The 120,069-nt window shown below is 43.1% G+C and overlaps 6 protein-coding genes and 1 long non-coding RNA gene across 11 annotated transcripts; 3 read left to right on the forward strand and 4 right to left on the reverse strand.

Moving 5' to 3' along the window:
- Positions 1 to 282: 282 nt before the first annotated feature.
- On the reverse strand, positions 283 to 13,231 carry rtn4ip1 (reticulon 4 interacting protein 1). Of its 2 annotated transcripts, XM_052086696.1 has the most exons (10): positions 13,023 to 13,231; positions 12,729 to 12,910; positions 11,564 to 11,715; positions 5,614 to 5,682; positions 5,385 to 5,509; positions 5,240 to 5,288; positions 5,023 to 5,159; positions 3,490 to 3,673; positions 782 to 874; positions 283 to 440 (listed from the first exon to the last, which is right to left on the reverse strand). In XM_052086696.1, exons 2-10 carry the CDS (start codon positions 12,874 to 12,876, stop codon positions 315 to 317), a joined length of 1,083 nt encoding a protein of 360 aa, XP_051942656.1. In that variant the 5' UTR covers positions 12,877 to 12,910; positions 13,023 to 13,231; the 3' UTR covers positions 283 to 314. The 2 variants fall into 2 exon arrangements, with proteins under 2 accessions (XP_051942656.1, XP_051942655.1); XM_052086695.1 differs by having other exon boundaries at positions 12,729 to 13,231.
- Positions 13,232 to 13,261: 30 nt separating this feature from the next.
- qrsl1 (glutaminyl-tRNA amidotransferase subunit QRSL1) lies at positions 13,262 to 26,090 on the forward strand. 2 transcript variants are annotated; one of them, XM_052086684.1, is made up of 12 exons: positions 13,262 to 13,409; positions 13,720 to 13,879; positions 14,323 to 14,421; positions 14,499 to 14,595; positions 16,969 to 17,130; positions 17,209 to 17,384; positions 18,485 to 18,597; positions 18,952 to 19,144; positions 19,334 to 19,451; positions 19,712 to 19,917; positions 25,415 to 25,594; positions 25,626 to 26,090. In XM_052086684.1, the coding sequence occupies exons 1-12, from the start codon at positions 13,386 to 13,388 to the stop codon at positions 25,631 to 25,633; spliced, it is 1,536 nt and encodes a 511-aa protein (XP_051942644.1). In that variant the 5' UTR covers positions 13,262 to 13,385; the 3' UTR covers positions 25,634 to 26,090. The 2 variants fall into 2 exon arrangements, with proteins under 2 accessions (XP_051942644.1, XP_051942643.1); XM_052086683.1 differs by having other exon boundaries at positions 25,415 to 26,090.
- On the forward strand, positions 21,854 to 23,091 carry LOC127615136 (mid1-interacting protein 1-like). The gene has a single exon (XM_052086714.1). The coding sequence runs from the start codon at positions 22,290 to 22,292 to the stop codon at positions 22,659 to 22,661; it is 372 nt and encodes a 123-aa protein (XP_051942674.1). The 5' UTR covers positions 21,854 to 22,289; the 3' UTR covers positions 22,662 to 23,091.
- Positions 26,091 to 33,231: 7,141 nt separating the features above from the next.
- Positions 33,232 to 34,777, reverse strand: LOC127615139 (uncharacterized). Its single transcript, XR_007966825.1, has 2 exons — positions 34,403 to 34,777; positions 33,232 to 33,738 (listed from the first exon to the last, which is right to left on the reverse strand). It is a non-coding gene; the product is annotated as an uncharacterized LOC127615139 (long non-coding RNA).
- A 92-nt stretch (positions 34,778 to 34,869) lies between these two features.
- Positions 34,870 to 55,653, forward strand: iars2 (isoleucyl-tRNA synthetase 2, mitochondrial). Of its 2 annotated transcripts, XM_052086677.1 has the most exons (24): positions 34,870 to 35,260; positions 35,793 to 35,912; positions 36,509 to 36,662; positions 37,591 to 37,739; positions 38,896 to 38,945; positions 41,604 to 41,713; positions 41,825 to 41,912; positions 45,603 to 45,718; positions 45,794 to 45,963; positions 46,056 to 46,146; positions 46,254 to 46,405; positions 46,508 to 46,668; positions 46,768 to 46,870; positions 47,558 to 47,651; positions 48,910 to 48,990; positions 49,435 to 49,543; positions 50,912 to 51,014; positions 52,158 to 52,280; positions 52,372 to 52,503; positions 53,022 to 53,128; positions 53,217 to 53,362; positions 53,446 to 53,636; positions 54,958 to 55,102; positions 55,180 to 55,653. In XM_052086677.1, the coding sequence occupies exons 1-24, from the start codon at positions 34,994 to 34,996 to the stop codon at positions 55,323 to 55,325; spliced, it is 3,108 nt and encodes a 1,035-aa protein (XP_051942637.1). In that variant the 5' UTR covers positions 34,870 to 34,993; the 3' UTR covers positions 55,326 to 55,653. The 2 variants fall into 2 exon arrangements, with proteins under 2 accessions (XP_051942637.1, XP_051942638.1); XM_052086678.1 differs by lacking the exon at positions 48,910 to 48,990.
- Positions 55,374 to 78,017, reverse strand: rab3gap2 (RAB3 GTPase activating protein subunit 2 (non-catalytic)). Of its 2 annotated transcripts, none has more exons than XM_052086667.1 (35): positions 77,637 to 78,017; positions 77,343 to 77,434; positions 76,349 to 76,463; positions 75,910 to 75,991; positions 75,760 to 75,807; positions 75,588 to 75,663; positions 75,413 to 75,514; positions 73,403 to 73,502; positions 72,958 to 73,056; positions 70,923 to 71,071; positions 70,758 to 70,837; positions 70,438 to 70,530; positions 69,839 to 69,978; positions 68,466 to 68,661; positions 68,200 to 68,343; positions 67,758 to 67,840; positions 67,280 to 67,344; positions 64,141 to 64,231; positions 63,927 to 64,048; positions 63,585 to 63,798; positions 63,358 to 63,455; positions 63,166 to 63,274; positions 62,943 to 63,103; positions 61,812 to 61,986; positions 61,573 to 61,731; positions 61,385 to 61,491; positions 61,226 to 61,292; positions 60,809 to 60,879; positions 60,701 to 60,736; positions 60,559 to 60,633; positions 59,083 to 59,298; positions 58,653 to 58,742; positions 58,085 to 58,309; positions 57,843 to 58,007; positions 55,374 to 56,508 (listed from the first exon to the last, which is right to left on the reverse strand). In XM_052086667.1, the coding sequence occupies exons 1-35, from the start codon at positions 77,737 to 77,739 to the stop codon at positions 56,356 to 56,358; spliced, it is 4,101 nt and encodes a 1,366-aa protein (XP_051942627.1). In that variant the 5' UTR covers positions 77,740 to 78,017; the 3' UTR covers positions 55,374 to 56,355. The 2 variants fall into 2 exon arrangements, with proteins under 2 accessions (XP_051942627.1, XP_051942626.1); XM_052086666.1 differs by having other exon boundaries at positions 60,505 to 60,633.
- Positions 78,018 to 82,751: 4,734 nt separating this feature from the next.
- On the reverse strand, positions 82,752 to 102,215 carry kcnk5a (potassium channel, subfamily K, member 5a). Its single transcript, XM_052085338.1, has 5 exons — positions 101,704 to 102,215; positions 86,786 to 86,897; positions 86,458 to 86,624; positions 86,196 to 86,364; positions 82,752 to 85,473 (listed from the first exon to the last, which is right to left on the reverse strand). Exons 1-5 carry the CDS (start codon positions 101,887 to 101,889, stop codon positions 84,527 to 84,529), a joined length of 1,581 nt encoding a protein of 526 aa, XP_051941298.1. The 5' UTR covers positions 101,890 to 102,215; the 3' UTR covers positions 82,752 to 84,526.
- Between the last annotated feature and the right edge of the window lie 17,854 nt (positions 102,216 to 120,069).

The raw sequence follows: 120,069 nt of genomic DNA on the forward strand, positions 1-120,069 counted from the left end.
ACCCCTGACCTGGGTGATGTTGGTTTCAATTCAGGCTCAATACCTGTGAAGAGGCTACACTACGACAGTAATGATTACTGATCTGTCAAAGATTTTTTTGGGGTGGGAGGGGGATACACAAACTGCAGTATAAATGAACAATCAGGATTTAAAATCAACACTTTAGGATGAGGGGGGGAAAAAACATTTTCAAGCATTTTTTCAGGTAGAAGGTTTAAGGTCTTTACACTCAATTGGAGCAAACACATCCAAGCTTCATGCATCTGACACGAGTACCCGGTATTTAATTTATCTCTTTATTTATTCATTTGGTGCTACGCGCCATCTGTTCCCTTGTTGATCTGGACCACAGTCTTTCCTCGAGCATGACCCTTCTCCACCTTTGCAAAGGCCTGAGGAACCTGTGCAAAGCTGAAGGTTTCTTCGACAACCGCATGGATCTGCAAACGAAGCCAGCACAGGCAAAGTGAGTTGTGACATCTGTAGACTAATCTGATGCCTTTTAAAAAAAAATAAAATAAACAGGCCTGCACTCTGTAAACATTAGCAAAATGTATTTCAAGTGTTACTGGAAATGATAATCACGCCAAATTATTGTAACAAGAAATTAATTACAGTTAGTCAAACATTTTCAATTGATGAATGGGTATCTGGGCTGCACGGCATCTATGTGGTTAAGTACGTCTACCCTAACTTGGTTTGAATCTCAACTCACACTCGCTTGCATGCTTCATCAGAACAAAGTCACACAACAAAATTGAAGTACAGTATGTTGGCACACCTGTCCTGAATCTACCATTTCCCTTATTTCATCCAGTGCTGAACCGCTCGGTGCAAAGAATCCCCAACGGTAGTGGACCCCCTTAACAAGGTGCTGCAAAAGAACAGAATAAGTACATGAAGAGCGACTTTTAATTTGTGACAAAACATTTTCCTTCAGCAGGTTACAGTCAAAAAAACGAAAGCTGATTGGTGTATGCTAGATGATGATAAAATGACAACTCCCTCCCTGCTGTACTCCAAAAGGGATTTCCAAGCATTTATGAGTGTGCCAGGAGGCATTCCGTGAGAAATGATTTAATTTCACTTCATTGGGTGACCTTTGCCTCACATAGCGAAAATCTGACAGTACTTGACGCCACACCTAAAAAAGGTTTATAATTGCCTGTGGATGCCACAAGATGGTGCCAAGGCACTACTTGTGTCAACATGAACACACATGGTAGCTCCTTCAGCCAGAGACTGTTACACCCGCACTGCAAGGAGAGATACCGACGCTCGTTCCTACCGACTCCTCTCAGGCTGATGAATAAAAAATAACAATCTTAATAATAATAATAATTAAATGATGTGAATGAAAATTGTAAATAGTACTGCGATTTATCCATTTGTGTTCATATTGTATTTAATTGAAAGATGTTTGTTGTTTTTTTTTTCTCTTTCCCCTTTCTACATACATTCTTGCTGCTGGAGGCTGTAAATTTCCCCAGTGTGGGACGAATAAAGGATATCTTATCTTGTGAAAATTATCCACTGACTTCAACCTAGGGCATTGGTACTAAGATGCCAAATGATGGCGCCAAAGTACTACTTTTCCTGCTTCGGACGCGTGTTTTGAATTGAATTTATCATACCTGTACTTCAATAATTCCTGAACAATATAAAAGGCACAGAGTAGAAACAGAGTAACATCAATCAAAAATTGTGGCGTGGAGGGGGGGGGATCCTGTGCAGAGCTAAGAGCAAATTTTCAATCAAAGAATTCCTGGCTGTCGCCAGTGCAATAATGAGGATCTAGCTGCTGACATACTAAGACTTCCTGTGTTGCTTTCCACTAATACCAGTCACCTGAGCTTTGAGTTGGATGCACTGGAGCAGCTTTCTGTTGTTATCCATGTAAACGGCATTACAGACAAGTGTCAACTTTTGATAGCAGGGTGCGGTCACCTACTCGTGACAAAAGAAATGAATTAATGTGTATGTGTCATGTAATATGTGCCCTTCAGGTACGCGGGAAAATAAGGACACTGGGGAAATGCTGCCGCTCATACGCGGAATAAGAAGCTGAGCAATATGGAGAGGACGTTTGACTGATCAAGCAGCCAATTTAAAAAGATTGTGATGGTGAAGGCAAGTGAAATGACAGATGAAGGTAGGAGCAGTATGAAACAGACGCTGTTGATACACACAAAAAAAAAACATGCTAATGTGTGTGCTTTTGGAACGAGGCAATATCCAACTACACCTGTTCTCTGAATCGCTGCTTGAATCACATTCTTTTCATAACTGATCAACGATGGATTCAACTGTATTACACTAAATAGCAAGTATATTCAATTCAATGCGATATTTCAAATTGACGGTGGCACAGTTGAAATAAAAAAAAAAGCAAATCTAGTTAAACAGTACAATACCTTAACAACTGCAAATTGACATCTATATTTTGTTTTGTAAATGTTGATAATATGCATAATGTCACGGTGCCGAACAATAACAATTATCAACCTTCCACTGCAAGGAAACCAATGGGAATTGACGGTGGCCGAATGTTGTGAGGTTTGCTGCCGCCATCTTGAAGTAGGTTGCGATACCGCGTTTCTCCCTCGGGCACTCAAAGCATTTCACTCTGTGACCTCACAAATAAAGGATATCTTATCATGGAAGAAGGAATATGGTTGGCTGAACTGAGATTAACAGGCAACACAAGCATGGCGAGGTCACGTGACTGATATCGTCTTTATTTCGATATTAAGATTTTGAATGTTCATCTGTCAGTTTCAATAAGATACAGGTAGAGCATCCAGCCCTTGCTACTATGAACACTAAGCCACTTGATATCATAAAGTACGAACGTCATGGACACAGATGCTGCTGTGGTAAACTTTTGTCAAGTTGTCTGATTTGTATTATTTTCTTCTTGTGTGATGCTTCTCTATGTTAATAAAATAAATAAATATTTGTTAAGTTTGTTTATGTTTTAAGGGATCATCCGCATTATGGAGAAGTGACTTTTTAAAACCGTAATTGGTTGTGTAGTAGCAGCTGTGTGTCTGGAGTGTCTGACCGTCCACTAGGGGTGAAAGTAAATATTTATTTACCTAGTTATGCGTATTTCAACCTAATTCCGAAAACGTTTGCAACATTTGATTTGGCGCGTTTCCATCTTCCCACCGAATGTTTCCATCCGTGACATGACAAGCATGGCTGGGCCAAGATCCACAGCCACTTTGGATCCGAAGCAATGGGTTATAAATGTAGGTTAGTGCTCCTAACTATTTAATGTGATATTCACATACGAGGAACGACCTTATTACTCATTCAAATAAGGCACAGCAAGGCAGTTTTAATCATATAGCACATTTCATACACAAGGCAACTCAATGTGCTTCACACAAAGACAACACCTACAAGCATTTACAAACACAGTTAAATCATACAAAGTAATTAAAATGTAAACATTGTTTTTAAGGATATTTTGTTTTTTCCTACCTTGAGGGCCTTTCTGGCCACAGTGGCTGTCGTCTGCAGCATTCCATCAGCAATCCCAAGGGTGTCAGTGTTTTGGAAGAAGGGTGTAACTAGGGTGACGTACTTGGCGCCACACCATGGCTTGAGCAGATTCAGCGCCCAGCGTTCTGTGCTGTCTCCGATGTTATCCAGGATCAGATCAAACCTTCATGAGGAGGAGGAGCAGGAAAGGAGGAAAGAGAGGCATCAGTCAATTCACCAACACATCCAAGTTCCAAATCCAAAGTTCATGCCATACAAGGTCAGCAACAAAGCAAAGTGAATCAATCCGTCATCACCCAACACAAAAAAGCTCAGTGATCGCAACGCAAACTGTTTTTGGTTTTAGTGTTCTCCACGTATGGCTGAGATGTGATTTTTTTTTTAGATAATTACTTTAGTTCTGAGTAGATTAGTGACAGACTACGCTGCCTACAGTTTATGTCCTCATCGTAGGAATGCAAGTGGTAAAATGGGCTGCCATTTATATCGTGCTTTTCTACCTTTGGTACTAAAAGCGCTTTACACCGTTTCCTCATTTTACACCTACATGAAGGCGAAGGTTGAATACCGGAGAGTGCACTGCTTAGAGCTGTTGAACTGCCAAGCAAGTTAGCATTTTGCATTAGCCAAAGTAATAACACAACCACCAGTCACCGGATTGACTAGCGATAATTCTTCCCCCCCCCCCATCTGTCGGAGGATCCCTTCTGCCAACTTAAAGCAACCTGATGGAGGAAAATTTAGAAAGAGTTGTTTTCAAGATGATTTATTATGTTTAATTCTGCATTTATATTTCTGTGCGAAACGTGGTCAACGCTACATGGCTCCAAGGAGCCTACGGTTTACAGTGGACGATCAGATAAGTGCAAATCAACGGAGGTGACCCTTTTGCATTTCTCAAGATATGCTGAATTGACGTATCAAAAGAGCTTTGACGTATTAAAATTGTTGATCAGGCTTATGCATTTGCTGAGGATGTGATGAAATATTAAAAACCATATACTTTGGAGTGAAACTCAGGATGGGGCCAGTTTGCTGAGACCCCAAACTTCCCCTAAGTGGCCTCACCTTCCTGTAACCTAGTGACCTCAAGAGCAGATAAAAAAAGAGGTTTAGGGAGGGGCTGCTTTAGGACAGCTGAGAGAAATGTGCGCAGCCTTCTTCCTACTCTCCTCGCAAACAAAAACAACAGAGACCTCTCCTCTCTTCCTTTATATAAATGCATATTTGTCAATTTATATTATAAACCTGACACAACCCTTATGTAGTTGCACAGTGAACAAAAGCAAGCGAAACACGCGGCGCTATCCGATATTTCATGTTCATGCATAACAGTGCTAATCTATCATTCGCTTTTCGAAAAGCAAAAGGTATTTTTACTTTTTTTTGTTTTTACTCAGATTTTTGTGAAAACAAAAACAAAAAGGAGATTTTGTTTTAAGGCCACATTTCCCAGTTCAGTCAAGCCCTCCCGTACAACACGGAATGAAAGTTTCGTGCTTGTCCTCTCACTTGTCCAGGGCAGCGAGCGGCACCTCAACAGGCCCAGCCGTGTAGTCCACCACGTGGTCCGCGCCGAGCCCCCTGACAAAATGCTCGGCATTCTGGGAGCATGTTACGGTCACATGGGCTCCCCATGCTTTCAGCATCTTAAACAATAATAAGTCTCAACATTATTTGATATTAGATTAAGCTATGGGTGAGACTTCATAGCAATCTTCCACTCAACCTGAATGGCAAATGTTCCCACTCCTCCAGACCCGCCAATGATCAAAACACTGTGACAAAGAAAACAGGGAATATGAGACTGTGTGTGTGTGTGTGTGTGTGTGTGTGTGTGTGTGTATGTGTATATTGGATGCGTATTCCCTCACCGTTTCTTGGCACAGTTGTCTTTTGTGAGCCCGCCGGTGTTGACAAGCGCCGACCAGGCCGTGGTCGCCACGTAAGGGATGGCTGCAGCCTCCGTGTGGCTCAACGATTTTGGTTTGAGGGACACCTGAGTATGCCAGTGCAAACAAGTAAAAACGCACACGTTTAGCCTCCGTTGCATGATTCCTCCGAGTAAGTTCCTCCGTTGCATGATTGTGACATGATTCTGACCTCATTGGCACTCAGCACAACAAACTCAGCCAAGCTTCCCCGCTTCCAAGGTGGGATGGCAGCCCACACCTGTTGAGAGCACACAATCTCTAACTTTATCTTTGACTTAATGCAAAAGTGGAGTGCCTTTTTAAGGAATCTGTTCAATGATGCCATTATGTGATTTTTTTTTTTTTTTTTTGGCGGGAGAGGGCGGGCTCTATTTTCAAGAAAGAAAATATGATGCTCATAGAAATGTAAAAATGAATGATTTTCATTGGAATATTTACTTACCAGTGCCCTTGAATCAGTTTTTTTTCCTTGGGTATTTAAAATGAAAAACCTAAACCAATGTAAATTAAACAAAAATAAGAAATCAGGAATCTAAACATGTTTTAGGTTTTTAATTTAGATACAATTTGTAGTTCAAAGAATTAATTTTAATTCTATATATATATCTATGTATTAATTTAGGAATTGTGAGTCAGTTTATGTATGGTTCTCTCTTTCATCTTACTTAATAGCTCAATTTGAGTATAAATGTTATGCAAACAGTGTTACTGTCACGTTCCGTGCCTGCCTGCAGGGGGCGGGCTTTCTTTTCCCCGACTGCACACCTGTTGTTAATTTCGGGCTGATCACCTGCCTTTATTAAGCGACTCCGGCAGTCATCTCACTGCCGGAGAATTCCATGCCGTGCCATATTGCACCCGCGCTCGATCTCGCTATTGTCAATTGACCAGTTGCCTTTTTGCCTTACGGCCGTTATTCGCGTTTTGTTCCTAGATTTTGTATTGCTCTTATTTCCGCCAAATTCAGGTCCTCCTCGCGTCGTGTTGTTTTCCGCGAGCGTTTTCTGTTAGAGTACCCTTCTTGTTATTTCCTGGTCCTTATTTTGACCAGCGTTTTGTGTTACAGTTTTTCCCTGTCGGGCTCTTTCTGTTCTTTTTGTCATTAAAGACACTTTTTCGTTGACAAGATTTTTTCGTTGTCTGTTCTCCGGGGATCCAACCTTTATTTCATTTGTTCTGCACGAAGCGATAGCTATCGCTTCGGACAGAACGTGACAGAATTCTCCGGCCACCATGGATCCCGCAGATGTCGAAAAAATATTGTCCGCTCTTGCACGACAAGAGCAACAGATGAGTCAGCAGGGCCAAGCCATTTCGGAACTCCGAGGCGCGGTCTCCATGCTGGCTCATCGGCTCGATGATTACGAGCCTCGTCTAACACGGGTGGAGGAACGGAGACCCCATTCCTCCGGGGCCCATCCAGCCACCCCGGAAGCGTTCCCCTCTCATGCCATTATGTCGAGGGAACCATCGCTTCCACACCCCCCTCGTTATGGGGGTGAGCATGGGCAGTGTGGTCACTTCCTTCACCAGTGCTCACTCGTATTCGACCAACAGCCGTCTGCCTACGCTAATGATGCTGCCAAAGTGGCCTATATCATGAGTTTGTTAACAGGTCCGGCGGCGTCATGGGCGATTGCGACCAGCGAATCCAAGCCGAGTCTCCGATCATCGTTCCCTGAATTCGTGACAGCCTTTCGCCGGGTGTTCCACCATCCCGTGCGGGGCCGAGAGGCAGAGGGTCGGCTACTTGCCCTCCACCAGGGAAGACGATCGGTCGCCGACTACTCGATCGAGTTCCGGATTCTGGCAGCACAGAGCGGATACGATGATCGAGCATTGTGTGGACTGTTTCGACGCGGCCTGAACTCTCAGCTCAAGGACGAGCTGGCGACCCGCGACCACAGCACCGACCTGGAGGAGCTGATTGACCTCGCTCTCCTCATGGACAATCGCTTGAGGGAGCGGGGCCGGGAGCGTGGGGGAGATCGTTTCCCTTATCGACGCTCTCCATATCGTGAGGAACATCGGGGAGTATTCCGGGAGACAGCACCCGCGGCGGAACCTATGCAGCTGGGTGGCAAGGACGTTGGCGGAGAGGAAGGAAGTCGCCGTGCCAGCCGTCGTACGACCAGAGACAACACCCAAACCTCTCCTCACGCCACAACCAGTCTTCCGGGATCATCTTTTCACGTCTATCCCGAGTACTGTGAGTCACGATCCCGCGCGTTAACCCCCGAGCCTAGACAAGCCGACGCGCGACCGGGACACCCCAACAGACTGGAACTTGAGGGGGAGATATTTGGTGATTCCCGGTCGAGGCGGGTTCGGGCCCTGGTAGACTCAGGAGCAGACGATTGTCTGATGGACACCGAGCTCGCGTCCGAGTTGGGTTGTTTCTTGGAGGAGCTTATTGATAGAAAGCGGGTTCGCGATCTCGATGGGCGTCTCCTGGCGGTCGTTACGCACAGAACGGAGCCATTGAAACTGCAACTTTCGGGTAACCATGTCGAGCATCGGCGTTTTCTTATAATGCGGTCCCGCAACGCTCCTATTATCCTTGGGTTACCCTGGCTCAGGGTACACAACCCCGTAATTTCCTGGGCGCGCCCAGCAATAGATAGTTGGAGTCCGTACTGTTATCAGCACTGTTTACAGTCAGCCGTCGGGGGGTATAAACGCGTCACACCCCCCGAGGATATCTGCCTTGACGGAGTGCCGGATTGCTATCGGGACCTCAAGGGGGCTTTTAGCGAGGACCGCGCGCGCTCCTTACCTCCACACCGCCCCTATGATTGCGCAATAGACCTGCAGGCGGGCGCTCCGTTGCCGACCTCGAGGCTGTATCAGGTGTCTCGGCCTGAACGCGAGGCGTTGACGGAGTACATTAACAGCTCGCTCGCCGCAGGTCTCATTAGACCTTCGCGTTCACCGTTAGGGGCGGGGTTTTTTTTCGTGGGAAAGAAGGACAAGTCCCTGCGACCCTGCGTCGACTATCGTGGGTTAAACGAGATAACCATAAAGAATAAATACCCACTACCTTTGTTAGATTCCGCCTTCGCCCCATTGCAATCCGCCACCGTTTTCTCCAAGTTAGATTTGCGCAGCGCTTATCACTTGGTCCGTATCAGAGAGGGAGATGAATGGAAGACCGCTTTCAAGACCCCTCTAGGCCATTTCGAGTACTTAGTGATGCCTTTCGGTCTCACTAACGCTCCTGCCGTCTTCCAAAACCTCATAAATGACGTGCTAAGAGACATGATTAACATCTTCTGTTTTGTCTACTTGGACGATATATTGATTTTCTCCCGGTCGTTACAGGAGCACAAGCAACATGTTAGGCGGGTGCTACAGCGCCTATTAGAAAACCGGCTCTTCGTCAAGGCAGAGAAGTGTGAATTCCATGTTCCCGTCATCTCCTTTCTGGGGTTTATCATTGAGCGGGGTAGGTTACGAGCAGACCCCGTCAAGACACAGGCAGTCACGAACTGGCCGGTTCCCACTAATCGCAAAGAACTGCAGCGTTTCCTGGGGTTTGCCAATTTCTATAGACGGTTTATCCGGGCCTATAGCCAGAAGGCGCTCCCCTTGACCCGCCTAACGTCTATTAAGACCCCGTTCAAGTGGGATTCCACCGCGGACGCTGCGTTCGCAGACTTAAAGGCGGCGTTTACCAGTCCCCCTGTACTTCAACATCCTGACCCTGATCTTCCCTTTATTGTAGAGGTGGACGCCTCGGATTCAGGGGTGGGGGCGGTGCTGTCTCAACGCTCGCCCATCGACCAGAAGCTGCACCCCTGCGCCTTCTTCTCTCGTCGACTCACAGCGGCCGAATCCAACTACGACGTGGGCAACCGCGAACTGTTAGCTGTTGTCTCCGCCTTGCAGGAGTGGCGGCACTGGCTCGAGGGGGCAAAGGAACCTTTTACTGTCTACACCGACCACAAGAACCTTGCTTACCTCCGTACCGCCAAGAGACTAAACCCCCGTCAGGCCCGGTGGGCCTTGTTTCTCACCAGGTTCAACTTTATTCTCACCTACTCCCCCGGGTCGAAGAACACCAAGCCCGACGCCCTCTCCCGTCTCCACGACCCCACGGGAGGGGACCGGCCCCCGGAAACCATCCTCCCGGCTCAGTGCATCGTGGGGGTCGTCCAGTGGGAGGTTGAGCAGCGGATCCAGACTGCCCTGGAGGGGGTTCAGGTGCCGGCGGGGTGTCCGGCGGGGAGACTGTTCGTGCCTCCGTCCCTGCGCTCGGAGGTCCTGCAGTGGGGACATGGGTCCAAGGTGGCATGCCATCCGGGGGTGAACCGGACGGTGCAACTCGTCGCCCAGCGGTTCTGGTGGCCGGAGCTCCGGAGCGACGTGACGGAGTTCATCAGGGCCTGCACCTCCTGCGCATGCGGCAAGTCTTCCCGTCAACCTCCGGCGGGATTGCTCCAACCGTTGCCCGTTCCGCCACGCCCCTGGTCCCACATCGCTCTGGACTTCGTTACGGGCCTTCCCCCCTCCCGGGGCCGTACGGTCGTGCTCACGATCGTGGACCGCTTCTCCAAGGCGGCTCATTTTGTGCCCTTGTCCAGGTTACCGTCGGCGCTGGAGACCGCCGACCTCCTGGTCGAACACGTTTTCCGCCTCCACGGCATTCCGACGGACATTGTGTCTGATCGGGGGCCCCAGTTCGTGTCTCGCGTCTGGAGGCGGTTCTGCCGGTCCCTCGGAGCCACTGCCAGCCTGACCTCCGGCTACCACCCCCAGTCTAACGGACAGGCGGAGCGCGCCAACCAGGATCTGGGGGCGGCCCTCCGCTGTGTGTGTCTCCACCGTCCCGCATCATGGGTCGACCACTTACCATGGGTGGAGTATGCGCACAACACCCTCGTCTCCTCCGCAACCGGCCGGTCACCGTTCATGTCTGCCTACGGCTACCAGCCGCCGCTGTTCCCGTCACAGGAGGGGCAGGTGGAGGTCCCTTCCGTCCAGCATCATCTCAAACGGGCCCATCGTGTGTGGAGGGAGGCCCGGGCGGCATTGTCCCGCACGGCGTCCCGGAATCGTCAAATCGCGGATCGTCGTCGGCGCCCGGCCCCCTCCTATCTGGTGGGGCAGAAGGTATGGCTGGCTACTCGAGACCTTCGCCTGGCCGGCTCCTCGGCGAAACTGGGTCCTCGATTCACTGGTCCCTTCGAGGTTGAGGCCGTCATCAACCCGGCTGCTGTCAGGCTCCGTCTACCTCCTACCATGAAGGTCCATCCCGTCTTCCACGTCTCCCTTCTCAAACCCGTCTCTTCCAGTGACTTGGCTCCTCCTCCCACGCCGCCGCCCCCTCCGCGGGTCGTCGACGGTGACCCGGTGTACACGGTTCGTGCCATCCTGGACTCTCGGCGCAGGGGCAAGGGCTTCCAATACCTGGTCGATTGGGAGGGCTACGGGCCTGAGGAGCGGCAGTGGGTGCCTCGCTCCTGGATCCTTGACCCGTCCCTTCTGCACGACTTCCACACCGCTCACCCTTCCAAACCGGGAGGTCCGCCGGGAGGCGTCCGTTGAGGGGGGGGTACTGTCACGTTCCGTGCCTGCCTGCAGGGGGCGGGCTTTCTTTTCCCCGACTGCACACCTGTTGTTAATTTCGGGCTGATCACCTGCCTTTATTAAGCGACTCCGGCAGTCATCTCACTGCCGGAGAATTCCATGCCGTGCCATATTGCACCCGCGCTCGATCTCGCTATTGTCAATTGACCAGTTGCCTTTTTGCCTTACGGCCGTTATTCGCGTTTTGTTCCTAGATTTTGTATTGCTCTTATTTCCGCCAAATTCAGGTCCTCCTCGCGTCGTGTTGTTTTCCGCGAGCGTTTTCTGTTAGAGTACCCTTCTTGTTATTTCCTGGTCCTTATTTTGACCAGCGTTTTGTGTTACCGTTTTTCCCTGTCGGGCTCTTTCTGTTCTTTTTGTCATTAAAGACACTTTTTCGTTGACAAGATTTTTTCGTTGTCTGTTCTCCGGGGATCCAACCTTTATTTCATTTGTTCTGCACGAAGCGATAGCTATCGCTTCGGACAGAACGTGACAGTTACATATGTGTAATGTTTGAGGCTAATAAAAATGTGTCACAATATTTTTACCTCATCCCTTTCTTGGAAGTACTTCACATCCAGGCCACACTCCATGATAACGCCAGACACGTCCCTCCCCAGGGTGAGCGGGAACTCATTGCCCCGTTGATTAATGTTCAGAGGGTCTCTCTTCATGGACATGGTTGCTGCGCCATAGCCACCTGGCATATTGCAAGACATCATTGTTGGACACAGTATTGTAGTTTATTATTCATTAAGCATTTTAGGCCAGTCATCAAAAATATCAGGGTCGAAATAATCTGGATTTGGAAATCCCATTTTTTTCTATTCAGGATCAAGTAATCCGTTTTACTTTTATGCCGGTTTTACCAAAGCAACATTGGATTGGATCACCCTAATACACCATTTTCACGATTACCAAATCCGGATCAGCAGTGCTCTTACCAGGACAATATATCACAATGTGAGTTACCAGCAATGTCAAGAACAACAGGTAGAAGAGCCAACATGGGGTCACTTGTCTTATCTTTAAGTAGACCTTGAAATGTCATTTAAGTGCAGTAAAAATTATGTTTAACAGTCAGCCATATTGTTTTGATAATAGGCTCAGTGGAAAAATACAAAAAAGATATGATTTTTCCCTTTGAACAGATTAAAAAAATAGGCAATGATAACAACAGAAAGAAAAAAAAATATCACATCTTACACCTGCCTGTATTTTTGTGAACATTAGAATCTAGTGGTTTTTGGCCCACGACATATCGCATTCCAAGAATCGGTCTGAGGGCCAAAAACTCCCAACAATTTTCTAGAAAGTTTTGTGGATGGGGAACAGCTTGCATCGCTGAATCTGCTCCCAATTTTGTTAGTACTCCCTGCTTTACATTCTATTTATTAGCCTGTAACCACTCAATCAATCAAGATCTCTAATTACATCTTTTTGATGTCGTGTAGGTCTGCTTAGGTTGGAAATAGTAACATGCCTATTTTGACAAAATATTGAAGTTAAAGCACATTTATCTGTTTGCAAATGTAGGGTGAATAAGTAAAACGTCGTCCAAAGAACAATCGTGAAGGACAGTACAAACGCCTGAAAAATTTACTTTTGCAGAGTACCGGTAACTTTAAGTATTTCTAGTACTTCGTTACTTCTGACACCACTGTCTTGCATTTAGTTACGGTTTGAATATTCAAGACTAGAAATGTCACTTGCCTCTCATGCTGACGTCAATGGGGTTAAGGCCTGCTGCAAACACTTTGACAATAACCTCATTAGGGTAGGTGATGACGGGGAAGCTGGCGTTTTTGGTAAACCGCAGGACATCATTGCCTCCATATTTATCAATGACCCATGCGGGCATGACACTATTACAGCTGCTGGATGTCTTGAAAAATCTGGAAACGAATGTCCTTGAAATGTTACGGTGAAATAACCGCCTACTATTCACCACAGGTCTAGTAGCCGCCATCTCTGGATAGTTAGATGATTATTACAAAATAGGACAACCTTTGCAGCCCTGTGGAAGGAAAGCGAGGGTTATACTTGCAACGCCATCATTGCGCTGACAGTTTCTTAAAGCAATTCTCCAATTCTTCCTTGTTCCTGTACAGATATTTGTTCTTAATTGTCACATTGAAGAAATGTAAATATATTGTCCTTTCAAAACAACGTGCGTCTCCCAAAATAAATAAATTAAAAAAGACTTCCTGAAATGAGTATGTCCAATCAGAGGCAAGCTTGCTTGAGCGCAAACCAATGAAACAAGCCGTCCTTACGACACCCGTACTTTCCAAACAAACATGGCAGCCCTCCGATGCCGCACACCGTTGTGAAGGTTGACTGCGAAAAAATCCTGAGCGTATCGGAAATATGCTCAATCTGACTTTACGAGAGGTTAGGATGGCTTCATGTTTAAAATTTGCGGTTTTGTGTGTTAAATGTAACATTCTAGAACATTCTGTCTGTTAATTAGGCTTGTGTGTGAGTGTGCGTGTGTGTCGAATATCGAATTTGATTTCTTTCGTCAAATGATTATTGACCAAATAACCAGCGAAAGCAGTACAGTAATACCTCCTATTAAATAAACCAACATTTGAAAAGCATTGTTGTTCATGTTCAGTGTGTAACATTTATAATATAATTTTGCCACAGAAATGTATCTAGTACAGGATACAGAGTTTGAATGTACTTTTTAATTTTCCAGGTTTCCATTGCATTCAGAGAGAGAAAGATATCGCCAACTGAGCTGTGTAGAAAATGCTTGAACCGCATCAAGAAGAACCAGCATCTAAATGCTTACATCACAGTGACGGAGGAATTGGCCTTGAAGCAGGCTCATGAAGCTGAGACCAGACTACTACGAGGTAAAAGTACATCCATCGATTATCTAATCAGCTTATCCACACGAGGGTCGTCGTGGGCGTGCCGGAACCGATCCCAGCCTTCTACGGGCAGGAGGCAGGGTACACCCTGAATTGTTTGCCAGTCAGTCGGAGGGAACGCAAAGACGAACAACCATTTGCGCGCACAATTACACTTGGGGACAATTTAGAGTGTTGCATGAGCCTGCCATGCATGTTTTTGGAATCTGGGAGGAAACCGGAGTATCCAGAGAAAACCCACGCAGGAACTGGGAAAACATGCAAACTCCACACAGGAAGGCCGGGGCCGGAATTGAACCCTGCACCTCTGCACTCTGAGGCGGACGTGCTAACCAGTCAACACCTTGCCGCCATGACAGAACATGCTGCTGTTAAAGTGTAACATATCTAGTCTATGTAGTCACAATTTTCATGATCTTCTATAGGTACCCCTAAGGGTCCTCTGGACGGAATCCCATTTGCACTCAAAGACAACTTTAGCACGAGGGACGTCAAGACCACATGTGCTTCGAGAATGCTGAAAGGTATGCAGAGACATGCACAGTATGTGTTCATTTGATATAATTAACAAACCGTGGTGCTTCGATGCTCTTTGTTGCAGACTACACTCCACCATACAATGCCACAGTAGTCCAGAAGCTGTTTGACCAAGGTGCTGTTCTCCTTGGGAAGACCAACATGGATGAATTTGCTATGGGGTAAAAACATTGTTGGCAGTTTCAAACATGTCACGCACCTAACATATCTTTCCATTTTCTCAGTAATTCCCTCTTTGATTTACAAATATATATATATATATATATATATATATATGATCTGTAATTCCAGTTTGTGATGTCGACAGTTTGACTTTGAATAGTCATAATTCCAGTTGAAGATATCTTGAATTCACCCCCGATTCAAGGTATCTACTTGTCCGTCTTAAATTAAATTTTAACTAGGCAACTTTAACTTGAAGATAACTGTACTGTGATTCAGTCACTAGTTTTAACTCGACAAAATTAAATGGAAGGGGGGTGAAAATACATATATTGTCAAACCTCGGTTTTCCTCCATAATCCCTTCCAGAAGGCTGTTCGAAAACCGAAACCACGCTCTTTTTACAATAAAATGTTTACTGAACACATCTGCTTACAATGGAAAGCAACACGCCGAAGCGTCACTTCCTTGTGTAAGGAAGGCGAGAGGAGTCAAATGGTGCATTCAAGCGCGCTCAGTTCGATGGAGAACTGAAATTTGTTCATCATCCGAGGCATAAAAAAACTCAAAATTTTTGGTCGAAAACCGAATATGTCGAGAACCGAGACGTTTGAAAACCGAGGTTTGACTGTATGTTAGATATAATCATACAAATAAACTCTTCCTCATGTTGGGGAAAGAGTGGCCTTTCTCTTCCTCCGCGTGTTCGTTAATTTCGGACGATGAGGATGTTGATTCTCCTAATACAGGCTGGAGTCAATGAACAGTTCCTTCGAAGGGTTTAATTTATTTTCTGCAGTTTACGAATCAATTCGGGCTCCTGACGGTTCCAGATTTCAGTCAGGAAGCGTAAAAGAAACACATTCATGTGATTATATAGAGACAATATGATAATGAGAGACGGGGAGGTACGCCTCTCATGCAAATCCCGGAAATAAAGAAAGTAACATGTCATCTGACATGTGTGTGGCTGGAAGAAGTTGGGAGCGGTGAGGTGAGACCAGACTACCACTACCCACCATTTAGTGTGATAGCAGGGACACAGGTACTTGAGATAACAGTTCCTCTTTTGCTGTTAAACATGTCCTATGGAGGGGGGCCCTAAAAGTGGTGGGGGTCAAGGGGCACTAAAGGTGATTGTAAACACAGTGAGCAGGAAATACCTCCAACAACATTCTACATTCTTTGTTTCTTTCAAATCCAACTAAGGAATAATACCTTAACTTCTTAAGTCTTTTCTGTTTGGCGCTTTCTACCGCCTTTATTACCAATTTGTCTTACTGTTTATTGTGCATGTGTGCATGTTAAATTGCTTCATGTACAACACTTTGTATGCAACGATGGCTGTTTGAAAGTGCTCTATAAATACTGTTGACTTGACTTAACACTCTCTATGACAGTGGTCCTCAACTAGAAATGCTGTCGGTCCACTTTTTTTTTTTTTTTTTTTTTTTATAAGACCAAGGTCCGGTCCCATGCACGGTGGTCATGGGGAGCAGGGCTATGCAAAGATCCCCGGGTAGACGGGAGCAAAACTGCACACAATCGAAACGTCCCGTGATTTGTCTTGTCTAATTGTCTGTGTGTGGCTCTCCTGTGCTGAAGCTGTGAGCACACTGTGGCGTCGCGCCTGCGTCTGTTTCCTGACACAATCATCCATTTTGAATGCGTGACGCTGATGTAGGGGCACACCTTAAGTTCAGAGGAGCCAATCAGCGCATCATTATCGCCGACATGCCCCCGTCTCCAGTTCGTCAAACATTATACACACACAGAGTCGCGCTGCTGCGTCCTCTGCAATACATCTGTTCGTGCACGCAAATAATACAACGGATAATTTTAACAAGCGATCGCGGTAATGCGCAGATTATAGTCCAAAAATTGAAAATATATAACGTAAAAATCACTTTATAATTTATTATTTTATACAGTTTGCCGAGGGTCCGGACAGAGGAGGTCGGCGGTCCGGTCGTGGATCGCGGTCCGCCAGTTGAGGAGAGGGCTCTATGATAAAAACCGTTTCTGCAGCTGCTCAATAATAAATAAAACTCAGACACTGGTTAACAAAATATGCAGCAATCTCATTACCTCTGCGTCCCGCGTCCGAGGCACATTTTATTTTTTTTATTTTTTGTTCATAAGAAATAAACCTATGATCAATGTATATTGTTGCTGTTTGTGTTATTATCATATGCAATTGAATAAGGTGACCATTTCAGAATTCGAAATTTGGGACTCTTAAATGCATGATGGGACTCATACTTTCCTGATCAGCGAGTCCCTGGGACTCGCAGGACTCAAACTGTAAAATTATCACTGAATATGGTCTGAGTTTCAGCTGTTGATCAGCGTTTTGCTCCGTTGTCTTCCAGTTCGGGCAGTACTGATGGCGCATTTGGACCAGTGAGGAACCCGTGGAGCTATGCTACTCCCTACTGTGATAGGACAGGAGCGGCACCAGACTGTGACTGGGTTATCTCCGGAGGAAGTTCAGGAGGAAGCGCAGCAGCTGTCGCCTCCCTGACCAGTTACCTGTGAGGCGTCACCTGGTTCAATCTCCAAAATGTTCCAAAGTGAACGAGAATGTCGTTGTCATATTGTCTTCATGGCAGCGCTTTAGGGTCGGACACGGGTGGTTCCACCCGTAACCCAGGCGCGCTGTGTGGCGTTGTGGCCTTGAAGCCAACATATGGACTGCTGTCGAGACATGGCCTCATACCGCTGGTAAACTCCTGTGATGTTCCAGGCATTTTGGCACGAAGTGCCAGCGACGCAGCCATTATTTTAGGTAGGTTATTATGAGGTCATACATCATTAGGTCATATGTTTTTTGAGACGTAACAGACCTCATGAGTTGCTAGAAACAGGGATGTGATATTTTACAGCTTAATTCATGAGGACGAGAGTTTGTTTTGATCTGAATATATGGTGTAGCAAATGGGCTGTGTGAGAAGTCTATTATTTGTAATGGATAATGGCATGACTGATTCAAAATGTGTATCATAATTTTATTATAAGTACAAGTATTCCAAATTCTTCTTTCACTCTACCAGTGCTGAAGATCAATTGCTGCCAAATTCTTCCAACTGAATGTTATTTTCTAAAATTTGAAAAATCATTGTTGTGCAGTAAGAGTTGTCTCACTGTTGGCGAGCTCAGGAATTTGTCTGCTGTGGCATGTCGATACACCCATTGACGATGAATTGATTAATATAAGGATTTTTTTTTCTGATGATGCTGAGGTTAAGATGTTGGTAAATGCTTTTGATTCCAAAATATATATATTTTGAAGTCATTCTTAAACGGTGGGTGTGGGGTATTTTTCTTGCCCTACACACTGGGTGTAGAGCTTTTTTTTTTTTAATTTGAATTTTTTGCAAATTGAAGTCAAAAAATTGACTTTTTAGAAATGCTGGAACTAGTTTACAAATAAGCATAATTTATGAGTTCCTGTCCTATTTTTCCTCGTAGTTCCCAAAACATTGTTGATGGGCCAGAGGCGAGTATGGATTTTTTGTTACCATGACTGACTTGTAGACTTTTCTTTGTGCCTAGAGGCCTCATGGTTTGCTTTGCCAGTGTGTGTGTTTCGGCGAGACACATTTTAATCATTAGGTAGATAGCAGAAGATTGGTATGGTTGTTTAATTTCACACATGATGGTTGGGGTAGGCACTCCAGAGACCAATCATTTGTATACACACAATTAAAAAGTCAATTTTCCCAAAAACAGTATGTTCCCTTTGTTACCACATGTGGTTCATTGTCCTCCACAAAGCATATCGAAATGAAATGTAGGCAGGTTATTCATTTGTTGTCTTGTAAACACTGCAAGTGTTGAAATGTAACTGGGAAATCTTATCTGAGATCTTGTTTGCACATTAATTAGGTATTCTCCAAGGCATTGACACAAAAGACTCCACAACGGTTCCTGCACCTCCATCACCAACAGAGCTGCCTGAAAATTTCGACGTCAAGAACCTCTGCATAGGCATCCCAAAGGTTCATTTATTCTTATATTTTCGTAGAACACTCATTGGAAGATTTGCAAACTAAACATTTTAACACCAAACATTTATTGTAGTAAGCTCTATTTTGTTCCACTATTGATGCACCTGGATAATCACATATCATGTGATGTTACATGATTGTACTGTATTTCACTTTTGTCTTCTAATTTACCGATACTTCTTGGATTTGCTTCCAGTACCGGTAATCTTTTGTCATCCATTTCGTTTCCAGTTCCTTATAAAGGACAATCCTATAACGCGTACATACCGCACACAAGACAGTATTACATTCTTAAAAGTTCATCACAAGTATGAGTGGTTGTTCCCATGGCAACCTGCCTACCAGGAGTTCTACGCCCCTGGACTGTCCGGGGAGACCGCTGCACAGTGGAGTCGGGTCGCCGACATGTTTGAGAAATCGGGTGCGCGTGTGGAGCAAGTGTCCCTCCCCCACAGCCACTATTCCATTGCGTGTTACCACGTCTTGTGCTGCGCTGAGGTGGCGTCGAACATGGCGCGTTTCGATGGCCTCCAGTATGGTAAGAACCAACAAGAGGTGCTTTCATATACCACATGCATTGGGGTTGCAGAAGAAACTGTGTTTTGAGTTGGTACTCATAGAAAAAGCTCGAGGGAAACTCCCCTTCTGCCTCACTTAGATAGACATGCAGTATTGAAGTCTGAAGATGATGATGATGATGATAAACATGATATACTCCATTGCTCAGGCCATCGAAGCGAAGTGGACAGTTCAACAGAGGCCATGTATGCCACCACACGACACGAGGGGTTAAATGACGTTGTGAGAGGAAGGATATTATCTGGAAACTACTTCCTGCTCAAACAGTAAGGGACCTTTTTCCCCCTCATGAGACAAATAGATATATAGGATGGAATACAGTTTAAATGAGATCATTATAAAGGCTCATTTTATTAATGTATTTATTTATATGAGCCTGCCCTCCTTTGAACATGAAATGGTTATTCAACACACTCAATCAATTGAATTTAGATTGCAGTCATTTTGGCAATATTTTTCAGTGATTCCTTGAACATATTTTCTGTTTCTTCTCCAGCATCATAACCTTTTCCTCCCACCTTGTCAGAAACTACGAGCACTACTTTGTGAAGGCCCAGAGGGTTCGTCGGCTGATTACAGACGACTTCAACCGTGTGTTCAGCTCGGGTATTCACATGCTGCTGACACCCACCACTCTCTCAGACGCTGCACGTTACGCCGACTTCACACAAGAAGACAATCGAACACGTAGCACGCAGGAGGACATCTTCACCGTTCCCGCCAACATGGCAGGTACATAACGAGTTGATAAAGGATGTTAAATGTTCCATATCAAATAAAAAATGGAGCAACGTTTTTGGATGGGCCTCGCGCTCAAAGCCACAAAGGTACAAAACAAATCGCCCTAAAATCAGCAATTGATTGACAATAGTTGTCACAGGCACATCCACCATGCTTTCAGGGAAAAAAAGAGTACCGGTAATGTGATGGTCATCAAAACGTCACAGTCAGTCTCGTGTGTGACTAGAAGGGCTGCACAATATTTGAAAAACATGTGATTATGGTTGTTGAGTATTCATATTATTGTGATATTTAACATGCACGTAAAGCAATCGCATCTTTTTTTTCCAGAGTTTTTCCTAGCACAAATTAAGGCAGAGGTGGTACCATCCATGACGTGCATGCATTCTGTAAATTCAACGGACTCACTTTTTTTTCCAGGAAACATATTTTAAGTTAAGATGGCTGTTTGAAAGTGCTCTACAAATACTGTTGACTTGACTTGTTGAAGATCCAATAAGAAAATGACATGATGTTCAGTCATCTCGTTATCTCTGCGTCCCTCGTCCGAGACGCATAATTTTCTCGTGGGACGCACAGTTCCAAATAATGTGCGTTTTTGGGATGCAAGGAAATTTCTCAGTCAAAACAAAAAAAAAAAACTTATGGCACATCTTTTTTTTCTAGCAACGATCGCAGTTTGATAATTGCCGCTATTGTTGTTTTGATCTCGCATGACGAGATTTCCATTCTCACGAGACGAAATTCGCGAGATCGGCCTTCACCGCGTGGAAAGCAGACTATTGCCAAGTGGTGTAACGTTAAAACAAGTGTTGCGAAAGTTTATTGCGGAGATATCACAAGGGAAGCAGCTAAAGTTGGACCGTTTTTTTACGATAATAAATTGACTTTGAGAAAGCCTTGCATCATTGGAAGTAAAGAGAGGAGAATTTATGAACTCACAAGACTGAACCATGGGATGAAATAAGGACATATTTCTCAGGAAATCTTGTATGCCTCAATTGTTTAAATGTTTGCAGCATTTGTTTATAAGAAACAAAACTATAAATGTATATTGTTGTTGTATATGTAATTATCATATACAATTGAATAAGTAGACCATTTCAGAATTTGAAATTTGGAACTCTGTAAATGCATAATGGGACTTTTTAATTGGACTCATACTTTTCTGATCAGTGAGTCCTTGGGACTCGCTGGGGTTAAACTGTAAAACTATCAGTGCATGTTAAAGCATTAGTATATTAAAACTTGCATAGGTGAATAATTGACTCATAGACTATGTGGGGGAGCCACTCAAAGATTCACTCATATTACAGTATTATTTTGAAGCAGCCTTTAAGTGCTACGCGCTCCATTTCCACCTGTTTTATACATCTGGTCTCACCCCTGGGTCCCCCATTCAGTTCGAGTCCCGTACCAGAGGCCAGGAAGCTTGAGTGTTCTGCTCAGTATCCTTGCTGTTCCCAGCACTGCACTTTTCTGGACTGAGATGTCCGATGTTGTTCCCGGGATCTGTTGCAACCACTCATCTAGTTTGGGGGTCACTGCCCTTAGTGCTCCGATCACCACAGGCATGACTGTCACCTTTACGTTCCAGGCTCTCTCCAGCTCCTCTCTGAGCCCTTGGTATTTATCTAGTTTCTTGTGTTCCTTCTTTCTGATGTTTCCATTATTTGGGACGGCTACATCCACTACAATGGCTTTCTTCTGGCCTTTTTTTGATTATCACAATATCCGGTTGGTTCGCCATTACCATCTTGTCAGTCTGTATCTGGAAGTCCTACAAGATCTTTGCTCGGTCATTCTCCACCACCTTCGGAGGTGTTTCCCATTTTGACCTTGGGGTTTCCAGTCCATACTCCGCACAGATGTTTCGGTAGACTATGCAAGCCACCTGGTTATGGGGTTCCATGTAGGATTTCCCTGCCAGCGTCTTGCATCCTGCAGTTATGTGTTGGATCGTCTCAGGTGCCTCTTTGCACAACCTACACCTTGGGTCTTGTCTGGTGTGGTATATCTGGGCCTCGATGGCTCTGGTGCTCAAGGCCTGCTCCTGAGCAGCCAGGATGAGTGCCTCTGTGCTGTCCTTCAGGCCAGCCCTCTCTAGCCACTGATAGGACTTCTTGAAATCAGCCACTGCAGTTATGGTCCGGTGGTACATCCCGTGTAGGGGCTTGTCCTCCCATGATGGTCCCTCTTCCAGCGCCTCATCTTATGTTCCCCATTGTCTGAGATATTCTCTGAGTACGTCCTCTGTTGGAGCCTTCTCCCTGATGTATTCATGGAGCTTGTATGGTTGTATGCTACCAGCGACCAGATCCAGATGGTCTTAGACTGTTTGCAGCCGCACATGGACGACCCGGATGTCCAAGCTCAAGTGTCCAGCTTTCCTTGAGATGGCTGTCAAGCAGGAGGAGCAGCAGCAGAAGATCACCCCGGGGGCGCTGGCCCTGGACGACAACGCCGACCTGGAGCGCCAGTTTCACTTTCATCTGCGCGGACTCTTTGGCGTTCTGTCCAAACTCACCCTGCAGGCAGATCACCTCACCAACCGATACAAGCAAGAGATCGGCGGTGGAAACTTTATGAGATATAATGCATCCTGGACAGTGGCTCTCACACTCACTAGTCCCCGGCCTCCTTCCTTTCGGCTTGCGTATAGTCTCAGGGTGCTGGCCGCAATGATGCCTGACATGAGCTTCCATGTTGTGGAGAGACAGGTTATTGGCCGATAGTTGGATGGCACTACACCCTTTGAGGGATCCTTCATGATCAGGATCGTTCGCCCTTCGGTTAGCCATCCTGGGTGAGTCCCATCCCTCAGCAGCTGGTTCATTTGTGCTGCTAGGCGCTCATGGAGTGCTGTGAGTTTCTTTAGCCAGTAGGTGTGGACCATGTCCGGGCCTGGTGCTGTCCAGTTCTTCATATCTGAGACTCTTTCCTGTATGTCTGCCACTGTTATGGTAACTGGGTTCTGTTCAGGGAGGTTGCTGTGCTCCTCTCTCAGGGTCACCAGCCATTGTGCACTGCTGTTATGTGCAACCTCCTTCTCCCGTATGCCTTTCCAGTACCTTTCAGTTTCCAGTCTTTGGTGGGTCAGCTCTGTTGTTAGGACCCTGCCACTGAGCGTACACTTTCGCAGGTTGTGTTGCGAACAGCCTGTTTATCCGTCTGGCCTCATTTTCTTTCGTGTACCGCTTTAGGCGGCTGGACAAGGCTTGAAGCCTTTGTTTGGCAGTTTTGAGTGCTTCAGGTATGGTCATCTGGACTTACCTCTCGGGTGTCGGCCTTTTCATCAGACCTCTCTGGGCCTCCGTCAATTGACTCACATCTATCCGAGCCGCCTTGATCTTAGCCTCCAACCGTCTTTTCCATGGCGGGTAACGTATCTCATGGCTTCCATGGTTGCTCTTATAGCCAAGCATCTCAAGGATCACTGATGCTGAAGCGTATATCAGCTCATTGGTTTCCGTTATCGTTACGGTCAGGATCGCCCTCAGTGCTGCATTCACACTTTCCATGAGACTTTCAGGTGGTACATCACATAGCCGTTGTAATCGGTTTCTAGGTTGCCCAACTTTAATTCTCGCCATGATCTTAGCTTTCAGGTCAGTTGCTGCCTCGCTCAGCATTTCATTCATTGGGGCTGGACTCCCAATCTCATCATCTGTATTCATTGGGGCTTGCCTCCCAATCTCTAGTATGACCTCCTCCTCTGATCTGGCCGCCTTGGGCCCTTCACCATGGAACCTGCGTTGTACCTCATCAATCTCAAGTTGTGACAGCAGTTGCCGTTTGTGGATGTTGGAACACTGAGCTACTCGTTGTTTCGTGGTCAAACCGTGACAGTGGGTTTCGAAGTAACCATTTAGCCCACATTCTCTACATGTAACCCCTCTGCTGCGGTGCTTGAGTAGTAGCATTCCAACAGAGCCATGTTATTGCATCTCACCCATCTCCGCTTTGTTCCAGTAGCCATCAAGGTGCTCTGGTTCCCCAGCACCTGACGCAGACCTTGTTTGGTCGGGTGACGTCTGAGCCGGCATGTCATTCGTTTTATTGTCTCTCATCATTGTATGAGGTAGGCATTAGCGTGAAGGATCTTGCCCAAGGACCCACACTGGATGGTGTTATGTGCTCATTTTTGCCCCAAGCGGGATTCAAACCCCCGTCTCTCGTACGTCAAACCGGTGCCTGACCAACTGAGCTATCCAGCCGCCTTTTTTATGTTATATTTTTAGAGAAAGAGAGAGATGTACATGTGTGTGTGTGTGTGTGTGTGTGTGTGTGTGTGTGTGTGTGTGTGTATATATATATAATATATATTTTTTTCTTAAACTCTCTTTCTAAACCATATTATTTTAGTTTTTGTAACTTTATTATTTGTGTTTTTAAGTACTACCATCTTTAATATACTTCTCCATCTGTTCTGTTGCTTTGTGAATGGCCGTCACCTCGTGACGTATGTGTCCTAAATTGTCCAGCCTATAGTTGGTTGGTGGCTGTCCTAACAGGAAGGCAGCCCTTGCCTGCTGTGTAATCTAATATAATTATTCGTGGTGGTGATGTGGAAATTTGATCTGAAACACTGGTGATGGTGAGGGCCGGAATGCAGGACAGGACAAGTCGTGGAGGCTACATCAATCCGTTTCCAATTAAGCGTATAATAACACAAAGTCAACGTCTACGTGACTGAAACTTTTTTTTAAATTCCTCTTTCCATATCATCTTAAAAACACACACAAGCCAGTGGCTTTGACAATCCATCCATCTATCCGATTTCTACTGCTTATCCAGGGGTTGGGTTGCGGAGGCAAGAGCTTTAGCAGGCTTTGACAAGGAGTGGCTAAATCAATTTACCTGGCTCAGGCATACTAAGGAAGGCTTGCACTGTTATTTATGTCGAAAGCACTGCAAAATAAAAAATCCGTCAGTGATGGAAAATTGTCGGTTAATGTACCCTCTTCAGAAACAGAAATATAAAATATCTAAATGTTTATACAGTCTTGTTTAACTTAGATTTCGTTACAAAAGACAGGCTTTGTTATCAGAAATCACGCCTACTCCTCCCGAGTTCTTCACAAATAGGATATGAAATGTCGGGTTTGCTTCGGGCTCGGGCCTGCAAATCAAGCTAAGTGATCAGGCTCGGGCCGGTTCGGGACTGGCTCGATTTTATAGGACCGATCTTAGCCCTACGCAGCGGAACCGTGGTGAGGACTCATGCACCAACAGACATTTTTGGGGGGGGTTGTTGTGCATGGTACAACTTTGTCAATCAAAGTGACTTTATTGAGGTGTTGATTTTTTTTCCCTCTCTTGTTATTTTATGTACAAATATTTTTGAAGAGGGAAGAAATCTTTCTGAGATGTTTTCCTTTGGTCATACAGTCAGTTTCTTCTTGCTTGTTACCGCTCTCCAAATTAATGTGTAAATACGCTTAAGGTCCTCATCATCACCTTCAACTCTCGTTTTTCCTCACTGCAGGTCTCCCCGCTGTTTCTGTGCCGGTGACCTTATCCAGAAGAGGCCTTCCCATTGGCTTACAACTAATCGGCCCCGCCTTCCTTGACAAGAAGCTGCTGAGTGTTGCCCAGTGGATCGAACAAAGGGTTGGGTTTCCCTCCATCTGTGACTTTGAGGAATCTAACATAAGGCAGAGTTCCAGTTACAATATTAGTTTTGCCCAGGGGCAGAGATGAATAGATGTAGTGGTTGAAGGTTGAAAGTTGTAATTAACTTAAAGAAAAAAACCTTCAAAGCCATTTACACATTTCCTGTAAAGAGGAAGAGCCAGCCACAGAAATCTGGTTTTTGGCTCTTAGCCCTTTCATGCAACCTGTAACATGATAACAATACAAGCTGTCCACTGTAGTAACCGCTGTCTCTGAAAAGGTTAAAGTATGTTATTTGTCTTTGTATTGGACAAAGCTGAAGCAAATCAAACAAATCAGTTCTAAACAACTTCATGGAATGCTGGTTACAGAGGTACAAGCTTCAGAAACTGTCGTGCACCCTCATAAATGAAATCACTATTGTCTTTTATTTCATCTTTCAAGGGATAAATTACCATACAAAAGTCCGAAGGAGACTTGTAGATAAAATCGTGAGATGCAATGCAAAACCTTTTGCCTGTAAAATATACTGCAACTTTTGAAATCATTATTGAGAGAGAAGCATTTTTTTGAGAATCGTGTATTTTCTATAGAAACTGTCCGGGCAGCCATCTTTTGTGCCACTTGCCATTATTAGGGTTATGCTGCAACCCATCCTAATTTTACATTGGATGAAAGGAGGAGTACAAGCTAAACTGGTCACCTTTCAATCACAGGGCACATCTCAGCAAACAAGCATTCAAAGCTGTGGACCTTTTAAAGTATTTAACATTATGTAAATGCATTTTCAGGAAGGCTGGAGCAAAGATTTGAAACCTCTCCATTTTGAGGCGGGCACCCTAACCTCTATTTCAATTTTCAACGTGTATGTATGAAACTGACACAGCCATTAGAGCTGGAAAGGTGCTCAGAGAAGAGTTTATAGAAACTCAAATAAACTGCTCTGTGTTGACTTCAGCTCCATATAACCCTCCCCTGATCTATTGCTAATTGGCCCAACTATGCTTACTGGTTCAGTATAATTCACATTCAAAATAAAATGTACCTGTGTGTTTTGGTACTGCCTTTTGTTGATCATTGACTTCATACGGCATCCGCTTATTCAAACATTGCCAGTGAACATTTATTTCTACTTATTTAAAAGAGGCTGCCTCATTCTTTCATAATTAAAACCGTACCTCTCCAAGTACTCAAATCCTAGCTCACAGTTGCTACATTTAGCTTGCTGGCTAACTTTAGGTAACTCCCACTGAGAGTAACACAATTTATGTACTGAATTTCAAAGTCACTTTTTTTTTCTTTTTTGCTGCGGCCAGATTGTTCCACTTTTTAGGGCAGTGTTGTCTTTAGTCCTGAGATAAAATCTGAAGGGGAAAAAGCAGTTTTGATCATGAGCACCACTAGGACGGGGACACATAGATTCAAGCAATTTTAGGGGACACCTGCCTAATCTAATGAAACATGATCTACCGTAAGAACTGTCTGGATCAAAAGGTCTACCTTTAATAATATTAGTTTTGAGGTTCATTTGTAATGTATGATGTTCATGTATCTTTGGAGATGTCAAAGGTGCACACTGCAAAAGTGAAGGATGTGTGTGTGTGTAAAATAGCGTTATGTTGTCATTTCCAAAAACTGAGGTAAAGTGACAGCTTCCTGAGTGACAAATAAGTCACATTGCATGCAGCATCAGAAGCAGGTCATGCAAAACTTTATCTTCAGCAAACTCGCAGCAGGGCCACGAAGCGTACAGATGGCAGCCAAATGATTGGCCACTCTGCTTAAATGTGACCACATTTTGTGGAAATGTTTTTGCTGCCTTATCTCATATTTGGGGTTTGTGGAATAAGATAAGTACCTCAAACAAAGTTGACATGCCCACTGAAGCATCATGTCAGGGAGTCATTCAATACAAGGTGCTGCTACCTGCTCACTGATTTGTCGCTGGTGTTGAGTAGCTCAAGAAATACAAATTTTCAATTTTCTAAAAAAAAAAAAAAAAAAAGTTTTAAAGATCCAGTCAAACCTCAGTTTTCGAACGTCTCGGTTCTCGACCAATTCGGTTTTCGAGCAAAAATTTTTAGTTTTTTGTGCCTCGGATGACGAACACATTTCAGTTCTCGAACAAACTGAGGACACTTGAATGCACCATTTGACTCCCCTCGCCGTCCTTACGTGAGGAAGTGACGCTTCCTCGGTTAGACGAGGAAGTGACGCTTCCTCGTGTTGTTTTCCATTGTGAGCAGACGTGTTCAGGAAACATTTTTATTTTAAAAAGAAGGTGGTTTCGGTTTTCGAACAGCCTTCTGGAACGGATTATGGATGAAAACCGAGGTTTGACTGTATGAGGATCCCACTTGAGAGTGACAATGAGTGGGGTCCGAGGTCACAGATGGTGCACTTGACTTGTACAACCTGTGTTGTGGTTCATGTTTCATGGCTTCGAGGTCAAGGCTCTCAAGTTCTAAAATACCAACAACACCCAACCACGCTGATACTGTTATGATGGAACAAAAACAGGCATTCCTCATACTGGCGAGTATAGAAAATTAAACGGTATACGTGAACATGGCGTTTAGTGATTCAATGTTGTGAGACATAATTGTCGGTAGAGTAAGAGTTTTCTTACAATTAACTATGTTGTGCATCAGTCTCGATCTTATGATCGACTCTACCGTTGGGATGAGCTGTGGTTTGCACACAATGCAAACCAAACTCAGTTCGTGGGAAGAACATCCGTTTCCTGAAAATTGTCAGTTGCTGTTAGTTTCATGCTGGGTAAACCACAATTTTCAGAGAAATGAAGAGGTGTAACAGAGGTCTGAATGCATTGATGATTAAAAAAAAAACTATTAAGTGTGTGGTATGAGATTGCTTTGTGAGACAAAATTCATATTGTAAACCAATTCACTCAATCCAGAGAGTCAATGTACCGGTATATCTACAAATTTATTGTCGGATTTGGTACGCTTTTAGTTTTGATGTCTAAATCTCAAGCCATTCATCTTCCTGAACCCAAACCTGTCGTGTTTGCTTTCCTCCCCCACTTTGTCAACACACCCCAGCTCAGATTTCCTTCAGTTTCAGGGAATGTGTGCATTGGCGGCAAAGGGAAGTAGAAGAGAGCTTTGAGTGGTCACACTCTGTTAGTCAACTAAAACACAAGTCTTGTCCCCATCACCTGACCACCCTCCGCCTGCATCCATGAGTTGCTACCGAGCTGCAGGAATGTGACCACAGCAAGTTCCAAAAGTCGGTGTTCTTGGCTTAAGATATGAGAAAGCCAAAGGAGAAACTTGTATGCATAGTAGCGGCAGGAAGTAAAAGGAAGAAATGAGAGATGGGCGCTATGTGGCACACATCCCAATGAAGTCTGTTTTTCAGAAGATAAGATGAGCTGGACAATGCCGCCATTGTCCTAAACTGGGGTTGGAAGGCAATTCCCACACAAAACCAAATCAATGTGGAGTCCAGTGAATTCCATGCGTCACTCTTGGAAAGAGCCCCTTTGTCCAACCGGCAGGTAGAGGCTGGACTGGTCAGTGTAGAAATTATTCACCTGCTGAAAGTCAATTATTGAGCCTCCATTGTGTTTTATCGCTGTTTGTTTATAGCTGGTTGACTTTGTCACAATAGCGACCTCGGGCCTTTTCATTTAAATGTTTACCCATTAGCAAAGTTGAGCAAAACTGAGGGTCTGTGTTCCGGCTCCTGAAGAGCCATGTTACGTTTGGTTCCTATTTTGTATAACTACAAAGCTGCTTTATTTTGTAAGGTTAATTCGTTATTGTGAAGGGCACACCTGACTTTATGGGGTGAGACACTTCCGGTTGAACGTTACACGGGGAACCTCCAAACGATGGACTGCAACTTCGTGTCGTAGGCCAAGCACAGCCTGTATGTAAATATTTTATGTAAATGTATGCCATATTATTAATTTGTGGGGTGTGTTCAGCGTGTATTTACATAATGGGGCGTTCCTATTGTTTAATTCACATTTATGCACAGCGATTAGCATATTAGCTCGTTAGCTACACTTGCGTAACCACGCGTTCGTCACATGTCAGATCAGTGGGGCACTATGGCAAGCCATTTGAGCATTTATTCCAAATCTCTGATATCAAACATAAGTGTGTTACACTAGTTCGATCTCTTTCAGCACTAGTTCGACACTCGGCCACACTAGTGACACCGAATGTCGAACTAGTTGCACAGAAATCTTCACTAGCCACTCATTTTTGGCAACTAGTGCCACTTTTGTCCAACTAGTGCTGACAAAATTCTAACTAGTGACACCTGGAAGCACACAAGCAGATGGATTTTCCCAGCTAGTCAGCTTTTTTATGCCCTAGTGGCCCACTAGACCAAACTAGTGAGGTTCAAAGTCTTACTAGTTTACTAGTTCGGTTTAAAAAGTGTTAACTAGTGAAACGTGGATTGTTCTAACATGTTAACTAGTGGCCGATGATTTAGTGCACTAGTTAACTAGTGGGAGCTGAAATACCCACTAGTTAACTAGTGGAGGATAAAACATTGACAGTGCACTAGTTTAAGACCTTTAAAGCCTTGATATCCAACTAGTGAGTCCAAAAATGTTACTTGCTCACCAGTGATGCCCCAAATATCCACTAGTTCCACTAGTGCGACATTTTGACTTCACTAGTTCCACTAGAGAAGTCAAAATGTCGCACTAGTGAAACTAGTGGATGCCACCCTACTCACTAGTCAACTAGTTAAATGGTCGTTTGATTTAACTAGTTAACTAGTGATGGCAAAATGTTCACTTGTACAACATGTGAAACACTAATGGCTCACTGGTCACACTAGTTACGCTAAATGCTAATCAGGAGGCAGGACAGTGCCACAAGTGAACACCTCCTATTTGCTCCATGATAAGAGCACCACCTAGCAAAACATTAATCCTTTAGAACCTGATTCTGAGCTTTCACAATTATTTCCCGCCATTTGCGTAATATCTACAGTATACAGAAGGAATCAAGCATTTTTTACCAGTCAATGTATCTGTAGGTGATGTTTATTTATTATGTACACAGAGATAAAGAGTAATGGTACAGCTCTACAGTATCTTTCCACTTTTATCTATGTATGCTATACTAAATAAAATTAATATGGCACCATATAAGTCAAGTCCAGTCAACAGTATTTATAGAGCACTTTCAAACAGCCATCGCTGCATACAAAGTGCTGTACATGGAGCAATTTAACATGCACAATAAACAGTAAGACAAATCGGTAATAAAGGCGGTAGAAAGCACCGAACAGCAAAACCAAGAACAAATCAAAGTAATGCTGAGTCGAAAGCCAAATACAAGTGAGTTTTGAGGAGGGTTTTAAAGATGGGCAGTGAGGAGGCTTGCCGAATGTTCATTGGGAGGTCATTCCAGAGAGAGAGACCAGCAACAGTAAAGGCTCGATCCCCTCATAGCCTCAGTTTAGTTCTTGGTACTTCTAATAATGTCTGGTCCACAGACCTGAGGCGCCGGGCAGGTTATTATTCATTCATTCATTCATTCATTCATTCACTTCCGTACCGCTTGATCCTCACTAGGGTCGCGGGGGTGCTGGAGCCCATCCCAGCCGTCTCCGGGCAGTAGGCGGGGGACACCCTGAATCGGTTGCCAGCCAATCGCAGGGCACACAGAGACGAACAACGATCCGCGCTCACACTCACACCTAGGGACAATTTAGAGTGTTCAATCAGCCTGCCACGCATGTTTTTGGAATGTGGGAGGAAACCGGAGCAGGTTATTATTCAGAGATTTGAAAACAAAGAGGAGGATCTTGAAAATAACTCTAAAATGAATGGGGAGCCAGTGAAGGGATGCCAGAGTAGGAGTTATGTGCTCCCTCTTACGAGTACCAGTCAAGAGGCGAGCAGCGGCATTCTGGACCAGCTGAAGGCGCTTAATGGAGGACTGGCTGACTCCAAATTAAAGGGCATTGCAGTAATCAAGCCAGGATGTGACAAAGGCATGAATTACTGTCTCAAAGTCTTCATGTGAGAGGAGAGGTTTTATTTTAGCCAGCTGTCTAAGGTGAAAGAAGCTGGATTTAACAACTGCACCAATTTGATCGAATTTGAAATCACTGTCCAGTTTAAGGCCCAAGTTAGAGACTGTTGACTTAAGATAAGGAGACGGGGCCCAAGTCTACAGGATGGAATGTACAAGGGCCACTGGGACCAAACAATATCACCTCTGTCTTCTTTTCGTTGAATTTCAAGAAATTTTGTGCCAACCAGGTTTTGATTTCTTCCAGACAGGATAGGAGTGGCCTTAATGAGAAGGCGTCTTTCTTGCTCAGTGGGACATAGATCTGGCAGTCATCTGCATAGCAGTGGAAGGGAATACCATGTTTCCTTAAGATGGAACCCAATGGGAGCAGATACAGCGAGAACAGCAGAGGCCCCAGAATTGAGCCCTGTGGAACACCACATGACAGGGGAGCAGTGCGTGACTCAGAGCAGCCTTGGCTGACACAAAAGATTCTGTCAGCTAGATAGGACCTAAACCACTAAAGAGCACTGCCGCCAATGCCCACCAAGTGCTGCAAACGAGTCAGCAGAACAGTGTGATCCACTGTATCAAATGCTGCAGTTAAGTCCAATGAAACTAGACACACGTGGTCTCCAGAGTCATTTGCCAGGAGGATGTCATTAGAAACGCATAACAGGGCTGACTCTGTGCTATGCATCATCTTGAAACCTGACTGGAAGACCTCCAAGATTTTATTTTCATCCAAGAAAAGTTTCAACTGCATGTGCACCACTTCTTCCAGAATTTTGGAAATGAAAGGCAGTTTGGGAATGGGCCTGAAACAACACATCTGGATCAAGACCAGGTTTCTTAATCAAGGGTTGGACCACAGCATGTTTAAACTGTTGGGGAACTACACCCGAAGAGAGGCTGCTGTTGATATCCAAGACCGATGCACCAACACTCGGGAGAACCTCCTGAAAGAAGTGCGAGGGAAGAAAGTCGCAAGGGGAGCCAGATGGCTTCGTCTGGCAAACTACATCCTCCAAAAGCACCAAGGACACAGTTTCAAAAGAATTTAGTACATCTGAACATGGAACATGGACAGAGGGGTCAGATGCGGTATTTGAGACCGGAGTCCTAGCTGTAGCGACCTTATCAAGGAATAATCAGATGTTAAATGTTTGGGACTGGACTGTCATGTTTTCCCTTTGATAAATTCTGTCGGGGGGGGGGGGGGGGCGCAAGAGAATTTTTTGATTTCCTCGCTTCACTTTGTTTTAATGCATCATTTTCAATTTTCATAGTTTCATTGAAGGAAACGTTAGTTTTTCGGAGGCGGTCACAAACGCCTCTCGATTCGAACGGAAGAAAAGGCACGGACAAGGACAAAGATGGACCGGTGTTGAGAATGAAAACCCATTAATGGGAGTTTTAAAAACTTTTTTCAGAGCGGCAACAAAAACATTGAAGCTGTGACGCCGTTCACTGAACCAACAGCAAGTTATAACGTTGCAAGCACGTCTCCAGCAAAGCGCCATCTTGGGGTCGACCTTACCGAGGTCATTTCGGCGATCCACAAGGCACGCCATGAGCTTTTAAGAAAACTGAAGACTTTTGGGCGTGCCCGAGAGTGTGGAAAATAAGTTGCATGTCACAAAACCCAAGTGAACATTTACAAATTCAGCCAAAGTCACCAAGTAGAATGTTTATTGAATTTACAAAATATTTCAAGACCTAAAAAGCACTCAATGTGTTAGATTTTCAAAAGTACAAAGGTTAATTAGCATCCCTTTACATTTAAAAAAAAATATAGAAAAAAAGGGGACACACTCACTGGACATTTCAGACAAAGACATTGCCAAATATTATACAGCACACAGTGCGTTACTTCCTGGTGATAGTCCAGTCCATGAAAGACTTTGACGACTTGACAAAGCTTCTGCTGCACATTCAGACCATCAAACTCCAGGCGTCTCATCTTTGGACAAACCAAGTGGCATGGCCATTGAACTCTTCATGTCCAGTGAAGGGGCTCTTAGCGCACGCATCAGCACCATGTATTGTAGAACAGAGGGACAAAGGAGAGGGCCAGCAAATTGGAGGGGTTGATCCTGGAGCATGCGTTCATGACAGTCGTGTTGGCTGGGGCTGGGCTCATGGTGGATGCAGCCAAAGTTGTCGCAGTGTTAACGACCACCTGAAATAGAAACGGGCAAATAAGTTTCGGCTGCTAATAAACACCGGTAAGTCACAATGTTCCTCTACGAAGAGCTGGCATCATTGAGGAATTAATAGGGATTTTTTTTTAAATCACACAAACCAACAAAGAACCAAATGAGGAACACGAAAGTTTTTCTGCATACATCTAAAAGATTTGTCTGCAGATATTAATTTTGTTGCCGTTTCAAAATGTTTACATAACTTTATATGAATCATCAGTGCCAGCCATTTAAAAAAAAACGTTTAAAATAAATGGGCACCCAGTATTAATCGTGCTTTTAGTCAGACAAATAAGTGTCATAAGCACCACCTCCACTGAAATAGTCTTCCATTCAGGAATTAGGCAAGTTTAGCCTCAGCCTTACCAGAAAAACACCTGAATGGTTCTCAAATGACGGCTTGGGTGGGGAGTATGCAGTTTAGCGTTTCATTATTTTGAGCGCACATCTGAGAAGCAGACAAAATGTCTGTTCCCCAACTTAAACTAATTTGACACTGCTGTCCGTCAACGCCAAAAGCCTAGTTAACCACAAATGAACGCAACGGGCGTCCGCTTGTGAGAAACAAAGCCACTCCGAGTTGAGTTAATAATGTGTTCAACTTGAAATTAAAAAAAACTAAAATAAAAGTTTTCAACTTACTTGGGCTGAAAGCGCAAGAACCATGAGGAAAACACCAATGGTAACACACAGCTTCATCTTGTTTGGACCGAAAAGAACCTTGAGCGTCCAAGAGGCAATGAAGGTAGATAGTGGCAAGATGATTCCAATTGCAAGCCCAGCCCATATTTATACCCCAGACGACGTCACGCAGCGACGCCCCGACGTGTGCTGGGCGTTCACGTGTTGTCAGAAGCGTTCTGCCGATTTGAATGATAATGTTTTATATTTAATTTGTATTTTTTTTATGAAAGAGATAAATAACCTCACGTAAACTCGTTGTTTTGATATGTAGCACACCTTTCTGATCGTCTAAAGCGACACGCATGTAAAGCAGGTGAATAGTTCAGTAAATAACAATGTTTGTGAAAGTTGCTAATAGTGCCCTCGACCGGAGGGTGGTGACATTCTTTGCGCGAGTATTTATTTTGACCACATAACCTTTCCGTACTTGTCCTCCCTTTCTTGTTTCTTCCGGTAGAAACAATCCGAGGGCAGAAGGACGTATTAAAACGCACGCCACTCCTCAGGATAATCGCTGGCATTTCCCACCACAAGCTCAATAATATCTCCATGCTGCTGTGCCGTGGTTTGGCCGTAAGCCGGACGCTAACGAGATGGGGACGTGGGGCACACCGAGGAGGAGACCTCCACCACCGGTCTTTCTTATGTAGCTCGAGCCGCTGTTATGGTGTTTCCGCGGGCGAGGGCAACGCTCAGTCTGTCGAGACGGGCTCTGCTCAGGGACTGTACCGGGACACCGTGCTACTTCCCCGGACGGACTTCCCCATGAAACTGGCGAGCCAGAAGCTGCTTGACAGAGAAGTCGAGATTCAGGAGGTACGACTGACAAGGGACCGAGCTTTGGACAAATCTTAAGTTCCAAAACCTTCGAGATGTTTGATGACTTCCTTGTTGACGGCATGCCGCACGTAACAGTAGTTTGGACCTGTTTTATTATTTGTGCCATCAGTTCGCCATGAAACACGAATACATCGTTGTTCCAGTATATCCCGAAGGGCACAATTTAAAATACATTCACAGGCCTCATGTGACGAAGGAAGTTAACTTTCATTTTTGTGTTACTCTTTTTTTGCTACATTATGAAGCAGACAAGTTGCACACCATCGCCGACTTCAACAATAACACTTTATTATCTTTACGTTTGGCTTAGCTGCAGTGAATGGACAATTCTTTACCTACCTTGTCCATTCACACACACACACACGCACACGCACACGCACACGCGCACACGCACACGCACACACACACACACACACACACACACGGACGGATGTTCACCCTCATCCACTCAGTTTATCGTACATTCTTGTCACAATGTAAACATCTACGGATGTGTTTTGTTTTGCAGAAGTGTGGATTTGCAAGTTTGTACACTTGGCAGAGCGAGAGGAAGGCCAAGAAATTTTGCCTTCACGACGGACCCCCATATGCCAATGGAGACCCACACGTAGGACACGCGCTCAATAAGGTCAACATTTTAGATCACCCCCCCCCTTGCTCACTGTCGCAGTTAGTTGAGATTTTAATGACAATACGCTTAATGAAACTGCTAATTTAGCCGGTACTATTTTGTGGTACTGTCTTCTTTAATCTTCTTTTATCCGTTTTTTTTCTCAAAACAAGGGTTAGAATGTATGCTACTTTTTAAATTATTTTTTGAAATATAAATTCACTTGTCTCGGAGCTACATAGTCATTCGTTTAAAATAAATAAAAAAAACAATAACTTACGGAAAATAAATGTTTGGAACAAATAACTATTAAACTATGACGCAATATATGGAGTCAAATACTGCAGTTTGAAAATAAAATATGCCCCCGGGGTTAGTTTAATAATGGATCTCATTACCCATCCATAGTAAGTCAACAGAGAAATTGGTTCAAACCTAGTGTTGTTTGAAATCATCAGCTGCAGATTCTAAATTAATCCTCCACATTTGAGTTGTAAAAAAGATTTGAGCTAAAAAACAAGAGATGCAATAAATATTTTTCGTCAATTGATATGAATGACAAGGAACTGTGGCATACATCACTTCCAACTTATATATTCATTCCTTTGATCCAGATCCTGAAAGACATCCATAACCGTTTTGAGATGCTGAGAGGCCGACGGGTGCACTACATCCCGGGCTGGGACTGCCATGGTCTTCCCATTGAGCTGAAAGCTCTGGGCGAGCTCGGTGCCACGGATCTCAGACCGCTGCAGATCAGGCGCAAGGGTAGGAAAGAAATGCAGGTGGCTCTGTAAACTTGCTGTGTGTTGGATTTGATTCGCTTCACTATGTTGATTAGCAAAGTTTCGCAAAACTGAGGGGCTGAATTCATGAAGTAATTGATAGCATTCATGCTACTTTGACCAGTTGTACCAAAGGGGTCACCATGACAATTGAGTGCAGTTCCAAAAATGCCTCAATTGACCGGCTCCCCTTATTCCATCAAAATACACGAAGGATAAATCTCAATTTTTATTCAGCAGCCTGACAGCAGTCGGTAGGAACGAGCGGCGGTATCGCTCCTTCTTGTAGCGCGGGTGTAACAGTCTCTGGCTGAAGGCGCTACCTAGTGCTGTCAAGGCGGGCTGGATGGCGTGGGAGGGACTGTCCATCATAGCTTTTAGCTTAGTTAGCATCCTCCTGTTCCCCACCTCCTCCAGAGTGTTGAGGGAGCAGCCCAGGACAGAACTGGCCTTCCTGACCAGTCGCTTCAGTCTCCTTCTGTCCCGGGCCGAGATGCTGCCTGACCAGCAGACAGTGCCATAATGCATGGCCGAGGCCACCACCGAGTTATAGAAAGTCTCAAGGAGTGACCCCCGAACCCCAAAAGACCTCAGTTTCCTGAGTGGGAAGAGTCGGCTCTGTCCTTTCCTAATCAGGGTGTCCGTGTTCGTAGACCAGTCCAGTTTGTTGTTCAGCAAAACACCTCGGTACTTGTAGGTCACCCTCTCTATGTCCATACCCTGGATGTTCATCGGTGCTGGTGAGGATTATATTGCACTTAATTGAACGGTGTTTGTTTTTTTTCTTCTTTCTACCCACAATCTTGCTGCTGTAGACTGTACATTTCCCCAGTGTGAAAGAAATGCAGGTGGCTCTGTGAACTTGCAGTGTGTTGGATTTGATTCGCTTCACTATGTTGTTTTGTTTGTAGCTCGTCAGTTTGCAAAGGGCGCCATAGAGCGTCAGAAGGCTGCTTTCCAGCGCTGGGGGGTGATGGCCGATTGGGGCCAGTGCTACTACACCTATGATGGTGCCTACGAGGCCACTCAGCTGAAAGTGTTCCAAGAGATGCACAGCAAGGTGGGTCATTAAGAAAATCTGAACATCATTTTTATTTTTTGTAAAAATGGCCATGTGTTAGAGGAATCTGTGAGCAAAATTGTATCATGTTTAAAGTTTCATTTTAATTTGGGGACATCGAAACGTTTGGGTGCGTATCCCGCACCCCCAAATGCCTGTGCATGAAAGCGCCGGCTACCTGGCCGGAGGGCTGTTGAAGTCCACAATTAGCACGTCAATGCAGGTGGGCGATCACGGGGTAGAGGGCGAAACTCGGTCACAAAAGGGGAATGAATAATTCGGGAATAGGGGTTGAACAACAAAAGACGAGTTGAGAACACCCGTCGCGCCCAGGCGACATTGGCCATCCGCAAAGTATGCAACATGTTAATTCAATGTAGACCAGACAGAAAAGGCGCCAACGTACTGGTGGTTCAATGTTTAAAACGGGTAACTAATCACTACCGAGGGGCCGGACCGGGGTGCGGTATGCAAATATCGGGGGCAGTGTTTTCCATGTATGTTGCAATAAAAGTCTGAATTGGGGTGCTTGAGTGTGATCGCGGAGCAACTAACTGTCGTTCGCTCTCAGAGGTCCGCTTCCACCGATATTGAAGACAATTTTCCTGTGTGCCGAGTCATTTCTTTAACTTTGTCCGAGAAAATCTCTTGACACCATGCCAAGCTAAATTTGTCACAAAAAAAACAACAAACCACCTTTAATGCAAAGATCCTTTCGGAAAGGATTCTTATTGTTTTGTGTGTGTGTGGGGGGGGGGGGTGTATACACTTTTGCAACAAGCTTCTTTTTCATTTCCCCCCCAAAAAATGTTATTTTTCCACCAAACACATTTAATTAATTTTCCTTTTCGTTGTACAGTTTTTAAGTCTTATAGTTATTAATTATACCATTCCCAAAGTTTATGAAAGGGAAAAGCTCCAGCCCCCCTTGCAACCCTAAAGAAGACGAGCGCTCTCGATAATGAATTGATTGTGAAAACTCTGATCTGATCCATCGTGGCTTCATCTGCTTGAATTGTCTTGCAGATGTCAACCATTTTGAATGCCCATTGCAATTATATGATTGGAGAGGAACAACAGCTTTTCTGTGCTGAGTACTGTTTTTGCTTATGTTTCCTTCATTCAACTGCATTCATTTCACTTTGTTGTCTCGTAGGGGCTCATCTATCAAGATTACAAGCCAATTTTTTGGTCTCCCTCATCAAGGTATGAATACGTTTTTCGCACAATTTGCAACATGAAGGCTTGGAAATGTGGTTTTCAAAGGAGGAATAAAAAAGCAAGGATCTAACTTGTCTTGGAAGATCAAAGCCTCTTGGCCGCCAAACAGCGAGCAATGAGCTTGAACTCGACTGAACTGCCGCACACTCTGTGGGGTTCGGTCAGGAGTTTTGCTGCAATTTACTGGACAACATCCCAGGTGTTACGATCAATCCAAAATGCCATGTTTATTGAGCTTTGACAACCAAAATCTACTTTTTCAGCTGCATCTAAATATTGGCTGGCCGACTGGCATTATCCAGCTGTATCCAATACAGTATCGTGCAATATATATGATCTAAGCACACACACACAAACAAACGTATGTGTATTCTATTTTTATTCCAATAGTGCATAAATATGAGCACACACTTATTTGACACTTAGTATTGTCTGTGTAGAAAGAAAAAATGGGATAGAAATTGCGAAATTTGTGATCAGCATTCACTTAAACTTACATCAATTTCTTGGATAATGTATTTTATTTTGCTTGCTCCGTCTTTCATTTTGATCACTTTTACCCTCTGTTCCAGAGCTCTTGTCTTAGCTGATTGACATCCAAAGGTCCGTTTTGTAGCCATTTTAGGTCCACCTTGATCCAACGTCCATCCTTGTCTGAATCTAACAATAACAAATACTTCCTGCCATGCAATGAACTTTTAAGCCAGCCACGGGACGCTTCGTAGTCCTCGATGGCCATAGTTAGCTCTCGAAGGCTAAAAAGCTTACGCTAACTGGAGCACTAATGAGAGAGTTATGGCAGGTTTCACAAGAACATATGGGAGATAAGCGGGATAGTAGGTGTGAGTAAGAGGGAGCACATAACTCCTACTCCGGCATCCCTTCACTGGCTCCCCATTCAGTTATTTTCAAGATCCACCTCTTTGTTTTCAAATCTCTGAATAATCTCGCGCCGCCTTACCTCTCTGAGCTCATCCGCCCCTACACACCTGCCCGGCGCCTCAGGTCTGTGGACCAGACATTATTAGAAGTACCAAGAACTAAACTGACACTCAGAGGGGATTGAGCCTTTTCTGTTGCTGGTCCCTTTCTCTGAAATGACCTCCCACTGAACATTCGGCAAGCCTCCTCGCTTCCCATCTTCAAAACCCTCCTCAAAACTCACTTGTATTCTTTGGCATTCGACTCAGCATGACTTAGATTTGTTCTTGGTTTTACTGTTTGGTGCTTTCTACCGCCTTGATTTGTCTTACTATTTATTGTGCATGTTAAATTGCTCCATGTACAGCACTTTGTATGCAGCGATGGCTGTTTGAAAGTGCTCTATAAATACTGTTGACTTGACATGACAACAAGTAAAGCATTACAGGAAACGCTTGTTTATTTGACTGTCCATTGAGCCACAAGCAATTTACTTTGAGCAGCTAATCAGCAGCCAATTCCACTCTTATCTTCCACGGAGCTAGCTACAGTATCTACACACAGATATTGAGGTTCCCTATTGGCCAATCGGAGGCCAGAATGATGCTCGGTAATCAAATGGCAGAGCAGCTATGAGTATTTTGCATTCAGGAAACTCGCAGCTGTGACCGAAATAAACATCGTTCAGGTGGTTGCTGTTGCCTTTTTTCGACGAAGCAGTAGAGGTCGCTGTTGGATCAGACTTGGTTGTAGTGAACGTCTTCGTGAGGCTGGAGCAGAGAAAATAATTTTGTATAACGCAACAGGGGGGGGGGGGTTCGTCGGATGGGGGGCAGGAGAATGGGAATTGTGTTAATGCATGAAGATTTTTTCAGACAAGGGGGTATTTTCGCCCATGTAGGTTTTGTTCTAGAGGAGTTTCACTGTAATAGAAGAATAGAGTACAGTGTATGGACCACCTCACCTTGCCTCCCAATATGGTTATGGCAGTTTTTCCATTGTAGCAAGTTTGTTGTATCCCATTCCACGCCACGACACTTCATTTTTGTAGACAACAAAAAGGCTTTGCGAGTCATGAAGAAAAAAAAAGAAGAAATTAAAAACACTTTCCATACATACATTTTCTAATCCGCTTATCCTCACAAGGGTCGAGGGGGGTGCTGGAGCCTATCCCAGCTGTCTTCGGGCAGTAGGTGGGTGACACCCTGAATCGGTTGCCAGCCAATCGCAGGGCACACATAAACGAACAAGCATCTGTGGTCACACCTCGGGCCAATTTAAAGTGCTCCATTAACCTGCCACGGATGTTTTTGGAACGTGGGAGGAAACCGGAGTATCCTGACAAAACGGAAAACATGCAAACTCCACACAGGAAGGCTGCAGCCGGAATCAAACTCCTCTGCACTGTGACACCGGCGTGCATACCAGTCGACTACCGTACCACTTTAAAAACACATTGCAAAACATTAAAAAAAGAGAAAATAAAAAAAATCAAATATAGGTGCACTGATCATCGCTTGATGTGCAATGGGGAGTCACCAATTTAATTTGTCACATTATTTGAATGGAATCAGAATTTTTCTGCTCATGTTTGTACCCGTTTAACCATTTCTGTTTCAATGCCATTTGCCATCCAGAACAGCATATCTCAGCATTTGCACTTTTTTTTTTAAAGCGCAACCTATGTTTCATGATACAATTATTTTATTCTTCTGCTGTTAGAACTGCCTTAGCCGAGGCAGAATTGGAATACAACCCTGAGCATCTGAGCAAAACCATCTACGCCACATTCCCATTGGTCACAGAATCACTCAAGATAGCATCTAAAGCAGGTAATGAACACATTCACATTTTGGTCACTCCAAAAACAGCATATTTTGTGTGGGGTGAATTATCTCTTAAAATATCTGTGAAGTTCTGTCTTGACATTTGTGCATCTGCAGGCCAGGGTAATATTTCTGTATTGGTGTGGACCACGCAGCCTTGGACAATCCCCGCTAACCAGGCGGTCTGCTACATGCCAAATGCCCAGTAAGAGAAGCGTGAGACTCGTGAAAATGTTGCTCTCACTGAGAGATGCCAAAAAGCACTAGTTCAAAATGCCATTAAGCACTATCATCGGTGCTGAACTCATTTCATGACATGTTTATCCAATAATTGCCTTGGCTTTTTGAGTTTAAAAACGATGTCACGCATTAACAAATGAAAGGTCAGTTGCTTATTATTGCTGTATTTTAAATTGAGCCCCACCCCGTTAATGTTACACCGACAACACTCATTGTACACATTATTTTTTTAAGTATTCTTTAGTGTGTTGTCACTGTCTCACTCTCAATTAATGGAAGATTATTATATCACATCACTTTGAGGAGAAGGAAAGAAAATTCCTTTGCCGAAGTGTGCTTCCCTCAATCTGTTTATTTTCCACTCCCAGTTCACGCATACTAGAAAACTGACACATAAAACAAAATAGAATTAAATATTGTACATTTGAACCGCAAAATATCCATCCATCCATCATCTACCGCTTATCTGGGGCCGGGTCGCAGGGGCAACAGCTTTAGCAGGGAAGCCCAGACTTCTCTCTCGAGCGTGTCCTGGGTCTTCCTTGGGGTCTCCTCCCGGTGGGACATGCCCGGAACACCTCACCAGGGAGGCGCTCAGGAGGCATCCGAATCAGATGCCCAAGCCACCTCATCTGTCTCCTCTCGCTGTGGAGGAGAAGCGGCTCTCTGAGCCCCTCCCGGATGACCGAGCTTCTCACCTTATCTCTAAGGGAGAGCCCGGACACCCTGCAGAGAAAACTAATTTCGGCCGCTTGTATCCGGGACCTCGTTCTTTCGGTCACGACCCATATCTCGTGACCATAGGTGAGGGTTGGAACGTAGATCGACCGGTAAATTGAGAGCTTCGCCCTTGGGCTCAGCTCCTTCTTCACCACGACAGACCGATACAACGTCCGCATCACAGCAGACGCTGCACCGATCCGCCTGTCGATCTCCCGCTCCCTCCTGCCCAAGACCCCAAGATACTTAAACTCCTCCACCTGGGGCAAGATCTCCTCCCCGACCCGGAGAGGGCACTCCAACCTTTTCCGACTGAGGACCATGGTTTCAGATTTGGAGGTGCTGATTTTCATCCCAAACGTGTCACACTCGGCTGCGAAACGCTCCAGTGAGAGTTTTAGCCCTGCTTGAAGGAGCCAAGGCGGGGACCCTGGCGGTCCGATCCTCGGCAGCAGAAGCTAGCTCTTGGGACATGGAATGTCACCTCTCTGGCAGGGAAGGAGCCCGAGCTGGTGTGTGAAGCAGAGAATTTCCGACTGGATATAGTCAGACTTGCCTCCACGCACAGCCTGGGTTCTGGTACCAGTTCTCTCGAGAGGGGTTGGACTCTCTTCCACTCTGGAGTTGCTCACGGTGAGAGGCGCAGAGCAGGTGTGGGCATACTCATTGCCCCCCGGCTCAGTGCCTGTACATTGGGGTTCACACCGGTAGATGAGAGGGTTCCCTCCCTCCGCCTTCAGGAGGGTGGATGGGTCCTGACTGTTGTTTGTGCATATGCACCAAACAACAGCTCGGCATACCCACCCTTTTTGGAGTCCTTGGAGTGTGTGCTGGAGAGTACTCCTGCTGGGGAACTTCAATGCTCACATGGGCAATGACAGTGAGATCTGGAGGGCCATGATTGGGAGGACCCCCCCCCCCCCCCGATCAGAACTCGAGTGGTGTTCTGTTATTGGACTTCTGTGCTCGTCACGGACTGTCCATAACGAACACCTTGTTCAAACATAAGGGTGTCCATATGTGCACTTGGTACCAGGACACCCTAGGCCTTAGTTCGATGATCGACCTTGTGGTTGTATCATCGGATTTGTGGCCGCATGTTTTGGACACTCGGGTGAAGAGAGGGGCGGAGCTGTCAATTGATCAGCACCTGGTTGTGAGTAGGCTCCGATGGTGGGGGAACATGCCGGTCCGTCCTGGCAGACCCAAATGTATTGTGAGGGTTTGTTGGGAGCGTCTGGCGGAATCCCCTGTCAGAAGGGGTTTCAACTCCCACCTCCGACAGAGCTTTTCCCATGTTTCCGGGGAGGCGGGGGACATTGAGTCCGAGTGGGCCATGTTTCGTGCCTCTATTGTTGAGGCGGCCAATCTGAGCTGTGGCCGTAAGGTGGTTGGTGCCTGTCGTAGCGGCAACCCCCGTACTCGCTGGTGGACACCAGCAGTAAGGGATGCCGTCAAGCTGAAGAAGGAGTCCTATCGAGCCTTTATGGCCTGTGGGACCCCAGAGGCAGCTGAACGGGTATCGACTGGCCAAGCGGAACGCAGCTTCGGTGGTCGGCGAGGCAAAAACCCGAGCATGGGAAGAGTTCGGTGAGGCCATGGAAGCCGACTTCCGGACGGCTTCGAGGAAATTCTGGTCCACCATCCGACGTCTCAGGAGGGGGAAGCAGTGCACCACTAACACCGTGTACAGTGGGGATGGGGCGCTGCTGACTTCGACTCGGGACGTTGTGAACCGGTGGGCATAGTACTTCGAAGACCTCCTCAACTCCACCAACACGCCTTCCTTGGAGGAAGCAATGCCTGGGGACTCTGAGGTGGGCTCTCCTATCTCTGTGGTTGAAGTCACCGATGTGGTTAAAAAGCTCCTCAGTGGCAAAGCCCCAGGGGTGGATGAGATCCGCCCGGAGTTGATCAAGGCTCTGGATGTTGTGGGGCTGTCCTGGTTGACACGCCTCTGAAACATTGCGTGGTCAACGAGGAGAGTGCCTCTGGATTGGCAGACCGGGGTGGTAGTCCCTCTTTTTAAAAAGGGGGACCGGAGGGTGTGTTCCAACTACAGAGGGATCACACTCCTCAACCTTCCTGGTAACGTCTATTCAGGGGTGCTGGAGAGGAGGGTCCGTCAGGAAGTCAAGCCTCAGATTGAGGAGGAGCAGTGTGGTTTTCGTCCCGGCCGTGGAACAGTGGATCAGCTCTACACCCTTAGCAGGGTCCTCCAGGGTATGTGGGAATTCGCTCGACTAGTCTACATGTGTTTTGTGGACTTGGAGAAGGCGTTTGACCGTGTCCCTCGGGGAGTTCTGTGGGGTGTGTTTCGTCGGTATGGGGTACCTTACCCCCTGATACGGGCTGTTCGGTCACTATACCACCGATGTCAGAGTTTGGTTCGCACTGCCGGCAGTAAGTCGGAATCGTTTCAAGCAAAATATCCAATCAAAATATAAAATTGCGTCTGAAGAAAGTCTGCTAGCTTGGTGCTAAAAAAAATGTAATAAGTGAGCTAACACTCTCTGTGGTGTGGTCGCTCTGTGGCGACGGACCTTTTATTAATTATCACTGGAGCTCATTTGAACTTCAGGACCTTTCTCTTCTCTTATTTATGCTGTATCTCTTCCAAATGAGTACTGCTGGCCTGTTACAGGACCATTTTGTAAATGAAGTCATGGAGCACCCTTTTTGTCTTTGTTTATCTGACGACATTTTAACAGCCAGGAACAAACACTAAATAGAATGAGGCAGAGTGGAGGCAAGGTAATGGCTTTTATTGTGAAGCCACACTCAAATGGAAATACTTCCACTGCGACTAAAACAAGGTAGAAAATGCAGTGAATTTCTCTGATTGCATTTTGAATTACTGGAAAATCAAATTTGAATGCGTGTAGATGTACAAATAGCCCAATGTCTTGCGTTTGATGGTGAAATGTATTTACAGGTACTCTGTGGTGAGGAGGAAAGACAACCCTCAACTGCTCTTAATGGCCACTGAGCGCTGTGTCAGTATGGCAGCAGTGTTGGGAACGGAACTGGAGAGTGTCGCCACATTCACTGGTAACCTCACACACACACTTGCCAAAATAAAATTTAACAAACCACACACATGAATATCTAGTATCCTAACAATAGGATCGGAACTCGAGGGTGGCATCTGCAAGCATCCGACTATTCCCGACAAGGTAGTCCCACTCTTGCCCGCCAATCATGTGACAATGGCGAAAGGCACGGGATTGGTCCACACAGCACCAGCTCACGGCATGGAGGATTACAGCGTGGCTTCTCAATTCAAACTCCCCGTGGTATGATCTACTTAGTGAAGCTGAAGAAGGAACTTGAATGAGAAACGTCCAAGTGCTTGACGTGTGTCCAACGGTTGTGGTTTCTTTTGAAGGAATGCCTGGTGGACAAAGATGGCAAGTTCACAGAGCTGGCAGGCCCAGAGCTCCAGAATCTGTCTGTGTTTAAAGAAGGCAATGAAAAAGGTATTGAGAAAATGTGTCCGCCCACCCTCCAAAAAATTGAAGCATTCCCTTTGTCGTCTGGGATTGGGCTGATTTGCCTTTTCTCTTCCTCTGTGTACATGTGTTAGTGATCTGCATGCTGAAAGAGTGCGGGGCTTTGGTAAAAGAAGAGGATTGCGTTCATAGTTACCCATATGACTGGAGGACGAAGCAACCTGTTGTTATCCGACCCAGCAAACAGTGGTTCATTAACACAGGCTCACTCAAGGACAAGGCAAAGGTCCAAACTTGAAAATTGTCTTCCATCCGTGTTGTTGTTGATGCACATAAGCGGTGTCTGGCTTGTGCTAAAATAGCTGCGTGTGTGTGTCCGTGTGTCCAGGACGCGCTGCAAAAGGTTCGTGTTTTACCGGAGTCAGCACGGAGCAGCCTTCTGACCATGCTGGACAGACGCACCTATTGGTGCATCTCACGGCAGCGCAGTTGGGGCGTCCCCATCCCAGTCTTCTACCACAAAGAGACTGGCGAGGCGCTCATCAACAAGTAATACTGTGTCCTAAACTAAACGTCATCATCACAAAACACAAAAAGGTTGAAAATCAGTTGAAATGATTGCGGCGCCTGCCTTTCCTGCCTGTGCAGACACACAGTGTCCCATATAGCGGCTCTCTTCAAGGAAAAGGGCAGCGACTGCTGGTGGGAGCTTCCAATTGACACTTTACTGCCAGCAGATGTCCTCAACAAGGTGGGTGTGTTAAAACGTGTGGACTCAGCGGACACTTTATTAAAACACCCGCATGTTTAAATGACATTCCAGTGCAAGAGCTTCATCACTCCCATTTTGTCGTGTCGTATAGACCGAGTTCACCATTACAGAAAAATGATTTTCGTTTTCCAAGGGTTTTTTTTTTTCAGACAAACAAATTCAGGGAGTTGTAGTTATCTTTAACATCAGCAAAACAACACATTACAACACGGCTGGAAATCAAATCATTTGTTCATTTTAGACTCGGAGTCAAATTTTTTGTGATATGGTTAAAAAAAAAAAATCGCATCGCACAACATCTTGTTACTAATTTATTATATTTATTGCAAGATTTATTATGGAAATTCCACCATCTGAAGTTAATCCGATGCATTGTAATTATGCAAAAGCATTGTCACTATTAATGGCACAGCCGAGTAGTGATTGAAAACTAGTAGGAAATAAATGGCTTTTAAAGAGGCAGTTGGAAATGACAAGAACTTAAGGGTTTATTTATTTATTTATTTATTTTTAGGCTGTAGTCACAAGGTGTAAATTTACACTGGATCCTAATGAGAGAGACTGTATTTATGTCAGTACAGAGCCTGCTCTTATTGTAGCTCTCTTATGATTGGCTAGTGAGTATGTTGTTCACCATTTTCCTGTTTTACTGTATGCCGTGATCAGAGTAAAGCAGGGCCCGCAACTGATTATCTCTGTGGAGAGGACGTGCTTGACATCTGGTTTGACAGCGGAGCGTCATGGGCAGCTGTCCTAGAAGGTAAAACTCATTCTATCAGCTGCTAGCTTTTAAGGTGCAAAACCCCCTGGTGAAACTAATCAGATCGTTTTCGAGAGTACGATAACCACAGACGACATCATCAGTCCTGTTGCAGTACCAAGATATTGCATTATTTTAACACTGAACAGTTGATGAATATTGTGGAAAGATGTTAATGGGGAAAGAAGGCTCCATGATTCTTTCAGTGGTGCCATCAGTTCACGTTCACTTACCGGGTGCTTTTAGCTCCACTCCCAACATGGGAATAAAATGCAATACTGCATTGGAAGTTCTGCCCAAACAATGAAAACGCCCTGTTGTAAGGGAAATGTACGTACTAACACATTGCAGGGTGGTCCTCGGTTTACAATGAAGTTTTATTTCTACTCTGGTTTCAACCCTGCGGTCAAGTCTTTCTTCCAGCAAAACTAAAGTATGAAAAACACACCAAAAAAACTAAACGATTCCAATGAAAAACTGTTACGTCGGCCGTAACTGTGCTTTTGTACGTCTGCTGTCCTTGAGCTGTAATTTCCTACGTGGGCAACCCGGTGATCTGGCATATACCGGTATGCATTTGTTTTCATTTACGGTGGGGTCCTCAGACCTGATGAAGGGGCGTCTTCAACTTGTTATAACGAGTACTGCCACTGGGGGCAACACTTCCAAGTATTAAACGTGATGCAACAGTGCTACTCTTCTAAATAGAATTTAGGTGAACGTGAGGAATTTGTTCCTCATCGTTGACATACTGCAAAACAAATCTTGAGTGGTTGTAAGGTGGGTTTGTTACCAGCAGTGAATGCAAGCATGTTGGATGTTGTGGGGTCTACGAGGGAGGAAAGTCTTGAGAGAAAAACTTTGGAACCAAACAGACTTCAAATGTTAGAAAGATCATTTTCATGCCTCTGCAAGATTCTCGGACAGTGTGGCCCGCCGGTTGGCGTCCCACTATTGCTCGAAAGTGGCTCTGAATCTTCGCCAGCCTAGCCTAGCTGATCGTGTCATGGGGGGAGAAAGTCACAGCTGGGGTGGTTATATTGTGAATTAGCCACATTGTGAAGTTTTCACTCATAGAAATAAGCAGACAATTTCAAACTTTCAATTTTGTTTCACACTTCATTGGGCCATGGGGGTTGGGTAGTCCAGAGACAGACTCAACCGTTTGTACACAAACATTTCAAAAGTCAATTTTCCAGAAGGTTCTCCATAAAGGTTCGGTGAAAGTTTTCCAATGTTGGATTGTTGTCATTTTCAGAGGAGCTGCAGGGAGACTCTGAGGAGCCTGAGTCTCATTTCAGCTGGCTCCCGATGCCACTCCGCAAACCGCTGGTCACAGGTTGTTGGAGCAATTTGCTTCATGGTCGACACACGGGCTGGCTCTTTTCCTTTTGCCAAGCTCTTGCTCATCTCGTCCCTCCAAATGCTCGTTCTTCCACACTTGGGCCTTAGTTGCGGATTAGTTGTCCTGCATTGGTTCATGGCCTCCTGTTGCTCACCCTCTTTTGCATGCAGGACATATCCTGATTTGTCCAGCTGTACGTCTTTACCACCAACTCTCTGTGCAGACTGGTTGAGAATGAGGCAGACTGCTGATCGTTTTCCAATTGCCTCTGACCCGGCACGTTAATAGCTTTTTCGTGAGCGTTTGGTCCGTCTGCTATTGGCTGTTGCCCTCTTTCCACGTTCGGTGCTCCGTGGACGAGAACTAACAGAAAGTAACCCTGCTCCCGATGCTTTATCGCTGGCATGAACAGTGGGCCTCTTTTCCTTTTCCCTAAAGAGGCAGACTGCAGGGCGGACGTGTACGTGGAAGGGAAGGACCAGATCGGAGGCTGGTTTCAGTCATCGCTGCTCACCAGCGTCGCCGTCAGGAACAAGGCGCCTTACAAGTGAGTTTTTGCCATCATGGAAACATTTTTACGAAGGGGCAGGCAGAGAACACAGACGTTTATCGACTGCAATAACCAAACAGAATCAGAGATGAAAGTCCTCCGGATTTTCCCGGAATTCCGGGTTTGTAAATTTTTTATGAAAATCTCTCCGGAGAATTGAGGAAAATTTGCCTCAAATTAATCCGGGTATTAGTTGACAACATTGAATGAAGACGCGTTTGAGTTCGTTGTTTTGGTTTCACGAGCGTAGCCATGTTGAGACGCTAACACTAGTAGCAGTAAAGAGATTTTCGTCTCTTTATAAACACACTTGCTAAACCCAGTGGAATGAATAAAAGACACCGCGGACAAGATGGTTGTCGTAAAAAAGATATTTGGACAAAAAGGGAAACACAGATTGGCAGAAAAACGTGTCCGTCCGACTTTGAGTGTCGTCTCGGCTAGCTTAGCTTAGCTTAGCTTAGCTGTTGTCGTGTGTGACGTCGGGTTTCTGACATCGTTGCGTCGGCGCTGATTGGTTGAAATCAAAAGATGCGCTTGCGTACATGTTCGCGCTGAAGCACGTACAGCAGAGAGCAGCAGACTATCTAATGCTGAGGCTCGCTTAGCTTGAGTGGAGTCGCCACAACAGTAAGACCCTCGCCTCGCATTCTCATGGCCTCACCATATCTCGGAGATTTTGAAATTTCGTCAAGAACAGAAGCCACAAAGGGTGCACGCGTGCACACAAAAGGAAGATTAATCATTGAATGTCAAGTATTTGAATAGCGTTTTGTGTAAACTAATTCATGCGTGATCGGCCAGATCTGTGTGTGCGTGTACACACACTCACACACACACACACTCACATAAATATATATATATATACACACACACACTATTTGAATGTGTATGGCTGCCTGTCTCTAATGTGTCCTGTGATTAACCAAACATTCATTTTCTGATCCACTTACCCTAACAAGCATGCTGCAGCCTATCCCAGCAGTCTTCGGGCAGTAGGAACCGGTTGCCAGACAATCGCAGGGCACACACAGACGAACAACCATTCGCACCCACACTCGCATCTAGGGACGGTTTTGAGTGTTCCATTAACCTGCCATGCACGTTTTTGGAATGTGGGTGGAAAACGGAGCACCCGAAGAAAACCCACACAGGCACAGGGAGAACACACAAATGGCACATAGGAAGGCCGGAGCCGGAATTGAACCCTGCCACCTCTGCACTGTGATGCCGATGCGCTAAACAATCGACCCCCGTTCCGCGCTGAATGAAACGTTTTTTTAATGAATACAAATCTTATCTCTTTGTTCATCTACCTGTGCCAGTGGCAGGCAGAATGATTCAATCCTTGTACCGCTTGAACAGATCACTGGTGGTCCATGGGTTTGCGGTCAATGAGAAGGGAGAAAAAATGGCCAAGTCTCTTGGGAATGTGGTGGATCCGGATGCAGTCATCCATGGTGCGAAGGTAAAACCAAAAAAATCTAATATCAGCCCCCTTTGTTGAGGGCGGTTTCATCCTTGCATGCACATCTGACTGGAGTCCTCTAGTGCGGAAACAGCAAACGTGGGGGGACATCGATGACAAATAATCGTCTTGAGAAATCGCCATACTGCATTTTTGCGACTTCAACAACATCACCCAATTTTGACTGTTTGTGTTTGTACGTATAAGAAGAGGTTTCTTCGGTTTTACGTGAAAATCTTGCTCCAATGACATACTGTAATTTTCCATGATTAATCATTAAGGAAAAACAGACCAAAATTGTCCTGCTGTATTGTACAAGGGTCGATAAAATGTGCATAATTTTACCGATAACTGCAAGTATCAAGAGGTGGAGAGAAAAAGTAGACATACATCCCAACATATTAAATATGTACTGTAATCTAAAAAGCAGCAACATTAGCCTGCTAGCATCAGAAAGCCACTCGGGGCACCTTTTATGAGCACATAGGAGCATATCGTTGGCAATTTGCATACTGTAGACTTGCTTAATTAATTGTTGCTCCTTACAAAGTTACTGCGGGAGCATGTGGAATTTCGGTTAAAAGCGTCACCAAGTATAAATATATTTTACGGCCACGAGATGGGACGATGATACTGTCTTTTCACGCCAGCCTACCGGTACATGTTTCCGAAATGCCAGTTTTTTGTTTTTTTAGGCCGTTCGATCTGGAGGCAAAGCGCTCGTAGCGTGAGCGCAATTGCCGGTGAGCGTGCAGAGGTGGAAACATTTCAGAGCAGCACAACTGCAGCCAGGGAGGCTGATGTGGCCCATCGTAGCGCCTCTTTCACAGACAAGGCTTATCGGACGTCCCGCTGGCTGCGCCAGAAAGTGGGAGTGTGTTTATTCTGCAAGGGTGGCACCTCACTATGCGTCTAAAATTGAGCATCCAATCATTTTCATGAATTGGGTGCTCAATCTATTCGAGAGCAGGAATGAGCAGAAAAGCTCAGGGACGCATGCATGGAAGAAAGCGCCACATTGGGGGTGTTGTTGGTGAGGGATTAGCATGGAACATGGATACAAATTCAAAAAGTTGCTTTGGCATGATACGGACCCTTTAAGTTGCAGTTCCCCAGCTGTGTCGTTTTCCCCCACATTGCCAGGACGGCAGCATTCCAGCTTATGGGGCAGACGTGCTGCGATGGTGGGTGGCCGAGTCAAACATATTTTCCGAGGTTCAGATCGGACCTTCGGCCCTAAACTCGGCCCGAGAAAACATCAACAAGGTAGCGCTGCCATTAGTTTTGCCTGGCGTTGCACTGATGACGTCTTTCCCAACCGTCCAACTGCTTTCTTCTTCTTTTTCATCTCAACCAGCTCAGAAACACTCTGCGGTTCCTGCTCGGCAACGTCCACGGCTTTGACCCACGGACTCAGGCTGTGGAGGCCCAAGACATGATGTACATCGACCAGTACATGTTGCACCTGTTGCGCGAGTACAGCATGAAGGTAACAAAAACATCATCAGGACTGTTTTCAGACTTCTATATAGCTTGCTGATGAGCTGGTCATTTGAATCGGGTGTCTTGGAGGCAGGAGACATCTAAAAGAGGCAGGATAGGGGCTCCAGAGGACCGGACTCGGGGACCCCTCTTCTAATTGTGCCCTATGTTTATTCGATGGATTTCGCGCTATTGTGCTAGGTTCAGACCGGACATGAAATACCCAGGTAGCGCCACGTTGCTTGCTTGTGAGTTCACCGTGCAAGCTACATGTGGAGGAAGGGGATCTTCAGGCAGATTGAAAGAAAAGGTTGAACTTTGCTAGGCAATCTGGTGGCCGGTTTTTGCGTTAGAACTTTATAACTGTCAATAAGTTAATGCACTCACCATTCTCCAAGCGCTTTTGAACTGCCCGAGAAGCTATTGGAAGCCGGCTGGGTTGGATTTCTCCTTTCTCACAGCACTCGAATAGACGGTCCGTGCCCTCCAGCTTCCCATTTGAATTGTGCTTTATCCTTTTTAAAGGTGACAGATGCTTACAGCGAGTTTGACGCCGGCCGAGTCATACGCCTCCTCCTAGCCTTCATGACCAGAGAGCTCTCCAGCTTTTATTTCAGCATCATCAAAGACAGGTCATGCATTTTCATAATCGGCTTACGTCGCGACGCCCACGACCACGCTGAAGGTAAGCAAACTTGTTTCCTTCCCACTTCCTTCCAGGTTGTACTGCGATCCCGAGGATTCGCTGGGCCGAAGATCGTGTCAGACGGTCTTGGAGGAGATTCTGGATGGGGCGACGAGATCCATTGCCCCCATCCTGCCTCACCTGGCTGAAGACGTGTATGCTCATACGCCGGGACACGGCGGTGAGTAGAACACACTGCAAATCGTTTGGCTCGGCTGAGTCGTTCACATGCCTAAAGATTCTTCGTGGTGGGGCCTTGTGCAGAAGAGGAGACGCTATTTCGGAGCGGGTGGATCAAGTGCAGCTCTGTGTGGAGGCGACCCGGACTGGAGGAGGCGGTGGAGGGTGCGTGCGCCATCAGGGACTCCTTTTTGTCCTCTATTCCAGGCAAAAATGCGGCCCAGTATGACCTCACCATCGCCATTGAACCCGGGCTCTTGTTTGAGCTGATGGAGGTAAGACATGACATCATGAAAGATAGTTTGTTTGTTTGTTTTTTCTTCAGAGAATGTTTGATTTGTTTTGTGAGTTTTCAGGATTCTTTTCGACAACCCCATTTCTAATGAAGTCGGGATGTTGTGTAAAACATCAATTAAAACACAATACAGTGAACCCGCGCTATAACGCGGTTCACCTTCCGCGGCTTTGCTGTTTCACAGATTTTTTGAGTGCATTTTTAAATTAAATGCTTTTTTTTTAACAGTGAGTTGTGTTCTGCATCCTGATTGGCTAAGGGACTGACCAACGTGAACAGTCTCCGCACCTCGTCTCTGTACAGCTTGCCAAATTTACCTTTACAAAGTTTTGGTCTAGGGTTTCATTATATCAGTGGCGGATGCTGGTCTGTCAAGGAGGGGAAGCTCAATTTCGGCCTACATCATAAAATGTGTCCGTTTATATGTGAACTCTACTCTCAGTTCCTTTTCAAAAAAAAAATGAAAAGGATGCCTTCGCCATAAGATCGGTGATTGTCTCATTTCGCTGTCAATCAAAAACAGATTCAGCCTCAGACAGATCATCCAATCATCATGCAAATAATCTCAGCGTCCGGGCCAGCCCATAAACGGCCACTGTCCATAGATTCCCAGAGACGCTGAGCGTCTGATGGGCGGGACAAAACCAGCATTTATCCAGTGACTTGCCTCGTTTCAATGCATTGGGACAACAGGTTCAGAACAGTTTAAAGCACAGTGAAGCTGCGGGAATGAATGAGAAGAGAGTCGTGTCGTAACCAGTAATACGAAGCTGATTCGGAACAAAGGTTGAGTGCGTTATAGTGCATATTTAGTCAATGACATGTCCACACAATTGTACGTACACATATTTGATCACGTACTTTTTGACATTTTAGCGGAAGCTGAGCTTCCTTTGCAGTCTTAGAGCAATCGCCTCTGCATTGTATATATAGTTCAGTATTGTTGAATAACTGTAAAAAATAAGGCTGACTACTTCACGGATTTCGCCTATCACGGGTTCTGTTTGGAACATAACCCCCGTGATAAATGAGAGTTCATCCATCCAGCAAAGGATTTGCAAATCATGTTCAACTTAAGTTTACTTGAATACACGAGAAAGACAAGATATTTAATGCTCAAACTGATTAACGTAATTGTTTTTGGCAAGTAAACATGAACTACGAGTTTTTATGGCTGCAACATATTGCGAAAGGATGCAAGGGATAGGTGGCAAAAAAGACAAGTTAAATTGTATTTGTGATCAATCCGTCGACCTGTCTTATTTTATCCACATAAATTCACTCTGGGCTTCATCTTCTAGTCTCTCCAAGAGGATCCCACCTCGACTTCCTCCCAGCTCGTTGAGCTCATGATGGCAGCCCGAGTCAACCTGAGGAGCGCGTTGCCTCGTGACCTCCCCTCTGACACCCTTGTGAGCCACGGCACATTCCTCATCAACTTGGAAGGTGAGACACCACACCACAACCAGAGTTTAAAAAAAAAAAAAAAAAAAACAGGAACTGACTGTACATGTACGTTCAAGGTGGCGTTATTCGAGAGGAGTGCAGCTATAGTATAGCAGCGGGGCCCACCTCTGCTGATCGATGCCCACGATGCCGACGTTACACTGCAGAGTCTCCAGACTGCCTGTGCCCGCGCTGTCAGACTGTTCTCGCCAAAACGCAGTAATGGGCCAAAACATTGGCTCGAAAACATTCTGTTTGTTTTGCCCTCCCGCTGAGAAATGTGTCACCCCAGGAGCTTCCCAAAGACTTTTAACACTTTGTACTTACGATGTTGAGGTGGTTTACTGTATTTCTAATGGAATGCATTGACTGAAGAGGAGTCCATCAGGGAGCCAGTTAAACAGCTGTTTTAGTTTTGTGTATATAAGTATAGAGGATGAATTCACTACGAAAGTGTCACTATGTGATCATGTCAGGAGTATATAAGGTAAATCATGTTTGTAAATTGCACTTACATGGGGGACGAGTACATTAAAAGAAATCCAGTTATATATGTGCGTGTTTGCTGTTTGAAACTGGTGAGAATGGGCAGAACTAGCATGTGTGCTTGGACACCTCTTTATTGTAGGTTAGATTTTTTTTTTTACTCTTTATAGAGGAAATGTTCTTTGCTGAGGGGTGTGGGGGGGGACATTGAAAAAAGACAAGCTCAATGCTGTAGCCGCTTTGTTTATTCTGTCCATTGCAGTGTTGTGTCCAAGGACCGGCAACCCAAGGCCAAGGCCAAGGACTTGACTCTGAGGTCAAGGCCAAGGACTTGGAAAATTTTCCGAGGCAAGGGCGAGGCCAAGAACTTGAGACTAATTTTGGCACCATTGGGACCAAAATTAGTAAAAAGGCTTACAGGCATTGCGAGTACTGAAGTGCTTGCATACATGCACATCCATCCATCCATTATCACAACAGTTTATCCAGACACACCATGAAACAAGGTTCTTCCTCTTCAGACACAAGTTACGCAGACTTGAATGAAGCAAAGGATCATCAACTCAAATATCCAGGAGTATCATAAATTGTTACATACAAAAATATGGGATGCTAAAAAGATTATTAACATGAATAAGGAAATAAACTCCATGTGAAAACAAGGGAAATGTGGCCTTTGTTGACTTAACATTATTTATTTGAGAAGCTCATAATGTGTCATCATGTGAGTCATGCCCTAAAAAAATTAACTGTTAATGTCCAGAGAGTCAATCTTCCGTTGTAAGGGCGTCCGCGGCCTCCAAGAGGTGCAGGGCCAGGCTGTACTGGGCGTGGTTCTCCGGAAGCATCTCGATCACATGGACCACCAGCCTGCTAGTCTGCCAGAGGGCTACCAGGGGGCAACGCAGCTCACTGGGGTCCTGTAAACCCACAGAAACATGCAGTGCCGTGCAAAGGTTGCAAACTTCAGTGCACAAAGACAACTCCATTTTTAAAGCAGACAAGTCATTCATGGATGACGTTCAAATGACTATAAAATTGGCATCAATGACCATGAACCACAACTAATGTGAAAAGAGGTTTAATCATTAGTATCCATCCATTTTCCGAACCGCTTAATCCTCACTAGGGTCGCGGGGGGTGCTGAAGCCTATCCCAGCCGTCTTCGGGCAGTAGGCAGGGGACACCCTGAATCAGTTGCCACCCAATCGCAGGGCACACAGAGACGAACAACCATTCATGCCCACACTCACACCTAGGGACAATTTAGAGCGTCAAATCAGCCTGCCATGCATGTTTTAGGAATGTGGGAGGAAACCGGAGCACCCGGAGAAAACCCACGTAGGCCCGGGGAAAACAGGCAAACTCCACACAGGGAGGCCGGAGATGGAGTCGAACCCGGTACCTCTGTACTGTGAAGCCGACGTGCTAACCACTGGACTACCGGGCCGCCTATCACAAGCAACCAATTATTTAAATTAGAAAAAAAAGATTAAGGAGGTAATGGACCCCTGCAGAGTTTGGCACCTGCAAGTTCACATACCGTATTTTCATAACCATACGGTGCACTGCATTAAAAGGCGTAATGTCAGTTACAGGTGCTATTTATAACTTGGTGGTGGCCTCGGCCATCCATTATGGCATTGTCTGCTGGTCAGGCTGAGATGCTGCCTGACAGAAAGAGACTGGAGCGACTGGTCAGGAAGGCCAGTTCTGTCCTGGGCTGCTCCCTTGATACTCTGGACGAGGTGGGCAACAGAAGGATGCTATCTAAGCTAAAAGCTATGATGGCCAGTCCCTCCCACGCCCTCCAACCCGCCCTGACAGCACTTGGTAGCTCCTTCAGCTAGAGACTGTTCCACCCGCGCTGCAAGAAGGAGAGATACCGCCGCTCGTTCCTACCGACTGCTGACTGCTGCTAATAATAATAATAATTAAATGATGTGAAAAATAATTGTAAATAGCACTGTGATTTATCCATTTTGTATTTATATTGCACTCAATTGAACGGTGTTTGTTTGTTTTTTCTTCTTTCTACCCACATTCTTGCTGCTGGAGGCTGTATAACTTATCTTATTTCTGTATTACCTGCATTATAGCGATTTATTTAAGTAATCAAATTTATTTTCCTAAATTACCCTCGAAAATAGTGGGAGGACACTGCTGTGTATCCCAAGGGAATTTCAAGAGGGCCTTGGCCCCACATGTTAGGACCCGCACAGATGTCAAAAGAAGAAAGTGGCAGGGTCCTCACCATAGCCTTGAGCCACGTGCACAAAGTGGGGGGCAGGCGGGCCAGTATCTCCATAGCGGGCTGCGTCTGGTCCTGACTGTGCAGCAGTGAGTAGCTCAGCCTTTGTCCTGTGATCATCAGCAGCTGAGAGCCCAGCACGTCCTTGTCTTCCACCTCCAACATCACCTAAGAGGCACAACCGTGCGTCATGTCCAAATGTGGCATTATGTGCTCATCAGTACAGGTCATTAGCAGAGATCTACCTCCTCTGCGTGCCGGTCCAGGCCCTGGTTGTAGAGCTGGCACACCAGGTGGCGCCGCAGGATGTCGGGGGTGACCTGCAGCAGGCCTCCCAGCTCCAGACACAGCGAGGGCCACCATACGGCCTGGGGACCATTCGAGGGCGGCATGCGGGGTCCGGTACTCGAGGCAGACACGGACGGATCGTCCATACACTGCACCCAGGCGGTGAGCACCCGGAGAAGAAACTAAGGGTTGAAGGAAGATGAACATGATAGACAATGATGACAAAGGGCATGAAGATAATCATTTAGCAGCAGGCTATAGTTTGGAATTTTTCATCACTTTTTTTCCTGCAATGCTTCCAAAGGTGCGTATGTGTGTGTTGGACTTTATTTTTATCCAATCCGAAATCAGCAATGCACTGCCATGTCAATCTAATTTGCCCTCAGAATCAGTAACACTGGGCCAACAATCAAATGTGGAAAGAAAACAAAAAAAGGATTGACATTGCACTTTTCACAGAGAAGGTTCATAAAGTGTTTCACATCGTTAAAATACAATAATAGAATCAGAAAAGAGAAGTCTCACCTCCTGTCTTAATAAAACCAGTCCTGGGTCGGTGTCTCCACTTGGCAGGAGCTGAATGGTTGTCAGGTCTCGAAAGAAAGCATTCTTACCCTGGATAAATTATTCCAGAGTTATTTTTTTAGATAAATGAGTATTTTCACTGCCCATACGCATCACTTTAGCATTTTAATGAAAGAAAAAAAACAAAAAAAATTCACACTCCAACCTTCGGACAAATTTGGGTTATGTCACAACCAACAGAACGGAACGCTGTTGTACAAACCCAATGAAGGAGCTTGGGCAATTAATGAAAAATGTAAACACGGTTTCAATTTTCACATGTTGCAATCTTCAAAACATGATAATGTGTAGAACAGCGTATTGCATTTGCAAGTTTGCGACATTTGTGAAAGTAAATGGAGGGCCCGTGTATGACTCCAGCCTCCCTCACCTTACTGTCAAACAGGCTGAGGGGTTTGACCTTCAAGCTGAAAGTCAAGGTGGCGTATAGTAGGGAGGCTAGCAGACAGTGATGCTGCACCAGGGGATAGTGAACACCTTTCTGCTCGAGGGCAAGTTTAGCAATGGAGGCAGGGCCCTCAGCTCCGCACCACACCTCCTCCACGGACAGCTCTGGAGGAGGAACCTCAGCTACCGCAGAATCCGCCTAGAAGGAAGGAAGGGGCGCAGAGAAAAAAGGATGATTAGAGGAGAAAAAAAAAGATGAAACAGCGATTTTGTAGCACACACATGCAAACATGCTAACCAATAAACACAATAACAGTTTCGTGGTGTTGTTACAAAACATTACTTTGGTCTGCTTTTCTACAATGCATCCGGATTGTAGTTACAGCATTTCGTACCTGTTTTAAGTTTTTCTGTACCTGTGCCCAGATTTCTGCATCAAGACAATCCCGTCTCAGAGGTCTACAGACAAATCCTTTGACTGCATGCTTGTTTTGGGCTCTGATTAGGGCTTGGCAATTATGAACATTTTTTAAAATCATATTTCACACACTATAAGGCGCTTCAGAGTATAAGGCGCACCTTCAATGAATGGCCTATTTTAAACCAGTTTTCATATCAAGGCTGCATCGCATTCTAAGGCGCATGGAATAGAAGCTACAATAATGGCTGCAGTTGTGTTTTGCATCCGTTAGGTGGAGCTACACTAAAGGTAATACAATACAATACAGCTTTCCTCAGATAGAGCTTTCACAACCGCTGCAGCTGTAACAAAGCGCTTTACAGAATACTTAAAGTACTTCATCCAGGAAATCAGAATATTGATTTTTTTCTAAGGCGCACTGGATTATAAGGCGCACCGTCGGCTTTTGAGAAAATTGAATCCTTTTTGGTGCACTCTATAGTGTGGAAAACAGGGTAAGTAGTTTGAATATTAAATATCTTGTCGTTGTATTGTCTTCAATTAAATAAAGGCTGAACATGATTTCCAAATGATTGTATTATTTTTATTTACGTTTAACACAATGTCCCAAGTTCATTGGAATTGGGCATTTACGTTCCTCGGGAACTGGTCATTGCACAACACATTTACAGTGTTTTTAAGATTGTAAGAAGACAAAATCGAAATCACAATGAATTTTAATGCCCATCCCTAGCTGTGACATGCACTGTCAACTGTAGGGACCTTCTATAGACAGCAGTGAGGCTTTCCCAATCATGTCCAACCAACTGAATTTACCACAGGTAGATTCCAATGATGGTGTAAGGGACTTTTCAATGAAAATGAAAACCAAAAGAGCACAAATGGAGCTGGCAAGCTTTGTTTCCTACTCATGCTTTTTGCAGACTGATGCGAGCCACCGACCACTCTTCATGCCGTGTTGTGGAGTGGACTGTCTTTACTTACAAAGTCATTGACAAAAGACAATGGGCACTGATTCTTAACCAAGAGTCCAGTCACCTCCATGAGGACCTGCAGCAGCTGGACACAGCATCCCAAAAAGGAGGTCATAGCTCTGTCTCCCATTCCGACATCCTTCAAACAAAACAAAACCCATCAGAATCAATCTTTTGGAGAAAGTGAGTGTTTCGAAGACACTTACCCGTCGGCACAGGCGGTCTTTGGGTGCTTTTCCCACCTGGAAAATAACGAGATGAAACATTCCGGTTTGGGGAAAAGAATTCTTTGTTATTGTGAGGGAACTGCTTACCTTCTCAATGAGGAAGGCTGCTGCCGAGAAGCGTTTGACAATGAACGTACTCCACATCATCGTGCAAATACCTGTGAAAAAAAAGTTTCACACACAAAGAAATTGATTGCACTTGTGCCAATGGCTGATGCTCAAAATACAAACAACATTTACAATTCATTGTAAAAGAAACCATGAATGGACTGACATCTTTTTCAGCCTTTTTGAGAGCCTTTAAAAGGAATGGCCATACTTGCAAAACAACTGACGGAGGTGAAACCCCCCCCAAACCAAAAAAGTTGAGTTGGCCACACGTAAAAAGTAGTTGGCACACCCGCACTGCGTCAGCTTCGATTGCATCGGTCGATGTGCGGCAGGCCTAAGGCTTTGTCAACGTCAATGTCGACACTGGATGACTGTGTTGTGAGAAAAGCCTACCTAGTTGGATATGCGGACTGGAAACAAGCTTCAGATGTTCAACGGCCCGGCACAAGTGTGGACCCTCCTAAAGTAGCAAAGTGAAAGATAATGTCAACAATGATGCATTTGAAAGAAAAATCAGAATGTTTGAGTGACTTGATTGTGTGTGAATCGAACCTCTGGGTCTTTGTTCCACTGCACCACATACTCCCAGCAGCAATGAGCGAAGAGCAAGTTTGGGGAGAGGGAGTGTGGAAAGCGCTTGCAAACAGTCATCAACACCTCTACGTGTACATGCATATAAGATGGTATCAATGTGGAAGGTATATGAATGTCAGATCACCCCGATTTGATTTCAACCTCACCTGCTGTTCCATCCGCGTTCTCTCGACTTTCTACCACTTTGACATCTTCTCCTGCCCCCTCTTCATCCTTATTCTCGCTCTCCTGAAGGATTTCTTTGAGTTGCTCAGGGGCCAGGTTGTGCCTGAACACCCACTTGGAGACATTGTCAGTGATGCCACCTTGAGAGAAAAACAATTGAGTTTCAGGCTTAAGAACGATGTAGCAAACACAATAAAAAAATCATGATTAGGACTTGAACCTGAGCCTCCCTCCAGCAGTGTTTTTATGGAACACAGTGCAGCGGGGCCTCGTGCTGCTCCGACAGTCGGCGGCACCAAGAGTAGCGTCTGCAGCACAAGTACATCCTCCAGCTGACGAACGCACACCACCCAGTGCTCCAGCTCCAAAGACACTGCTTCCCACTCTGACTGTAACTTTCATATGCCCACACAGAAAAAGCAACACCTGTAATTTACTTGCTTCAGACAAAACATGTTCTGACCATGTAGTGGTCAAAACATTTTGGGGGGACTATTTAAAACAGTTTGTTGGCATATAATAATTTCTCCATTGTGAGACAAATAAAGGTTTTCTTTTCTTATCTTCTAAGTGGATGGTTTTTGGTTAAAAAAAAAAATACACCAAGGACAAAGAATTACAGCACATTAAACGCGCTGCAATACTCGACTTTTTCTGTTCCGTCTCATGCAAAATGGGCCAGATATCAGTGGGGGCGGAACTAGGAGGCTTACAGCAAGGTGTACGACTGGTTGTTCTCAACCACTGCGTCTGAAGAGATAGGCAAGCAGAAACACAGCAGCAAAAATGGACACAAACTGACTCATGAAGGCAGCGCTTCAACACCACGCTGCCAAATTACAATTCAAGCAGTGTGAAGATCCGAGACCCAGCAGACACCCCCCTCCCCCGCCCACATGCCGACTGCCAACTTGTCCGAATTTCTGACTTGTCGGTTATCATAAATTAGACTAAGATGTTGGGTATCATTGTAGATCTGCCTGATATTTTGGGGGGCTTTGTCATGATAAGACACAGCTTTCAACTCTGGCTCTTGCTTGGAAATGGCGGCAAAGTCATGGTGGAGAAACACAGTTGTTGACGCCGTTATGTAAATTAATAGCGGAAATTTAGAACAGCTAACTCGCAGAGATAGTTTTGGAAAAATACCGTAGGCAAACAATTAAAATAAGTTAACTTTCCATAATATGAGAGTATTTTGGATTTTTATTTTTCTATTTATATCTTAAGATGAGTGGGGCTCAAAGGAATAAAGAAAGACTTTCTTCAGTGATCCAAAACAGAGGACCCGAGTGACAATTCCCACTTTGGCTAATTCCAAGTGTGTGTGTGTGTGTGTGCGCATTCTTACCTTGCTGTCTGCCCTGCTGGTGATGCTGGCCCGAGCGGCACGATGAGCAACAAAAGCAGCCAACAGAGCGGCCGCAGAGTTGTGTGACTGCGCCAAGATGTTGCGGCACTGCTGCCACCAAGGGGAGACAGATTGGGGGTCCCATGACTCTTCGATGGCGCCTGTTGAAAAGGGGCAAAATGCAACCTTGTGTTTGATCGTTCAACAGATAATTTATACATACCGTCCATGTTGCTGAGGAGAACCAGTAATTCGTGAAGGTTTTTAAGACACTCTGTCGGGGTCTGGAGCACCTCCTTTTCTCGTTGCAACCATACACTTAACAACAGAGACTTAAATGAGACAAAGGGACAAGATTATGTTGCTGTTATCAGCCATCAAGCTGAAAATGCTATTTTTTAATCTGTGGTCTTACTAGTAGCTGTGCTGGGCCAATGGCAGCCTGTTGTAGTTTGTCACAGATCTTATGTGGTGGGCTTTTACCACACAGGCAACTCCAGAAGATGAAGCTCCCTGCAGAGAAAACATGTACCATACTGTAAAGTCAACCCTCAGACTGTACTTCATTAATGTTGGCAATTGTGTTGGGGTTACTGGCACATCTAGAAAGCTAATGCAAAGAGAAATGATAACTGTGTGTACCTAACTGGTTCCATTCTGGTTCAGAATGGTGGATAAGCTTTAACTGCCCATCCTCTGTGCATTCGGTCTGAGAGAGGAAGGTTTGGGCGGGAAGAGGTGCGTCTGGTGCGTCTTGAACAAAAGAAACGCTGGGTCTCGAGTTGAGCTTGGTGTAACGTTGCAAGGTGGGACTCACACGTGCCAAATCACCCTCAATGCCATCAAGGGAGTCCAGCTGAATGTGGGGTTTATAGAGGATTCCAATATTTAAAATCATTATATCACTTCTTCTCTGACTCAGCTTAATGCCAGTCAATTCAAAAGGCAAATTTTGTTTTGGTGTGGCTGCGCGTGTGCACCTACAGCTTCGTTGCGATCCTCACTGTCGGCAGAAGAGTTCACGTGGTGGATGTCAGTATAAAGCTGAAGCAGTTTCAGCCGGGAGGAGCAGAGCTGCATTAACACTGGATCCACTTGGTCGGCGTCTGGTACAGAGACATTTTGTACATACCGAAATCATAATTAAAGATATGATGAATACTCAAGCAAAAATGCTCTTTCTGATAAGCGGCTCCACCTTGCTGCTGCAGAGCGCCGAGTAAAGCGCATGTGATGTTTGTGAGACACAAGACAGGAATGTTCTTGTTGGACAGCAAAGACTCCAAAGCCTCCAAAGGAAGAAAAGAAAAAAAGACAAACCAAACTTAGAAATGTGTGTGACTTTGATGGCGAACGTGTGTTCTTATTTACACCAGGGACGTGCGGCCACGGGAGGCAGACAACGAAATACGAAAAAAATATCTATAACATATGTTTCCGCACTACAAGGCGCACCTTTGATGAATGGCCTATTTTAAAACGGTTTTCATATATAGGACGCACCTGATTATAAGACGCATAGAATAGAAGCTACGATAGTGGCTGCGGTTGCGTTATGCATCCGCTACATGGAGCTATGCTAAAGGGAATCTAAGAACATACAATAAAATACAGCTTTATTTATATAACGCTTTCACAACCGCCGTAGCTGTAACAAAGCACTGTGCAGGACATTTAAAATACTATGTTCAAGAAATTAGAATATTTTCCATATATGAGGTGCATTGGATTATAAAATGCACTGATGGTTTTTGAGAAAATTTCATGTTTTTAGGTGTGCCTTATCGTGCGGAAAATAAGGCACCGGTATACATTTTTAATTTATACTAATTTTTTAGTCTGTGCTTTGTTGATTTTCATTTAGATTCCAATAATGCCCACTGTATAACTTGTAATATCCATTCTGATTTTCTACAGTCAGTATGCATTTAATATCTACATATTTGATTTGGCTGATCACAGGAAACCACAGATGAAGTGCGAGGTGAGGCAGACCTTGAAAAGAACACTTGCATTCATACGTATGCTAAAAGCGGAAATCTCGTTAAAGCAGAATCCGTTATCTTACTTTGTTACCCCAGGATGATATTCTGTCAGCTATGATTAACCCTCGTAGTCCACCGCTTGCGATAAATGTAAAATTATGTCTTTGAATCAAAGGCAAAGGCATTCGGAAAAACACGAGAGAGCTGAAACGTATGGGGGGTTCTAAAATGGCCTAAATTTCATGACGTCACCAGCTGATAATTCTCAGGCATTGCAGCAATAATAAAAAAGGTTTTGATTCCATAATCTTCACAATTTACATATTTTGCACCATAGAGACCCATTATAATTCATATTTTTGAATGCATCGTAAACCTAACGTGTAAACATGCATTTCACGCGATTTTTACGTCAATCGCTTTGTTTTCGCTTGGACAGACATATGCATGCCACATTGTTGGGTTGAGGTCATTCCAATTGTGCAACTTTTAGGTGGCGCCAGAGGATCGCAAATGAGTTTGCCTTTTTGCAGGAGGCTTAAAACCAATGCATTTTACATGAACACGTCCGGTCGGGATTGTTAGTAGGGCTTGGTTGGGACCTCCAGACACAATTTTTTTTCCTTTTGCAAAAAATAAAGAATAAAAAATCCCAAAGAACTAATAAGAACTATATATGTATGGATAGCACAGATGTCTGAACATTTTGAGTGTTTGAAAAAAAAATGTTTGTATAACACAAAATACATCATTTCAAAAATTGTAAAATGCGTAACTTAGGGTTTTTTTTTTCATTTGAAGGACCCAAGGGTTAAGTCTGCATGTGGCATCGAAGAAAGGAACTTTAGAGATCGAATGACTGATACAGAGAGCAAGATATTCATTTGGACATACAATTTATAAATGGGGGCGGCCCGGTAGTCCAGTGGTTAGCACGTCGGCTTCACAGTGCAGAGGTACCGGGTTCGATTCCAGCTCCGGCCTCCCTGTGTGGAGTTTGCATGTTCTCCCCGGGCCTGCGTGGGTTTTCTCCGGGTGCTCCGGTTTCCTCCCACATTCCAAAAACATGCGTGGCAGGCTGATTGAACACTCTAAATTGTCCCTAGTTGTGAGTGTGAGTGCGATTGGTTGTTCGTTTCTGTGTGCCCTGCGATTGGCTGGCAACCGATTCAGGGTGTCCCCCCGCCTACTGCCCGAAGACGGCTGGGATAGGCTCCAGCACCCCCCGCGACCCTAGTGAGGATCAAGCGGCTCGGAAGATGAATGAATGAATGAATTTATAAATGGAGACAGTTTTTTGGGGGGGCCACGACGTTTGTCAAAGGAGAAGAATCTGTGCTTGGTGGTTGCGCCTTCTCGGCAGCGCGTGAGTGCCAGCACTGATTTTGTTTGGGAGGAATGTCAGCACCATCTGACTATCGTTGCTGGACAGCCCCGGGGGGCTTGTGTTTTTTGCACCTAAAACGGGCAGCATTTTTCACATCCCCGCTGTGTTCATTGGGAATGTCGGTGCTGTTGGACAGTCTGCGGCTGGATGGATGGATGGCTTGTGGAGTCGACGATGAGAAAAAAGGAGCGTCAGCGCAGAGCGCCGATGCATATGTGGAACTGGGAGTCGCGGCTTGGAATTGAAGCGGATTTACATGTGACAGGAGATGTGAGCCAATCTCTTTTTCGTCAGTGGACGCTACAGCTTCTTGTTTGCTTTCAAACTTAGCTTGTAGCAGACACGTGCACATTTCCAGCATGACGTCTTTGATCCACGGGTGAAAGGACACTTTGATTCGCTCCTCTTTCATCTATAACTGCTTCAAACGACAACATGTGTGCAGAAAAGTGGTTCAGATTGCACGACTGTCTGTGTTTTATGTGTTGTGTTGTATTATTTTGGCATTTTATGTTAACTGTTCTTTTGATGGCGGTGCAGGCCCCTGCAGCGGCTCCTCTCTCCTGAGGAAAGAAATTTCATCTGTGCTTTATGTTGCACATGTAGGACATTTGACAATAAAGATGACTCCAACGTGAACTCGGTTTTAATAACAGCTCATTCAATATCACCCATTGGGTTTATGTACAAATTCTGACACAATTAAGTTTAGGCTAGTAACGCAAGTTGAATTCTCATTTTTTTCTGTGAACTCTGAAACTCACTCAACCTCGTTCTACCACGTCCGACTACATTTCTCATTAACGCTGTAACTGCTGTGGCAAACTCTGTTGACAATATGTGAATCTCATTGGGCATCCACCACAATCGTGGAACGACACGTTCGCCTTTTCCATTCACCGTTTCCTGAAATGCGCTTACGGCAGCCGTTGGGAACATAGTGTAGAAACAAAGCTTCATCAGACCTGTTTTTGAATGGAGGAGTGTTTGATATCCAGCAGTACGTCTCTGGCCTCACTCTCCAAAATATCTTAAAGGAGAAGAAAAATCATGATACTGAATGTCTGTGATTTTGTTAAATCCAACCAAAGACTAATGCTCAATTTAACCTAGCAGTCCCTTTGGCAGGGTTATTTTAAAAGACAACATCAAGTTTATAAATTAAAATGGCATTAACAAAGTATTTATTGCAGTTAAGACTCCTCAAACCAGTTATATGCTCTTGATACACACAATTGTCCCTCAATTAACACAAATAGTTCATAACTTTCATATAACCTATTTTTTTCTTATTTTTATTTTGATTATACACTACACCTGAAATCCAAAATAAACAGCAATTATAAGTGTGCACAATTACAAAGTCAATAGAGAAGAAATAATTATTTTCCTATTTGTACTGTCAACGGTAAATGCACAGTGGGGTCAAGAATAATCTCTCACCAGGCTCCATATCTTTGCTCTTGAGTATTGTTGTCAGTTTCTTAAACAAATGCATATCTTTGGCCCCTTCACTCTTCTTGTCACTGAAATGAATCCAATGCATTAAAATCATTCCAACAATCTTTCTATATCACAAAAATACCTGAAAATGAATCTCGGGACCCACGTAGGTTATCGGTTCTACTTTCCCTCTTTATGACTGGGATCCCATATAGATGTATGCGTGTCTTATATTATCAAATATGCACAACAAATTGTTGGACAACTTAGTTTTGAAATCAGAAGCCAGTAAAGAGTTAGCCTGGCAAGCCATGTCCAGCCATCGACTAGTCCGCGGGCTACCGGACAATCGCGATCAACTGGTTGGGCACCTCTATTGTCATGTATATCTGTATTGACGTGAACCAGTGTGTACAAATGTGCTGTCGGTGAGTGGAGCAACCTGAGGGCCAGGTGGAAGGGAACATTCACAGTCCTTAGGGTTCCTGTGACTGGATCCAGCAAACACACTTGATGGGTGTGGATCTTCCAGCCTTGACTGGTCACACTGTTCACCCCTAACAGACGGTAGCCCGCATACAGCAACCTGGAGGTGAACACACACACAAACACACACGCACACAGATCCGAAGAAATCCAGAGTGGTATCATATATACACTGGCGAAACACCAGCCAATTGACATAAAGCACTGGTTTTCTGTATGCACCTGCAGTGTTTGCCGACATTGAATGCTCCCACTCGAGGTCCATATTGCATCGCCCATATCTCCAGGATCCCCCTGCGCGGGCCGTAAATAACCAGAAACAGTGCATGGCGCCTGGGCACGGAAGTTGAGAGGGAACTTTCCCGACTGACTTGCTCCTCTGGAACATGCAACCAACCCAGCTGTGCATCTCTGTAACCTTCAGTAAACAAAAGATTTTTATGAAAAAAAGAAAAAAAACACAAACAACATTGTCCAAGTCATGTCAAAATTCAGGTAAGTATATTTTGCCCTGGACACAACAGTTCCACCGCCCATGCTTGGCCCATCACGACCACAATGAACAAACGCTCTATTCCCCTCACCATCTCAAAAAGAAGACTAAGCTAGCATAGTCATGCCCTTACATAATCATTTATCACCATAATGCTTATATAATAACATTACTGAAACAAAGAGCATACTACTTGCTTTTTTCTAATTAATAAACACAAGCAAGAGAAAATGAGGATAAGGCAGTTGACCTCACTTTGCACTAAAGATGCCATTTACAAAGCATATTTTTAAGTACAGTGCACTCCGCTTAATAGAACACCGGTTAATAGAGTAATCCGTTTAATAGAGCAAAAGGCTCTGGAACGGATTTGCCTAATGCAATTTCCAATAAAGATACTCCGCTTAGTAGAACAGATCTCCGCTTAATAGAACAGGCCGTAAGCAATGAACATTGTAAACTAGTGGTTTTCGAAGTGTAGCTATCGCGATACTGTACCACTATCGCGAGAAAACGCGGTAGTTCTAGCCGTATACAGTAACAGGTAGCACGCGTCACTCCACACATAGACACACGCACGTCACAATGGCTTCAACTTCATTCAAGAGACGAGGGCTATCACCTGCGGATAAGAAGGACATACTCAGACGATACGATGCATTGCCGGATTCTCAGAAGGTACGCCCGCGGTTTCCAGGACTTCCCTCTTATCCAGCGCATTGAGAGGGAAGTCAACCGCAAAATTACGGACTTCTGTTTCCAGACAAAAGTAACAAAATTTTTCTCGTGATTTGAGATGTTTGACTGAAGTTGATTAAAGTTGTTGTTTTGTTGTTTGATTAAAGATATGGACGTCCAAAGTCGAAATATCTCTTCTAACTCGTCAGCAGGGGTTTTTCTGCGTGCATAACTTGGTCGTCGACGTGTCTGAAGGTGTACCTAATAAAGTGTCTCCGGTTAATAGAAACTCCGCTTAGTAGAACAGAAGCGCTTCGGCCCAATGGTGTTCTATTAAGCGGAGTGCACTGTATAAGCAACAGTATTGACTTCATAGCACCATTGTTGTGGCCTGCATATTATTCTCCCCCTGCTTTCCCTTTACCTTTCCACATGCGAATTGCAATCCCTCTGTTTAGGTCCAGCAGCGTGACTCGACCAAAGTCATCAGTGACTCCGGCTAGCGTGTTACAAGGGGACAGGCAAATGGACTCGCCATGGCGGCGAGAGTCCGGGAGACCAAATCTGAATGAGAGAGGTCAGTTTGAAAACTGTACACCAACAAGCCTCATTTTATAACATTTACAAAACAATACATTTAATTACAATATTTATCGTGGCCAAAACATTGCTGTTTTTTATTTCATTTAAGGCTACACAATGGTGTAACCTCAACATATAAGTTGAGTCACTTGAGAATCAAGTGACCCAACTTATATGTTTCTCGACTTACGAGCTGTCATTCAGTTGATTTTATTTTTTACGTAGATTTACTAGCTCAAACTTGAGACACAATTGCTGTACAATACTATGGAGGTATTTTTTGTCATTAATGTAAATAAGTCTGGAAGCGATTAATGGTATTTACAATCATTCCAGTAAAAAAAAAAAAATGTTTTGAGATATGAGTCTTTTGAGTTACAAGCATGTTCACAGAACTAATTAAATCTGAATCTCAAGGAACCGATGTATTTTGAAAGGCACCTGATCCCCAAGGGTGTGGCAGGTTCAACTTTGGGCTTGTGTTTCTGGACTGTCTCATCTTCATTCTTATGCTTGTTCCATCCTAGCCATCCACTGAAAAAGGAGCGTAGAGATGAGACAAAAAGTCAAAAAAAGAGAGGGAATGAAGCCGCACACAAAATAGTAAAATGGGACAAAAGAGAAGGATTGCTTGTGTTCGAGTATTGTCATTAGCTGGGATCATTAGTCAAGGTTATAATAATCATTCGGACAATATTTTCACTAGTTAAGCTCTTATGTTGTTGTTTCCATTTTGCACATGCATTCAAAAGCTTGCACACCTGGCAGCACTGAAGAGGGCTGATGTCAGTTTACTGGCCACAGCGAGAGCCACGTGAGAAAGAAGAGGCTGGGTGCTTCCCTGAGAACACACACTGATGAGTATTCATGCCTTTCGTTTACCCCAGGCTGCAAATATCTTTTTACAAGTAATGTAATGGACTCACCTCGACAGCATAGTAAAAGCCAGTGTATGGGCCCCCTCCGACAGTCACGTACTGGCTCATGGCAGGGGGACTGCCTTTGACTGAAGCATTGAACCCCCCCAAAATAGAGGCATTCTTCATCTGATCAAACACATTTAGCGTCATGACACCTACCAGAGAGAGACAGAGATAAAGAAGGATTTGTTTGTGTGTGTGTGTGTGTGTGTGTGTGTGTGTGTGTCTGCGGGTAAACACTTCATGAAGTAAACACTTCATCAAGTTCTGTGGAAAAAACCCCCCAAAACTCAAGAGACATACTGTGTGATCAACTTATGACGGCCGGCATGTACATGTATCTTAAACATATTCTTCAGAAACAAAGACTGTGTTTTAATCTCTCCAGATCCCAAATAACAAAAATGGATACCACATACACCATAGGGAAAAGTACAAATAGCGTGTAACCAGAAGGAATAATTGCACCTCGAGATGGATACCGTCAAAGCTACCCAATATTTGAAATTCTTGTGTTGACCAACAACGACAGTTTGTCCATGAATTTGGCAGCTGTCTAAATCCCTACCCGCAATGCTTCATAACCAAGAGCAGTTACCTTTAGAAAAAAAACTCACAAAATTAAGAAATTATTTTCTCTCTTACCCGCAGACATACTAAGTGTGAAATATATTATATGTAATATATATTAGAGCTGTTAAACGATTAAAATATTAATCTAATTAAAAATGCAACTGTCATAATTAACTTAAATTCACAAAAAATTTATCGTGATTCCTCACGCATTTTTTATCGTTTCTGAATTTCCTTTTATATTTTTTGTCCTATTTTTCCTCATTTTAATGCTCTCATCAACATGGAATCGTGAATCCGTTTTCTATGTGCAAAATGCAAATATTAATCAAATAATTTCGATTTTCAATTTTACATGGATATATATAGTGGATTTAAGCCATGGTTGCATACTTCGTTTTTCTCAAGTTTTCATTGAACACAGCAGTCAGGCTATGTTGATTCTGTTGGTCCTTCTTGCGTGGAAGTCTCTCTACGTTTTTTTGTAGACATCATTTCGGATGAATACACTTGGTTCGATGACAACACTGGAGACGTTGTATTTTCGCTAGGTCGCTACACCTGCACCGCTGAACTTCACCGTCACTGTCAGACGAACACAGAGAAGCTCCACCCGCTCTATTTATATGGACACGGAACACTGTAACCTTCCATACAAAATAGTTCCAAACAAGTAACAATCGCGTCAGTGGCATACATCGTTTACCTGTATGATACAGGTAACTAGTCTTGTCAGTTGAGCCATCTGGCAATTTTTTAAAAGTAAATTTTCCATTCATAAACTCTTTAAGTATCCGTTTTTGTGTCGCGCACTGCTGTGGCTGGCAAAACAAATGTGCGTGGACCTATGCAGCGCGCTTGTTGTTTTGTTTCTGGTTTATTTATAGAGCAACGTAACGTCCGCTGTGACGTGTGCTGCGTTAAACTCGTGAGAAAAAATTTAATCCCGTTAAAATTCATTTAAATTAATGCCAATAAAAACACGCTAAACTGACAGCTCTAATCTATATACAGTATATACTGTTTTATTTCTATATAAATATTATGTGTTTGATAAATGTAGCTATTAAATGAACACGTCATCTCACTCATTTTCAAAATAAAGTGACCAGTAAATTGTGTTTTTGGGGGGAAACTCCAGGCAACACTCTTTTCCACAGTAAATTCATGATTTAACAAGGGACAAGTCCTTTTTCACACAGGGCTATGAATATTTTTAAAATTTTGAATCAATAAAAATGACTTTTTATTGAATTTACATTTACTTCAGTTATCTTTGTCTAATATTTATCGTTTTTTTATTATTTTTCATGAAAGAAGAGAAACTGCAAAAAAGTAAGAATTTGACGACAGAACATACTTTTTCAAGCTCTGTGCATGGTCAATAAAATAACTGCTGCTACAACAACAAAAAATTGGATCACGGAAGACTCACAGAACTCAAAATAAGTCTCAATGATACACTTACCCACACTACAGTGGTCTACAATAGCGTCCATGTCCTGGAGAGCCCACTTCTTATAAGCCAGGGGAGGAGGCTGAATCACATCACTACCAACAGCTGCCGCTAGATGTATGAAAATGAAGAGGAAGAACTTTAAAGAAAGACAGGATGAACAGAACCCATGAAACAGTAATTTCATTATCCCGTTAATCTTGCATGCAGCCCACAGAGAGCACTTGTAAAAGCTTAGCGACTGGCTTTGCGTGACCAAGAGGCTCATTGATATTGAAATTCTACAACATTAACGCTGTCACGCTTGGCTAGCAAATAAAGAAAACACTCATAATTAAAAAAAAATGTGACAACATTGTGCATTGTGTCAACTGTCCAACCACGTACGCGTGCGTACACACACAAACGCACACACACGTGTACGCGTACACACACACACACACGCGCGCGCAAATACCTCTTGCCACCTGGTTCCGGCAAGCGCGCAGTGACTGGAAGAGGCTGAAACCATCTATGGTGACCAGGGCAGCAGGGTAGAGGATGCTTAACTCTTCATGCTGAGATCGACAAAGTTATTTACTGAAAGCCATTGTGTGATTTGAAAGGAATGTGTAACTCAGGTTAGCGTGTAGCGGGCTAGCAAGTTTACTTCTTTCTACTCCCTTGAACATAATTGTGTTGAATGATGACTTATTTCTCCTTCCTTTTACTATTTTACTTACCTTACTTTCTGTCAATTGTTTATTGAACATATATAAAAAACATATACAGTTTTTATGTTCAATAAACAATAAACAAACAAACAAGTTCCTCCATAGCAGGACGCCGCAGGACTCTTGACATCTTAACCTTTTGTTTTGTAAATGTTATTTAAGGTAAATCAATACTTCAGTAATGAGTATGTTCCAAACTCCTCCTGCTTTCAAATTGGCTATGTAGTGTGTGGAGGAGACGACACCTATAACTACCACCCTGCACTCTTGACAGTGATGTACACCATCCATCCATTCACATCTGAACCGCACATACTTACAAGGCTGGTGGGCATGCTGAAGCCTATCCCAGCACTCTTCGGGCAGTAGGTGCGGTGCACCCCGAACTTATCGCCAGCAAATGGCAAATAATAAATAAATAAATAAGGGTGGCCCAGTGGTTAGCGCTTCGACATCACAGTGCAAAGGTGCAGCGTTCGATTCCGGCTCAGGCCTTCCTAGTTGGAGTTCACATGTTCTCCCTGGGCCTGCGTGGGTTTTCTCCAGGTACTCCGGCTGATTGAATACTCCAAATTGTCCCACGGTGTGAGTGTGAGCGTGGATGGTTGTTCGTCTCTGTGTGCCCTGATTGGCTGGCAACCGGTTCAGGGTGTCCATCGCCTACTGCCCGAAGACGGCTGGGATAGGCTCCAGCACCCCCCCCCCCCCCCCCACCCTCCTCGCAACCCTTGTGCTGATAAAATGGATCGGAAAATGAATGTTTTCGAGAGATATTTTATTTTTTCAATAAAAGCTGTGTTTAGTTGCTCCTGCCTGGTTGTGTTGCTTTGGATTTAAAATAAGAAAAGATAAGAAAACCTTTATTAGGTTCGCAATGCAGAAATTCCTAATTCACAGCAGCAAAGTTATGAAAGGAAGAATTAGAACAACAAAATATAGGAGCTGCTGGAAAGGCAGCCACTTGCAATGAATCAAACAAGACACACAATGAAAAGGGGTTAATAATTTTGAGGAAAATTTGAAATTTGAGCTTGTTAGAAAAATCTGCCATGCTTCTACACTTAGCTCCTGCAAAGACATGTCTGAGCTTCTGAGTGGATAAAAGCGGGATGAGGAATTGCATGCCATCAGTTGAATTTTATGGAATATAACTACAAACCCCAATTTCAATGACGTTTTCCATCCATCCCCCCACGCGACTCTTGTGAGTGTTAAGCGGATCAGAAAATGGATGGATGGATGGATAAATCAATTAAATAAATAAATAAATAAATAAATAAAGGCTTTCGGTTATTGGTATCAGTTTGGAGAAGCAGGACGTTATCGTTGAGGAAAAAAATGCTTTTCATGCATCCCTATATATTTTTTTCTATCCCTTTATTAAAAAAAACAGGACATTATTAAAAGATGACATTGTAGAAAATGTTGAAATAAAGTTCCTGGTTAGGTGCTTAACATGTGAGCATACACATAAAATATGTAGATCGTTGTTTTCCAGAGTAACAGCAAAAGTTTGCAGATATCTTTTGTGATCTCAAGACTATTTGCTGATGAGAGGCTGAAATTATTTTCAATTATTTTACATGAAACAATGGCTCAACATTTTTTTGGAATAGCAAAAAAAAGATGTTCAATAATTTGATCATCGATTGCTGATTATGCGCTGCTCTACTATTATTAGTGATATTGCTAATGAAGATTCAAGATGAAAGTGAGCACCCCCCCCCCCCCTCACGATTTCACTCATTTCCTACCTGTTCAGTTACTCCAGGATGGCGAGGGATCTCATACGTGCGACACTTCAGCTTTAAGACTTGGTCCTCGTGAAGCAGTTGCGCCAGAAGCAGAACTCCATTCTAGTGAAAACAACATTAACTTCCCTGACTACAACGGCATTACGATGCAGCAAGCAATAAGGAAGTGGCAGACCTCTGTGTAGAAGCGGACATGGCCAGATGTGAAACCAACAACAACGCATGTCCAGTCCGGTCGCCCAGTGGAGCTCCTACAAAAAAACGGACACATGCATATCCAATCAAGCCACCTCGTTATTTATATACAAGAAATAACAAATACTTCAGGAAAAAAAAAGAAAGAGTACCTTTTCTGGCTTGCCAGCGGTATACAGATGGTGCTGCTCACGCGCTCTCTGAAGAGAGAAATTCAAATTACACTTGACATACATTAATTTCATCATATTTCACTGAATACCAGTTTGTCTGCTTTTGGTCAAAAAGGAGAATCATCTCACCCTTCCTCAGTGCTGAGTATTCCACTCCAAGACACAGCTAGGGTCATCTCTTCTCTGCCACCACCATCTGTTCGCCACTTAGCTGTAAAGAATCAGCCAATTATAATGCCTGTGTTCATCAAGAGATGAGTTATCTCCCTTTTCTGTGGATATTGCCAGGAGAGAGATGTGAAAATAAACACCTGATGCTTGCGTATCGCAATCCAATCGTTTCTGTCTTGACTTGAAATTTACATGTCTAACGTGACCACATACTTGCGCAGCCATTGCAATGCATCTAACTAGCTGCTCTGCATACACGCTTGTTGCAACAACCTGTTCAGTATCACTGACACAACTGGATAAATACTGCACTGCGTTTTTTTGTTCGGGCTTTGATACAGCAAATTTATGTGATCTTCTCTTGAAATAGGTTTCTGTGTCTGTGTTGAGATCTAACCTGAGAGAAAGACAGCCTTTTGCTCATGAGCCACCACAAGCAGATCTGAGCAGGGAGAGAGGGACACCATGCAGTTCTGTAGCCATGGTCCACTTAGCTCTGTGGTTTCTTCCACCTACAGGTTTGTGAGGAAACATCACTAATAACAACAGCAACAGAATATATTTCACTTTGTCCATCCATTTTTCTGATAGCACTTAAGGGTCACGGGTGAGCTATCCAATTTGACTTGGGGTGAGCGGCAGGGCACACACTGGACTGGTCACCAGTCAATCGCAAGGCACATATAGACAAACAAGCATTCACACCTATGGACAATTTAGTCTTCTGTTAAGCTCAGAAGACTGGGGTTTTTTGGAGGAAGCCAGAGTTCCCCGAGAAAACCTACTCAAGCAGGGGGAAAACAAGAAAACCTAATTAAGGGAGGGACTATGCCGAGATTCCCACCGAGAATCTCTCAATGGCGAGGCAGCCTGATAACCACTACTCCAATGTGTAGCAGACAAATAATCTAACAGAATGAATGAAAACTATGGCAGCAGTAGTGATGAGCAGTCTGCCTTACAGTTCTAAGTACAATACTGTACATATTTATTGATATTTTAAACGTTTTTCAAAGAAATACCTGTAGTAGCAATTGAACGGATTTAGTTCTCACTCAGTAATGATTTGAATTAGTGTGAGAATTGTTGCTTGTCTATATGAGCCCTTTGTTTGACTGGCGTCAGTGTGTACTCTACCGATTTAAAAATGGATGGGTTGCTTGTTACTTTGCTTATCAGGCACTAATGCAACTAATAGTTGTATGATTACTCAGGATTCTGCTCCATCAGTGTCTTGCTCTCACTGTCCACACCCCAATCCCCCAAGGATTAAATAAATCAATCAATCAAAAACAACAACTGACGTCCCATTAACTTTTGCAGATGAACTCAAATACATCTCCGGGGGACAAAGAAGTGATTTTAGAATGATAAAAGACGACATGACAAACCGATGTAGCTGATGTAGTTTCTTGCTGTTTGCTCTTGTCACTGTCCCATGCTGTTTCCCAGTCAGAGGTGTCCCACGAAAATTCATTTTCAGCTGCTGAGGAGGAATGCAAACAGCTCACTTCAATGTACGCAAGAAATTCGTACGCAGTGCTTTTAAGCACATTTGTATACATTTGTGTCCAAAACACTAAGATGGGGTGTCAGAGAAAAAAAATACGCGTGGACAGCTGCCCCTGTGTTCCAGGAGCAGGCAAGAATTAGCCTCGTCTGTCAATGATGATGATTTCAATTACCAGTTTGATTGTTCTCCACAGGCTCAGTTTGACCGTGGAACAAATAGTCCCTGACTGTCTTCAGCTCTTGGAGACGACAAAACTCCAACAAGCCGCAGGACATGTCCTCTCCGTCCAACCTGGATCCCAATTTTTGACAGGAAAATAAAACAATTAGCCTGTGTACTAAAACAGTCCACTTGTCGAAGAGCAACGCAGCCTCGCGTTAAACTTCTAAATCCCCGCTGTCGTGCTAAAACACCCTCCAAACAATATCACCTTCTGTTAATGCCGTAAGAAAAATAACGCGACCTAATACGAATACGTGTCTACGATATTAAATGTGTGCAGTACTCGCCGTCCAGAAGTGGAAGACAACTCGCGAGCAAAACATTGGATAATTTCCGGGTCACGCGCAAGTCGAGGTTTTCAAAGTAAAGGCTTAATTTCTGAAAAAGTCGGAAATGCAACACTAAAAACGACAATAAAATGAATATTTTCCAATGTAATGATGATAAATTCATTTTATCCCCACAGCAATAAGTAGTGCTCTATGTTTTAGTCTTGTTTTTCTAGACTTGATAAATGCTTTGCTTACTAGAGACCAGCAGAGCAAATTTTTGTTGTTCTTTCTCATTTTACTGGAATTATATTGAGCCACGTACCTGCTATAGCATATTAAAGGTGACACTGCTTTTGTCAAAATATACACCAACGGCCCAAAAATATCTTAATAAATATCTATAATAATCTATCTATCTATCTATCTATCTATCTATCTATCTATCTATCTATCTATCTATCTATCTATCTATCTATCTATCAAGTTCCACCAGTTCAGGGTGTACCCCGCCTATCGCCTGAAGACAGCTAAGATAGGCTCAAGCACATCAGCAGCCTCGTGAGGAGGGTAAGAGGGTCTGAAAATGGACGGCTTGATGAATGTTTCTTTTATGAATGCATTGGTTGATTTGGCAAACCAATTCAGGGAAATGTGTCCTTTTCTGTGCCAAAGATTTCATAAAGTGGAACATCATATTGTCATTGAAAAGATTAATTCACTCATATTTCTTTTGTCCTTTTTTGATTTTTTTGCATGCCTCACTCACGCTATCACTGAGTGTGTTCGTCTTTACAGAAGGCAGCTTTTCTTTTGGAGTGGACATGGCTGATTCTGGCATCTGGAATTAGTTGAACGTATATGTGGATTCTATATGATGACATCCATTGACAGCTATTTTGACATGATTACACTGACATTAACTCTGTTGCCTAATTAAAAAGACACTACAATTCAATGAATAACATACATACTGTAGATACAGTACAATTTTCTGAAGAAAATAAAATTATTTTCGCATCATGTCATTTGTGATGGGATGATCAAGGATGCACAGGCGGAACTTCTGCTTACACATGCAATGGATTTCAGCCTTATGCCACAGAGGATTACAAATAGTTTTCACTTTCAAGCAATGCGCTATTCACCTTGCTAATGATGGTTACGCAGCGCAAGAAGAAGCATACATCGATCCACCCTATCATCCCAAGACCATTCTTATAGCGAAAATAGCACGTACTGTAAATAGAGGTAATTTTTGTACAAAAATTATGGTTGTAAACAGTAGCGTTCGTAACTCGAGGTTGTACTATGATTATTTTGTATCATATTGTGACTCACCCTTTTAGGTTCCAACATGCCCTTAGGTCAAAGGTCAAGGGAATGTTTCTCTCCTGTGAATGTAAAAATCAACATGTCCAGTTGCTGGTCTCATTGTTCAACACTGTGTCTTTCATTCCCATCCTTTCATCCATTTAAAAAAAGCAACAGGCGTGTTGCCAGGGTACTTCCTGTATCTTCACGAACAAATACACCATGGCCCACATCCGCAATACTGTGCAGTGTACAGTACGAGCACATATAAATAAACACATACAAATGTTCCTCACGGGGGTACCCAAAAGTTTCCGGTCCGGAAAGTCAGACACTGAAACTCGGGAAACAATTGGGTGTCAGAGAGGTCCTTGGGCCCGTTTGAGTCACATTTCCCCATCCTGGTCTGTTAGGTACAGGGCTGTTGCTGGGTCTGCTGAATTACAAACAACTCTACATCTGGTTCCCCTTTTTCCCTTGTTGACAAGCAAGTGACCTGGCATCACTCTATCCCTGGATAGACGTGACAGTGTCCATCACTGCTGAGGTTTGTTTTATCTTACATGTTTTCAGCCATATTGGCCACAAAAGATAATTATTCAATTACGGTATGTGCGAGGAAACGTTATTCCTCATAGAACCACATAAGTAAAATATATTAATTACCCATTATGTGTTAACCGACGTGTTGAAAGGGCAATTTATACACAGCATTTGTATGTTATTTAACCATCGGAAAGGACTTTGGGGAGCAATCTCTTCACAGATACACTCTACTCCCGTGAAACACAAACTTTGGAGAAAGTACCCAAGTGTGAAACCCGGGGCCTGATTCAAGGACTCCTTGTGTAATGCATACAAAGAGAATGCAGACAAGTATTTCTCTAAGTGTTCTAAGGGTTAAGGTGTTAAGAATTCTACAACTTTAGTGCTCCCGGAGTATTATTGGCCTTTTGATGAAGAGATGTGGAAAGCTTTATAAAGGACCCATCCTCATTTTTATGTCAAAAATGTTAGCCTGATTAGAGTTACAGGTGAGCAGGAGCTCACATCTGGGACTGGTTACAGCAGGGCACATAAGACACACATGCCCACGTACACAAACGTACATATATTTACACAACACTTGGACAATTTTGAGTCTTCAGGTAAACCTGACATTCCTGTTTTTGGAAAAAACAAAAACCTCTTGACTGTTAGGCAGTGGTGCTGTAACATTGTGTCATATTAAAAATAATCAATCAAATTCAAGTACTGGCAAATACGTTTTTGGTCTTGCATTTAATGACACACTGATGAGTTACTTTTGACCATCATTTCTGACCTGTGCGATACTGTTCAACATATCTGTGCAGAATTTTAATAGTTTATCACACCAGGGTTCAGTTTTTCTGCCATTTTTAAAAAATTCAGCATAGGTCATACATACAGCTTTATAAAATACAATTTTCAACATGTTGAAATTTCTACTAATCAATATGTCACTATGTATACACACACACACACACACACACACAAGGATTACGGAGGAGTTTTTGGATATGGAATCCCTGAAAGGAAAAACAAGAGGAGAGGATTTATTTAACAGCGTGTCAGCGGTCATACAGAGGCACAAATTACCTTGGAGAACGCTCACCAACGTTACCACAGACGGATCACCGAATCGGGATGCTGAAGAGAGTTCAGGACAGGGTGAAAGATGACAACCCTGAGCAGGAGGTAATTTCCCTACACTGCATAATTCACCAGGAAGCACTGTGTAAATCCCTGCTGCAGTTTGACCACGTCGTGAAGCCAGTCGTGAAACTTGTCAATTTTATTCGAGCGAGGGGACTTCACCATCGTCAATTTATTCAATTCCTTGAAGAAGCTGACGCACGTATTTTTTGTACCATTCTAATATCCGCTGGTTAAGTTGGGGAAAGTATGTCAACGTGTGTGCGAGCTCAGACGGGAGATGATTTCATTTTTAGAGCAATTCGATAACAGTGACAAGTTTCCTGAGCTGAAACACAGATTGGCTTTGTGATTTTGCTTTTACTGTGGACATACTGACACATATGAACGAACTGAATATGAAGCTCCAAGGGAAAACCAGTTTGTGCATGAAATGCAAGCAAACGTCAAAGCCTTCAAAAGCAAGCTGATTTTATTTTCGAAGCAAATGTCAGCCAAGTCATTTGCTCATTTCCCCGCACTGGCTACTTTAAAGGAGGCCCCACAACATGTGAAAAAATACAGAAAATCACAGGATGACCTGCATGAGGAATTCTGCCGTCGCTTTTGTGATTTTGGAAAAATTGACAGGGCACTTCAGCTGGTGTCATGTCCCTTCTCACAAGACCCGCAAACAGTGCCACAGGAGTTGCAGTTGGAACTGAGAGATCTCCAATGTGACGTGATGTTAAAGGACAAGTTCCACTTCCTGAAACTGGATATGTTTCATGCTTCGTTAAGTGCAGCCAAATTTCCAAACATCCAAAATATGGCATGGCAATGCTGGTGTTGTTTGGCTCAACATATGTGTGTGAACAGATTTTTAGTGTGATGAACACCAACAAAGCACCCCACAGATCCCTGATGAGTGATGAACACCTCAGATCTGTTCTGAGAATTGCAACAACATGATTACAATCAGACTGCATCCCAGACGGGTGCACATATTGAGCATGACGTCTCTGATCCGCTGGTTAAAGGACACTTTGTTTCTCTCCTCTTTCATCTCAAACTGCTTCAAACAAAGCGTGTGATGGAAAAGTGGTTAGAACTGCATGACTGTCCGTGTTTTATGTTGTGTTTATTATTTTACTTTATGTTAACTGTTTTGTTAAGCGCTTTGTTACAGCTGCCGCTGTTGTGAAAGCGCTATATAAATCAGCATGTATTGTATTGTATTGTATTAAAAAGTAAGTTAATACTTTAATGCTTTTGTTCTGTTTATGTTTAATATGTTCTGATATGTTAATAAATCTATCTTGTGCTGACCCGGCCCGTCTATCAAATTTTAAAAGTCAATGTGGCCCCTGTGCCAAAAAGTGTGTGACAATGAACAGGATAAGCAATGTAAGGATGTATACTCTAAACTTTATCTGTTTGTCCCCGAGTTTAAAGGGCTCAACATCAGTCAAATAAACACATCCTGAAGCAAAAACTGCTGCACAGACTACCGAATAGAATCAGTGTATTGTTTTTATGATTTTATTCCAGCCTCTGCAATCTACAGATCCAAGTGTCTTTGATGAGTGGTTGCAACACTGTACTTGATCCAGCGTGCAGCTCTATTTGACTCACAGTAAAAGTACAACATAGTCGGGTCATTGTGACCAATGTTGCCTGCAGAAGGGAATCCACTGCACAAATACAGCAAAGAGTCTGGACTATCTTAACAGACCTTTGAAAACAAATACATCATTTGTATGTATTAGATTTAAAAAAAATGTTTAATTAACCACCATTTAATGGGAGTGAAACAAAAAAAAGAGTCACTTTTCAACAAATGTTTATTTTTACATGAAATATACAGTTTGGTTTGAAATTCATATGCAAACAATAATTTAATCATAAAAAAAGAAAACACAGGACAATGGGTTTAACCAGTTACAAGTAAATTTTCTTTGGACATGTTTGACAAGTACCAGGACTGCATAACAATGGCGCACCTATGTGGATACCATAATAATGACAATGAAAGAAATGTACAGAAAATGTGACCAAACACCAAAAAACGGTGGGGGCCAAAAGTAGAAATGTATAAAAACACCCAGTGTGAAACACTAAAATTTTAGCATTATACTTGAGTTCCTCTGCTTTGCAGTGGATTTAAGGCATTGTGTAGGCAGAAATTGTTCCATGGGTGACCAAAAAAAAAATCTTCCATTACCCAATATTTACAAACTAGGAACTAAACCCGACTCAGATTTCCAAGTCTACAACAGCCCTGCGTGACACTGCATTTGTTGGCATCTTCCCATTAGAAATAACACTCACGTTTTTGTGTTCAAGTGCATGTGCAAAAAGCAGGAAGTGAGCATATAAAGGCTTCGGATAGGACTTTTTGACCCACAAACGCACACACACGCACGCACGCAGGCACACACACGCACAAACGCAGGCACACACACACACACACACACTTACGTCACAAGAGCATGGATCTGCGGTGTGTTAACCTATCTGGCCGTCATTTGCAGTACTACCGTCATTTGTGTCAGTGCGAGCCCCCAAAAGCAAACAAGTAGCAAGGCCATGTCCTCGGCTGAGGTGTTTGTGGCTGCCGATGGGCTTTCAGACAATATTGACTTGACAAACGCAATGCGGTGGAGGGAGTGATGCAGGAAAGAAAAGTGATTACTTGGCTCATACTTTTCCATCATATTGCCACATGAAAAGGCCACTTCATTCATCAGAAGCACAGTACAATATTGTAGCATGAGTAAAGACATAAGTGGATATTATTACGAGGGCCGTTTTTGGCATACAGGAAGTGTTGTTTTATCACTTTTGGTGGTTGTCTCATTTCGGGAATTTAAATACACCAGTTCTGCTCACAAGTTTTCTTTTTTCCTTTCCAGTTTTACAATACCTCTCTGAGACTCGCTGATGGCGCATTGCCAAAGTCTGTTCCGTGCAGTCAACACAAAATGCACTCTCAACCAACTATTCATCAAGGACTTTGAAAAAGAAACTACAAAATGAACGGAAAGGGTTTGGCTCAGGTTAAGAAAAAAAAATAACATCTGCATTGGAATGGACTTTGGTCTGTGCTCATCTGATGGAATTGTGCAAGAGACACAAACACCCACGTAGCTACAGAACACTACGATGCCCACCATTTCAAATACATTTCAAAACACCAATATGGCGTATGTGACAGCTAATATACTGGAACATATAGATAATGTATTGCTGTAATGCATGGAACAGATGCAGTCGAGGAAAAACTTGTTAATTTGAGCATGATTTGGATGTACAAAAAGTGATGACTCTTTTCTACGTGTCTACAAAAGACAGCTAGAGCTGATCAAGTCTCAAATCAATGTTGCGAGTGAGGATGTAAAATGTGTTCAAGTCCCAAATGATAGGGATTTCAATTCAATAGAAGCATGAACATTCACTTGAAGGGAAAGAACATTCATTTGGCTCGACAGTTTAGCCTTTTCCAAACCCAACAGTGCAATGGACTTACCAGTCTTTTGAGTTCACATTAGAAAAGCTTCAAAAGCATCAACGGAGGCAAAGTTGACTGTGTGCACAGCAACTAAGGTTCTGTATTGCCTTCCTTTACATATTCCTCTACAAGAGTCTCGTAAGAGTGGCTGTGTTCAGAAACATCACTGGCAAAAACCGAGCCATCCGACTCAGAGCTCCTCTCCTCCTTGGAGACGGTTTCAATGTTTTCGTCACACGTTGTTATTGAGAGTTTCGCTTTGGAATCATCCTCCTCATCCTCCTCCTCCAGATTATTGCCAAGAAAGTTTTCCTCATCAATAAAAGTAATGTTTGCATTTTGGAATGTAAGAGAATGGTATTCTTTGGAATCCCATGTCCTTCGAGTAGTTCTGCCGCAATCTCCCACACTTCCGCTTTCGTGATCCACGTCTTTGTCGAGCTGATTTTCATACACTTGGGCCTGGTCAAGTACGACGTCCCTGTCACCATGATTCTCCGTTAGCAGCAAACCATTGTCAGAGCCCAGGAGGTAGTTTTTGGACTTGGAAAAGGCAACGGTGACACGGTCGCTAAAGCTATATCGTCTCTTCTGGCGTGGTGAACGGTCTAAACTGAGGATGGTGTGGCCATTAAACATGAGAGTGTCACTGCAGCTCTTGGAGCAAGCCTTGTCTTTTGCTTTGGCTTTATTCATGGCGTTCCCTGTGCTGGTGTCGAGTCTCTCGTCGCTTTTAGTTCCAATCTGTTTGATCAGGTCGTTGTAGCCTTCTTGCTTCTTAGACAGGAAGCTGAAGATGTTGACATCATTGGGAGTGGGCGGCAGACGGAGCGCGGCTTTGTGAGATTCTTTATAATGCCGCAGCTCATCGAGGGATAGTTTGCGTAGCTTGCGTCGTTTCTTTAGCGCTTTGTGAGCCTCAATCACCATTCGTACTTTCCAGTTGAAGAACAAGGAAAGCCAAGCCAGACCCAAATAAATCCAAACCTCCACAAAGTAGCGATATAGAGTAGGGTAGTCTTTGGTGGGATCCACACCTGAAAAGACATTTTAAAAAAAGTAAACACTAAGTTTAACCTCAAAGTAATGTAAAAAAAAACTAACACCGTCAGGAAACTGGGCGAGACGGGCCTTAATGCCTATTTGGCAACGCTTTCATACTGTAACTACGGCCCCTGTTCGTGTTATGTACCGTGTTTTTTTTTTGTATCACACACTTTGGGACCAAGAGTGATTTTCTTGTCTTTTATATCAGGCATCTAACCCTAGACGTGTGCGTTACAACTTCTCTCAGCTTGCAATGATGTTGACATGGTAAAATGGAAAAAGGTCGCAATGCTACCAAAGCGATACATTGAAATGAACATAATTAATCGTTTTGACTTTGAAATGTATGCACAAAAAATATACCTCGACTCTTAATGGACAACTCAAAATATGAAATTGTTAACAACGGTTGTTGAAATTTGATTTGTAAAAGCAAAGTAACAGTTCTTGTCTTAACAGTCAGTATTGTTTTCACTCCGATTGAATGTGAGAGGGGTAGTGGTTTGTGGCGGAATGTTTGAATGGAAATTTCAGTCAAGGAATGGATGAGCTTGTGAGGTTGCTCATGTTTCAACGGTCCGTGTGGGAGAACACATAACTTCTGTTTAAAAAGCCTACCTCATTATCAAGTTCAGCAGCGGCATATTGTTTCATAATGGCATTTCTAACTCCTTGTTTAAAAGTCAATGAGAGTGTATTGCCACAAACATACCTGCTACCAAGTCACCAAATCCAATTGTAGTTAAGGTGACGAATGAGAAGTACAAGCCTTCAATATATGTCCAACCCTCCTGGGACATAAACACAAAAGGCGGAAGGACTAAATGGAGCAGCAAGCCCCAGAGAAGAAAAATAGCCGTGCAGGTAAATTGAGCCTTTCTCTGGAATAGAAACGACAATACATCTGGTGAGGTTTTGTACAGTCTTTTGCATTGACATTATAATAATAATAAAAAAAGCAAATATTAAGTTACCATTGAAAATCCTTTCTTGGTAAGAAAATGACCAAAGTGCTTAGCTCGTCCACCAAAGAACTTCCCAAGCTCGCTGATCCAGGTAAGACACAAAGGCACCCCAAAGAGCCCGTAGAAGATGCAAAATCCACGTCCCACTGCTGTTTTGGGAGCAATGTTTCCATATCCTTAAAAATAAAGTGTGCATTATAGTTATCTTAGATACCTGAAACCACTGAACTAAAACTGACTTGACTTACAGCCAGAAGTCAATTTCTGAACAATATCTTGAAGAAGGGGGAGTGAGATCTCTTTCCAATAATTTTACATAACCAATAAAAATAGCTACCTATCGTAGTTATGACTGTTGCAGCAAAGATGACGGCATTTGGCCAGTTCCAGTTGTTGAAAGTCTTGTTGCCAGTTATGGTGACTCCTTGGCCAGCAGCATCGGAAACTATCTAGAGACAAACATGAGAAAAAGTATGTAAAATAAATCTGGTTATAAAGTCTGAGTGAATGGTAAAAAAAAAATAAAAATTAAAAAATACAACAATCAATTTCTTATGCCGAAAACCAGTTGTATTTTGTGTGTGAGCTTATACTTATACACGACAGTGAAGATGAATTGATGCTATGCCCTATTAAGCTTCTAATTATCATCATAACCACTGTTTACAAAAAGGAAGGATGTCCCTTATCAAAAAACCCTAAAAAAACACAAAAAACATCTACACCACTTTGACCTTTTTTTTTCAAAACGTATAAACTAGATTACTCATTATAATATGTTGTGTATGTTGTGTGCATAGAATGTGTTTGATAAAATCCCTATACAGAGTTAAAGTTCATGAGAGACAAAGAGTAAGAGAGACAGAGTGAGAAAGAGAGAAAGAGAGAAAGACAAAGAGAGAGATTATCATTCATTGTAGAAATTAAGCATTGCTCACTTGTAGATGACAAGCCATGGTATGATACAATTAAAACATTGGTTAGAGTTGTGACAAGTTAAATTTCTGAAAAAAGTGTTATAGTAGAGGTGGTGAAAGTTCGAGTTTGGCAAGTTGGCAACACTACGTAATGCTTTGAATAGAAAATGTGTTATTTTTCCCCACTAACTGATGACATTTCTATGACTCATTTATTGTAATGACAAAATATGGGCTTCAAAATTTCCATGAAGCCCAAATGATAAACTGATTTTCACTCCCAACCTCGTAAAAGTCCACAGTAAAATCAAATCAAATCAATAAATAAATACATTAAAATCAAATAAAATCCTAGCCCGTCCCATTCCCAGTGAAAACATCTCCCACTCCTGTCCTGGCCCCATTTAGGAAGTCCCCCCCCCCCCCCCTCCTGTCCTGCCCCAAACCCGTGATAGAAGGTAAAGATGATCCCACAGGATTCTCGATAAAATGTCAACTTGTAGTCTATATGTAAAAAAATATGCTAGCACTAAAATCCCCCCCCCCCCACAAACCTCAATAGTGATTTACCATAATTATTATTTATGGTGGGGGTGCTTTTTTCACACATCAGCCTGACTAATACCTTCGAAGGAAGGAGGCAAGCGTTGTACAATTATTTCCTGGCTTGCTCTGTCATTTGTCGCCTAATGTCTCTAAACGCTGACCAATCATCAACAAAATTCACATGCACAGTTCTACTCATGTGCACTTGAACCTATGAAAAAACCAAAATAAAATTGATCGGTACAATATTTTGTCTTTTACTAAAACAACATGTGATGTCATTTATGCTTGAATAAGTGATAGGTACAGTATGTATATGTGATTACCATTGCCGTTTGGTGTATACCGTATTCCATCAAGTATAATTATGACATTGACACTATAACACAGTGTCATGGGGTTTAAGTTTATGACGATTAAAGTTGTCGTGAACAACACCATTGTCTGCACATTAATTAAATTAATTAGCTTCCTTCTACAGCGACACATAGCATCACTGGAGCCTGCAGCAGAAGTGGCGTATTGACAGACATGGATAGCAATTATCTACCATGTATCGTTGCGTGCATTCAACTGTTTTTTTTTGTTTTTAATATTCGGAACACCACAAATCATGGCGATAACAAGGTTGGCAGTTGGCAGCTCTGGATTCTGCACGCTTTGCTTCGTTCGAAAGGAGCCCACAACGCCCTGAGTGTATGGCATTAACTGGCTCGTAATGCCTGAACTGCAGAGGATTGCATAAAAAAAATAAGTGGCTGGCAAAGCGCATTAGGCTCCAGGGGAATACTTGGAAGGGGGAAGTATTGTTGTTTGAAGTTTTTATTCAAAATGTATCTTTTATTGACACCAATCCTTGAACTTTTCTCACACACCTCATTTGAATATTTGCCAACTAGGCATAGTTTGAGGACATCCCTCGCCTTCTTTCTGTGGAAAGGGCATGAAAAGCATGTACCTGTATTCATTTTATCTGCCAGATCCCAAAAAAAAGTGCTGAATTTCATGAAAGACAAAACGCTGATTCACAGGAATACTATAGGGGTAGAGTACAACCTTTCAAATATGGAAGGCAGAGGTCAAAATGCTCTCAAAAGTCAAAATACTGTATACCAGGCAACTCTAAATTGAACAATCTTAATCATCTCATTCTTCAGTGTTTCAGGAAACTATTCCCAAGCACACAAACAATGTCATCCAATAAGATGGTGAGTGTTCAGGCTTTGTAACGTCAGTGAGTTGACGTTACGGAATACAGTGTAAAAAATTGCTTCAGTTACAAACTGAGCCTGGCGGAGCAACTTTGAAGTATGCTTATGAAATGTTTTCCCACAGCTGACTGACTCTCCAAGGAAAATCAAGAACCTTTTTAAAATGTGCCGTTGGGTTTTACTGAGTGCCTCAAACTGTTGTTGTCTTTTTTTCCTCTCCTCTTCGATAATCATATAAAATAAATTCTCTGTGTTACCTTTGTTTTTGTTTTTTTCTGTTAAGTCTTCTTTCATAATTATACCAAAAAAATTGCTTATTTTGTAGGCCACCGTTTGTCGCAGACAAACGTCTTTTGCAAATACATCTCTCGCCACTGTCAATCTTTACGTAACACGAACAAATAGCATGCCCAGTAAGACAACTATGTATTTGCAAATATGACCCTGTTAATGTTAGCGTAGAGCCCGGAGTATGAATTGGATGCACTTCCGATTGATCATCAAAAATGGCTTCTGACATTGCCCCAAAATAGTCAGTGACACTGGAACATTCGGTTGTTAAGCAGTGTTAAGCTAAGAAGAAAGATGTTCTATGTCTCAAATCATCGGCTCTCATTTACTGATAAATGCGCAAAAATATTCATACTTTGCGCACGAGTTGAGCGTCCACGCAAAATCCCCGTCAGATTCGCAACATGGCCGTACAGATTTAAAAAAAAAAAAAAAAAAAAAAGCTACGAGAGATGGCCCCAAAACGTTCAGAACTTTCTTAGTCTTTATCCTATTTTCGAAAGGTTTGTGTAATAGGAAAGATGACTGCAATACAGATTTTGACAACATACTGTATAATAACAAGATCAATCATTTTTAATTCATTTCAAATTTAGATTAGAGAATGCTGTGCACAAGACACGCTCAATCAATTCTGAATTCATTGAAATGGGTAGTAAGAAATAAATATAGCCAAACAATGAACTATAATTTAAATTCATGCCAGTCGGGGTTATGACATAAGCGACCAGTAGTGACATGTCAAGGATCTTTTGGACGGTCGCTTGTTGACTGTAAACGTCTGGAAATGTTGTCTGCGTGTGTACTATTTAATCAGATGAAAACTTTAACGCTTTAGATTAGCTTGGAAATGCAGGCGGTCCACTGGGTGGTGCACACTCAGCGTTCTGATGTCACTCGAATGTGGACAAAGACTGAGGCGGATTCAATAGTACAGTAAGCGCCTTCAAACACTGAAATGGCAAGACAGGAAAAGTGATGTGAAGTGTCTTTCGCTGTGTTTTGGGACATCTGGTCAACTCATTTGCAAATTCTCAATCTAGGTGATTACTGTGACAATTGTTCTTGGTGTTTACATAAATTACTTTAATTTCAATCATGGGTAAATGATGTCTTTATTCATCCCCCATTATTCATGTGTCCGCGCAGTCCGATTTCTTCTACACTTCTCGTCACTCTTATGTTTCTCACTTCAGGTCAAGGTTGTCCGTTGCTGAAGTCACTTTGAGCTTTGTGTGGTTTTAGGTGATCATTATTTTTTTCCTAATGATTCTGTCTCATTTCGTCAGCTCGCTCGCTGATTGGTTCCCATTCTATTCCATGTGATAATCATGAAATCTCCATCTCGTGCATATTCAGTTATGATCCAACAGGACAGGATAGTCAATTGTAAACATTGAACAAGTTGAACATTTATAATTGTCGGCCACGGCCATTTTACATGCGGACTGGGGTGGGTAAAACTAACTCTTACTATAACTCTCACCACAGGATAATCTCTCAAATGTTTTTTATTTGCCGTCCCGTGAAAATTCTGATTAAAATGGCCACTTTGAAAAGCTGATGTAGTTGATATTACATATCCTTTAGACCAGCTGGAGTCAAGTTCTAGCAGGGAACCGTTGAGTTGCCCAGAGACACCTGGATGTGTTGTATAATTAACGCAATCATTTAGATAAACATTTATTAATGATACCCGCCACCTTGCACAAACAAAAAAAACCCTAAAACTTACCCTCAATTTAGGAACGTTATTATCATAACATAGTGTTGTTTTATCAAGTAATGGCTCACATAAACTGAATGTGAAGTTGGGATAAATTCAGAGCAATGTTGAGTGTGGGGACAGGAGGGAGTAACCGAGCCCAGGCACATCTGCGTTGTTCATGTTGCTGTAAAAATAGGACATTTTGTCCGTGTTGGTGAAATGTTCAGCATACAGAAGACAATGTTCTTCATACTTTAATCATTCATACGGAGATGCAAAAAAACACTGTCATTTGCATAATGTGCACCCGATTAGTTGCGCACATTGCAACAATCTAACTTTTGATGTTCACATACATACATACATATGTATATATATACACATGTTTATCTAAAAAGACATGCTTAGCTAAACATACTTTTTCAATCCATCAAAACAAAAAAAAAACACGGCTACTGGTCGGAGGGACATATTAAAGGGATATTTCACATATGTAAACTATTTGCAGTTGTAAAAAGTTAACTTTTGTCTATAATTCATTTGATAAATTCATTATCTTTCATGTACATTTAATACATTTTAAAATACTTAAAAAATATTATAGCTGGCCGCCATGTTGCTCCATGGACGGACTTGCTGTCCTGTCGTGCATTACCCAGATATTGTGGGAGTCGGGTCGTCAAACAAACAAGAGAGAGACAGGAATCGTGCTGCAGAGATGGCTGTATTTATGGCACTCATTCCCTATGCCCTATAAATACATGCAAAATGCTTTTTACTCGCTCACAATTGCTTCTTAAACAGCCGCTGTGCATTTATTGATTGGCTTATACTTGATTGAGAGTGTCTTGTGTACAGCATTCTCTAATTTAAATTTGTAATGTCTGTCTTCAGGCAGTCTGTCCTGCCCTCACACGTGCACACTCCAACCACAAATGGCGAATGGATATTCAGTATGAGGGCGGACACTTTCATTGGTCCACTGTGTTTGGCAATTTCATTGGTCACATGTGACAAGACCATGGGTAAATCGAATGGCGGCTTGAAGCTTCTCAGTCAAAATTCATAAATAAACTGCATGATATTCAAAGCCGAAGGGTTCAAAGACTGTGTGTGGGGGGGGGGGGGGTGTTTTTATTCCGGAAATTCCAGTACAAGGTAATGTGATACATTGCTAATATATTGTTTGGATTACGTGTAAACATACATATGCAACCGGTCGTGTCCGACTACATTGTGTTTCAGAATATTGGCGACGTACAGTAGGATTTCCTGTATCGGCTGCGTTTAATCGTCTCAATCACAAAGCCTGACGAAAATAGCCGAAAACAATGTCCTCCCGTCAATTAGAGTGACACAGCATGGCCTTCCCCAAGGACACCAAGAGGAAAAGTGACACATGACACAAACAAACCTGACCAAAATATCAGGAAACAATGTCCTCGCGTCAGTTAGAGTGATAGAGTGTGTCCCTAATTATATGGCACAGCAATGTATGAAAATACTTAAACTTGTAAATAAAAATAAAAAAACTTTTTTTCCAGCTATAAAAATGCTTACATCCCAATGGACATCAAGAGAAAAGGGGGAAAGTCAAAGGTGGGAGTTATTAATAAATAAATATTTTTGTTCCACCCATTTATAATGGAGGACATAGTAAAAGTACACGTCAGGTATTCATCATTTCGCAGATTTTGTGTATTATAATAAAGTATCCTAAGTTGTTTACTGGCCCCATTATACATATAAATTATGACATACAATCATATCCCGGCTGGATTACTGCAATGCCCTGTACTTTGGAGTCAGCCAGTCCTCCATTAAGCGCCTTCAGCTGGTCCAGAATGCCGCTGCTCGCCTCTTGACTGATACTCGTAAGAGGGAGCACATAACTCCGACTCTGGCATCCCTTCACTGGCTCCCCATTCATTTTAGAGTTATTTTCAAGATCCTCCTCTTTGTTTTCAAATCTCTGAATAATCTCGCGCCACCTTACCTGTCTGAGCTCATCCGCCCCTACACACCTGTCCGGCTCCTCAGGTCTGTGGACCAGTCTTTGTTAGAAGTACCAAGAACTAAACTGAGGCTAAGAGGAGATCGAGCCTTTTCTGTTGCTGGTCCCTTTCTCTGGAATGACCTCCAACTGAACATTCGGCAAGCCTCCTAGCTGCCCATCTTTAAAGCCCTCCTCAAAACTCACTTGTATTCTTTGGCGTTCGACTCAGCATGACTTAGATTTGTTCTTGATTTTACTGCTTGGTGCTTTCTACCGCCTTTATTACCGATTCGTCTTACTGTTTATTGTGTATGTTAAATCGCTCCATGTACAGCACTTTGTATGCAGCGATGGCTGTTTGAAAGTGCTCTATAAATACTGTTGACTTGACTTGACTTGACAATCAGCTCTCCACATAATTCATTTTGCTTCAGTTTAGAGCTGCATCTCACGAGGGTGGATGACCAGTGATTTCGACAAATCAAAAACTAACAGGCATTGGTAATGTAAAACGGAACCCTGATAAAGGTTACAAAGCTACATAGTGTGGGTTGAGGTATGGTGATATTCGTATTTAACAATTAGTATTTTAGTCTGAAAATGCAGCTGTGCCCAGACAGGCTAAAATAGCAAAGAAAGGATTCCTTGATACGAATAAAGAAATGAAACAATCACCAAATTGCAGGCTTAGCAGTCTCCTGTTGCTATTCTGATAACCAAAGAATTGTAAAAACCACGATTACAAACCCCAACTGTTATCTGGCAGCTGGCAGCCGAGCACGCCGCTCCATTCCGAGGTATTTTTCCACTTTGAGCCGATGAACACGACACAGTCAAGGAGCAACAGCTGCCCTGAGGCAAGATCAACCCGGTCACAAACAATGAAGTCACTCATGCTCTCTCATTTATAAATTGTATATTGATTTCGGGTTCAGAGGTTGGTGGGCGTCGAACATTAAGGACAAGCAATGTTAGCGGTTCAATTGTCTATGCTAGTGAAAATAAAGGATAAACACATGAAAAACTGGAAAATCCATGTTATGGTTGTACTTTTGCTGCTGGACATAAAGCAGAAATAAGCAGGCAATGTATCATGCTTACAGTACAGCTGTGTTTCGACAGTTACAAAAATGCCTATTTGGCAGTAAAACACGAGGCATAAACCATACTACCGTCTGCCATAAACACATTTGCAAGTGGCTGCTTTAGAGTCGCCTTGTTAAATTTCATGAGGTTTGAAAAACTTGGCCAATTAGTACCACATGCAGAGTTGCCGTTTTTCCTTGTTCATCCTTTGTTGAGTTGATTTACATTTAAATCAGTGAGTTAGGGATTCTTTATAGGTGGGGGTTGCGGACAGCTAGTAAAACGCTTTGGGTGGTCCTTTTCCAACTGACATACAACTTATTTCCAAATGATTATTTACTACTTATAACTACTGTACTACAAACCTCCATTGTAAACTCACCCACGTGCAACCCTGGTCAAGGCTACCTTTTATTTGGAAAACTAATTTTTTTAAAGACATTTATGGTAATGGTACAAATATTTGGTACATAGAACATATTAGGTAAGGGAGTTTCCAAAAAGAGTCGATCAGTGCCAACGCAAAGGTGACATTTTGTGGCCATATTTTGCACGCGTTTTCTTTTTTTAACTTAGGGGTTTTACATACTCGCAGTTGTCATGTAAATCTTCAGTTTCTTGATAAATTACTCAGAATTAACCTTGCCCGCAAACTGAATTCTTGCAGTATTTGTGAGTTCACAAAACCCCAAGACTCTATAGGGCCATTCACACGGCACACATTTCCTCCGGTGCCGCACCGAGATATTTTGTTGTGGGATATTTTGCACCGCAGCAAATTGTGTGGAGCGTTCACACGTACAAAGCCGCTCAGCGGGCAGCCCCGACACAGTGTCGGGGCTGCCCCACTTGCGTTCACACAGCAGTTTCTGCAGCGAAGCAAAACGACAGAAAACAAACGAGCTGTCGTGTTGGTTCTTTTTAAAACGTACTGTATATACACAACTCAAGCGACTACTGGACCGGCACGTCCTTCTCCTTCTTGGTCTCCGTGCCTTCTGCTCGAGAGTGACCGCCCAAGAAAACGTAAATGAACGATGACTTCAATGACACTCAGAAAAGCAAACACTAATGCGCCAAACTGAAAATCAAGAGAGGAAATCACAAAATAAATTCTATGGGGGGCGGGGGGTTGTGAACAAACAACAAAGGAACAAACAACTCCGAGACAGTCCAGTCTCCTACAAAAGAAAAGATGTTACTAGCCAAGTCTTGTGTCGTTATGAAACAAACACATTACGGAAGTCCGACAGAGCACGAAAGTAACGCATTCTCGCCATACGTACTCTTCACAAGCATTTGCTCTGGAGCAAATTTAACCCAGTTGCGTTCACACGTGCAAATTTACACCGGTGCTGCTTCGCAAACGAGCATTTGCCCTGGAGCAAATATTTGACCCACCAAATTTGGTCGAGTATAAGCTCTTTTCCGGGGCTACGCCGGAGCTAATTTCCACGTGTGAACGCTCTACTGGGGCAGCACCGGCGCAGCACCGGACCAAATCTTGCCGTGTGAACAGCCCTTATCTTGTCCTGAGCCTGCTTATTTGCTCCGAACCAATCACAAAGCAACAGTGTTTTAGGGGCAGCATACGGGGCTGTAACGAAAACAAGAAGCGCCCAGGCCGGGGGAAAAAAAACAAACACAGCAACAGAGGTGTTAATTAATTACAATCAGTGCAAAGCATTCTACTAAATGTCCGGTCTTTTCCGAACAGATAAGATTGGAGTAGTCCCAGATGATGCTGTGGAAAACTCTTTTGAGTGATTCACTTTATCAATCTGGCTAGTTTAGTACTGACTGGCACTTGGAATATGTAAACATAATGTATAATTGTTTAAAAATATGATATAAATCTTTTGAAAGGCTATTTTTGAACAGATTTTCTCCGCAAAGATTGTTGTTAATGTCTATAAATCCGGTTTGCAACACAGCAACAAAAGGAAAGTGTGGTTGAGAATCACTGATTTAAATACGTAAATCAGCATGTCTGTTGGCGGGCTCAGCCCACTCTAAAACTGATTTGACCGCCGTCAAAACATTAGCCCTAATAAAACAGGTATGCACGCACGCAGTCAAGCAAAACATTGACCGTTCCAAAACAGGTGTCCCACAGTGGCCACACACACGCACATACTGTATATGCACTATTTAGTGTTACCCATGGTGGGCATTGGATAATTTCTACAGATTTTTGATTTCGGAGCGTTGCATGTGGGCACGTTGGCACGTTTTCTATAAGTAACGGCAGCGTCCTTCCACTTTCTTGTGCAATTTTGGGTCATGTCCCTTAAACACCAAATGAAACCATCCAGGCCATATTATTTTATGGAGCTTTGTGCACATCTGGTCGGAAAACATTCAGAGTGGAGAATGAATCCTCGCATATTGGTATGGAGGCGCAAAATGCTTGGCTATGTTCTGTGTGTGTGTCTGTGGTGCTTTGATATAAAGTAATGTGACTGCAACATTTTCTTTTTTTTTTCTTGGATTCTCTTCTTTTATGTTATTGTTAGGGGCTGAAATAAATATATTTATATTTTGGTTACACTATATAAAGACTGGCATGAAAATGCTACACTAACACGTTGACTTATTTGAGGCGGGGCAGTGGTGCCTGGCCCATCACGCCGTTATTGCCTTTTAACAATCGCTGCTTTTAAATGTTGGTGGTCAATCCTAGTTTGCATTGTGTTAAAATAGTTACTACCTATTTATTAGTAGTAATTAGTTTTTTTTCGTTTTTTTAACCCCTACACTTGTAATTTGGTCCTCTGGTCCAGTCAAGATAAAGAATGGGGAGCTTTGGTCAGGCGTGCTTAACAATCACACTTGCATTATTATCACCGGACCAAAGGTTGCCCAAGAAAAAGCATACGGATAAGGTCAGAACATTTATGTAAATGAAGGTGACAAATACTTTTGACAATTTCACTTGACTTTTTTGTGAGGAGCTGGCAACACTGGTCCTCTCTCATCTCAACGGCAGTAATCTATGCAAGTCATAACTATGCACGGGGCGATTACTAGTTTGACAGTTTCCCATGGTTTTCAAACGGCAAGGTTTCAATAACAGCTAATCATTGCTGCCACTGGCAACAAGCTCTTCTTTTATTTTAGGTGGGGACTTCTAAGCAGGGCACAATATGATTGGCTGCTTACAGAGATGAGTAAACAAGCAGCCTTTTTGTAGTTAATCACCTTCAACTTTTTTTTCTCCTCGGGGAGCAGAGAGAGGAGGGGTGAGCAGTTACGCACAGAGGAGGAGGAGGAGGGAGGAGAAACTTCAAAAGAAACCCGTACCGAGGATACCTATATATTATTTGGTAAGATAAGGTTTATATTGAAGTTTACCTTCTCGCCGCGTTGGTGGCACGTGACTGTTATATGTAGCCTGAACAATTATTGCTGCAGTTTACTTGACCTCTTCTTGACATGTACATGTACATGTAAATAAGCACGTGCAGGTACTCGAGGCAGATATAGAATGCCTTCAGCATTTTATTTTTCAAACCAAGGTATCGGAATCACTCGTTTCGGACCTACTCGTATTTTCGTATTTTGGGACCGTCGCACTCCGACAACTTTTTGTACTTTTTGCTGTCATTTTTACACTGTTCTGTGTCTTCTGGCACATGCAGCAGTTGGTAAAGTGATCGAAATGGCATGAGACTTCACAGTATTTGACTGGCCTCCCTTTTTTGGTCTGCTCCAGGGCTCGGATGATAGCGTCACTGTTTGACCAAACGGAACAAATTCGCAGAGCAAAAGTGCCAAATTTACTCCAACCAAACTGCAAGTGATGAGGAGGAGCAACCACCATTTCCCAAATTCTTCTAAATAAAATGTCTGTTTGCTGAGGAAGAGAATGCATGAAAGAAAATTGAGGTCAAATGAAAAAAGATTCGGTTAGAAGAAGCTAATTCATGAAAAGGAAAATAGTCTGAGTGAGTGAAAGTTACCTTTTGTTATTTCAAGCCACAAACTTAAACCGCACCTTAGGCACGTGACAAAGTTAGCTCATCCAGAAAACAGTGTGCTACTTCATGCACTGTACAAGTGTAACTGTGAAAACGGGTCATGTTTGATTAAAATGAGACTGTAGCGTTGATAAACACATCAAGTGTCGCTTGGCCTTGGAAGCGTGATCAGACAGTCACGTGCGACTGGATAGCTCAAGCACTTCTATGGTTGGGTTGTGAAGGCCAGAAAGTCATTTTGGTATACAGAGGTTTTAAAATCAGCGACTAGATTTTTGGAGGTGCTTCGTTAAAGCTTGATAATAATGTTGATGTGTCTCAATCATTTCATATAACGCAAATGTGTATTCCATTTTCTTGAAAAATACAGTCGCTATTTCAATATGGGTTCTCAGTCTCTCTCTGTAACAAAAAAACAACCCCTCATGTGCACCAAGCATGTGCTCAATGTCGGCATTATATTCTGGATTTCATGCATGAACTTAACGCACACTGGCCCTTTTGTTGAAATCACGTCATTGTTTAGAAGACACCACATTTAAGTCGACAGATTGTTTCATAAAAAGACATGACATCTTTTCATCACTATTTTTTTTGGGACAGAAAAAAAAAGATTTCTTTTTCTAAACGTATGCAAATATATATATTTTTTAATTCAAAGTTATGGGAGCTGCGCTGTGCACCTGGCTGCTCTCATTTCACGCAACAAGCAGAAAGCTTGCATAATGACCATTTATTTGCAAAAGAAAGATAATGAACAAAACCCTTGCATTACTAAACTTTTATGACAGCTTAAGTGCCTACATTGATGGGGCCATAAACAGCAATCACTTTAAGGGACCTGATGTTAATAGTAAACTACAAGTTTACAAAGGTAAATAAGGTAAAAAAGTTAATAAAGGAGAGGGCTAACTTTCATAAGTGGGAGTGCAGGAGAAGAAACATTATGAACCCTTACTTTTGATGTCAGGAGTTGTACTGGAAACTCTCCGGGAAAAAAAACACCAACTAAAAGATCTTAGCTTTTGATAGCAGCCTTTAATTGTACTTCCCAAATTTTCATGCGTTTAAAATTCCAATTCAATTGAGGCCTTTGCGAGGATTGGGCTGTTATTCCTTTGCTATGACTTAGGGGAGGTTCATGGGGATTTCAGTTCCCCAAACACAAAAAGCAGAGACAAGGAAAAAAAAGGGGGGGATGGGTAAGGTAATAAATCTCCCGAATACTGATGTGGGCCTACTATACTTGGGGGGGGGGGGGGGGGGGGACACGTTCAGACATGCTTCCCGTCTGGCTTAAAACTGGGGAGGGGGTTGGGGGGGAGTGAAACTAAATTAACAACAAAACAATGGTGAGAAAGAAACACACCTTTCATCTTGGGGAAAGAGGACCCACACTTTGGAGAAATGGAAAGGGAATCAAGGAAGTGGAACTGCACTATGAGAAAAACACCTGCGGAATAGGAATGCTATACTTCTATTCCATTCATTGGAGGGAGTGTGTGAACCCACAGGTCAGTGGTTCTCGCTTTACTAGCCAAGCGGTTCCGACATTGTCAACTTTGGACGTTGTAATAGAACACCACGTCCTGCACGTTTATAAAACTGAGATTAGACCGGGCAATTTCCTTAGCGTACTCATGACAAAATGCTGAACCATGCATACTGAATATGCTTGTATACACATACAGGCAATCAGGTTTAAAAAGCAAAACATGGACATGTCACAATTATTAGATTGACATGGACACAAGCAACATATCACAGACGACATGAACAAGCAACCTAGGAAGATTGAAAATGTATGGCTCTATCACAGGGTTGCCAAACTTTTTCAGTGCCGACTCAAATGAGAAATTGACCCAAGCTTACTAAGAACAGGATACGTTGTTAAACGATTGACATAACGCTTGGCAGAATTGAGAAAACACATGGAAATAATATGCTGGACATGCCAAGTCACCTAATCATAGTATTAAAAAAATTTCACTTCAAGTCTTTGTCTTTCTCCCCCTGCGCTCTCTCCAATTTGATATTAAGTTGGCAATGCAAAATTTAGGTATACAACGACCTGTACTGTTCAATTTTTGTCAATATAAAATTCGGTGGAGAAAACATTTGTATAATCTATGAAGTGAAATACTGTGTTATCAGTACAGATTCAATGTCAAGGAGTTGAGCAATTTAAAAGGGAAGTTCATTTTCTTTACGAAATTATGTTCACCAAGCCCCTGCTAGTCTGTATTCTGATTACTATTGCATTGGTGGAATATGAATTAAGCAGAAAAATACACCTGTTTTCATCCATCGCAAAGGGCAGCCATTTTGACACTTGCTGTTGACTGAAAATGACATCACGGGTTGTTCAGAGCTCAAGTAATGACCAATCACGGTTCTCCTGTTTTCTGAGTTTGGTCACGTGACATTCGCAAGATGAGCCATGACTGGTCGTTACCTGAGCCCCGAGTAAGTCTGATATAATTTTCTTTTGCATTTCCATTAAAAATTGACCTATTTTGGCAAAGCTGGTGTTAAGCATAACCAAACTAAATGTGCGGATTTTAAAAAACATACCTATGTAATAAAAATTAATACACACAAACATATATATACAAAGTACATAGGGCTGCAACTAACAGTTATTGAAATAATCAATGATTCTGTGGTTTATTTTGTTGATTAAACACCAGCTAATTCATTATGATTCAGTTACTGGTTTGGTTTGTACCAATTCAAATGTGGGGCAAAAAAAAAAGATGATAATTTTCAAAGTATAAGCAACTGTTTCATTTTGACTCAACACAATATGTATTTATTTATTTGGGGTTGTGTCTCTCCATGATTGACTGTTTGGAGAAGCAAAACCATTCAAGGGCAGTTTGATTTGAGAGTGAAACGATTCGATTCGGTTCGACTCAGTGGGATGCCGATTTGATTTGACGTCATGATGTTGTTGTCATTTTACATGCTTTGTCCCATTTCCATCCAAGATATAGATCTCTCCAATAAAATCTGATTGGCTATGTATATATTTCAAAGTGAAACAATTCAATTTGGTTTAATTCAATGCACTCATCTTTTAAATCAAAAACGATTTTCCCGCTTCATATATATTTTATATATATATATATATATATATACACACACACACACACACACACACACACACACACACATAAAGTAGTAGAGCAGAGGTGACATTGTTGTGGTGAGATGGTTGCCCATATCAAATAGCTTCAGTGCCCGGATAGGCTTGTACCGGCAATGCATTTTGGGTCCCAGCTTAAGCTAACTAAACCCTGATCTACAGTATTGTGTGTATAGTATGTCAAAATGTAAACCCCGGGGCTGCAAAATTAAGCCCTGCATTCACAATAGCAATGACTTCATTGATCGCCAAGAATAACTGACACCGGCAATTCATTCCATAGCAGATTCCCTTCACGAAAAAAAAAGTTCACCCATCTCTCACGAGTCAATAACTCAAGTGCCGGCTGAATGACTGACTTATTATTCATACCTGTAGTATTTTTTCCAAGTCATCTTTCGTCAGACAGGGGTAGTCCTTAAGTATGTTTTCCTTTTGCAGTCTATAGTGCTTTGCGGCCAGCTTCCAATTGGGCTCCTCCAGCACTTGAAAAATAGCTGCCCCGATGGACAGGTAGAAAATAATTGCAGAAGTCAACAAGGGGCCTTTATCCACCATACTGGTGTGCCTTGACTTCTAAGTGGGGGAGAAGAGGAGGAAAGTAGGGAGGGGAAGGCTGACAGCAGCGGTAATAGGAGTGCAGCTCAAGCAGTCATTGTCGGAGAACGTTGGAGTTTTCTTGTTCCACGTCAAGTTTATGGAGAGTCGACGCGCGCCGCACTTGACAGCAGTTGTCCTCGCGACATAGCCCAAGAGGTTCGTTCACATGGGTTGCAAGATATTGTCCCCACCAGATCAAGTGCAGTTACACTGCTATTGTTTCCACGTGCAGCCGGAGAAATAGGGTGAAGCCGGAGTAGGAGTGGAGAATTTCTCACAAGATCCGCCCAGAAAGAGAGGAGGGAAAAAGGTTCGAAAGCGACCACGAGGAGGAGTGGGGGTGTTAACTTTTACTTTTTGCTGTGTTCCCCTTTTGACTGCTTTTGACAGGTGTGATTGAGCGGTCGGCAAGACTCAAGTATAATTCATGACTGAGTCTTACCAGCGGTGGCAACAATACTCGCACTGTTTAAGCAGAAGTACATTTGTGGAAAAACATGGGGAACATTAAAAAACAGACAGTGAAAAATCGACCTACTACATAAGTAAATGTAAATGTCTTTTTTTGCAGTAGAGATGCTAACATTAATTTGAGTGATTATTGATATCAGATTTCTGACATTACTTGACATTATTTTTTTTACACTTGCATTAAGCGTTTTAAACTGCGTCCGTGTTTCAAGTTGTTGTTTTCAACAGAGAGCGTGCTCTTTGGCTTGACTAGTCCTAGACCTCAAAGAACAGAGAAACATAAACAAAAAAATTAATTAGCAAATTTTAAAATATTCAACTTACAAATATAGGGTTTGCACAGTGCAAAACACAAGGCCAAGGATTAGGAAGATATATTTTTTCTATGGATCTGTTGTCATTGTTGTTATTGATCCCTGGTTCACGTTCCTCCTTGATGTCGCTGATGCCCCTGTTTTTTTCCACCTTTCAATGCCCCAAGATCCCAATCAATGAAGGTCTCAACCATGGTTAACTTCTTTCTACAGAATTGAATACTTTTTTTACGTTGTCATCTTTTATGGAGGTTCAAAACATTACGAACCTATTTTGAATAAAGGAATAGAAATTTGTGAGGAAAAGTAAGACGTCAGAAAAATAAGTACAGTACTCACAAACCACACAACTACCTGAAACATCTCCCCAAATATATTAACAAAGTACAAATACTGGCTCAGGACTTTTCGTGTGGCACTTGAATAGGTTGTCGCTTCCTCCCACATTTCCCAAATGTCTGCCATATATCTAACAATATTCTGAACTGGTATTACCTGAATGAAGCAGTTTTGACTTGAAAAATGACAATGGTGTGAAGGTGATTTGCAGCATACTAGCATTTAACCATTCTTGTCACACAAGGGTAAAATGAAGTAATTCGTTGTTCAATATAGAATCAATGAAACACAAACTTTTTGATGGTGCAGCATCAGTATCCTGCTCAAATACACGTCTACATGGTACCAAGGGCTGAGGATGTGAATCACAACCATCAGGTTGGAAGACCACTCTTTCACCTGAGTCATTCAGCCCCTTTATCTGCTCTGTCAATGCCTCTTCAAGTTGGTGATGTGTGCTCACTCATGTCTGCTCAAAGAATTCTATCCATTTTTGTATACTGCTTATCCTCTCTACGGCCACGGTGAGCTGTGTCATTTTATATTAAGTGCTCTTTTGATGGTGGCGCGGGCACCCGCAGTGGCTCCTCTTGTTGTCTGTTTAAGAGGGAGGAAAATTTCACCAAGTACGACATTTGAAAATTAAGTTGTACTTGACTTGTCAGCTGACTTTGTGCGCGAGGTGGAGTGAGCCCGGGACTGGTTTGGAGCCAACACAACACAACACAAGTATTTGTCTTACTTGGTTGTTGTTTATCTCTGTGCTGTCATTGCCTGGTGTTAACGCTTGTTAAGTTATGAGTGCAACTTTCATATATTGTCAATGTAAATTCATCTGTATTGACATGTGTCACATGATATGTATATGGAAATGGACAGTAAAATAATGGTAGATGAACATTTAATTGGAACTGGGCACTTGGACCTGCAACTGTAACTGCTTCAGTACAGAAACGGAGATAAATCATTGCACACCTGTTCATGAGCTTGGGCATGAGCAATCATACTATGGACTCTGACTTTTTATTCGTATGTGGTGGTTGTCATAGATTACTCACCAGAGGAATGATAACATTGATGATACAACACTGATAGGTTGGGCAGCCATACACAAGCAATCATGCCGTGCCCACACCCTCCTCATCCAATTTTGATAGACACTCTAGTTTGAAATGTAAAAGTGCACTGCATTTCATACTTTGAACCCTCATGTATCATCCATCCATCCATCCATTTTCCGAACCGCCTGATCCTCACTAGGGTCGCGGGGGGTGCTGGATCCTATCCCAGCCGTCTTCGGGCAGTAGGCGGGGGACACCCTGAATCAGTTGCCAGCCAATCGCAGGGCACACAGAGATGAACAACCATCCACGGCCACACTCCCACCTAGGGACAATTTAGAGCGCCCAATTAGCCTGCCATGCATGTTTTTGGAATGTGTGAGGAAACCGGAGCACCCGGAGAAAACCCACGCAGGCCCGGGGAGAACATGCAAACTCCACACAGGGAAGCCGGAGCTGGAATCGAACCCGGTACCTTTGCACTGTGAAGCCGACGTGCTAACCACTGGAGTATCGGGGCGCCCCCTCACGTATCAAACTAAGAAAATAGTATGGCAATAAAATCACAGTTTTAGACCAAGATGCCTTTCATTCCCAAAATTATGGAAAAAGTCCGGTATACTCAGCTGAAATTTTGTTTGGATGAGCGTCACGTCATGTATGTTCGCTAATTAGATTTTACAAGTTTTTAATGACATCCTCTTGGCTAATGGTCCTGGATTCTACGTATGTGTGTCTTGTTTTGTTGAACCTTACTGAAGAGTTTAAAACTGTGGTGGACCTCAGCACTCTGTTGGCTCATACGCATTACAAGATGGGCATTTGTGGTAGCGCTCAAGAGTCAAGTCAAGTCAAGTCAAGAGTATTTATAGAGCACTTTCAAACAGCAATCGCTGCATACAAAGTGCTGTACATGGAGCAATTTAACATGCACAATAAACAGTAAGACAAATCGGCAATAAAGGCGATAGAAAGCACCAAACAGTAAATCCAAGAACAAATCTAAGTCATGCTGAGTCGAATGCCAAAGAATGCAAGTGAGTTTTGAGGAGGGTTTTGAAGATGGGCAGCGAGGAGGCTTGCCGAATGTTCAGTGGGAGGTCATTCCAGCGAGAGGGACCAGCAACAGAAAAGGCTCGATCCCCTCTGAGCCTCAGTTTAGTTTATGCTTTCATTGTATTTGCTATTCCTGGGTTCCATCTTGTTTTTAAAGTGCTCTATAAATAAAGATAAGATAAGATAAGATATCCTTTATTCGTCCCACACTGGGGAAATTTACAGCCTCCAGCAGCAAGGATGTATGTAGAAAGAAGAAAGAAGAAAGAGAAAAAAAACAACAAACATCTTTCAATTAAATGCAATATGAACACAAAATGGATAAATCGCAGTACTATTTATAATTATTATTATTATGATTGTATTAAATAACAATCATAATAATAATAATAATTAAATGATGTGAAGGAAAATTATAAATAGTACTGCGATTTATCCATTTTGTGTTCATATTGCATTTAATTGAAAGATGTTTGTTGTTGGTTTTTTTTTCTCTTCTTCTTTCTACATACATTCTTGCTGCTGGAGGCTGTAAATTTCCCCATTGTGGGACAAATAAAGGATATCTTATCTTATCTTATATTTTATTCATCAGCCTGACAGCAGTCAGTAGGAACGAGCGTCGGTATCTCTCCTTCTTGCAGCGCGGGTGTAAGAGTCTCTGGCTGAAGGATCTACCAAGTGCTGTCAGGGCGGGCTGTTAGTTGAGTTAGAAATGCTTTTCAGTAAGCTTGGATGCTCTTTTACAACAAAAAACTACAACCACGTATCACAGTGCAGTGCTGTATTATGCAGTACTGTCCTGTAACATTTTATTTAAGAGGCTTAAGAACAGGAGACAGTCAACAAACTTTGTGCATAAATGTATTGTTTTGCACAAAAGGTTACTTGCAGGCTAATCTAAGCAAAGTTGTCCATGAATGTTGAATTGCTGTTCAAAGCGACATCCTGACCCACTTGCCTTTGCTTTAACTTGTTTAATTGTAGTTCACAATACAGTAGACTGCCCGCTGCATTTGTCTTCATATCCAAATATTTTGAAGAATATTGTACGCGTTCAACGTTGCAGTTATATTTTTTATTTTTACATGTATCATGTAAATGAAGTGCACAACACTGTGGCATATCAGTAAATGTCCACAGGCAGACACTCTATGCAACTGTCAAATGTAGAACACTCTCTTCAGTTAGAAGTTAGAACCCCATGATCAGCGCTGCCACAAGATTTCAATATATGCTTGTGGTGTAACTGTGTGAGTGTCTCTGGGAATTCACGGCATGCAAGACAAGCCGACATTGCATCATCATCCCTGCTATTTGATTTTCCTTAGGCAGTTTTTTCCACTTTTTTTTTTAACCAAGTCTGGTAATGTGCACGTTTAAGTGTGTTATTTTACGCTGCGTTCGGAGGGCAACTAACTTAGAAACTTGTCATGTTCTTTGAGAGAATTGTTTTCTGTTATGCTGCAGAAAGCTCTTTCCTGATACAAGAGACCGGAATTACAAATTGCTTTGTGGGTTTTTGAGATCTGCAAATATATGATAAGATAAGAAAACCTTTATTAGTCTCACAATGGAGAAATTCCCAATATAGATCCATATCGGACTTTACCTCAATAGTTTGATTCTGGATTCATTCATCAAAAACAAGTTCTGGTGGGTTTTCTCTGACAACGGTTGCACACAAGCACATGAACTAACATGTGTGACAACAAATATCAGCTCTCTTAATAATTAAGAATGTAAACAGGATGTTGGCTGTACTGTTTGTTATCTCAGGACAAACCTGTTTTATCTTCCAGTCACCTCAGAACAAGGGCAAATTGCAACATTGCATCAAATTTGGAAGCATACCACGATCATCTCGCCCAGGCTGTATTCATACTTGTCTTGTCAGCAAAAGGCCTTGAGGAACTCCGTGATTGTGACGTGAAATGGAAGGAAAGACAATTTGAAAGTCACCTCATACTCACGTTGCTGCCAGACCCAATGGAACAACTGGTTGTCTTGAGTCTTTCCAACACTAGTCATTCAACACAATAAAACTCAATCAATAATTTTAAATATGGATAAAACACTGTATGTGCATATGTGAAAATATGTGTTCTTAATATGGTATATTTTATTTTTCATAATGCATTTCTCAATGCACGCATATAAAAAAACCCTCAATCCGAACCCAACAATAAGGATTTGACCCAAATGACAAAATAATTCCTTACTGTGTCTTCCCCCCCCCACCACCCTTACAAAGAGCTATAATGTGTAAAAAATTACGATCTAAGAATGCCACTAAACTGCTGAACAGCAAACCAACGTTATGTGCAGGAACTAATTTTGTGCATTTTTTTCACTAAAATCAATTTACTGGAAATTGCAACAATATTGAGTTACCGGTACTAGGTTTGTCCTGCATATCATTCCAAATGATACTCATGTTGTATTCAAAGGCAATTTAGACGCAGTGTAAGCACAACTAAGACATCTCTGCCGTCTACTGGTGAAAGGTGATATTACAATGCAAAATGACCATCAATGCATCTTCGCAGTTCAGGACCCACAAATGTGCATACTCGCTGATTTTTTTCTTTCTTTTAATATTTGTAAATATTTGTAAATGTTTGAGATTTTTAGGTTTTTCAGGCATTATTTCTTTTCTCCATTTACCCCCAATTTTCATGTAAAACTGATAATAATGTTTATCAGCGTGTTGGGAGATATTTTGGCAACACACACACACACACACACGCACACATAAATCCGCAATCATATAGAGCCCCGCAGTGTAAGATTGATTGTTGAGAAAGTTGCACCTCACAATATCACAACAGCATTCCATTGAGATTCAAACTGGATGGATATGCTGGGGAACCTTTTGTCTGATATTCAGGACGACGGCCTCAATGCTAAGTAAAGCATCATTTTTTGGTTTGATTTACATTCTAGTTCTCCATAAGTGTTGGTGCAAAATTTTAATGGCTAGCCGCCTGGAAGAAGTTGCCAAACACATACGAAGAAGAAAAGGAAGTGCAGACAGGAAGTGTGTGCTTGATGCATGCAAGTTACGATAAAAGACACTACTCAGCAAAGATGGGAAAAAAAAGGCCAGTCTTCTGCTCAGTGCACCACATGTCATTAAATATTATCAAAGGAGGATGGACTTCAAATATGATAAAACACCTCCACATTCCGGAATAAAGTTGACAGAATCTCCCGTCTTCAACCTTCGTCTACTGCATCTAACTCGGGCTCCAACGGACAGCCACACAAACTGCACAGAAGTCAGAATCAGGTTTGTATGTGTAATGCCAACATGGGGCGGAGTTATTCAACCCTGCATTTCTATGGCGGACGTGCTAACCAGTCGAACAGCAGGCTGCCCTCTCTCTCTCTCTCTCTCTCTCTCTCTCTCTCTCTCTCTCTCTCTCTCTCTCTCTCTCTCTCTCTCTCTCTCTCTCTCTCTCTCTCTCTCTCTCTCTCTCTCTCTCTCTCTCTCTCTCTCTCTCTCTCTCTCTCTCTCTCTCTCTCTCTCTCTCTCTCTCTCTCTCTCTCTCTATATATATATATATGATGTAGAGAGAAAATCTGATGTTTCCAAGTGATGGAAACATCAGAAAGAAGGAACACGAGAAACTCGATAAATACCAATGGCTCAGAGAGGAGCTGGAGAGAGCCTGGAAGGTAAAGGTGACAGTCGTGCCTGTGGTGGTCGGAGCACTCGGGGCAGTGACTCCCAAACTAGATGAGTGGTTGCAACAGATCCCGGGAACAACATCGGACATCTCAGTCCAGAAATGTGCAGTGCTGGGAACAGCCTCTGGTAGAGGACCCGAGCTGAATGAGGCACGGACACCACCCGTGGGGGGGTGAGACGAGGATTATATATATATATATATATATATATATATATACACAGAGAGAGAGAGAGAGAGAGAGAGTTTTAATGGCTGTAACATTGAGTGATGGTGGGAAAACAGACAAATTTGAAAAAAACAAAAACGGGCTATAGGTCCCACTACACCAGCATATGATCATACCCATGGCCAACTAAGACAACCTTTATTTGTCCCACATTGGGGAAATGTACAGCCTCAACATTCATTGCTAGTCTGTGTTAATGGACAAGTTGATTTTTGCGAGTGAAACTTGCAAAGGAATAATGTTCATTTAAATATAGCATAGCTTACCACCAAATTGTGATCAAGATGTCCTGAAACTCACCCTCCGCGTTTTGCATTAGATGCAGATAATTATATTAGTTTGGTTTTTTTAATAAAACATAATTGGCATGTTGCATGTTCTCCCCATGCCTGCGTGGGTTTTCTCCAGGTACTTGGTTTCCTCCCACATTCCAAAAACATGCATGGCAGGTTAATGGAACACTCTTAAAAGGTGTGATTGTGAGCTTGAATGGTCATGTGAGCCCTGCGATTGGTTGACTAACAGCTCAAGGGTTCTCCCGCCTATTGCCCGTAGAAAGCTGGAAGAGGCTACGGCACGCCCTGGACATTTGTGAGGATGAGCGGATCAGAAAATGCATGGGGGATGGATCATTTGCATGATTAGGCAAATGTGTTCTTGGCAGCACCTTTATAAATACTTTGTCAGATCTCCAAGTACGGGTAAACACCAAAGAGGCCACAACAATCACCACATTTAAATAGACTAGAGTCAAATGTGGTAGAACCAGCTTTGTGTACTTTAAGTTACTTTACTTATGATAATCTTTTGACAAACACCTACAGGCAGAGTACTAAAGCAATGTCACATTGAATTCAAGTTAAAACTTGACAGTCTGAGCTTGCATACTCTGTATGTTATGACAATTATATTGCTATGGAATACATCATGGATATAAAAATGCATAGATAATTTTGTTGTTTATTTTGTCAATGAATTCCAAGCTAATTAATTATGATTCAGTTACTGTTTTGGTCCTTCCCAATTCAAATGAGATGCAAAAAAAAGTTTGTTTTCCAAATTATAAGCAACAGTATAAAGGTAGAAAGGTTTTCATTTCCAGGGAATTACAAATAGCGTGGAACAACGTGAAGTCATCAAGTGGTGAAAATTTGTCCCAACAATTACATAACTGAGAACTTGATATGCCTTAAAAAAATATTTTCAAAAGATGAGAAGAAAAATGTTTGAAGCAGTCTGCACAGACATACAGTTAGATTTAAGGAGAGAGATAGTGCACCCCCCCCCCACCCCCCACACACACACACAATTTAAAACCACTCCCACCGGTTTTGCTGGTGATGCTTTCGTAAGAAGAGCTTGCACATCTACGTATCCAAGGCATGGATGGCATTTTTGACAGGCTGGCACATCCTGACCTATTTTGCCTAATTAATGTCTCTTAGTTCGACATGACGGTTGGTGTCGAACATCTTTCTGCAAAACGGGCATCATGTCATTCACAAGAATATAAGTTGCAAATTAATTTCTCTATCGCTTAAATGTTTTACATGCTAAGCGTGAGTTCTTCCTGTTTTGTATCGTATTGTCATTCTATTGAAAGCGTTATTTTTAACCTCCATGCGTGTATATACCGATGGACCATGTGAAAAGACAAAGGGACTGTTTCCTACATCTATTGGGTTTTTTTTGCTCTGTATTTCTTTTCCTCCTCTCTGGAAAGGAAATCTGCAACCTGTTAAATTTCACATATCATTCACACATATCACATTTTTTCACATATCATGCTTAATCGCAAAGCCACTGCTCAGTGTATTTGAACTTCATTTTTCAATAAATGTATGGCTCCAAGTAGCTGCTTTCCTATACTCAGGTCATTACCGTCTCCCCTGTTGTATTTATGGTTTATTGTTTAGGTGTGGAAGGCCCGGTGGTCCAGTGGTTAGCGTGTTGACCTCACAGTGCATAGGTTGTGGGTTCGATCCTTCCTACAGCCTTCATGTGTGGAGTTTGCATGTTCTCCCGCGGCCCTGCGTGGGTTTTCTCTGGGTACTCCGGTTTCCTCCCACGTTCCAAAAACATGGCAGGCTGATTCAATACCCTAAATTGTCCCTCAGTGTGACTGTGAGTGTGGATGGTTGTTCGTCTCTGTGCGCCCTGCGATTGGCTGGCAATCCGTTCAGGGTGTCACCCCCCTACTGCCCTAAGACGGCTGAGATAGGCTCCAGCAGCCCCCCGCGACCCTTGTGCGGATAAAGTGGATCGGAAAATGAATTAATGTTTTTGAGAGATATTTTATTTTTTCAATACAAGCTGTGTTTAATTGCTCCTGCCTGGTTGTGTTGCTTTGGATTTACATTTTGTTAATGCACTCCGTAGGAGATTTTGACCTTTTTGTATTATTGTTATTATTAAACTAATTATTTTAATGCATTCTGAATACAATTTTGTGTGTGTGCTTGTGCAAGGTTTACGAGGGCCAAAAGTATGCAAAACTGAGTTCAGTTTCAGGGTAAAAGTTGTGATTACATAAAACATGAACTATGAAAGGAAATTCCAACAGACCACAAAACCTAATTATGACTTATCCTGCAACAATGGGCAGTGGGAAGAACTTGCTAAGACAGTATGTCTTATTTTTCAGGCAACGAACCAAACAAGACACACAATGAAAAGGGGTTAATAATTTTGAGGATTTGAGATTTGAGAATTTTGAAATTTGAGCTTGTTTGAAAAATCTGCCATGCTTCTACACTTAGCTCCTGCAAAGACATGTCTGAGCTTCTGAGTGGATAAAAGCGGGATGAGGAATTGCATGCCATCAGTTGAATTTTATGGAATATATCTACAAATCCCAATTTCAATGACATTTTCCATCCATCCCATCCATTTTCTGATCCTCTTATCCTCATGAGGGTCGCAGGCGTGCTGGAGCCTATCCCAGCTGACTTCGGGCAGTCTTGACCTGGTTGCCCTCCAATTGCAGGACTTGCAAGTGCTGCTTTTCTGACTCAAGCACACTGGAGAATATGCCCCATTCTGCACATTATGGCTTCATAGTACACATGGCTTCATAGTAAAATAACTAACTGTCCAGATCCGTGTGGCACATTATGAAGCACAATATACAACAACAAAGAACTCAGATTCTTGGGCAACTGAAATTGCACACAAAGGAAGAATGGGAAAGAATTTGACCTATAAAACTTCATTAGTACCCTCAGTTGCCAATTGCTTATTGAGAATTGTCAAAAGAAAAAAAATCTTCTGCTTGAGCATTAAATATGTTTTTAATGAAGTATATTAAATTAATCGAATACAGGTTGAATAGGATTTGCAAATCATCGTATTCTGTTTAGTTTTAGATTTTACACATCTCAACTTCATTGGAATCAGGTTTGTCCAAATAGGACAGTAATCCTTCAGCCACAGGGCCAGACATACACACACACACGCACGCACGCACGCACACACACACACACACACACACACACACACACACACACACACACACACACACACACACACACACACATGCTGTATCACAAGTTTTGAAGTTGCCTAATACGTAAATAAAACACATCATTACTTCATCATACTCAGACACTGACGCAATTTAGTTTTACACAGATTTTACTGTGTATTTTATCTCTTAAAATCTCCAAGTATGAATCAGAATTTTCATCATAAACCTCTCCTCTGACAACAGTTACTGCTTTCACTTAATATTTTTGCCCTTTACCCTGGGCCAGACACAAGCATGTGATCCCTTGGCCCAAGAAGCACGCCCTCCAAGGCTTGACATTTTGAATCTTAGCAGCATAGTTGAATTGAAACATTGATTATGAAAATTAAAAAATTGAGTATAAGATCTAATGCAGAGTATGAGAGATTTCCAGTATGCCTTACATATTAATGTAACCCGCAAATATCTTTGAAATAAGTACTTCTTCCCTTCCAGGTTTCTGGAGTTCAAAGTTATAGCTGTTATAGCTCTCGGCTCGATGTGAATGGGCACCCATTCTGCTTGTGCGTACTGTATTACCCTTTTCTGAATATTACATAAGAACCTGCAGGCTCCCTGGTATGAGGTAATTTTACCGCTTGCACTGCATGCTGCCTGTGCGCATTTTACTTTCAAAAATCACAGTATGACTTTTTTTTAGAAAGCTTGTGACATGTTCCTTTGATATTTTTTTTAGCAGCTTGTACTTTCTGTTGCTTATCACTCATTTTGATGCATCAAAATGTAGTCCTTTTAATTTAAAATAACTTCAATTTTTATTGCATTGTTTTCCCTATGAAATGTAATGGCTCCCAGATGTATAAGTACAATTCTGTGACATGATTTTGCCAAGCAAAACTCAAGGAATAAGAATCACAATTTCTTGCCTTATCAGCATATTCTTGCCTTATCTAACGCAAGCGCGCCAGGCCTCCCAATCAGGCACTTCTAGGTTTCACTGTAATTACCCCTGTGAGCATTGAAGTCCCCCAACAGAACAACATAGTTCCCAGGGGGAGCACTCTCCAGCACTCCCTGCAAGGACTCCAAAAAGTGGGTGCTCTGAATAGTTGTTTGGTGCTTAGGCACAAACAACAAGCAACACCTGTCCTGACCCCCAAAGGCGGAAGGAGGCTAGTCTCTCCTCCACCACGGTGAACCCTAACATACAGGCACCAAACCAAGAGGAGTTTCAATGTTTGCAAACATTGCCTCCAAGATGCGCGCGCATTTTAATGACATCACTGTTGTTTGCAAAGACGAGCATTCTTAATTGCCTCCTCAGTTCAAATCTCACGTCGTTATGCTACTAACCATAACTTTCGCTTTTTTTTTTCTGAAAGGGGTGTTTACCAGCAGGAATTCTATAAAAGACTAAATCTCTGTGTGTGCTCTTTCCATTCTGACGACTCACAAGCGTGTGTTTTCTGCCTCCAAGATGCGCGCGCAGCCAGACTTATTGCATGCATACGTCAAATAAAACTGAGCTATAAGAATGCCCACACCTGCTCGGAGCCCTCTCACCGTAGGCAACTCCAGAATGGAAGAGAGCTCAAGCATGCCTTCTCAAGACGCCTGTGCTCAAGCTGTGTGTAGAGGTCAGCCCGACTATATCTCGTGGTAACTTCTCGACCTCACACACCAGCTCAGACTCCTTTCCTACCGTAGAACTTGATGGATGGGATTGATAAGGTCTTTTGCACTTGATCCCTTTGGCCCCTCCTACAGGTGCTGATCCTATGGGAAGGGGGAGCCATGGTGTCCTTTTGGGCTGAGGCCCAACCACCAAGCACTCGCCAATGAGTCTCACATCCTCTCTCACTCTCTGTATATCGTGTGCCCAACACATAAACTGGTTTCCAAAGGCTGCACTGTTGCATGACTGTACAAGCTTATCTCCAAATTTGTATCGTATGACAACAAGCGTGACCGGGAATGGCACAGGGAAACCACTGTGTAACTAGCTGTGGGTGGGGGATAAGCATCTACCAGTGTGTGACCTCTTTCTATGCCAACTTTCATTGTTAGAATGTGGAGACTGGCATCCCCACTGCCATCTGTGCCCATGGGGGAGTTCATGAGCAACATGTTGTTGAAAGCCAAATCAAAATTCTGTGGGCGATGGCTGTCAAGTCAAAGGCCCGTTTTTTCTCCAGAAAATGTGATAAGAATACAATTAGAATAGAATTTGCAATCTTGTGCCATTGTGATTTAAGTTGAAGCATGCAATTCAAACTGTTGTTGTCTACTAGTTATGATTCATGCTTTTTACCAATCAGTCACTTATTATTCGCTCAAGTGACCGACTTGTAAACATACTGACAGGTTCACTTACTTAGAAGCAGATATGGAGAGACTAAACACACAGGAGTCACTTTTCCATGTCTACATGCCAAAAGACCTTGAAGTGACATTAAGTACTTGTCAGGGTCCCCAGATTACCTTCAAATGGGTAAACAAATTGCTTCCATTCAATTAACAAACATTCATTCATTCATTCATCTTCCGAGCCGCTTGATCCTCACTAGGGTCGCGGGGGTTGCTGGAGCCTATCACAGCTGTCTTCGGGCAGTAGGCGGGGGACACCCTGAATCGGTTGCCAGCCAATCGCAGGGCACACAGAAACGAACAACCATTCGCACTCACACTCACACCTAGGGACAATTTAGAGTGTTCAATCAGCCTGCCACGCTTGTTTTTAGAATGTGGGAGGAAACCGGAGCACCCGGATAAAACCCACGCAGGTCCGGGGAGAACATGCAAACTCCACACATGGAGGCCGAAGCCGGAATCGAACCCGGTACCTCTGCACTGTGAAGCCGACGTGCTATCCACTGGACTACCGGGCCGCCCAATTAACAAACAAATGTTGGAATTTATGGTTGTTGCCCAACGGGTCTAGACAACCTGAGGAACCGTATTGCACTTTGCACATGGGACTAGTAAATGCAGTGTTTACCCATCGTCAATGGAGAGGCCAAAACGCTTGGAAATTTGGGGGAATAAAACAAACCACTGCAGGTCAGCCAAGAGCAGCAGCTGCACCGCAGCAGATAAAAACAGTGTGCTGTGAAAACAGTACAAGTGATTGTTGACTGAGATCTGTAATCATTAAATTGCACAGTTTGTATGTGTGTGTGGGTGTGTGGGCGAGAAGAGGATAAAAAGATCAAAGGACGACAATACACCTTGTCTTTCTAAGCACCTCCCAGCAAACAGTGGTAGGAAGCCATGAAGTACAATTACCGGTACTCCGGCTCCTCTTGTTTTATGTTGAGAGGGAAGAAATTTCATCTGTGCTGTACCACCATCCATCCACGCACACACTCACAACTCAGGACAATTTAGAGTATTCAATCAGCCTGCAATGTGTGTTTTTACGGTGCTTGCCACAAGCTCCACGTGTGCTCATGTCCAACAACAACAATGGTGATTTCTGTGCATGCAGTCAGAAGTGGTGTAAAACTGGACCGTTTCACAACTGGTTACCTTATGTCGGAAGAATTTGAAGAATAGAAGGGTGAATACAAGACCTTTTATGTCTTCTATTCCACAAGCGTTCCTGGTGAAATTAGTTGACATGATTACTTGATGCCAGTAGTGACTTCTGGTGCCTACATTGAATTGTAGCTAAAAACTCACGCTAAACGCTTTCAAACACATTACACATTCATACAAATATATATTTTTTTAAATTACAAATAATAATTTATATATTTCCCCTTTTGACGATTAGCTGTTTAGCGGATTAGCTACTTTTCAATCACCCTGGACAATCACAATTTTGCTTTTGTTAACATTTATATTTCCTGTACATAAATATACATGTAACATAGGTTTGAGTCGGTGATACGTTCCAATCCCCCTGCAATACAATCAATCAATTTCTGCGAAGTAGAGGTTGACTTTTATTTTTTTTAATCAATTTTTCATTTTATTTTGGGGGGAGGGGATTTACGCCTCTATTAAACCATTACAATGCCCCCTTCCCACAGTTCCCACCCTTCTAAACAATAACACACACAAAATAAATGTTATAAAAATACATTTTCAAAAAACTAAATGAAGAATAAAAACCAAGCTGTTGATTATAGACGACAATCTGTCTAATTTTGATGGTCTCGGTTTTTGGAAAACAACCAGCCCCCCCCCAACCCAAATCAATAAACACAGCATTTTTGGGAAGGGGGGCTGGCCCGACTTAGAAATGGAAAAAAAAACCAGCAAGAAAACATGGCAAAATAGCAAGGCAAAAGTGCAATACAAGAAGTTATGGTCAAAAATGAAAATCCGTGATAGAGTGAACCCGCAATAACCAAACCTTGAAGTAGCAAGGGAACACTGTATACATACGTACACATACAACTTTCATAAAAACACATTTCTAAATTTAAACCTTTGTGACAGTTGCCACGATAGATCTGAGGGTGCAGTCTATCTAGTTTCTTAAATTGATTAGAATGTAGTACCAAAACTCCAAAATTGCACTATAAGAGAAAGAATACCTTTATAATATTGTGGCCTGAACAATGTCCACTCTCAAATGATTAATTGATCTATTCATGAATTGGACCTTTGGACATCACTGTCATAGACCCACCGTGATATTCTCTAAACATTTCTTCTGAGGCACCGCCATGTAATTTTAACACACGTTGCGTCACGAGCGCATACTGTAAAGCTGTGTTAATAGGTCGTGGTCATTTCACATATTCCTGTTAAATCGACTTACGGAAGTATGACACATATTTGTACCCATCATTCAGTACAGTAGTAAGAAGCACAGCGACGAGTTCTTCACAGCGTTGGCTTTGACCTGTTGGGGTTCACGTATTGACATGTTTTGACATGTGAGTGCTATGTCAGGGCATTTACAGGGGAAGATGGTGAACTTTTTTTGCATTGTTTTTGCGCAGTTCACGGTGGCCTGACAGTGTTGTGTGTCTGCAGGGATGCTTCGTGCGAAACTGTTTCAGTATGACCTTGTTGCTACAGTATGGCCAATGTCCTTTTGTTACACTCATGACCGTTCCAGTATGTTTTGTGCATAACAGGGGCATGCTGACATTAATATAAACACAGATGGGTAGAGGAGCAGCCCTATGACAAACATGCAGGTCAAGGCATGACTCAGCACACGTTTTTTAACATTTTTTTGGTCAGTGTTTTAACATCATAATAAATTTACATGCACGTGTTGGTAAAAAGGGACAGTTTGTTGCATGCAAGGGATGATTGTGTTTGAACCTCCCAATTGATTTAGCACACTTCTCCGGCTAATCAAAGACCTTCTTTTCAGTTTAGCCCAGAGCCCTCACACTCCTCTCTGGATGCATGACTTCGTGGTAAGACCGGTGCCATTGTGCCAGCTCAACAGTGGCCTGATTGCAGTCATCAGCTGATTGAAGAAAAAAAGGGTGGAAAGAGTGAGTCAGTGGCATGGGGAGGTTAAGTTGGGTCATCATGGAGCACATAGTACAATGTATTGCACAGAATGGCAGACGTGAGCAAATAGTGTACACAGATGTTGGAGGCAGGATGTGTGTTTTGTCATTCCATTAGCTCTCAAAGCAGAGTTGAGGGCCAGCATACTAATTACAACTATGGGGATAAGAAAATTGGCCAAGAAGTGTGTTAAATAGGTGTCACAACAAGTGTCATAAAATGCTCTGTTTGTCTCTTGAATAGTTTACAAGAATGTTTTTATTGAGTGTCGCCTTGCTGGTTTTTACTGTTGCTCATTTGCACTGCAGTTAAGGAATAACCAGCCCGTTAACTTATTGTCACCTCTAATTTTCTTTCCAAGAGGTTTGATCAGTGTAACACGATCCATGGCCATTCTTTTTCTTTGTCTTAAACAAGGAGGATTCCTGTGAGTTAAAACAGCACAGATGAGAATGAGATCTGCCTCCAAACCACAAGCTCACATTCAGCACTTTGGAATGCTTTAAAATACACATTTAAGCAATATGACTGTGGTTAGTATTTTCATCACTTTTTCAAGGCCTTTACATGCTCGAAAACTCAACAATTTATGTAAGAGCATATACCCTGATAAATAACTATCGATTGAAGGGGTCCCCAACACGAAACGGAAGCTGGACGACAATAAAAACTAAAAAGCAAAGTGTAAAAGGGACCTTTAACTCCTTATCTTTAAACTCTCATCGTGTCACCAAATATAAAAAAAATTGGAGCGAATTTCTCACATGACATTCCCATTAACCATTGGCAATGAATACACAAAGAAATAAATAATCATCATCATAATATTAAATAAAAACAGATAAAAAAACTGACTTTCTATGGAAGCCTTTAAGACTTGAAATTGGACATGTGAATCCTGAGGATACGATGCCACAAACGTGAAGTCAACAAAGAGTTGTTGGTCAATAAATATAAGAGCAAAAACATTTTCAAAGGAAGCCTTTGAGACTTCAAAGGGCATAAAAGTCACGACCGACACGTGAACAGTGAAGAGAGGATGCCACAGAAGCATAGTGCACAATGGATGTTTGTCAATAGAATGCAGCATATACTGTATCCGGACAGCATGAGGTAAGGACACAATTTGTTGATATCGCTCTTAATCACACCCCAAAAAAGTCTCAGAGGGCTTCATGGGCCCACAGAAAAAAGTAAAAAATAATGTCAGAAAAAAGAAGAAACTTCTAACATCACCTGCAATGGAAGACAAATGAGCAACATTCATCATATATTATGGTGCTGTGCAATGTGAGTTAGCGCCGGAGGTACATGTAGAGCGCTTCTTCATCACCTGACAACAGCAACCTCTCGAGGTGAGCGGTCCACTTTAGATCTTGTCTCGGTCGGTCGGTGCAGAATCCGTTCCAGCATGAGCTTCAGATTCAATCATTGCCACTTATCAATACCGCTCTCCATATCAGTGAGGAGGAGGGAAAGGAGAGGTGAAGCAGCAGTAAAACAGTCCTTCTTGTTATATGATAAAATGCAAGAGTGTAGAAAATAAGTTTTAATTCAAGGTTTCAACATTTTACCTCTTCCAGAGTATTGGAGCCCAACTAGGGAATGCTTTAGAACTGGGGTCACCAACTCCGGTCCTCGAGAGCCCCTATCCTCTCTAGTTTCGATGTTTCCCTCCTCCAACACACATGATCAGCTCATCAGCAAGCTCTGTAGAAGCCTACTAACAAACCTGATCTTTTGAATCAAGGAAATTGGAGGAGGGAAACATCAAATATCAGGCAGTAGAACTCTTAATGTGTATTTGAAAGGAGAGTTGAAACAATGAAACAAACAACAGTTGAAACAATCTGCTGGGTCACATCAGGTTATTACTCTTTGATCAAAACTCAGAGTGGTATCTGTAAACAAGGACTAGCAGCGCCAAAATCAATGTCTCTGTTTTCTCTAGGTTAAGAAGCTAAAAGTTCAAATACAGGAAGTTCGTTGTAGAAAGATGATGAGAGCATAGGCCTTATAGTCGACA

Source organism: Hippocampus zosterae, chromosome 14, assembly GCF_025434085.1.
Source record: "Hippocampus zosterae strain Florida chromosome 14, ASM2543408v3, whole genome shotgun sequence".
NCBI lineage: Eukaryota > Metazoa > Chordata > Actinopteri > Syngnathiformes > Syngnathidae > Hippocampus > Hippocampus zosterae.

Bases quoted from the DNA above. Each gene is read 5' to 3' on its own strand.
- rtn4ip1 (XM_052086695.1), bottom strand. From the start codon at position 12,984: ATGGCGGCTACTAGACCTGTGGTGAATAGTAGGCGGTTATTTCACCGT. The intron at 5,683-11,563 runs GTAAAAATATTG...TGCTCTCAACAG, and splicing joins ACTTCCAAGAAAGGGATGAG to GTGTGGGCTGCCATCCCACC. The intron at 3,674-5,022 runs GTGAGAGGACAA...CTCCTCATGAAG, and splicing joins CCGCTCGCTGCCCTGGACAA to GTTTGATCTGATCCTGGATA.
- qrsl1 (XM_052086683.1), top strand. From the start codon at position 13,386: ATGCTCAATCTGACTTTACGAGAG. The intron at 13,880-14,322 runs GTAAAAGTACAT...GATCTTCTATAG, and splicing joins TGAGACCAGACTACTACGAG to GTACCCCTAAGGGTCCTCTG. The intron at 17,131-17,208 runs GTGAGGCGTCAC...TCTTCATGGCAG, and splicing joins GCCTCCCTGACCAGTTACCT to CGCTTTAGGGTCGGACACGG.
- LOC127615136 (XM_052086714.1), top strand. From the start codon at position 22,290: ATGTCCAAGCTCAAGTGTCCAGCTTTCCTTGAGATGGCTGTCAAGCAG.
- iars2 (XM_052086677.1), top strand. From the start codon at position 34,994: ATGCTGCTGTGCCGTGGTTTGGCCGTAAGCCGGACGCTAACGAGATGG. The intron at 51,015-52,157 runs GTAAAACCAAAA...CCACATTGCCAG, and splicing joins CAGTCATCCATGGTGCGAAG to GACGGCAGCATTCCAGCTTA. The intron at 52,504-53,021 runs GTAACAAAAACA...TCCTTTTTAAAG, and splicing joins TGCGCGAGTACAGCATGAAG to GTGACAGATGCTTACAGCGA.
- rab3gap2 (XM_052086666.1), bottom strand. From the start codon at position 77,739: ATGTCCTGCGGCTTGTTGGAGTTTTGTCGTCTCCAAGAGCTGAAGACA. The intron at 71,072-72,957 runs GTAAGTGTATCA...TCTCTCTGGTAG, and splicing joins TGTAGACCACTGTAGTGTGG to GTGTCATGACGCTAAATGTG. The intron at 68,344-68,465 runs GTGCATACAGAA...GTTCACCTCCAG, and splicing joins AATGTCGGCAAACACTGCAG to GTTGCTGTATGCGGGCTACC.
- kcnk5a (XM_052085338.1), bottom strand. From the start codon at position 101,889: ATGGTGGATAAAGGCCCCTTGTTGACTTCTGCAATTATTTTCTACCTG. The intron at 86,898-101,703 runs GTATGAATAATA...GTTTGTCTCTAG, and splicing joins ACTTGGAAAAAATACTACAG to ATAGTTTCCGATGCTGCTGG. The intron at 86,625-86,785 runs GTAGCTATTTTT...TTTATTTTTAAG, and splicing joins AACAGTCATAACTACGATAG to GATATGGAAACATTGCTCCC.